Source organism: Thunnus albacares, chromosome 8, assembly GCF_914725855.1.
Source record: "Thunnus albacares chromosome 8, fThuAlb1.1, whole genome shotgun sequence".
Classification (NCBI taxonomy): domain Eukaryota; kingdom Metazoa; phylum Chordata; class Actinopteri; order Scombriformes; family Scombridae; genus Thunnus; species Thunnus albacares.
Window position 1 is genome coordinate 15,483,229 of NC_058113.1, and position 142,691 is coordinate 15,625,919.

General features: G+C 40.9%; 11 protein-coding genes across 23 annotated transcripts; 2 read left to right on the forward strand and 9 right to left on the reverse strand.

The window, feature by feature from the left end:
- Positions 1-652: 652 nt before the first annotated feature.
- Positions 653-12,096, reverse strand: si:ch211-261d7.6 (zinc finger protein 780B). 2 transcript variants are annotated; one of them, XM_044358662.1, is made up of 3 exons: positions 11,668-12,042; positions 7,004-8,584; positions 653-2,432 (listed from the first exon to the last, which is right to left on the reverse strand). In XM_044358662.1, the coding sequence occupies exons 1-3, from the start codon at positions 11,780-11,782 to the stop codon at positions 1,108-1,110; spliced, it is 3,021 nt and encodes a 1,006-aa protein (XP_044214597.1). In that variant the 5' UTR covers positions 11,783-12,042; the 3' UTR covers positions 653-1,107. The 2 variants fall into 2 exon arrangements, with proteins under 2 accessions (XP_044214597.1, XP_044214596.1); XM_044358661.1 differs by lacking the exon at positions 653-2,432 and having other exon boundaries at positions 3,193-8,584; positions 11,668-11,895; positions 12,006-12,096.
- Positions 12,097-13,176: 1,080 nt separating this feature from the next.
- On the reverse strand, positions 13,177-22,756 carry zgc:66448 (uncharacterized protein LOC327401 homolog). Of its 2 annotated transcripts, XM_044358664.1 has the most exons (3): positions 22,167-22,756; positions 15,168-18,361; positions 13,177-15,005 (listed from the first exon to the last, which is right to left on the reverse strand). In XM_044358664.1, exons 1-3 carry the CDS (start codon positions 22,561-22,563, stop codon positions 14,805-14,807), a joined length of 3,792 nt encoding a protein of 1,263 aa, XP_044214599.1. In that variant the 5' UTR covers positions 22,564-22,756; the 3' UTR covers positions 13,177-14,804. The 2 variants fall into 2 exon arrangements, with proteins under 2 accessions (XP_044214599.1, XP_044214598.1); XM_044358663.1 differs by having other exon boundaries at positions 13,177-18,361.
- Positions 22,757-22,852: 96 nt separating this feature from the next.
- On the reverse strand, positions 22,853-27,340 carry si:ch211-261d7.3 (myb-related transcription factor, partner of profilin). Its single transcript, XM_044358707.1, has 4 exons — positions 26,614-27,340; positions 25,594-26,318; positions 24,759-25,184; positions 22,853-24,661 (listed from the first exon to the last, which is right to left on the reverse strand). Exons 2-4 carry the CDS (start codon positions 25,847-25,849, stop codon positions 23,796-23,798), a joined length of 1,548 nt encoding a protein of 515 aa, XP_044214642.1. The 5' UTR covers positions 25,850-26,318; positions 26,614-27,340; the 3' UTR covers positions 22,853-23,795.
- An 87-nt stretch (positions 27,341-27,427) lies between these two features.
- On the forward strand, positions 27,428-29,522 carry LOC122987093 (trypsin-3-like). The gene is made up of 6 exons (XM_044358748.1): positions 27,428-27,497; positions 27,619-27,682; positions 27,818-27,980; positions 28,218-28,471; positions 28,562-28,698; positions 28,795-29,522. The coding sequence occupies exons 2-6, from the start codon at positions 27,643-27,645 to the stop codon at positions 28,942-28,944; spliced, it is 744 nt and encodes a 247-aa protein (XP_044214683.1). The 5' UTR covers positions 27,428-27,497; positions 27,619-27,642; the 3' UTR covers positions 28,945-29,522.
- Positions 29,523-33,073: 3,551 nt separating this feature from the next.
- On the forward strand, positions 33,074-34,514 carry prss1 (serine protease 1). Its single transcript, XM_044358747.1, has 5 exons — positions 33,074-33,172; positions 33,311-33,473; positions 33,709-33,962; positions 34,053-34,189; positions 34,287-34,514. The coding sequence occupies exons 1-5, from the start codon at positions 33,133-33,135 to the stop codon at positions 34,434-34,436; spliced, it is 744 nt and encodes a 247-aa protein (XP_044214682.1). The 5' UTR covers positions 33,074-33,132; the 3' UTR covers positions 34,437-34,514.
- A 323-nt stretch (positions 34,515-34,837) lies between these two features.
- si:dkeyp-84f3.9 (zinc finger protein 184) lies at positions 34,838-42,968 on the reverse strand. Of its 7 annotated transcripts, XM_044358667.1 has the most exons (4): positions 42,880-42,902; positions 42,526-42,625; positions 40,316-40,441; positions 34,838-39,679 (listed from the first exon to the last, which is right to left on the reverse strand). In XM_044358667.1, exons 3-4 carry the CDS (start codon positions 40,430-40,432, stop codon positions 36,122-36,124), a joined length of 3,675 nt encoding a protein of 1,224 aa, XP_044214602.1. In that variant the 5' UTR covers positions 40,433-40,441; positions 42,526-42,625; positions 42,880-42,902; the 3' UTR covers positions 34,838-36,121. The 7 variants fall into 7 exon arrangements, with proteins under 7 accessions (XP_044214602.1, XP_044214600.1, XP_044214601.1 ...); XM_044358665.1 differs by lacking the exon at positions 42,526-42,625 and having other exon boundaries at positions 42,880-42,967; XM_044358666.1 differs by lacking the exons at positions 42,526-42,625; positions 42,880-42,902 and adding an exon at positions 41,980-42,263.
- Positions 42,969-44,236: 1,268 nt separating this feature from the next.
- LOC122987062 lies at positions 44,237-47,147 on the reverse strand. 2 transcript variants are annotated; one of them, XM_044358697.1, is made up of 2 exons: positions 46,931-47,147; positions 44,237-46,414 (listed from the first exon to the last, which is right to left on the reverse strand). In XM_044358697.1, the coding sequence occupies exons 1-2, from the start codon at positions 46,942-46,944 to the stop codon at positions 44,782-44,784; spliced, it is 1,647 nt and encodes a 548-aa protein (XP_044214632.1). In that variant the 5' UTR covers positions 46,945-47,147; the 3' UTR covers positions 44,237-44,781. The 2 variants fall into 2 exon arrangements, with proteins under 2 accessions (XP_044214632.1, XP_044214633.1); XM_044358698.1 differs by having other exon boundaries at positions 44,237-46,411; positions 46,931-47,144.
- A 2,488-nt stretch (positions 47,148-49,635) lies between these two features.
- On the reverse strand, positions 49,636-58,309 carry im:7147486 (zinc finger protein 836). Of its 2 annotated transcripts, none has more exons than XM_044358677.1 (2): positions 58,006-58,309; positions 49,636-53,042 (listed from the first exon to the last, which is right to left on the reverse strand). In XM_044358677.1, the coding sequence occupies exon 2, from the start codon at positions 52,987-52,989 to the stop codon at positions 49,993-49,995; it is 2,997 nt and encodes a 998-aa protein (XP_044214612.1). In that variant the 5' UTR covers positions 52,990-53,042; positions 58,006-58,309; the 3' UTR covers positions 49,636-49,992. The 2 variants fall into 2 exon arrangements, with proteins under 2 accessions (XP_044214612.1, XP_044214613.1); XM_044358678.1 differs by lacking the exon at positions 58,006-58,309 and adding an exon at positions 57,822-57,981.
- Positions 58,310-83,768: 25,459 nt separating this feature from the next.
- znf1035 (zinc finger protein 1035) lies at positions 83,769-105,980 on the reverse strand. 2 transcript variants are annotated; one of them, XM_044358657.1, is made up of 5 exons: positions 105,280-105,980; positions 102,941-103,041; positions 95,027-95,082; positions 93,405-93,466; positions 83,769-93,317 (listed from the first exon to the last, which is right to left on the reverse strand). In XM_044358657.1, the coding sequence occupies exon 5, from the start codon at positions 93,274-93,276 to the stop codon at positions 84,499-84,501; it is 8,778 nt and encodes a 2,925-aa protein (XP_044214592.1). In that variant the 5' UTR covers positions 93,277-93,317; positions 93,405-93,466; positions 95,027-95,082; positions 102,941-103,041; positions 105,280-105,980; the 3' UTR covers positions 83,769-84,498. The 2 variants fall into 2 exon arrangements, with proteins under 2 accessions (XP_044214592.1, XP_044214591.1); XM_044358656.1 differs by lacking the exon at positions 102,941-103,041.
- Positions 105,981-112,586: 6,606 nt separating this feature from the next.
- si:dkeyp-84f3.5 (uncharacterized protein LOC334144 homolog) lies at positions 112,587-120,627 on the reverse strand. Its single transcript, XM_044359036.1, has 2 exons — positions 120,579-120,627; positions 112,587-115,118 (listed from the first exon to the last, which is right to left on the reverse strand). Exons 1-2 carry the CDS (start codon positions 120,625-120,627, stop codon positions 113,197-113,199), a joined length of 1,971 nt encoding a protein of 656 aa, XP_044214971.1. The 3' UTR covers positions 112,587-113,196.
- A 7,990-nt stretch (positions 120,628-128,617) lies between these two features.
- LOC122987078 (chemokine-like receptor 1) lies at positions 128,618-131,810 on the reverse strand. Of its 2 annotated transcripts, none has more exons than XM_044358724.1 (2): positions 131,772-131,810; positions 128,618-131,036 (listed from the first exon to the last, which is right to left on the reverse strand). In XM_044358724.1, the coding sequence occupies exon 2, from the start codon at positions 131,029-131,031 to the stop codon at positions 129,919-129,921; it is 1,113 nt and encodes a 370-aa protein (XP_044214659.1). In that variant the 5' UTR covers positions 131,032-131,036; positions 131,772-131,810; the 3' UTR covers positions 128,618-129,918. The 2 variants fall into 2 exon arrangements, with proteins under 2 accessions (XP_044214659.1, XP_044214660.1); XM_044358725.1 differs by lacking the exon at positions 131,772-131,810 and adding an exon at positions 131,243-131,266.
- Between the last annotated feature and the right edge of the window lie 10,881 nt (positions 131,811-142,691).

Here is a 142,691-nt window from a genome sequence, read left to right on the forward strand (position 1 = left end):
TCAATGAGCAGACTATACTAATCCATTAATTCAAAAAATGTTCATATATCAGTATTTTTCATAAGATATGCAGGCATTTACATGCTTAAATACTGTATTGCAGGAAAACAGGATTTTAAACCTCTGTTCTGTTGTCATCTCAATAATATTCATATCTCATAAATAAAAAACAGAACACTTTAATATTAGAAACAGCTCTGTATAGCAAAATGATCAACTATGTATAAATACAAGATAATAAGACTTATAACTTATGAGATTGCATCGAGTCCTGAGCTCCATCTGCTCCAACAACTGCATGAATAACTCAGCCATTACGTAAAGTACAAACACCATTAAAATTTCAAACTGCTGAGTGCAGTGTGCTGATATAAAAAGCTTATAGTAACGGCTTATATAACTTATATTGGAGTTATGAAATGCATGGAAGTCCTAAGGAACCCCATGCACACTCACCGTTTCTGTAATTCAGCCATAAAAGTACAATATGACCATTTTTGAATTTCTCAGCCCTTTCTGTATGCTGACTAAAAAGCTCCTTATAACACCTTTCCTAACATGTGCATTATAAATTGTTCTTAAACATCTTACAATGCTACAGTTATGCAAAAATCAGTGTAATGAACATAGCAGCTTACAGCAAAAACACACATTTTTGTTAGAAAACAAAATGTTTTAATGTACTTTGTTTCAGATTTTTCATTTTACATGTATTTTATTAAGTTTATTAGGTAGAAAGGGGTAACTTTAATTTCCTTTTGGTTCATTAAAATGTTTTCTAACACCAACTTTTCATCTAATTTTACATATAAAAAATATTGAGTAGACATATGTAGTGTAATCTCTTTTACAACATCGGAAATCACTCCCATCCTTAATGTGATACAACAAAAATGTCAGTTTGACTTTCAAAATCCTAAAGCTAGACATGAAGAAATATCACTAACTCTTCAACAATACTGTTTTTGTGCCAACCTTATACCTTTGGATGTTAGAAATGTGAAAAATAAGAGGATAAAGGCTAATAACTACCCCAATTATTGAGGCAGAAAGGTGGTGAGAAAGGCACAGGTACAAGAAAATAAATGCTTTTGTGAGCCTTCATCCCTAAATGTCACCCTGTGGTATAGGCAGCTCCCCGGTAGCATGTTTTATATAATGCAGATGCAGCTTTGCCACATCATCAAAACCCATATCACACTCAATACACTCCCATTCCCAATACTTGTGCTCTCTGTGCATGTTTGTTTCTTGGGTCTTACTCCCATCAAGCTCCGGTCCCGTTTGTGATCGTACAGTTTCTGCTTTAGCTTCGTCAGGTGGATCCGATCCAGGCAAGACAGATGGTTTTGAGAACTTAAAGTGGTGCACAGGTTCTCCACAATCTGACTCTTCAGAGTTAGCTTGATCCCCAAACTCAGCATCCTCACGTTGAGTTTCACTTTTAGTCACAGCGTCTTCCATTACTGGCAATATTTCTGAGCATTTTTCCATTTCTGGCTCCTCTTTAACACTAGTGAGAAAAAATCTTTTCCTTTTTATCATTTGCTTCTTTCTATTTACCGAATTTTTGATTCCCAGAGGCATACCGCTGGACCCGCCATAAACTCTAAGATGCTTTTTTCGATGTGTAATGAGATTTCCGGGATGGGAGAAACTCATCCCGCATAATGAACACTGGAAAGGTTTTGATCCATCATGGATGCTGTAGTGATTTCTAAGCTGAGAAGACATGAGGAAACGTTTGTGGCAAATGTTGCATTCGAATTTCTTCAGATTGTGATTTTGCAGGTGTCTATCAAGTGACTCTTCATCTCTGAAGCCTTTGGCACAACTTAAACACCAAAACGGTTTCTGCTTATGATGATCAACATGAGCCATCCATGATTCTATGGAACGAAAGTCTCTGTTACACTGATCACATCTGGGAGTGTCCGATTCAGGTAGTTCACGTGGCCTGTGAATTCTCATGTGACCAAGTAGCCGAGCATGCCTGATGAACGACATCCCACACTCGGGACACTCATACTTCTGCAAACTTGGAACAGTTTTTGGTTCAGAATTTTGGTTTTCATGCAGCCGCTGATGCTTCCTGAATGAAACAAGGTACGTATAAACCTTACCACAGACCAAACAAGCATAAGCCTTTCGAAGTTTGTTCTTCATAGAGGTTTTAGCAATTGCAACACCTTGTATTAAGCCAGAGGGTTTTGTTTGCGATGAACTGTTCATGTCACACCAATCTGCATCCCCATCCTGGTCTAAATCTTTCCCAGAGACCATTTCTGCTGCTTGATTCATCTCGTCTCCTGTCTGAGCTTCTTCTTCCTCTTCATCCTCTCTCAAGGCATGCTGATGTAGGTGAGAATTGAAGAACTCCAAGGATGTAAACTTCATTCCACAATCCTTACACACAATTCTGCGCTGCTTCACTGTAAAAAAAAAAAAAAAAAAGCAGAAAAAGAACAGATATTAATTTATATATTTGATAAGCAGGAAGTTCATATACATTTCTTAAGATTTGTCAAGTTATTATGGGTATCTAAAATAACTAGCAGATATCATGTGATTTTATTAAAAACAGATGTCCCAGCTGACATGTTGCAGTCTGCTAACAGGTAGGAAAAACCTGGCAATTACTGGTTAAGTTACCAATGTTTAATTGCAGCAGGTAAAACAAACTTACAAGACTGAGTCGCAGCTCTTCTCTTCGTTCACAGATGGGGGGTCAATATCAGTCAAGAATAAGACATCTCAACACTCTTCATAAAATACTTTTAATGTGCATTGTTCCGAGATTCAAACTTTTTTCCTTTCAATCATGTCTGTGAATCACATACAGGAGGAATCTGTCATTCATCCTGTACTGTGTAAGAAAGCTGAAGTGTACAAATATGTGGACTGATGTTCTGTAGTGTTACATGAACAGAACTTCTCCATATGTAAAGATATTTTATGTACTTTGTCTAAGAATTACTCCATGGCTTTCTGATCAATAGTTGTATCTTATGACAAACTTCACTTGTTTGTAATCTTGTAGTCACTTAATAACCACACAGCCCACAATATTAACAATAAACATCAAAGACTAACTTATTCAGAAGATGAGCACCAACCACAAAAATAAATAATAACAAACCAGAATGATTCCATCAACCAAAATAAGTTTGAAATAAACACACAAGCCAATAATTCACACAAAAATGAATCAATTTATTTTTAACTTTTTAAACAACTTTTTCCTCTTAGTTTCAGAAACAGCAAGTTTAACAAGTAGTCGAAGGGTATGTTTATCATCTAGGGAAAAAAAAGATTTTCATAAATTAATATAGTAGAGTAACATCTCTCTTACAGTACAAATAATTATATTTCCACTACATTAGTGGTACAAAGTAACTAGCAACTATCCTAAATGAACATAAGCGCTATTTTTTTCAATTTTAGTAATGAATAGCTTTTGCACAACATAGAAATATAACACTGAAAAGGATATGACGTGGGAGCTTATAAATCAATTGTACATAACGTACAATTACTAGTTGATTGTGAAACTTATTTTATGGTATTAAGTGGCTGTAATATTCCACATCAGGCCATTTTTTTCACCAATTCACATGACAGAGTGCACATTGTTGAATTTTAAATATTTTCATCTTTTCTCTGAAATATGCAAATGTGACTTCATTCAGCCAAACCTCAGATATGACAGCAGCAGAATTAGTAAATATTTGTTTTACAGAATTATTTCATTGTCTTCATAAACTTTGCAGTATGTTGTTTGTCAACAGCACTTTTCCAGGAATTTCTAAATGCATGAGGACAGACATGCATAAATGTTTTTAAATGTTTTCAAATCAACTGCTAGCACAAAACGTTGCATATCAACGTACTTGTAAAGATATAAAAGGGGCTTTATAAAGCGGTTATTCTTTAACATTTGTACATATTACTAATCCAGTGTAAAGGAAAGCCCAAGAATAGGAAAGAAAACAAAAGGACTGCTTTTTTAAATATAGAGAATCTCAAATAATATAGAAACAAATAAGGAAATCAAGTTTCTACTTAGCCTGAACAACAAGATCTAACTAAGAATTTTTGTAGCTTAACACATCTAAGTAAAAAAAAAAAAAAAAAAAAAAATCCACTATCTACAGTGTCTTCATTTCAGTTCTCAGTTTTGTCTAAAACACTCCTTGGGCATGTTCAATATAGTGCTGGTGCAAATCAGTTTCTTGACAAAAAGTAGTTCCACATTCAAGGCAAGTAAGGCCATTTGTATCTCGTGAGGAGACAGCAGCAGGGGCATCACTCTGCCTTTTGTAATCACCAATACATTCCTGGTGATGATTGATAAGGTCCTGTATTTCACTGAAGGTCCTGGGGCAAATGGAGCAATGATACGAATCATTGTTACAGTGCTGAGTTTCATGTTTGTGTAATGCAGCTGGTGAGAGAAAGGCTTTGCCACAATGTTGGCACTTATGGCTACTTTGTGACTGGCTGTCTGGGCTAAGTGTAGGTCGGTTCAGAGTGGAAGATGGAAAGGACTTCCCTTTGTCGTCAGCAAAGGGGATGTTGGGTTTTAGAGGCTTTGTGGTCATAGCAGCACTGAGCCTGAAGCGAACCTCATTTGGGAGACGACAGCGAACTTCATCATGCCAGGCGAGGTGTTGCTGCAGCTGGTTCTCAGTCCAAAACCCCTGGCAGCACAAGGCGCAGCAGTAAGGCCGGCTCTTTGCCTTGGTCTTATGTGTTCCTAATTGTTCCTCTGTTTGAAAAGCTTTCCCGCATTTATCACACTTGAAGAGGCATTTGGCTGTATGTTCTGACAGCCGGCTAAGTGGTGGGAAAACCTCCGCTGTGACTTCAGAAGTTTGGATCTCCTGCTTTACTTCCAGACATACTTTCTTATGGTCGATGAGAGCGAATGTAGAACTGCACTGCTTCCCACAGTCAAGACATGAGATAGATTTCACAGGGAGGGGGTCTGATCTGATTTTCTTCCGTCTTCTGCCAACAGGGCTATTTTTCTTTGCATCAATAACATCACTCATCACTGTAGCGTTGTCTACAGTCGATGCATCTTCTGAGTTTTTGACTTCACTGCTTGAGGCTAGAGACTCCTTTTGAGCACCCAAAGGAACCTTATTTTTGCCTTTTGTGCACTTTGAGTGGGCCTGCCATTTGTGAGCGCGCAGACCTCTGGCTTTAGCAAAGGTCCAAGAGCAGATGGGACACTGGTGAGTTTTTGGCTTCAATGTTGATGAGACCGACTCAGTCCCATTGAGGTTGACATCAGTCTGTTCTGGGACCTGGTCCACTGATGTGAGCTGGGATCCGTCTCCCTGAAAATCTGTAGCTTCCAAGCTTTTACTGTGCTCATTTTCATAGTGGGCAGCTAAAAGTGAACCTTGTTCAAATGTTTTGTTACATTCTGGACATGAAAGCTGTGGATAATCCAGCGTGCTGTTACTGTCCATACTTTTGTTTGAATCAGACTCTGGCTCAGTTGTGGTTTGACACTGAGCATTTAACATCTGCTGGCGCTGAAGAGCACAATGGTTCAAAAACTGCTCTTTTAGTAAAGACTGTGAAAATGTCTTTTCTGAGTGCCATCTTTTGTGGGAACCAAGGGCTGAGCTAGTCATGAATCGCCTCCCACATTCTGAACAGTGAAACAATCCTTTACTTGGTGCTTCCTGTTTAGGTTGCTTAAGCATTGGGGAAATGGCTGTTTTGGCTTTTGCTACAGATTTGTGAGCCTCAGTGTGAATTCTTTTATGAAAATTTAAGGCTCCGATCACTGAAAAGCTTCTATCACACTTTTTGCATTTGTATTTCAAATCTGTTGCATTTGGGTTTTCTAAATTGCACACAGCACTCTGACTTTCTATCTTTAGCTCCTCTGTGTCAATTTCCTTCTTTACTTCAGTATTAACTGTGAATTGCTCAGAGCTTTCTTGTGCACCAACATCCATTCTATCCTTGGGCAATTTTAAAGTGTCATTATTTTCTGAGGTTTCTGTCTTATAATCCATTACTTGACTGTCTCTTTTAATGCAAAGCTTTTGATGGGCCCTCAAGGAGGCCTTGTTGTTGAAATGTGCGAGGCACGTTGCGCACTGGAGATCCTCCAGCGTGACTGTGGATCTTGGGGATGATGGCGAGTGCCCAGTCTCATAACCATGGCTTTTCATATGAAACTGAAGTGCTTTGGCCCGTGAAAACAGCTTCCCACAGTCAGGGCAGCTGTACGTGTTCTTCTTCAGCTGCTCTACCTGATGCTGAAAAGACTTAATTGGTGGTGGGAGTAACTGGTCATTATGCACAACCTGGTGCCTGAGGAGGCTTGAAAAGAGACGGAATGACCTGTTGCAGAGTTCACATTTGTGATTTCCATTCTCATGTTTCCGCATGTGCAATGTCATAATGCCCTTGTGACGGAATTTTCTACCACACACTGGACATGCAACCTTAAGACTGGAGCGTGGCCCTCCATTAACAGAGTGCAAAGATCCTGCAACACCTTTTCTTAGCCTCAAATCTGCACACTCAGTCTGACTTTGCTTGTGATGAGAGTACGCTCCTAAAGACCAAAAACCCTTCCCACACTGTTCACAATGATAAATCTTTGGGCCTAGAAGGGTTTTCTTGGGATTGTACTCTTTCTTACTGACTGAGATGTTCTCTTTCTTTTGTGCAGAGCAGTTGTTCATATGGTTAAACAAGCTAGCTGCATAAGAATAAGACATCATGCAATCTGGACACTGGAATTGTTTTCTTTTGGGATGATGCAATTGATGAGAGACTAAAGCAGACAAACGTGAGAAGCATTTACCACACTTGTCACATGTCAAATTTTTCTTCTCTAATTCCTCTGCCTGATACAATACATCGTTGCTTGTGTTTGGATCCTTGTGTTCTTGTATGTGACTGCAGTGTGCTGCATAGCTACTGGCTTCATGGCCACATGTGTCACAAGTGTAAACCGCCACTGACTGACCTTGAGTCTGTTGTCTTCTCTTATGAATGCCGTGCCACATTCTGTGAACACGCAGTGATGAAGCACTAGTAAACCAACGGTAACAATCTGGACAATCAAATCTTTCCGCTGTCGCTTTATCCTCGGCTTCCCTGGTTTCAAGTGTGCACTGCTCCTCAGCTGGCTCAAAGTCAATTTGCACAATTTTCAAATCCATCTCTGGTTTTGAAACAAGACTAATGGGTGAAATTTCCATTTCACCCTCATCTCTTCCTTCCTGATCTGATTCACACAGCAGCTCGAGATCAGGATTTAGGTCTTGGACTTGCTCATCTTCAGACTCACTTGCACTGATCACCTGTACGTTAAAGTCCCCAGGTTCATAACTCTCCATTTCTTCATCTGTCTCATTTACTTGGGAGTCTTCTTCAGCCACATTTGTAAGAGGCACATTCTCTGATTCTACTAGTTCCTCCAACTTTTCAGTCTCTTCCCCTTCACCCTCCAAGATTTTCTGTTGAGGTAGCAGAGAGATACGCGTCTGGGCTGCCTCCTCTGTTTCTTTGAAGACATCTGTGTGATGAAGCTGATGAGAGTGAAGTGCAGAAGCCCTTGAAAACTTTAGCCCACAATCCTTACATTCAAATGCCTTCTTCTGTAGCTGACACACTTGATGGTGAAACGATTTTGCTGGGGTCTCATCACTGTGTGCTGTACGCTGATGCCTGTAGTAGAACGTTAGAGTCATAAATACTTTTCCACATTCCTCACATGGGAACCTTTTTGCAGAATCATCTGAGTGGTTAGCATGCCATCTCTGATGGTTGAACAGGGCAATATGGCCATTGAATGCCTTTTTGCACTCACTACAGTAAAACTCATTGTAGCTTTTCTTTGGTTTTTCTTTCATTTCTTCTGGAGTGCATTGGCTGTTGCGGCTAAATCGTTGGTGGGTTTTCAGGCGCAACAGAGCAGTAAAAGCTTTACCACAAGAACACTTAAAAAGTTTTTCAGTATCATCGCACTGGTTTTCACTAGGCTTGGTTTCAACTATTGACTCCTCAATGTGGAATGAATCCCCTGAACTCCTGTTTCGTGACTTTACCAACTTTCCCTCATGACAACGACGATGTGCATCAAGAGCAGATGCACGAGAATAATTCCGTCCACACGACTCACACTGAAACGACTTCTTTTTCAAGTGTTCAAGGTCGTGAAAAACTGATTTCGAGGCTTGTCTGTGTGAGCGCTGATGGTTGAGAAAGTGTCCGATCACACCATAAGATTTCCCACAGTCTGCACATTCATAGGTGTGCTGCTTTGTTGTCCCAGAATTCATCTGAATACCAGACTCCTTCTGGGAGGTTTGACCGTGGTTCTTCTCCATGTGCGAGCGGAATTCACTCGGTTCAACAAATGAGAGTGAACATAAAGTACAGACATTTGTTGCATCACTGTCCTTTTCTGAATCATGTAAACCATCCAACTGGTCGTCTATATACACTCCGCAGTTTTCTTGGGGATGCTGTTGGCGATGCTCCAAGTAGGCTGCCTCCTCTCTGAAGGCTTCTCCGCAATCCCGACAGCAGAAAACCCCAACCCCTAAAAATAGAAAGGGGAAAATAGGAGGTCAAGGCCGCTCCCGTTTCCATAGAAAGAAAGAAAGAAAAATAAACTCCAACAAAACACAAATACACAGGTGCATATCATGTCTTTATTTTAAAGGTGATTAGAGTTTACAGTGTTATCCCACAAAAGAAGGCTGTCTTAATGAAATTATCAAAATGTGATTCCATAAAAAAAAAAAAAAATCAATTCCATAAACATTCAGTGCTATTACAGTTGGGTAAATACATACAGTGTTTAAGCTAAATGACCTTTGTGAAGGTCAATCATTTGGTTGTTTGATAGGATAATTTCAGAATGTATTAGACTTCATCAAATGGCAAATGTTACCAAAGTACCACGCTGCAACAGATGTGGTACTGTTCAATAAAGTTGTGTTAGAGATTTTCTTATGTTCTTCCTTTCAATTGAATGCTGCTTTCACAATCATATCTAATGGCACACACCAGCTGCCATAAAAAAGGGTATTACTCTGAAAACGACAAGAATATGCTGCATTATTTTGCCAAAATGACCAACTCTGAATCACTGAATCAAGGAATTATTAGAAGTATTTGTGTTTCCTAAACAGCTGTTCAACCAGCTGTTCGTCTTATTGACAGAAGGGTACAGTGAGAACCAGCACATCTAGAAAGGCTGAAACTTCAGGCTTAGATCACACCAAAAAGTAGAAGAGGAAGCAGCACCATATAGTCATTTCCAGTGCTTGCTTTGGTTCAGGAGCTGTAGAGCAGCACACTGGTTCAGTAACGCTTCAAGTTGAACTTGAGGCAGAAAAGCTACATTCACTATGTGTATTGTGCACAATATGCTTGGTAGCTGAACTAGTGAGAACACTGCTGTCAGTAACCTGACAACAAAATTAGATGCCATAAAACTCCTCATTGTTCTCTTTTCAAAAACGGTGAATGCTTTTTTTGTTTTTCCATTGCTATGCCGAGGAACAGAAAAGTAACTCCCACCCATGGGCTTTCCAAGAATATCAGTGATCTTGACAACATTTACTTCTATGAGGTTGTGGATAGAACATCAGAGAACCATCTATGTGCACTATTCTCACAGAGAGTCCATAAGGAAGGCTGGCATATTTATGGTGCATTGTCTATAAATTTAACACAATAAATAGCTGGATACAGTTATGTTAAAAGAACGCTGCATTTAGCTTCTGATTTGTAGCTCCTGATTCTGGGTTAAGGGGAACGTAAAGGGAAACATAAATAATGATATTTAGTGGCTGATTCTCTCTCTGTTTTTTCACCACTTACACTTGTGAAGAAAGAGTTAGACATTGTAGCAAAAGCATCACCGCTATTTAAACCCACTTTCAGATTTGTGAAACCTTTATTTTGCTTATGAAAACAGAAAAAAGGCGATTTTACTGATATTTCTCCATCCAGATCACATTAGACAATGTCCTGATCAAAAACCACTGTACTTAGACTCACCAAATTTGGACTAGCATAAAAAGAAGACTCCAGAGACTGTTTAAACGTTGACGTATAGTGGTTTTTGATTGGTTCCTGGTCTAATGTGGTCTGGATGGGGAAAAGTCATTGCCCCTGTTTCTGTTTTCATAAGCAAAATAAAGGCTTCACAAATCTGACAGTGGGTTTAGTGTTAAGGTTTTTGCTACAATGTCTAACACTTTTTCACAAGTGTAATTGATGAAAAAAAATGGAGAATCAGGTGCTAAATATCATCATTTATGTTTCCCTTAACTTTCCCCCTAACGATGAGTCGGAAGCTAACTTTAGTGTTGTTATCCTACATTATCAAGAAACTGTGATTTCTCTGTGTCACTGGCTGGGTCAGAAAAACTATTATTACTGTCAGCTAATACACCAAATCAAAGCACAAGAATTCCATAAACATTCAGAGCACACTGAGATCTGATATGCAAACTAAAGCCAGGTAAAGCTGGTGTTGTTGCTGATGGATGGTTGATACTGACAGCGCAAACAATGCAGAAGTATTGTGTAAAATCTTGTGTAACTCTTTTCTAGCATTCCTCAAGTCTAATTTTGTAAAGGACAGGAGAGCAAGGTGGGTTTACTTTGTGACTATGTTCAAATGCTTCAGATTGCACTGTTAAACTGCATAAAATAATAATAATCCCTCAACTGATCAATTACAGTAACATTGCAGGAGTCAGCAAACTTTTTTGGCTGGTTAGTAACTTAATATTAACTTCTGAGGCAGACAGTTGGCTGAATTTCATCTCTAGGGTTTCTCAGCTTGGCCTAGCTGCCCTTCTTTCATCAAGCCTGTCTTGCCCGAGGGAGGCAAAATGTTTGGTTGGGTGGGGGTTGAATAAAAGCATGGTGCACTGGAGAGGAGAAGAGTTTAAATGTGTAAGCCTGCAACTAACAATTACTTTTTAGCGATTTATCTATCGATTATTTTTTAAATTAATCTACCGATTATTTTGTGATTAGTCAATTAATCCTTTGGTGAATTTACCAATAAATGATAAACAACTTCTACCATTAATATTTCAACTTTTATTCAAGCCTTTTTTCATTCAAATATTTATCTAATTATCTTAAATTTCCCACCATAGAAAAATAAAGTGCTAAGAATAAAAAGCATCGATCAGTAATACAAATGTCCATCAGTCCAACTTAAATTGAGCCCAACATAAGAAGTGTAAAAAAGTTTTTTCCTTAAAAGAATATCCATGAGTCAAACATAAATACAACCCAACACAAAGAGTGGGGAAAAAAAGAAAAAAAAAGATTTTAGGGCATCGTTCACTTTTAAATAATCTCCAAATGTGTTTTAATTTTGATGGGATTATTCAATAAACCACATTGATCCACGTGAGACAGCCAAAAGCACAAAGGCAAAAAAAAACGTGAATATAGTGATTCACCCTTCTGATATAACAGTACAAGTTAATGTACGGTACTTGCGTAATGCATTTGCCATCAATTGAGTTATTCCTGTACAAGATAATATAACTGCATGTTCTTGTGCTACGGTTGTTGCAGGTCATCACGCCTGTAAATATCGGTGGTGTATTTAGTGTATTTCACATTACCGGAGTACTAAATACTTACTGTCCACGATGTCCTCAGCCGGTGAACCGTTGCTGTTTTCAGATGCTCTGTCTCCATTAAAGGGCTCGTTTTCGGCTCCGTCCTCTTTGATCGCAGCGCCAGTAGCTTCGTCCATCTTGGTGTGGCTCTGTTGAGTCGTGCTAGCTTCCTCTAGCTAGTGTTTGCTAGCTGAACAGCGCCACGGTTGTTTATAAATCGTTTTCCTCGCCAGCAGCCGCTCTGCGGAGACTGCATGGAAAAGCGATGAAGATAATGTGTTTGTTAGTCTAATCAGTTACCACAAAAACAGTGCAGCATGTTGCGAATGAGGAGCACGACTAGCTCGCGCACACACACACCTGCACCGTGTGTGTGGCTGCATCCTGCGACGGAAGTGGACTCTTCTTCTTCTGTTTTCTTTCCTCCAGACGAGGACCGTTGACCTGCAGTATTACTATGGATGTATAATATAATAAAATACATCCATGAGTATTATTAGTAATTGTGTTTCAACCTAACCGTGACTATGGTACTCACATGGCTCTAGTCAGATAATTAAACAGGCTGAACAGTTTTAATTATTCCACTCATTTTCAGTTTGATTATACTTAATGTTCAACACATTAAACAGTTACTTCCATATTAAAAAAATCATACTAAAAAAAAACATAGTAATTGAGGGCACCTTTTTAGTTTTTATGGAAAAAAATAAAGGCAGGAATTTCCTACTTTGTTTAAAGGACCAGTGTCTAGGATTTAGTGGCATCTAGTGGTGAGGTTGCAGATTGCAACCAACTGAATACCCCTCCCCTTCCAAGCATGTAGGAGAACCTGTGGTGACCGCGAAACTCGCAAAAAAGGTAAGAGGCCCTCTCCAGAGCCAGTGTTTGGTTTGTCCATTCTGGACTAATCAAGAAACATGGCGCTGCAACATGGTGGGCTCCATGGAAGGGGACCTGCTCCCTCTGTAGATATAAAGGTTTCATTCTAAGTTAACGAAAACATGACTCTTATTTTCAGATGATTATACACTAATTAAAACATACTTATGATTATATTCCATTTCTGTTGTCTGTTCCGCTAGATGCCACTAAATTCTACACACTGCACCTTTAAATCTGTAAAAGTCTTAACACTGAGGACAATTTAGTTTTCCATCACAGTGATATATACTGAAATCACAGTACATCATTTTTAGTTAGAAGAACGCTCAATATAATTAATGTGTAAATAATTAATGTAATGAATAAGTAGGAGTTCGTATGGACGATTTGTCAGATTATCACATTAAAGACAGTGACTCAGTGCGGAGTATCTGTGGTCTTGTCAACATTTCATGGAAAAAGTTTTAATTGCAATTTGCATGTTCACTTTCTTACTATACAGTAGGCTTTATTTTTCAGAAAAAAATTCAAAAGCTACCAACAGGTTTTTCATATAAGCAGGGTTACCCTCCATGTCACCTTTTGTTTCATTTCATTCATTCTCTTCACAAAGAAAACAACAAAAAAAATTAGACCTTCAAATCTGGAAACTTATCAAAACAGGATTTAATCCTTTTTATTGTTGTATTTGCATTTTGGGTATAATACTGACGTTCATATATTAAAGGTTTACCTAACAAGTATTGCGCAACACAACATTATAATCAAAGGCAAGTTTTATTTAATCCAATATGTAGACATCACGGGAAATTTCTATTTTGTTCCATGCTAAAACAGTGGATAGAGGTAGAAGGGACATGTTTTTGAATCTTAAGACGCTGAATGTTAAGATGCACAGGGACGGTTCATTTTGTACAAATGGACTGTGTGTTTTATTTTACAGTAGTAATAAAGAGTTTCAGTCATTTACTGGGCAACCAAACCTACTCAAATGCCTATCGTCATAAAAGAGAAGTTGGGATTCTGTACTTTGCTAAATCTACACAGTTATGGAATAAATTCATTCATTATTCACAAAAAATACATTGAACTGTATTCAAAAATGGAGCTTATAAATATTGGTACATTCCAATCAGAGGTGGTCATTCTTGTAAGAGACACAGCACGTGGCACTCAGCAGTTTACGGTAGAAGCTAAGTATTGCCAGCTAGAATAATTTTAAAACCTACTAATTATGAAATGTATTGGTCATGACACATTGCCAGAAATTTGCTACTCTGGCTGGACCTGATGGAGCAAAATATATTTCAATATCATTAGTTTCATAATTGTCTTGCCATTGTGAAAAATATTGACAAAACGTCACATAGATCCAAGTTTAATTTATTACAAAATTGACAACAGTGTCAGTCATAATTGTGTAATGACGCTACTTGCTCCCTGTTCCCATTTATCACCCAAGAGTTAAATTTACAGAAAACCTACTGTGAAATGACCTTTACATGGTAACCGTGCCGTACTTTGTTTACAGATACCTTCGCTTTTGACAAATTTATATCAGGACGAGAACTTTACTTATAAGATTTGGACCCAGCCAATGGCCATGGGACTACAAGTGCTTCTTAACAAGATTGTATTGTATGTAGTCAGCCTTTCATTCTATGTTGACATTTCTTTACAGTATCTTGGAAACAGTTGCTCTGTGTATTGGGAGTGAGGTCACATTGTTGAGTCTACCTTAAGCACAAACTAGGCCTAGAATACCAAGACAGCAGACATGCAGACTGTACTCATAAAAGGCACACAGTATACTGTACATGAAGAAACACAGTTCAAATGGGTCATGGCATATGAGCAGAACTCTAAAAGTACTAATATTATCTAAATCTAAATGTCATTGGCAATAAATGAAATGTAGACCATAGAATCTCACTAATCTGCAACCCTCAGACGTTGTTTACACCAGTTAAATATTTGGATAACTTAAATGCATTTCAAAAGATGGTGAAACTAACTCGTGGCATGTGTGTACAACCTCTATTCCAACCAACAGTGTGTGTAGTCTAATTTGGAGCTGAAATATTTAAAAATGAGTAAAACCTTGACCAAATTCAATCAAGTACGCACGCTAACTCAAGTTTCACTATTATCTTTTTGTTTCTAATGCCCGTCCAGTCAACTGGTCAAACTGCACAACTGAGGGTCAAATAAATGAGGTTCAACAGAATAAAAAATATAAAAACATATCTAAGTCTTGCTGCTAGTGTAGAAATGTCAAATCTCTCCTTGTGCATGTTGCAAGTAATGCATTTGTAGATCCAGCTCCCGAGGAAGAGAGCACCCACATATCATGCACTGGAGAAGCCGTTCTGGAGCAAAAGGCAAACGGGGTCCAAGTTTGTGAGGTTCTGTCTGCGGGGCAAGCTGAGGTAGGGGCAGAGTCTGTGGCATGTGTGCCCTCTCGCTCATGACTGCCTGTGGTGTGAAAAAGATATTTGGGTGCGGGGGTCTTGGAAGTGCACCAACTGCGACAGAGTGAAGAGGGTGAGGCCCAGGCAAAGCAAGAGGAGGAAGCGGAGCAAGTGGAGGTGAGAAAAAAGGAGAAGGCTGATTTATGATGATTTGAGTGCCCGTTACCATTGGTTGCTGCTGCAGCTCCTGTCCATTCCCTGGTTTGAGTTGCCCGGTGAGCAGCGTTTGAGGACCCACAGGATTATTTTGGAAGCCCCATACCGGTGTCCCTATCCCCTGGCCAAAACGATGCGGCTCGTATTGTATGGAGATGGGAACCTTCTGTGTTGCTGTCTGTACGCTGGTCCAGCCAGATGACACCTGCTTTTGCTGTAGCTGAAAATCTTGATTATTTACTAATTTATCAGGGGAATTAATAGTCTTTGGAATTCCTGGTGGTGTTTGTAGGTCCCACAAGGTGCTACCTACACCATGAGAAACAGGAGTTGATATTGGCATAGCACTGCTTTGGTCTATTTGAGCTGAGGTGGATGCACCTGCTAAGCCTGAGGCCCACTGCTTTTGTGGCTCACAGCCATTCCACGGCTTCTCTGGCTGGCTAACAGTCGATGGTATTACCTGAGGATTACTCAGGTCCCAAACTCTACTGTCCTCTTTTTTAGGAGGTGTGGATGGCTCTTTTTGTGTTGACACTGGGGCACCTGGCCATCTTGGCAGTTGAAGCTCTTGACCGAGCTTATTTGGAGAGCTCTGTGAATTTGCCAGTAGAGCAGGTCTGACACTCCACAGCGCTGCCCCGTCTATGTAGGGGGACGGGAGAGAAAATTCATGTTGCAAAGAGCTTGTGGAAGCTACAGCTGTGGATGTGGGCGTGCTACTCCAGGTAACAGGCTTAGGCTGCCTGTGCTGCTCCATCTCACTCCCTGCTGATGGGCTGGGTTTTTTTGGCACAGCTGCTGGGTGGGAGCTGACAATAGAGGCTGTACTCTCTTTCATGTGAGATGAGTCTAAAGTCGGAACAGATGTGGGGCCTGACTGAGATATTAAAGGGCTATCTGCCCAGCCGGGCCTCTGGTGGTGCTGCTGTAGGCCTGGCTGTGGGGGGCTGTCAAATTGAGTCTGCTGTGGAGCCATGTGTGCCTGCTGTGATGATGGGACAGGCATCACCTCTCCACCATCCACCTTCCACTGGACAGGTGGAGGGTGCATCTCCGACAGCCACGGCTCCTTCTGCTGCCTGCCTTGTAATTCCATGCGAGATGAGAGCATGGAAGATTGTGACTGGACTGCTCTCCTGTGCAGCTCAGCCTCTCTCTGTGCAGAAACTGGATATGGAGCTGGGTGAGAACTAACCATCCCTGAGCCTCCTAATGGTCTAGACCAGCCCCACATGAGCCTCCCCCCTCTCCTTCCCCTGCTACTCCTGCCCCTCATCCTAGCACCCATTGGGAAAGAATTATACTGACTGAAACCCTGGCGTTTGCGAGCATGGATCTTCTGGTGTACTAGCAGGCTGCTGAACCAGGAAAAGGTTTTGTGACACTCATCACAGCGATGAGGTCTCTCTCCCGTATGTGTGTTCATGTGATCGCGGAGCAGGTAGGCTAATCCAAAGCTCTTGTCGCAAAGGTCACACTTATGAGGTTTCTCACCGTTATGTGATAACATATGGTGCTGCAGTTGGGTCTCATCGCTGTAACCTTTGCGGCAGCTAGTGCAGCGGAACGGTTTCTCTTGATGCAGTTTTTGATGGGTTTTCATGTTCTGCATGAAGGCAAAATCCTTCCCACAGTCGGGACATTTGTATGGCTTCTTGCCCGTGTGGATGATGAGATGTTGCTGTAAGTAGCTACTGAATCTAAAGCCCTTGCCACACACTTTGCACTGGTAAGGCTTGTCCTTGGAATGTATGCGCATATGCAGCTCTAACACGGAGCGATGGCGGAACGTTTTTCCGCACTCACACTTATATGACCTCATATTTATGCTATCACTTTTCCACTTTCCCTGCACATTCTCGCTGCTTAATGGAGTAAATTGTTTTTGAGGCACTGGTGCCACCTTTTCTAAATATTGTGCTACATCCTTGTGGACACTTAACAGATGTAATTTCAAACTAGTCTCATTACGATAAACACATGGGCAGTGGGGACAGTTGTGTCCTTTCTCCCAGAACTTGTTGATCTGCCGTGGGGGTCTGGGTGTTCTCTCCAGCTTCTCATACTCTGCCTCATGAATAAGCATGTGGGCTCTCAGGTTAGCCGGTGTACAGAAGGTCTGGGGACAAAGGGGGCAGTTGAATGTCCGTTTTGGCTCCTCGCTCTGGTGTGTGTTCTCTTTTCCTCGAACTGTCTCCTGTGCAGACACGGGGGCCTGCTTGCTGGGCTGCTCGGTAGAGGAGAGCGGGTTGGTTTCACGCAGTCTGTGCTGGCGGCAGTGTGCCTTCATGTTCTGAGCGAAGGCAAATTTTTTCCCGCATTCAGGGCAGCGGAAGGGCTTCTGGCCTGTGTGCAGATACTGATGCTGATGGAGAAGGCTGCTGTACTTGAAGGTCTTACCGCAGATGTTGCACAAGTGAGAGCGCGTGTTGTCTGTGTGCTTGCGGCGGTGGTCTTCCATGACGGAGTAGTGTTTGAAAACCATGCCGCACTCTGGGCATTCATAGGGTTTAAGTGCGCCGTGACACCGCTGGTGGTAGCGCAGGGCTATACTGTTCGGGAAAGTTTGATTGCACTCTTGGCATGTAAAGATGCTCTCCTGGGAGTGGGTCATCATGTGCTTAGTGACTGATACCTTAAATTGGAACTCTTGGCGGCACAGCGGGCAGTGGTAAGGCTTTTCTGTTGTATTGCTGCAGTTGTGGTCCCTCAGCTTATCCACTGTGGAGAAGATCCTCTCACATTCTGCACACTCAAAGCTACCCTCCTCCTTTGTTTGCACCTCCTTCTTTGGAGTTACAAGTTGCTCCTCCTTCTCTTTATGTTCATTTCTGTGTTTAATGAGGCTGCTGCGGTGCTGAAAGGTAAGGCCGCATTCTTTACAGGTGAGGGGCGTGAGCTCGTCCTCATGTGCATGAAAGTGGCGGTGAAGGTTGAACGTCTCGCGCCGATTGAAGCACTTCCCACACTCCTTGCACATCAAGCGGCACTTTTTTGGCTTAACTGTCAAATCAGTGTCCCCCCCTTTGTCTGCCTCTTCATTGTCCTCAACCACGTCCTCTATCCCTTCGACTTCTTCCACCGGTTCCCTCTCTGCGCTCCTCTCGTCGGAATAGGATTTTCCCTTCTCACAAATCTCCTCCACACCAGCAACAACATTAGCATCAACATGCGTTTCCTGCTGCACCTCCTCAGCACCCTCTGGAAGAGAAAGCATATCATAATAAATAACTTAGCAAGTAGAAAAAAAAAAAACAGTAAACAACTTTGTTAATGTGGTAATGCAACTAGTGTAGTACAGAATTTACAGTGGTTTATGGTTACTAGACCGGTGTTGTGTCGAAGTCTTCCCCCCCCTCAAATCATGTTCAGGTCAGGTTAAGCACCTCAGTAGATAACTGGTTGGGATTAAGTTGGGTGCAGGCATGTAATTGCCACTGGGGGGGGGGGACATGGAAATATGAAATATGAAACATGGAAAACCCCCACCCCAAAATTTGTAACTGAAAGCTCATTTGTTCCCCTCAATATTCAGTGTTAAACCGACTCCAAAACACACAGGGTGTGTACCATTCACAGAAAACCTCCTGCATCTCATTTGTGTTCATATCAACAGCAACAGTGAACACAACAGCTGTGAGCACGGTGCCAAAGTTTTAGGTCCGTCCTGTAGGTCCTGAGGGCTGTCGCTGTTTCAGCCCCGAATGTTTTGAACCAAGGCTCACATTTTTCTGGTCGTCAAAACTGGTATTTATTGTAACAGAGAGGAATTTAATGTGGAGTGTTGGAGGGAGAGGGAGATTATGGTGCTGCACATAATAAGACGCATACAGGCCATGGATGTATTACAGGCAGTAAAGTTACTTTTTACAGTGAGCTGAGTGGTTTCTGCGGTTGTCCCCAGTGTTTTAGTCTTTTCTCCACATTTCAGCACAAAGATTGGTCCATAATGAAAATTGCAGAGAGAGTAAAAGACACAGTTTCTGTGTCGTAGTCAGCAGAGGTGCACACATACAGAGCTGCTCTCCAACATCACAAATCAACTTTGACATATTTTGCTTCTTTTACATCTCCCTAGTATTTCACAACACAGCTATTTATGTGATTCAGGCAGGTCAGAAATGTGTTAGATTTATGTCTGAATCTTACAATACTGTCAGTCAGGTGTCATCAAACGTATCTGGGTTTGTTGCAGGGTTCAACGTTATGTTTTTTTTCCCCCACTTGCCCGGTTGGCCAAGTAGGTCAGAAATCTACTTGCCCTAGGTCAATTTTTACTTGCCCCTATACAAATTTAACAAATTTATTTGTTTTTATCAAATAACAACAAAGTCTTAAGTTAATTGTCATGTTTATTCTAAGTAAAAAAACACAGTGTCAAAGATGCGAAGCAACAAACATTCTTGCACATGGAAAATGGTATGACCCATCCCCTTTATTTCACTGAACACTAAATTCTTTTGATCAGCCCAGTTTCTTTTCAAATAATGGAATAGACTAACCTGATGGCAAATACATTTTTTAGACTTATTTCTTCCACTCCAAGCTCCCTGATTTCCCTCTTTAATGTTTCTCATTCTAGAAAGTATTTATGGCACTGAAAAATTACATGCTGCACTGATCCCTCTATTTGACAGTGCTCACATAATCCTGAGGATGCTGGTTTCATGCCTCACGCTACTAGCCTACTCAATTCTTGACTGGCCAACCACGCATGCCAATATATGCATACGGCACAGCAGCAGTAACTTCATTAACACTGGATCGATCAGGATCTGAAAATTAATATTTAATATTTATTTGTATTCTGTTATACATCTGATAGGTCAGCTGTTACACACCGATTCCAGGTTTACACAGTGCAATTGTTTGTAATAAAGCAGTCCTTCTGGATGAATCCTGAGCTCCATCAGAGCTGTCAGGACATTTTTATTTTAAGCTAAAAGTCTATGATGAACCTATCATTATGAACAAAATGCAATTTCAGGTTTTAATTGTCTTTTAAGACTGGAGTTGCAGAGGTGAACTTTTTAGCCACTCAGATTAACCTGTGCCGACTTTCCATTCCGACTTTCGGGTCCATATAAAGGGTCAGTTCATCCCCTTTTTTTCCCATACCTCTAGCAGTATCTCCCCATTCAGAAGGTTTTAGGTTTATGTGTCCAGGTTTGGAGATTTTTATCTCAGAGATTGTTGCCTTTCAATACCGTGGCTCCTCAACAAACTTAATTGTTAATTAGGTTGACTTTCTACCCAAAATGTGATGATTATGAATAACCTACTGTGCTCTGAGCACCACCCCACCCCACACCCACTTGGTTCCCCCCACAATGTCTGACTGAAGATTTCGCCCTTGGCCAAGGAAGAACGATTAAAAGTCAGCGCTCAGCTTTAATCACCAATGTTAAAAACCACAAACCAAGCCAGAAATCTTGGTGTAGTCATGGACTCAGACCTGAATTTCAACAGCCACATTAAGACAATTACAAAGTCAGCTTACTATCACCTTAGCAATATATCAAGGATTAAAGGACTTATGTCTCAGCAGGATTGGAAAAACTTGTCCATGCATTTATCTTCAGTACACTCAACTACTATAACAGTGTCTTTACAGGTCTCCCTAAAAAAAATAAAAACATCCTCATCACTCCACTTCTAAGATCTTTACACTGGCTTCCTGTCTGTCAAAAAACTGATTTTAAAATACTGCTGTTGGTTTATAAAGCACTGAATGGTTTAAGGCCAAAATGCAATTCTGATGTTCTGCTACATTATGAACCATCCAGAGCTCTCAGGTTATTTGGGACAGGTCTGCTTTCTGTCCCCAGAGTCAATGGTTCAAACAATGAGGGTTGCCCGATTGCCCAGGACAGGTAAAACGCCACATCAGGCTAGTAAATCTAGCAACTCACTTGCCTAGTCGGGCAAGTGGTAAAAAAGAAAAGTAAAATAAAAAATGTTTCAATCATTTTTTATGTTCTCGTTCTCTGGCACACAGCATAGCCCCCTCCCCTCGCAGGCATTGGGGAATATTGCGGGCGCCTTCGGCCAATCAAGAATTGAGTAGGCTACTAGTGTGATGCGTGAAACAAACATCCCTCAGGATTATATGAGCACTGTGAAATAGAGGAATCAGTGGATCATGTAATTTTTCATTGTCATAAACACTCTCAAGGATGAAAAACATTAAAATCAAAATCAGGAAGCTTGGAGTGGAAGAAATTAGTCTAAAAAATGTATTTGCCATTATGATAGGGAGTCTATTTGATTATCTGTTCAGTGAAATAAAGGGGATGGGTCAAACCATTTTCGATGTGCAAGAATGTTTGTTTCTTCGCATCTTTGACACTATATATTCTCGATCTGTTTCATTTACTTAGATTAAACATGACAATTAACTTTAGAATTTATTGTTATTTAATTATATAATAAATAAAACAATTTCTGTAGGGGCAATTAAAAATTGACGTTGGGCAAGTGGGTCAATAACAACATTCACGTTGAATCCTGAACCTGGAGAAGCAGCGTTCAGTTTTTATGCTCCTCATATCTGCAACAAACTCCCAGAAAACTGCAGGTCTGCTACAACTCTCAGGTCTTTTAAATCAAAGCTGTAGACTCTTCTGCTTGCCGCTGTCTTTGCTTAAATCAAAATCGAGGCTTTTGATTCATTTCTTGTACTGCACTGTAACTTTTATCCTCCTGTTTTATCTGTCTTAATCTATTTCAGCTTATTTTTATTTTCTATTCTAAGCTATTAATCAACTATTTTTAATTGCATTTCAATGTCTTTTTATGTGTTTCTTTTGCACTTTGTATTTGAATTGCCTTGTTGAAATGTGCTGCACATATCCACTTGCCTTGCCTTAGTTGGGTGCAGTTTAAGGTATGGGGAAACACGTATGGACGGGGGAGACTTCGACACAACACCGGGAGTGAGAGGTGTAGCTCAGGTTAGCCTTTAGGCTAAAGCTAACAGTAAAATACATTAACAACGTTAGCATACCGCGCTTATCATTTTCCTCCTGGTGTGTTTTCGTCTCTTCTTCTTCGTCGTCGTCTTCAGTCTCGGACCAGTCGAAAGCCCGCTGGTCGCCTCCAGGAGCCTCGGCCATTTTTTCAGCCGACGTTAGGTCCTCCGGTAAATGACATGTCGTTTTGTCGGCTCCAGCACCGGACTCGACACTAACCTCAGAATGGCTGGCAACACAACCACCGTCGCTCCCAACATCGGCTCTCTGCTCGCCGCCGCAGCTCTCCTGTGTTTTATTAACCGTCTTTTCATCTGTCTTGCTTGAGCTGCATTCCGACTCCGCCGCCTCTGTCCTCTCCCCAGATGTTTCCACCTCCTCCGCAGGGGATTTCTGTCGTTTCGGAGACTCCGATGGGTCTACGGCGGCCATGTTTCACCCATGCACCCCCTTGTCCACTCCAGAGAGCACACAACATGCTAACCAGCCTGAACGAGGAATACGGTTTCCGGCCGAAACCTTCAAAATAAAGCACTCACATCCAGCTGGATTTTCTCTTTTCAGAAAATTTGAAGCTTTAAATTATACATTTCTCTCTTTACAACTGCTGTGATTTTGCTGTTCTACACCAAACACTCTTCACAACTTGATTTAAACTTTTAAACATAACCAGTAATTTTTCTTTCATGCTATATGACAAATCCACAAGTGATCAGCTGGATTAATTTGTAGTCCATGTCTGACTTTTATTAAAGTTGAGTTACATTTCATCAGAACAGTAGCTATCTACAAAATATAGCTTGTGCAAAACTACGTAGATGATGGCCATATGCTGTTTCTTTGCAACTACCTACAAACACATCCATCATACTGCATGCAAGAATATAATAAATAGCCCTACATACTGATGTATGCTTTTAAATTCCACCAGAAATATATGAATTAAAATCTGAAGCCTACTGTTGCTTATGCTCAAAGGTTTCTTGTTTTCATATCACCAAAAACTGGCAATTCTGCAAAACATTTTTGTCTCAAAATACACTGAACAGAACACAGTCTAACTTTATTGTCCAACCAAAGCTGGAAAAGTATGTACCATGAAACTGTTAAAAAACACAAGCATACATTAGCAGGTAATTACAATAGCTGTATAACTACAATATATGGTAACAACTGCAGATTACAAGTACTTGATGACGATGTAGTTAGTGTATCAGGAGCATTTTAGACAGTACTGAACTATTAAGAGCATCATGAGCTTCACAGCTCTGCTGCAAAGCATGTACTGTGACATGCATGTTAAACATCAGCACCTACAGTATGTTGTCGACTGGGTAATGTGAGTCTCATGGGTGAAGCTTCAAAGAGCGACTGTTTGTCAAGAAGTCTTCTAGCACAAGAATATGTATGTCTGAAGAACCAGGTTAATGTTAAGGCCACCCTATTATCTCATGTGTCTAATTTTCTTATCCACTTTAGTCCATTCTGAAGACAAACTTAAGTGCAAGATGGATTACTGACTTGGAGTCGGAGGTAAGACTCCAAATAACTTTTACAGAAATACTGTCAATAGAAAAAGAGCATGATTTCTTGTCACATTTTAAAACACCAAATATGCGTGATGTGCACTTTGAGTTTTTGTTTTTTTTAATTTCACTTTCTCCTCAGCGTCGTCTTCTGCGCCTGTGATCGACAGCTCTTCCTCGCCGTGGCCTCTGCACATTCCCATTCGTGCCAGTGGGTGGATCAGAGGAAAAAGTGCCATGTACGTCGGGTGACGATGGTGCAGGTACCGCCACTACAGCTGACTGATTATTTGAATGCTGCGGCTGATGTATTTGTGTTTGGTGCTGTTGCTGTACTCCATGTGGCTGCTGTAGTTGTGGTTGCTGAGGTGCTTCAATCCGCTGTTGCTGCTGCTGTGGTTCTATGTGTTGTAGCTGCTGCTGTGTCTGAGCCGGCTGTGGCTGTAAGTGCTGTTGAGATGTTTGTGATTGGTGTGCTTGTTGTACACGATGTTGTTGCTGTGGCTGTGGTTGTTGCTGGGCTTCAAGCACTCCTAATAGCCTTTGCAAGAGGACATTGTTTTGCTGTAGACTGACTGCTAATGCCTCTTGTGAAGCGACAAGTGTCCTCATGTCCTGTCTGAAACCGTCCCCAAACTCCCGCAGACTCTTCTCTACCCGATTTCCCAGTTGGATTGCTGCTTCCCCTAACCCTCGTAGCTCATCTTCAAGCCAGGAGCTGCGTGGAGGGGCTTCAAGAGGACCCTGCTGTGCTCCAAGTGATGGCTGAGGGCTGCTAGGTTGAGGGCTGCCATTGAGGAAAGGAGCACTGTAGAGCGGAGAAGGAGGCAGCCATCGTTCTGATGGAGGTGGTGGTCCAATGCCCAGACCAAGTCCTAATCCCAGTTTGTCCTCCATGCTGTTCTCCACTGGTTCACATTCAGGGTCGCCTACATCTCTGTCACGCTCAGGATTGTCCTCATCCTTCTCCAAACCATCTCTCTCTGACCCTTCCACTCCAATACCTGCAAAAAGGGACACAACATAACCACAGTACATATCAGTAGCTTCTACAGAAGTGACAAAAAAAGCAGCTGAGTAACAACTTTTTTTTTTTTTTACCTGTATCAGAGTCAGGGAAGCATGGGAAACTGGGTTTTGGTCTGGTGCTTTGCTTTTGCCTGGCATGTTGAAGCCTGGGACTTGACTGGGAAGGACGGCCGAGCATCGATGCTGCTCTGCTGGTTGGCAAGTAACAGCTTCGGTGACGGGCATCCGCTAGCCTGCCTCCATTGCGTCTCTTTAAGTCATCCCAACGCTTCTTCACCTCTCGAAGCGTGCGTGGGACTCTGGACACAGCATTGACTCTCTCAAGTATTCCTGCCCAGATGCGTTCTCTCTCTCGTCGTCGGAGCCTCCCAGCAGGACCAAATAGCTCTCCTTCACACCGAGTGACTTCTGACACCAACACCTCCAGCTCTGCTCCACTGAAACGACTTTTTCTTTTCCCTGCACCACCAGCAGCCAGTGCAGCTGACATAGCTCTGTCTGTAGAGAGAGAGGTGAGAGGACAGCACAAAAAGGAAAGAAAAAATATCAAGTTGAAGCTAAATATACTTTGTAAGGAGAAGGTCTTATTTCCAGTGTGTGAAGCCAAAACTTATTCAACTATAACTACTTTTATCAAGCTATGAAGCTTTAAAAGAACTTCAGAGTTCCTTGAGGGAATCACGCCGGAGCTAAATGATCTCTTTGTAGAAATCCTACAGGTGATTAGTATGGATAAAAATGATTTGTGCGTATTCTGAATGTGTTTCAGTACAGAGCTGCTAAAATCAATTCCATAAAAGGCCAGAAAATTTAAACACTGCCTCCATTAAGACCAAAAGTCTAGAAAATAAAAAAGGAAACATGGGATCCAGTTTCCCATAATGGTCTTAATCTTATTCGGTCTTACTTTGTTCAATGGACAAGAGGTCGTCTGAGGACATGCCAGGCGCCATGATGTTCGGGTGCACCACTACCACATTGAAGGGGAGTCCCCCAGGTAATCCACTGCTCTGGTCACAGCTGCCCTCCGAGTCCTCATCCTCCCTGGGGAAGCCGTTTTCTGAGACTCCCCCTCCAAAGGGTCCCTCCGGAGACTCCACTTTGATGTGCATGGGAGGTGATTGCTCGTACAGCAGCCCCCCCTCCTCGTAGTACTCAGTCATGGGTCGGACCTGATTTACAGCAGAACTGACTGGCGGGCCAATTCTGATACTGACAGCTGAGGCCCCATTAACACATGTTCAAGGTATCACCGGACCTACTGCCAAATACATTGCAGCTATTCGATATACTGTATCAGATCATGAGGAACCTGGTTGGGGAACTGCTGCCACACAGACTAAGGGGTGATTTGTTGTGATATACAGACTTATAGTTTCCTTAAATACTGTTTTTAAAACTATCATTAAATGAATCAAGTCATCACTGCAGCTTAGTGACAATCAGAGCGTCTGATTAGAGCGCGAAGACCTCTAAGGTTAGCTGCAGCCGCTTAGATCCATTTCTGTCATTTTATTTATATTGGTATGTTACTGAAAACATAAACACACTACGATATAAGAGACTGGAACAGGCTGAGTGCTACATCTAAGCGTCCAGCTGCATCATCCTGGCAGAGCATCGCCTTCACAGCTGAAATACAACAACAAACACAACACACGTTACAACTGTGTCGCATAGTAACATAAACGTGTTCGTATTTGGCCGTCACGCTGACTTCTGTATTCTGTCGCATCGATGCGCATTTTTTTCTGCACCACATCCGCAATGGTTGCGCATCCCGCATACATTAGATGCTGATCTTGCAATGGAGCTAGCTGTTAGCTGAAAGGCTACAGCAGCTTAAGGTAAAGCCGCAGCTTTATCTGAAGCGCCGGCCACAACTGAGCAGATATGATTTGAAAGGTTAGGCTGTTGTGTTTCCTACCTCATGATAACGGCACATGGGAGGCTAAACAAAACCAAAACACAATCGGTGCAGCTGTTAGCTCAGCAGCCGATACACAAACCGAAGACTGTCGCTTTCTGTTGACGTCACTGAGGGGGGTACGTTCAGGACCAATCAAAGTTTAGAGATGTTGATAAAATGCACCTCGGATTATTTTACAGGTGCCATAGTTTCCTAAATTGGTCAAGATAAGAATTGATATATAACTATTAATTCATAGGTAGCGGCTTGGGAAGGATTTGACTAATTTTGTCTTAATTATAAGGAGATGAGACACCTCATATTAAAACCTGGAGAGTCTTCAGTTACAGTATAACATGCAAACGTGGATTTTATCAACGGACAATTCAACGTGTGGAGAATTAAGTCTGCAGTTATTCATTCATATTTTATTGGCTTTTAATGGAGCAGTTCTTTCAAGAAAATTCCCCAGGCAATCAATAATTAACTCAATAAAGCTTAGCAAGATTAAATAACAGTCTAAGTATTTTTTGTACAAATTTACATAGTTTCTTGCAGGAAATTCTCCAGGAAATTACTAAAAATTTACTCACATATAAGATAAAATATTTGAGTGAGTATATATAATAATTATTGACACCTTAAAGGCAAATGGTTGTAGTTCAGCATAGTGGCATATCCCCTATCACCTGCTTATGTCTAATTTCACTGCAATTATTTCATTACAACTAATAGTATTATAATGAATATGATTTGCTATGATTTAGAAAATAAATAAATAAAAAAATAACTTTAAATATATCTTATTCTGACGAGTCTGTGTCCTGTGTATCTGTAGATGTCAGATTAAAAATGATGACGCCAAGTGTTCCTCTCTTTGACCATGCTGCTGTTCTTCCCAGGTGGGATAATGTTTAATCGTTGTAAATAGTACATGGAAAAATCCTTGTGAGAGTCTTCGATAAAGAGCTGTTAGGGTTCACTGGTATATAAACCAACTGCATCAGTCCCTGTTATTTGTAGATTCAGTAGGTGCAGAACACAACCATGAAGTACTTCATTCTCCTGGCCCTGTTTGCCACAGCTTGTGAGTTCTTGTATCTTTTGTTTGCGGAGATAGAAAATTGAGACAGAGCAAAATTTCTTCATACATTTCATATTCATAGTTTTAACAAGGTGACATTTAAGTTCTTCAAGTAACTAAAGCTTGCTTGTATTATAGTTGCTGCTCCCATTGATGATGAGGATGACAAGATTGTGGGAGGATATGAGTGCAGAAAGAACTCTAAACCCTACCAGGTGTCCCTGAATGCTGGCTACCACTTCTGTGGAGGTTCCCTGATCTCCAGCACCTGGGTGGTGTCTGCTGCTCACTGCTACAAGTCGTAAGTGAAGAGATTACATTTTGGATTCAAATTTCACCACAAGCCCTCTGTGATCTATGAATATATTGGAGAAAAGACAGATTAGATCAACATTCATTGTAAAACCACTGTCTCGGTCTGGCAGAATTATTCCACCAAACACACTTGAACTTTGAAAAAAACACACTGATCACCTCATTACAATTGCAATGTAACATTATTACAATGTTTATTTAACCTTCATGTATTTTTCTGCAGCCACGTCCAGGTGCGTCTTGGTGAGCACAACATTGCTGTCAGTGAGGGCACCGAGCAGTTCATCAACTCTGCTAAGGTCATCAGGCACCCCAGATACAGCAGCCGCAACCTGGACAATGACATCATGCTGATCAAGCTGAGCAAGCCCGCCACCCTGAACAACTATGTCCGCACCGTGTCCCTGCCCTCCAGATGTGCCAGCTCAGGCACCCGCTGTCTGATCTCTGGATGGGGCAACACCAGCGGCTCTGGAAGTCAGTGAAACACTACAAACATGCCTGAGAAACAATTTGGTAAATGTTTTTGTATGAACATTTACATATATTGTCTCTTTTCCTGTCTAGACTACTACCCTGATCGTCTGAGGTGCCTGGATGCCCCCATCCTGAGCGACAGCAGCTGCAGGAGCTCCTACCCTGGACAGATCACCTCCAACATGTTCTGTGCTGGATTCCTTGAGGGAGGCAAGGACTCCTGCCAGGTACGAGAAAAAGTCATCATCACTGTTTCTTAAAGTGGAGGAACAAAGCTTTAGAGCATCTCTGCTAACATTTGTCTTGTCCTTGCGTTCTGTCAGGGTGACTCTGGTGGCCCTCTGGTGTGCAGCAATCAGCTGCAGGGTGTGGTGTCCTGGGGTTACGGATGCGCCCAGAGGAACAAGCCTGGAGTTTACACCAAGGTCTGCAACTACAAATCCTGGATTCACAGCACCATGTCCTCCAACTAAAGTCACTGTCCTTGAATGAACATTTGTTCAAACAAACATTTGACAATAACAAACTGTTCCAAGAAAATAAATGATTAACATAAACCTCAAGCTTTATTTTTTTCTTGCGTTGTGCTGTTGAATAAAAGATAGATATATCCATGAAGAGAATCAGCAGGAAGGGAAAGAAGAGAGGTAGTAATCTTCCTTTAGAAATGAAAACAAGGTCTATGTCCACGAACTCAGAAACCCTGCATAAATATGGGTAAAAAAAAAATCTACAAATAACAAATAAAACTGCCACAAAATGAATACTTTCCACCAGATATAAAATACCTCATGAGATAAAAATGAAAAAATGAAAAAATAAATGTGTCTCTGTACTAACAACTAAGGTGTAGAGTTCAGTACTTGCCAAATATACAAGTAAGGACTGAATAAAGCAGTTTGGCGTTAGAGGGATTTTGACGGAATGACTATTCAAGATTTCTCACTTTATAAATGAACGTAAATATTGACTGTGTGTTACAAAAAATATGTAATCTGTATAACAATTGTGAGTAACTCAGTCATCTTGGATTATAAATACTGAGTTTCTTTCATCATGTGTTGGTCATTAATAATAAAAGAATAACTGGCCTGAGATGTGTTTTCTTCAGTTCACTTGTGTGACACAAGAGGATAGTAATATATACTGTATGGGAAACTACAGTGTTACATTAAGATTACAGTTTATTTGTTATCATAGCATCAACAACTATTAAAATGAGAAACATGTGAGGCCAGGTATTGTCCCTCCTTAAAAATAGAGAAATAGAGAAACACAAACACAGTATTGATATATACAGTAATCATGTGTGATAGTAACTGCACAGGTGACATTTTTGTACATTTACAATTAGACTGAATTAAAATAAACAGTTTGACAATTTCATACTAGTCTCTATCTTATTCTATTCCTCAGTATGTTATGAATCAGGGTTTTAACCAGGAGAACAAACAGGACATAAATGCCATTAACTGGAAGTGTAGGTGAAAATATAAACACAATAAATTAAATACATATATGACTGAAGCACATTGTTCATATGAAAACAATTACGTTTTCCTCTGAATTGTAGCATATCTTGCACATTACAATGAATTAAAACAATGCAGTACATTCCATTGTAAGACAAAAAGTCACATTGAAGACACTATAAAATGCAACATGATTCCTTTAAACTATTAGAATAATTTAAAACAAAGCCATAAATAGATCGCTTGCACAAACTGTGTATGTGACTGGTTGTGAGAATAAAGCTCACATTATCAATATATTGCACCTGGTTTCCCAGATGTATTTTCAGACACGTTATTCAGTGAGAGGAAGGTAAAAATGGAAACCTGTGTCCTTGGCCAGTCAGATAGCAGAGGGACAGAGTGGATTTAAGGGGGCCTGCAGAGCACTGAGGCTCAGACAGAAACCACCATGATGGCTTTCATTGTTCTGGCTTTGTTTGCAGTAGCATGTGAGCATGATACTTACTTTTTAAAGTGATGTTGTCCATTTTATGACAGAGTGGAGCTAAAACGTTAAATACTTTAACACTGCTGAAGATTTATATGAAAATGACGATCCTGCAAAACTTAAAATGCTCTCATAAATGTTACTTCTTCCATCAGACGCTGCTCCCATTGATGATGAGGATGACAAGATTGTGGGAGGATATGAGTGCAGAAAGAACTCTGCTGGCTATCACTTATGTGGAGGTTCCCTGATCTCCAGTACCTGAGTAGTCTCTCTAAGCTACTACCCTGATCGTCTGAGGTGCCTGGATGCCCCCATCCTGAGCGACAGCAGCTGCAGGAGCTCCTACCCTGGACAGATCACCTTCAACATGTTCTGTGCTGGATTCCTCGAGGGAGGCAAAGACTCCTGCCAGGTATGAGCAAAAATAATCATCACTGTTTCATAAAGTGGAGGAACCAAGCTTCAGAACATCTCTGCTAACATTTTGTCTTGTCCTTGCGCTCTGTCAGGGTGACTCTGGTGGCCCTCTGGTGTGTAACAATCAGCTGCAGGGTGTGGTGTCCTGGGATTAAGGCTGCGCCCAGAGGGACAAGCCCGGAGTTTACACCAAGGTCTGCAACTACAAATCCTGGATTCACAGCACCATGTCCTCCAACTTAAAGGAAGATTCTCCAGACGGACAGTATGTTGTCCTATGTGTTACATGGATAGGACATGGGCTTTAAAAAGCCAACAATACTGCCCAAAGTCACTGTGTGCAAATCACAAAGTCGGATTGTGTGTAATAAAAATATTTTCCACAACATTTGTTTGATTTTTCTATCATCTTCCACAGTCATCTGGTGTTGAGACCCAAAGCATGTTTGGAAAGTATGGTAATGGAGGTAACTAGGCATACTTCTGAGGGGCAGTGTAGGGCTGTGGAGTTACGGAGAATGTGGTGAAAGAATATCTGCTATCACTCCAAATCCTTCCATCTAACATTCACACAAAGTGACAGTAAAGTTTCTCATTCTAAATAGCAAAAGAAATAGTTGCACCAACGTCTGTGCATTGGTAAATTAAGATTAGGCCTACTGTAGATAGGTGTATTAGCTTTAGTTAATAAGTACACAAGATTATTTTCAACACAATAATTGATTAAGATCATTATAGAATGTTTTTACATGTTCCAAATTAAGTGTCTTGTACAATAATGAAATCATGAAACTGTTACGATAACGTTTTAACACAAATGCATTTACACATTGACATTGTGTTGGCAGGGACAACAATATCCAATTATATTTCAACTATATTCTGAATGAAAAAGTATTGTTTAGGATGTTATTCATTGCAAATGTTGACACATCTCATTACAAGTGTTATCTGCACTGTATGACAATAAACTTGAATTGAATTGAAATGACATTAAACACACAGCCCACATAAAGAGCAGGCTTTTAATATCAAGGTGGCTCTCAGAGAAAAACAGTTTTCTAAGATTTATCATTTCACTGCTCTGTTATCTACTTTTAATTTTGATTGTTATGAACTACTGTACAGTGAAGTGCTTGGTCAGCAAATCTGAAAAGAGGATATAACACTGTAACAGTATACTTATTGCAACAGAGATATTCAAAATAAAGATCTTACAAGACAAAAAATCAAAATCTTGATGCAATGTGCTTCTGTCATAATGATGTAGTTGGCATTAAGTATATCTTCTTGTCTTGCAAAGTATGACAGATGTGTTGAATCTCAGAGGGAAAAACCTCAATAAAATCATAACACATTTTTAATGATAATTCTTTTCTGGCCTAAACTTTCTTTTATGATTTAAAAAAAACTGGCCAAAGTCAAAAAAATCTATTCTGAAATGTATCAAAATATACTTGACATTTAGTTTGGTCATTTGAAAATATATCAACAGAATATGTTGCATAACATATGAAAGAAGCGTGTCTTCAGCATACAGTAAACAAACATTTTCTTTTGAGTATTTCAAAAAAGCTGCTACAATCACAGTACCAGTCAAAAGTTTGGATACACACTTCCATTCACTTGAATGAGAAAGTGTGTCCAAACTTTTGATTGGTAACTCAGTTTTACTGAAAAGAACATTTATCAAGAGATCAACAATTGTCAATTCAATTATTCTCTAAAATGCTGTTACTGTACAGCCATATTAATTTCTTCTCTGATTGTTTACATGATACAGACTACATCTTTTTATTTGATATGAAGTAATCTTTCCAAGGTTCTGGAGGATTTCCTACATGGCTATTAAAGTCGAGAAAGTGTATGTCAACAAAATAAATACTGCAATAAAGCACAGACAATTGGTGAATAACATTACTTTGAAAACTGTTTTTCTATGAATAAGGGTTACAGTATCTCTTGCACACAGGAAATCACACAAACAGAAATGAATAGTGTTGCTGAAATACATTTCCAGATTAACACATGAAATTAAGTTTCCTGTGTTTATGGGTTTATGTCTATACATGTGTTTAGGTGAAAGTGTGCCTAAAGCTTACATTATCAATATGGTATGTATATTCGACATCCAGATGTGTTTTCACACACATTACTCAACAAGATAAGGCAAAAAATGTAAATATGTCCTTGGCCAGTCAGATAACAGTGGGACAGAGTGGGTTTAAAAGGGCCTGCAGAGCATCTCAGCCGACACTGAGATTCAGACAAAAACCACCATGAAGGCTTTCATTCTTCTGGCTCTGTTCGCAGTGGCATGTGAGTATGAGTCTGACTTTTTACTTAGGTTTTAAAGTAATTTTGACCATTTCATGGAAGGGTAGGGTTGAAGGGTTATTTACTTAAAATGATTCTCCAGCAAAACATGACTTCTGGTTCATTCTGTATTTCCATCAGACGCCGCTCCCATTGATGATGAGGATGACAAGATTGTGGGAGGATATGAGTGCAGAAAGACCTCTGTGCCCTACCAGGTGTCCCTGAATGCTGGCTACCACTTCTGTGGAGGTTCTCTGATCTCCAGCACTTGGGTGGTGTCTGCTGCTCACTGCTACAAGTCGTAAGTGAAGACATTTTTGGTTCAAATGTCACCACAAGCCCTCTGTGATCTATGAATTTGTTGGAGAAAAGACAGATTAGATCAACATTCATTGTAAAACCACTGTCTCAGTCTGGCAGAATTATTCCACCAAACACACTTGAACATTGGAAAAATAAAAAAAACACTGATCACCTCATTACAATTGCAATGTAACATTACTACATTTATTTAACCTTCATGCCTTTCTCTGTAGCCGCGTCCAGGTGCGTCTTGGTGAGCACAACATTGCTGTCAGTGAGGGCACCGAGCAGTTCATCAACTCTGCTAAGGTCATCAGGCACCCCAGATACAGCAGCCGCAACCTGGACAATGACATCATGCTGATCAAACTGAGCAAGCCTGCCACCCTGAACAACTATGTCCGCACCGTGTCCCTGCCCTCCAGATGTGCCAGCTCAGGCACCCGCTGTCTGATCTCTGGATGGGGCAACACCAGCGGCTCTGGAAGTCAGTGAAACACTACAAACATGTCTGAGAAACAATTTGGTAAATGTTTTTGTATGAATATTTACATATATTGTCTCTTTTCCTGTCTAGACTACTACCCTGATCGTCTGAGGTGCCTGGATGCCCCCATCCTGAGCGACAGCAGCTGCAGGAGCTCCTACCCTGGACAGATCACCTCCAACATGTTCTGTGCTGGATTCCTTGAGGGAGGCAAGGACTCCTGCCAGGTACGAGAAAAAGTCATCATCACAGTTTCTTAAAGTGGAGGAACCACGCTTTAGAGCATCTCTGCTCACATTCTGTCTTTTCCTTTCTCTCTGTCAGGGTGACTCTGGTGGTCCTGTGGTGTGCAACAATCAGCTGCAGGGTGTGGTGTCCTGGGGTTACGGTTGTGCCCAGAGGAACAAGCCCGGAGTTTACGCCAAGGTCTGCAACTACAACTCATGGATTCACAGCACCATGTCCTCCAACTAAAGTCTCTTAACAGCAGCTTGTTGTAGGATAAAAAGTTGTACATCACTTTAATTAAAAAAAAAACCCTGATATATTTGACTTCTTTTGAGTTTTGTATATTGTACTTGAACTTATCACTTTGGATTACTGATAAGATGCTGCAACAGCTCAATTGATTTTGTAGGAAACAAAATGCAAAGACTACAGGTATGAAATGTCACATGCTGTATTTGCGAGGATTCAAGATGTTAATTTATTCCTAAATTGTTTTTCTTGTCAAGATTCAGAATCATATAATCAGAACAGAAAAGAAACATTCCTTGGTAGAAGCAGCAGCATCTTATGGCTTTATGTAAAGAAAGGGTGTTTATCTATATGTTCATATGTATGAACCCCCACCCCCCAAAAAAAGACATTACATATGAATACAAAAGTGACCTTTATTGTTTTTAAGACAAACTATAGCATAAAATTATATACACAACAGGGTGTCCATCTGGGAAACATCTTTTGAAATGTCATTTGATTCCAACAAAAGGCCTGACATCAAAGCACAGAAAGTGTAGTTTTTCAAAAGCAGTGAACAATGACATTCAACAACCTTTCACACTAAATACTGCAGGTGTGGAATGTGTGTTTGTTAGTGTATTTTCTGGAAAATTTAGCATTGCGTGTAAATATTACACGTGTTCCACAACAGAGCGAACATGTGCATGACAAAAGCTGATATTCATGTTCAAATTACAAATACAAAATGCTGACCCAAGCACCTGTTGTAGGTCATAACAAAGCGATTTCTGAATCAGTAACATTTTGGACAGTATGACATTTCACTTCCTCTGAAACATTTTGAGTAACAGTTTGCCTTGAATGAACATGTAGATCCACATGATTTGAAATGCATGCGTTTGATATTAAATTCACAGAGGTCATATAATAAATAGACGCATCATGATGAGGTATACATATACTACTCACCAAATGGCTATAACAGTATGGACAAACATGATAAAATAAACATGAAATACAAAGAAACTCTTTAATTTGTTGCTGCAGTGATTCAAAGTTCATTGCCAGGTTTGCTTTTACAGCAACAAAAAGTTTATAAATTATTTCAGTGTGACCTCCATCCCTCTGATTAGTCACCAACTTTGTCCTGTAATCAAATTGAGCTGGATGTGCACTGCATTTTTCCTGTTTTAAATTAAAGATACCATTGGGATGCTGGGCATGAATGAGGGCTCAAAATGTTTCAGTGGTCATTTCGCATGTATAAATATTTGCTAATCAAACTCTGACTTTCATTTTCATACAGTACACGTTCTGTGTTGAGACACCAGGGCTGCTTCTGGTTAGGCATTAATACACTGAATGTACAAAGCATCTACATCTCTGCTCTGATTGAGACATTTAAGTTTAGAAACTAAAGAAAGGTTAGTGGTTTCTACATGAAGTTCCCTAATCTATGAACATCATGAAAACAGAAAGTGTACCTATTATTTTGTACATTCAGTGTATTTGTTTAAAATTTGAAAACCGACAATCATGACTGGTTGAATATTTTTTTGAGATATTTCACTTTCCTAAACTTTTCCAGGCAAGTAACAGACAAGATTTCTATATTTTCTAATTGAGGACCCCTGTGTTAAACAATGTAAGGAGGTTGATGTACATATGAAAGGGGTATAGTATCTCCATTTAGGTTATTACACCTGGCCTCTGGCATGCTGCAAATAATGGTGATAAAGGTCTGAAATGGCAGGATAAGCGTTACCACACACAGCGCACTTAACACCTTCTGAAGACCCTTCATTTGATATGCTGGCATTTTGGGATACGTGTCTTTTCACAGTTCTCAAAGGTGTAATCGGTTTTTCAAATGCATTTTCATCTGTTCTGTCATGACTGGTTTCTTTATCTTGGATCACAGAATGCTGCGCAGTTTTACCCAAATCAAGATCCTGATGTTGGACAAAGGAAATCATGGGTGCCAGAGGGGACTCTTGGGGAAGTGGGTCTGGATATTTGGATAAGGGGCTCAGAGGAGAGTTGTCAGTTTGGACAGATGACACGGGGATGTAGTTTTCTTCTTCAGCCTCAGGACGTAATGTTGCTATATGGTTATTCGTGGAAGGGCTAAACACTCTCTTGTTAGGTTGTGTACATTGATCATCTATCGATAAATCGAAATCAGTGTCCTTGTGCATGTCTTGCGTTGAGGAATGACAAAGCTGGTGACTGAACAGCAAGTCTAAAGTCTTAAAGCTGCTTCTGCACTGCTCACACTGATAAGGCAGAAACACTTTCTTGGGCCTCGACTGAATCCACTGGAACTCCGGGTGCTCGCTCATGTGTTTTTTGTAAGGCTCCACAAATCGAAACCCTTCACCACACTGAGGACACATGAAGCGGCCGCGCCGCTGTCGATGGATTCTCTGATGATGCCACAGTTTTTTCCAGTTCTCAAGGGTCTTACCACAACAGGCACAAGTGTAACTCTGACCACGAGCGTGAGTGAGCATGTGGGCTCGGAGTCTGCCCATGTGTCTAAACAGCCGCCCACAGCTTGGGCATAAATATTTCCTGGGGTCCGATCGGTTATCTAGTTTGTTTAACTTTGACACAAAATGTGAGAGATGATGAGCTGGTATGACTGTTGACTGGAACGGTTTCTTTAAGTTAGCAAAGCGTTTCTTGCGGCGAATCTGTGAGGACTGTTTTTTTTGTGTTTCACTATTTTCAGCTGTGATGGAGGCTGAATTGTGTCCTGTTGAACATCTAAGCGCGGGCACTGTGTACTGTATTAATGACATTGTCTCTTCCCCCTTGATTGTAGAACTCGAGGCGTTTCTCTCTCCTCTGCATTGGCTGTGATGGGCATTAAATTCAGACAGCACACCAAAAAGCTTGTCACAATACAAACAGCGATAAAGCTTTGCACCAGTGTGGGCTCTCATGTGACTGTTGAACTCCTGTAAATTGTCGATAACATTCTTGCAGATGTGGCATGTGTATGTTAGTGAAGGCTTTGCTGCCTGTCTGCTGGGCTGTAAGTCGTCACCGCTTCGTGAAGGTCTACATGTATGATTTTTTGCATTGCTATAATGAGTGAATGATTTCTCACAACCTGTGCAGTTGTAACGCTTCACAGACCAGTGCGTCAACTCGTGCACACGAAGGAAATACGCCTGACCAAAGGCTTTGCCGCATATATCACATTTATAAGGCTTCTCCCCCGTGTGGACACGCACGTGTCTTATGAGGGCAGACTGAAATGGGAACGTTTTACCACAGTACTGACACACTTTACTTTCTCTCTTTTCTGGGGAAACTGATCTGCGATGTACCTGACTCTTGGCACGGTCGTTGCTTCTGCTCCGTGTCTCTGATTTATTGATCTCAGCGTCTTGGTCCAGCTGATGAGCGTGCATCTTCATGTGATCTGAATACTCAGAGCAAGAGAATTTGATCTTGCAATATGGACATTTTTGATATATATTGCTCTTTCTATGTGTCTTGAGATGAAGATTTAAGTTGGAATTTTTGCTAAAACCTTTGCCACACTCAGGGCATTTAAAAGGCCTCTCTCCTGTATGAATGCGCTGATGGATAATGAACTGAGACAGAAATTTAAATGTGCGACCACAGTAACCACATTTCAACAGAGTTTTCCCCCCTTTTTTGGTGTACAAGACATTTGAGGTGGCCTCCTTGTTTGTGTCACCACAGTCTGTTTCTTGTTGGGTGTCACCGCTGCCTTTATCCTCTCTTTGTAACAAAACATTGCTTATTCTCCTCCTTCTCTTGCCGCCTCTCTTGCGCCTGAAAGTATTTTGCCGATTGTTTGGACCCTCAGATTTAACTGGAGTGCTGGCACTGTGTTGTAAAGGTGTGGGATTATCTGACTTTGACAAAGGATTTAAATGATCCACCTCTACCTCTATATTCTCCACTTTTACAGCAGAGGGGATCTCAACAGGTTTGGGTGGTTGTTCAGAGGACATTACAACATCAGTGGTACCAGGCTCTGTATTCTGTGGAAGGTTTGGGCTCTTTGGAGAGTCAAGGCTGCTCTGTGACTGTGACTCCCCACTGCCATTCATGTCCACTGACTGCTTTATTTCTGGGTCATCACTTTGAATGGGGCTTACCAAATCTGCACTGTTTGTACACTCTGAAGGAATAACTTCAGGCTCAGCTGCTGGCTGAGAACGCAGTTTTCTTTGTGGTAATGCACTTTCCTTTAGTTTTGGCTGCTGTTGTTGTCTTTCTTCAGACTGCGGGGAGCGCTGACTTCCCTTTCCATCTGTGTCAGCCTCCTGTTTGTCAGTATTCATTTCCACCTGCTTATCTGTCTCCACTTTCTCCCCACAGCCCGTGTCATTGCTCAACACTGGCGAAGCCTCCTGGGAAACGTCAAGTTTGGAAACTTTAGCTGGAATTTGCTGCTCAATCTGCAACTTAGGTCTTCTTCTTTTAGTACCTTGAAATTTTGAACTACTTGCTGCTGCAGGAGAAATTTCAGTTTGCTTTGGGTGTACCTTAACCTCGGATTCAGTATTTCCATCTTGTGTCAAAGGGTGTTGTTCTCCTCTACTCCTCAGTCTCCGCGCAGGACCACTAACATTATTAGCATGAGAAGGAGCAACAGGGGCACTGGCAGCAGCAGCCTTAGCAACCATGTTTTTAAAAGCTGCTATTTCTGTTTTTTTTGGTCTTCCTCTTCTTCTTTTTGGCAACACAGGGACATCCTCTTCTGGTTTGCCATCAGAAACAGTATGAAGACCAGACATCTCATTATGAGGTAAATTATTGATTAAGGGACCATCTACGGTGTTAGGCACATCATCTCTGTTGTGGTTTTCTAAGCATGTTGGCAACGGTATTGTAGTGCTGACTTCCTTATGTTGAACTTCATCAAGACCAGCAGAATCTGTTTCTTTTTCATCTTCAGTCAACACATTTTTGATTTTTCGAGGGCGCCCACGTTTTTTTCTGCGGACCTCCACAGGCTGTCCATGACTATCTGTCGTGGAGCTGCACACACTCGCAGATGTCATTTGAGACTTTGCTTCCATCCCTACATCTGGCGGTATGTGCTTGCTCTGTTGCCAGTTTGTTTCGCTGCCTGTTTCAGTGTTAGCAGGTCCATCAGATTTGCGGGAGTGAGATTCAGGTGGAGGTTCAGTGAGGTCTGTTGCTTTCATTTCCTCTCCCCACCTGGAGTCCAGGTCTTCCTCACTGCATCTCTTGCCTTCAGGTATCTGTGGAAGAAAAAAAAACTGTAATGTCACAAATGTAATGATGGTATTATTGCACAGGCCTCCAGAAATAGTATGACAACAAAGCCATGCAAAAGAAGGAAATGAAGCAAATGCCTTTATTATTCATTCTATGGTAGTAATGTCTAAATCTAAAAAATATGCAGTTAAGTGCTACAAATTTAACTTAAGCATACCTACATAATGTGAAAAGGGTACATAAGAGCGGTATTAGCCAATACATTTAAACAATCTGACAGCTGATTATAAAAACACGTTGACAAATAAATATATCCATTAAAAAACAATCAAATTATATTCTTAAATAAAAGACTGCCCTCCCTTCATGTAGATGTCATAAGACCTACATAAACACAGCACCAATATTCACCGCACACTTAAATAGTAATGATTTTATATAAAATGGTATACTGCATAATCCAAAGCTTCACTAAAAACAAAAGCAGTGCAGGCATATTCACTAAGCCCTTTGGGTTTTAAAATTTCTTTAACGCAAAAAAAAAAAAAAAAAAAAAAATCGATATTCTATTTATAAAAGTCACTCCAGAAATTACACTGTATACTGTGGTAGACAGCATAACTTTTGGGGTGATGATTTCTTTTTGTCTTTCGAGCTACCTGTTTGCAGTCCGTAGAAACATGAAAGGAATTACGAGGATGCGATGTCACAGATGTTAATTCAGAAACTCTATTTTGGTCACTGCTCCCTCTGCTGAAGGACATTTTACTCCCCATGTCAAGAGTCTGTGGATTAAACGATGACAAGGAGGTTGTAACTCACAAAACACTGATGGTAAATCCTGAAGCAAAATATGCTTTCATGTCACAGTGCCTGTTACAGGCAGGCTGGCCTACAATGTAACTATTCCTGGTGTAAATTAAATCACACGTGTAGTGTACAAAGGAGAGCATGCTATGCCCATTTGTCCCGAAAACTTAGAAGTAGCTGGGCTGCATTACGATTGTTCAAAGATAATAAAGCCAACAACTGTTAGAGAGAAGTTAAGTCGGCTGATTTGACACTAAGATGTCTCAAATCAGGGATTCAAGTACAGTTGTCTGTTGCTATCATGATGAAATGGAAATCTGTTGAGATTGGAAAAGTCCTTTCTTATTTTCATAACCAGCGGTGCAAAATAACTCAATACATTTACTCAAGCACAAGTGCTTATATTCAATTCTGAGGCAGCTTTTACTTTATTTGAATAATTCCACTTAATGTTACATGAAACCTCTACTCCACTACATGTCAGGGGGAAATATTGTAGTTTTTACTACACTACCGTTATCTGACAGTTGTGGTTTAGGTTATATTGCATATTTTTTTAAAATCAAAAACATCTTAAAAATGATCATGCATGACTGCAGAATAATATGCCCAAGACTTTATAAAGTATATGAAATGAGAGCACCATCAGCTTCAGCATTATTGCTTACATGTTAAAACATCAGTAATAATAATAATAATAATAAGTTACTCCAATAATATAATATAAAACAATATTAGAACAATCTGGAAAGGGCTATCCTGCATAATGAGTGATTTTACTTTTGATACATTTTGCAGATAGTATTTCTGAACCTCTACTTAAATAAAAATCTTCATGCAGAACTTTTACTTGTAATGGAGTAGTTATCTATTGCAGTACTGCTATTTTTTTTTTTTTTTTTTTTTTTTTACTCAAGTAAAGGATGCGAACACTTCTTCCGCCACTGTTCACAACACACAAGATGTCCCATAGTCTTTAAAGCGACTTTATACACCACTCCTGAACCTGGAGAACACTAACTAAAGGCTCAATATATGATGTTGCAGCTCGTAAAAACAATATATGTAACAGATTTAAACCGCTTGTCTATACAGTGGTTCTCATCAGGCCACATTTCATCTGCTATTATTCTTTTTGATGCACACAGAGGTAAATGGTTTTTAAAATTAACACAAATGATCAAACATTAGCCTATGGAGACAGAAACAGTGTCCCAACCGGCTGCTTAATATCCATTTAAAACACCCGTGAACGACCAGACAGCCTCAACATATCATTTCTGATTAAAAGCTAACGTTACAAACAGCATGACTAACAATGAAGGCGTTATCTTTCGGTAGGCCAGATTGCTAGCTTCGGTTATTTAACGTTGCAGGCCACACTAACATAACCGTTAACTACAATGTCAGCTCATAAGACTTTCTTTACAGCTAGTTATGCTTCCATAGGCAATTTCTCAACCCGGGTTACAAAATGTGACGAGTGGTTAGTTAGTAAACACAAACTGCTTGCCTGCGTGGGAGAGAGTCAAGACTGGTCTCTGCGTAGCCATGCACTGACCGCTGCTCAACTAGCTAGCCCTGGCTAGCTCAAAGCTAACATAAACTCTGTCGTTACGTGGCTGCTTGGCACTTATAAACGCGTGCATTGGTCTGGGAGCTGAACTGTTTTAATGTGGACCTGGCTTTCTCTTCTTTTCAGGGCAGTTTGCAGCAGTGAGCCACTCGATATCCACGCACAAAGCAACCCGAGAGTGTGTCAATCACGCCGAGCGCACTGGGTGGATACTTCATGTACTGTGGGAAGTTTCGGGAATTTTGAGTTACCCTGTAAAAATAACCTCAAAAAGTGGCAAACAAGAACGACACAATTTTGGTAAGATTTGGTGATTAAGGAGAAAAAAGCGTGCAAGATGGAAAAGTGTCGTGCAATGTCTTCAAACATCAACCATCTAATAACATTACTGGCTCGGTTCCGTTTCTTGTATAGGTTTGCGATTACAATTGATGATCAAGCATACGAGCATCACGTGAACGCTGCATCCATGCATTTATTTACCTCATGATGAAATCAGCGCCTTGTTTTATTTGCTTTGAAACGACACCCTCTGCTGGATATTACGGACGCCAGATAGACAACAGACCCTTTAGAAAAAGAGCTTTTAGCAGATATAGAGAATAAAGATGTAAGGGAAAAATAACACAGTGGGATCTAAAAGCCTGAGACCACATTGACAATCTCTAATATTTTCACGTACACCTGGAAATAACCAGAAAGTTTGACGATTCAGAAACATTTAAAAACACAAGTTATGACATGTAAAATGATGAAATATTCTGCACTATTTCTAGGTCAGCGATCAAATCAGCTCATTTGTGGAACTTAACTCCTTTGTACAAATGGTCAGATTACCTTGAGTTGTATCCTCTCCATTGAAGCATGTTTCCAGATGACACTCAGGTGGGATGTGAACTGCTCATCAGAGGCTCGTTCAAGGAACTCACCTTGCAGCCAGCGTTCACCTGCTATTAATTTGGCAGTGCCTCAAGTTTTCAGCAGATCAAGTAGCTTAGTGATAGTGGGGAACATGGCATAAGAACTAAATGAAAGTGTGAGAAGTCAAATTGTTATTCTAAGCAAAGAGGGGCTTTCTCAGTGTCAAATCATGGTTAGACTAAAGGTTTCTAAGGAGGCCGTGCATGGTAGTCTAAAGCACTTTGCAGAAACAGGATCAGTTGTATCCAAAGCACCATCAGGCAGACCAACAGTGACTGCACCATCAGAAGATCAATACATCAAGCTTAGTTCCCAAAGAGATAGAAAAGCAAACTCATCACAGATACAGAATTTGCTAAATAAAGAATGCCTCAGAGGATAAGTAACAGTTTCTAAACCACTTCTCAGGAGGGGAAACAAGATCAAATGCTTGGGGTGGGCTAAGAAATACCAGCATTCATATATATGTGTGTGTGTATATAAAACCAGCTTCAATAACTTAACAGTGATTGTCAAGCTATTCAAGACAAAAACATATTCAAAATCAAAATACTGCCTTGTGTCAAATGATAGTTGAAAATGTAATTTATAGATAAAAGCATGCCATATTTTGTAGTAATTGTTTTTTGGTGGGGGATTGGTTGAATATAATGTATATGTATTTCAACATCATTGGCTATGATTTGCTGTCCATATGAACACATGTTAGTGTTTGAACATAAACTGAACAGTGACTATTTATAAGCATTTGCAGAATGGGCTGTAGATCCAGAGTTGCTGGTTGTTTGTTTTAGTGAGAAAAGTATTCAAAAAATTTGAAGGCTGTTTGTATGAAAGCAATCCAAATGTCATCACAGTTTGGTCCTTACTTGCTGTGTGACATTTGAAGATACGTACTCAGCATTGAACCATAAATGTAATCAATTGTAAAAAAAACAAAAACAAAAAAACAAGTGTATTGGGCCCATAACAACAAAAAGCGAATTAGTCCTGTTTCATTTATTTTTTAACTACCAAATCACTCTACAATATATGTAGTAGAAATGGAAAGACAGCCTTTTTTAATTTAACTAAATCTAAAGTTTGTGTGCATTAGTCATCTCACTGATTTTCTTAACACACTTTTACCGTCATGCTAGTAGAATTTATTAAGGCACTTAAATATATAAAAGTTATAATGTATCCTACGTTGCCATTGACCCCTCACTTCATTTATCATGATCATGATCATAATAAATTAAAATCATGCTGCATTTTCAATGAACACACACAGTGAATTTGAAAATATAGTTTAATACGACATATAGTGTATTTGAAAAATCCGACAAAGGTAAGAACACAGGGCATCGTGGTCAATTCTCACAGCCTGACAACACATTCTGATCATACTAAAAACTTAAACAAAAAAAAGAACAACAAAAAAACTACAGTACCTGGTCACCCCAATGCAACGTGGGCAAACCACGCACATACATTTTGATAATGACCTATATTGATTTACATTTTCTGTAATGCAGGACCAATGCATGAATACACTGGTACAATGTACAGAATTTAGACTTTGGGACGTTCATTTTGGACTGTTTACTGTACTGACAAAAGAAATCCAGCTTAATTAAAATGCACTATCCATCCTACACTGATATATATATTTTAAAGTAGTTTTAAAGTAGTTTAGAGGGAGACAGGAAACACTGTTTTCCTGTGGAATGAACCTAAACAAGTAGATGGTGTTCAGTCAGACTGTTGCCTTTATGCACTTGGTCCATAATTAACATAATATGTGACATGCAAACTGGATGTGCCTTTCCAGTTTGGTCAAGTCTTAATAGGGACAGATGAGGTTACTTGGTAAATCATCTCAGCAGGTTTGTCTGCTCCACTTTCAACAATGTAACAATCATCTTCCAAATCCACTCCTGTTTTCACGTTTACAGGAACCGCACCTTGCCCTTTGTCCAAACCAACAGCCATGACTTGGTTTTTCTTTATGTCACCAGAAGCTGGGACCCCAAGTCTTCTCTCACCATTCACCTGAGCCACTGGTGTCACCCTGTTCTGTCTGTAAAACTGTTTACCAGCTCGCACATGTTGTGCCATAAACTCCTTTGCTTTGACGCACTTGTGCCTCTGAAGCAGCTGAGCAGTTTCAAAAGAAATATGACAGACTCGACATGTGAACCCATTTGGTGCCGAGGATGTCTGCGTCGCTTTGCTCAGTGGCAAAGAGTTTATGGGCATCTTCAACTGCACAGAGGGAGTGTCAGGACGCCCCAAACTGCTTTTATAGAGTGCCATGGGATTTGGACTCTGACTCTTCAAAGGAAGGGAGACAGCGACGTAAGGCTTGGATGTACTGGAATTCTGACTCTTCAACTGCAGGGATGGAGTGACATGAAACCCCTGACTATTGAATGTTCTGAGATTCTGATTTTTCAACGGCAGGGCGGAAGGGACATGAAGCGCCAGACTGCCTTTACTGGCTGCACTGGGATTCTTGCTTTTCAAGTATAGGGAGGAAGTAACATGAGACCTTTGAGCACTCGGATTCTGACTCCTGTCTGTACTAGCATCATTTTGCTCATTGTGAGCCAGTGGTCTCGCAGTGATGAGTCTGAATTTGGTAGCAGTGCTGGGTGAGTTACAAACATGGAAGCGAGGCACTAACTTCTTGCTAGAGAGCAGCAGCCCACATCCTATACAGCCAGAAACTTTATCCATAACATGACAGCTGCTGTGGGAGATGAGAGAGTTCTTTGTCATAAAACACTCCCCACATTTACCGCAGGTGTATGGCTTTTTCTTGTTAAACTTGCGCACCGTTTTCAACAACACCACTGGCTGGTAAAGTGTCCAAAGATCCACTGTTGGTGCTCCAACACTTGCAAAAATATTCTGCATGTCTGTTTCAGATGGGATAGGATTTGGGAGCAAAGATGGGTACAACGCAGGCACTTTTGAAATCTGCGCAGACTGCACGGGGTTAAGAGCTGATGTAATAGGTACCTTCAGCTTTGGCTTCATTGGCAAATAAACTGATGGCACATTGTCCAATTTTGGCGCCTTCCAGACAACCTCACCTGACTGTAGTCTTTTCAGCTTCTCCTCTTCTTCTTTGCGCTTCTCAATTCTGCGCTTCCTTATTGTTTCATGATCAAGCACTTGGTGTCCAGGTTCGTGTGTAGTACTGTGCTCCAGCATGTCTTCGTATACAGTAAACTCGGTTCCACAGGAGCAGATGTGACTTGCAGCAGGACAAATGTGTTCCTCCAGGAATTTCCGATTTGCAAATATCTGCTCACAGCTGAAGCAAAACCGTCCAGCGTTCATCAAGTCTTTGCTTAAGTCATCCTCCAGGACATTTGGCAGCTGTTGGCTTCCTGTGTCCATCATCAGGCTAGGCATGGATGTGTTCATTATTGATGTGGAGCCCTGTGGCACACCTGTCCTGCTGATGGAGACAAGTTTTAGAATTAATACAATCAAAAACACAATAAAACCGAATTGGCCAAAAATTCAATTCAGTCACATCTCATTATTTAATGGTGACTGACTCCATCAAGCTCAGAGAGGCAAGTTATGCAGTGAACGAATTACACGTTTAAGCTAATGAGAGACTACTGTACTTACTGAAAAACATAAGTGGCTTCCTTTCAACGTTTAACGTTATTATTAACTTGTCACTATACCTAAGGCCTACTTTCTGAAATGACCCAATGAACTCTTTATCAGATTCTCAAACAATACACTTCAAGTACACACCCAAACTAAATACTACTCTGACACAAATGATCCACTACATTTCTGTACCACTGAATATTTGGATAGTTAAGTTAGCTTGTAGCATTTTATTGTTTATAACATCGTTATTTTTGTTGAAAGCGCGCCTGCTTTGCTATAAAACAACCTAGCTAACGTTAGCCTACAAACTAGCTAACGTTAGCTCATGACAGTTGCGTTATCTTACCTTAACATGAACATCAACGAACCGTCGTAATGATATGCTGATATATCCTTGCCATAAACCGCGCACAGTTTACCCTATGTCGTTTTGTGAGACATCCACAATCAGGTTAAATTGCCGGTGTTTAGCATGAACAGGTAGCAGTTAGCCACAGAGAAGAGGAAAGACCCTTCTCTTCTTCTCCGGATGGCGCCAACAAACAGAAAGACGTCCGGCCTCTGCTCGATTATACTGACACCTACCGACTGGAGTTCATAACTCACCTTTGATGTTTTTTCTGCTGTGGTTATACCATCGGTGTATAATCAGAGCTCTTATAATACATCTATGGGCTATACTGTATAGTGGGTCACTTAGCCTTAGCCTCCATGACACGAAATAGCACTGGTATTGAGCCTGGCGATACATTCTTGATACTGGAAACATTAACTCAGGGTCCACCTATTCGACACAGCGCCTCTCAGCAGATTGAGAGGTTGTTCAGATACCATAAAAATACACGGTAGATGTTCATATTTTCTATGACTGAGTACCTCTATGTTGAGCTCCACATTCTATTCTTGACCTTGCAAGCAGCAGTTGACAGACATTACGGGTGGGGTAATTATGGGTTGTATTTTTTCAGTCTTCAGGCCTTTAATAAATAGTGAAGAACGAAAGCTCTTATAAATCTTGAAGTTTCACTCTATCCTTATACTCCTGTCACTTATTTTCTTACCAGTGCAGTATTTAAACTTCTGGCATACTTATACTTCCTCCCCACTGTACATAAAGTAGGCAGTGACTATCACTATCTTTCACAGCTTTTTACAGCCATTACACCCCAGTTAAAGATCACAGCAATTTCAATTTTAGTACAACACATTTATAACATATTCAGGGGCATGGAGAAACTTCCAGACGGATTATATAAAAGTGTTAGCATTAAGATATTATATTAAAAATGTATTTAATTTAGCTTTATTAAAAAATATTTTACACATCAATACTGTTACTTAAAAAACTACCAAGTCTTGTATGCAAATTGGGATCATGCCCCCAAGTTTGACAAACATTTTCTAAGTTACAGGTTTCTTCAAATCTGACAAAAGATAAAAAGCAATCATTATCAGGCCTCTGTTAAAGCTTAACTGCTGATGCACCTGTGGCAAACACCATTATGTGAGTAAAGGACAGTCACAGAAATAATGATGCTATATTCAAAACACAAGACAGCTGCATTATCAAAGGAAAACACTAATGACAAGTGGACACTTACTGACTTTGAAGTACTTCATAAAATATGTTTAACAAAACTACAAACTGCAAAGCATAGCCCAAAATGACCAGTCAGTTAAATCTACATGCAAGAAAAAGGAAAACCTGATTATGAACTTCACAAAGCTGGTTATTACTGCTGTAGTCTATTGTATTGTGTATTCAGACCATTCCTTTTACATATTATGAGTGTATCAACCTGCTAGGAGCCATGATTTAGCCTGATTTTCTTCACTCTCTGAGCAATGTGTAGTTTTTCTATGATGGAATAGTTACTGGCCCCAGACTTGCTCTGCTGTAATTTGATACATCAATTTCATACGATACAACATTCAAGCATAAAACTGAAATAATGGTCTTAATACTAACATTTTGACACAGGACCCTCAAGACAGGACCTCAAGATCACTAAATAAAGTAGGAGCCATCTCAAGACCCTCGCTAGCTAATCTGTGCTTTAATTGTACACAGTCCTGAATATTCAATTAAGTGCCTCAAACCAGTTGACACACCGTAAACCTGTAGCTTTTTGGGCTTCTGGAGTTATAGGGCCCAAAGGAAGTTATCTGCTTTGCCCATACAGAATTTAGGGACAAACCCAATTATTTCTAAAAATGCACACCATAAACCTGTGAAGTAGTACTTCTAAATGAAATCCTTCTGGATGTAACTGCACACTAGTGTTGTCAACATGGCAAATTACTTAATGAGCACTGATTTTTACATTAATACTGTGTTGTGAAAGGTCAGATAATCAAAGATGTAATTTTTAAGTTTTCAGATCGGTATACAGCTGCAGCAATCAGCAAAAGATGTTAATACTAAAATCACAGGCCCTTTCAGCTTAAAGTTGTATCCAACAGCAGATTTCACAAACCACTTGTCGCCTTAGAGGGAGGGGTCACTGCAGATCAATACAAAGTTGTTCTGAGTGATTACCTTTATCCTATAATAAAACATTTAAGGGGACAAGTGGGCCCATGCCAGCAAAATGCCCCTCACAGCATAACAGAGCAACCGGATCACCTCACTGTAGTGGTCAAGCATTCAGACCTGTACCAGTTTTTCCTTTAATTTGTCACCCATTTGTACATTATGTCAACCCTCCTTTTTCTTATCTGTTTCATTCAAAGAATATTATTTCTTTGTCTCTCGAAATGTGGCTGAGGCATTTCTATTAAATAAATTATCTGTCTTACAAAGTTTTATGAGTAAAACCCAGGACATGAAATATGGATTGAGGTACAATGAGCTTTTCCAATGCAGTTATCTATTTACAAGTTTATGGGACAAGGTCAATTGTCGTTTGATATTATAATTGTCATCTTAAAGCATACTCTTTACACAATCATTCAAGTTACTTTTTCTATGTTAATCCTCCACTATTGGCCTTAAAGCCATTAAGTAAGATATGAGATCCCACATCACATAAAATGATACCAATATACAGGTTTCGCAAACTGGTATATTTATTTACACCAGAACAACAACAACCTACATCACAACTTCTTTGATAAACGTTTGATTAGCAAATACTCAGAAACATTTACAGGCTATGAGACTATTTAATAGAGGGATTAACTTGATAAAACTAAAATGTACAGTATATCAAAGCTTTTCTTTTTTCAGTGACAAGCTACTATAGCACAAAGATTTGCTTTAGCTCCCCCCCAAAGAAAAGAGCTGTATGTAGCTGTACAATGTCAAAATAACCCCTGGACAGTAAAAAAAAAACAAAACCAGTAAAATACAACCTTGAACGCATTAGTCCCATGTTACAGACATTTTTCAGAAAAACAGAAGTGTCATTAAGATGTCAGTTGTTTTTGTGTTTTTGGCTTTGTATCTCCAGCCATGATGCGATGAATTCTCCTGCGATGGTTTTTGAGCGATTTAAGATTTGGGTATGTACCCTGACAGACATCACAGCGGTATGATTCAGACTGTTTGTGAGTGAGCAGGTGTTTCTGCAGACCGTCCACTGTGCCAAACCAGCGAAGACAGACAGGGCAACGCACAGGCTTGATGGCAGGCTTGCAAGCCCCGCTCCTCTGGTGAAACATAAGACTGATTGTGTTCGGGAAATCAGAGTTGCAGTGGGAACAGTGATAAGTTTTGGGTGGATTTGTGGATAGATTTGTAACCCGTCCACCTTTGCATCGATTCAAGGATATGTGCCTTCTAAGGGAACAGCGAGTGGCAAATGTATTGCCACATCGCGTGCATACAATCCGCTGCTGCTTTTTTCCTGGATTTGAAAGTGGCTCTGGACATGGTTGCTTCTGCGGAGGCTGAAGCACAGACTGAGATGGCTGCTGCTGAGGTGGTTGTTGCTGAAATCGAAGTAACAGCGGTTGTGATCGCTGTGGTTGTAATCCCTTGAGCAGCTGGTGATGAGGATGCATATGGATCTGCAGATGAACTTCGTAGTCTGCCCAGGAATTCACTGTCTCTCCGCAAGTTGGACATGTGTATGATTCCTGTGCATGCTTTTGTAGATGCTCCAGGAGAAGTCTTGGAGATGTAAATCCAACACCGCACTCACATGTCACCCTCCTGGGAAGTACAGAGGGCAGTGACATGATGCCCCAGTTGCCTCCATCATCCTCCTGTGTTTGACTGTCTGTTACATTGCCCGACATACTCTGCTGCACAGTCCCCCTATCCACATCTATCATTGTTTGATGCAACTGACATTTTTTTCTGTGAACCATCATGTTATCTTTGCGGTTAAAAGACTTCCCACAGACAAAGCAAGCAAACATTGGTCTCATATTGTTGGCATTTTGTGGAATGGCCCCCTGACTACCACTCTGTGTTGCAGTGCCAGGACCACGTGGCCTAAAGCCACACAGCCGTAAATGGCGCCTCAAAGTAGACACCCTACTGTACGTTTTCTGACACCTGTTACAAGGGTAACGTTTTACACCCTCTCTGACAAAATAGCGCAGGCTAGTGGGTGCTGTCTCGGCTGACATAGGTTTCTTCACCCCTGTATCATTACCAGCTTTCTCTGCAGAACTAAGCACCTCCATTTCATCATCTAAGGGCATTGTCCACTGCCCTTCATTACTGTCTTCATTATCAATTGCTGCTGCATTCCAGCTATTGTTTTCTTCTCCTTGCTGAAGCGAAGTCCCACACAGAGAGGCATCCTTATGCTGTTCCATCATGGAAGATTTGGGGTAGAATGGTGGGAAGCTTTTAGCTGAATGAGTCCAGGCTAATTGTGACACTGCAGACTGCTCTGAATTTGGAGAGGTCACCTCTACCTTAATACGACCAGTAACTTCAGTGCCTACTGCAACACTCTTAGCATTTTGAAATTCATCTTTAATCTCTGCGTCTATTTTGGCTTTACTGTTTGATCTCAATGCTAGCATTTTCTCAATGGAGGGATTGGCCTGCCGAGTAAGGGCTGACCCTGGACCCTGGCATTTGTGCATTTTGAGGTTATACCTCCGTGCGTAGCTGTGCTTACACAATGGACAAAAGAAAACCTTTTTTGTATTGTTTAGACTATGGAATGGCACTATTTTTTGGGCAAAGGGTAACTTGTTTTTTAAAGATCTTGATGGCTGTATGGCCTTGTTTCCTAACTGGGGGCACACGTGATTGTCAGGGAAAGGCAACCTCCCAATGATCAGTTGTTTGCAGCGTCTACAACATTTAATCCTCTCTTTTTTGTGCAAGAAATGATGCTCTGTCAGTCTGTCCATGTTTTGAAAGACCCGACGACAACGGCCACATTGGTATCTTCCATACGTGCCATTACTGCTAGCATCCATGAGCTTTTGACGGGTTTCAAGAACCACAACAGGCGAGAAAGTTTTAGTCAGAGAAACAATTCTCTTCTTACTTGACTCAAGAATTCTGCTGATGGATGGAGCTTTTGTCTTTATACCAGGTTTTGCAAGCAGTCGCCTCAACTGTGCAATTGAAAGATCGTTGATCGGTGACACCTCAGTTTTTTTTCCTGGTGTTATATCAACTGGGACGACTTCTTGTTTGGGGGTAACTGTGTTATTGTTTTGATTCTGAGACTGAGGAAGTGGGAAGCGTTTCATGTACGCTGATGCTAGCAACTTCATTAGACTGTTATTTTGGGGCAAATTCTCACCCTTTTTACTGCTGAGAATAGAATTTGTTTTGTCCTGGAAATGCATGTCCTTTACAATCTCTGGTATTTGTTCTGCTGCTGCTATTTTCTCAAGTTGTTTCTCACGACCATCTTGAGGGGGTGTACACTGGCCTTGAGGAGTGGTTACAATGGCAATGCCATCCTCCAGACTTACATCTGCTTTATGGTCTGCTGATGTGGGTAATTCGACAGCTGGGGACCTTGAGGTAGAGGGGCAACTGAGGACCAAACCTGGCTTGGTTATAGTTGTACTGAATTGTACATGCTGAGTGGGAAACATTTCTTCACACCCTGTTCCACTAGAGAGATTATCCAGGGGTTGCAGTAGCTGTATTTGAGAGACGTGTGAATGCTTATGCTCAAGCATAAGACTGAAGTCCTGAAATTCCTCTCCACAATCACAAATATAAAAAGAAGGTGAAGGGCTCTCCGGCAATAGCGTTGGTGGACTTGGGTTCTCACTCGATAAGTCCTTGCTTGCATACAATGTGTCATGCGGGCTGATGCTCCGCTGTGTTTGAGGGGGGCCAGGAACCTTGGAGAGTGCACTAGCATGGGTCGCCTGATGTACCAGCAAGGAAGCCAGACCAGTGAAGGTAGCTGAACATGCCACACAACGATACACTTTGGAGGATGAAGTATTCCCCTGGAACCCAAGCATCATGGCACCAAAACATAAAAGGCAATCCGGGTGTTGGGGTCATGCAAGGCAGTTTCCTGTAAATCACACACAAAATGATGTCACCATGAGATATTGGACAGTCACAAATAACACTTTTAAAGAGACATTTTTCAACCTTAAATCTGCTTGTTCTAATACTCAAAATACTTTTTCACACTCATTTCACTGTTACTATTAGTATTGATGCAAAATAGTACGAGAAAACTAGTGTACTTACTAGAGCAATATTGTTTGTGCAATGAGACATTACAATCTGCAATTCACACAAACATTGTTGGGTGGGGTTTTAGCTAATATGGTCCTGCAGGAACAATGCCTAACCAAGCCACTTTCAAAAGGCCCTAAACTTAGACCAGATAGTATCATGAAAGAAAAAGGCCATGCTTAATTAGTCTGTGCAGCCTTGGCCTGCATTCTCTCCTGGCACTCAACTCCACAGAGCACCTGAGGGATGACCTGGAACATATCAGGAGATATAGCCCCCTGCCTGCCCGTGGTCAGCAAATCCATCAGGCCTTTCTGCAAAAATGGGAGCACGTCCCACAGCTGCTGATTTACGCCCCATTTCCACTGGCTCGGTATAACATGTTTTAGCCTCATCTTGAGCATGTGTATTTCCAGTTTATCCTCACAGCAGGGAAAAATCATGCAGACCCCTGATACAGATCCTGTCTGAGCCGCTCTGTCCATCTTTATGGAGCTGTGTTGTTGAGCTAAACTGATTGGCTAGACCTGTGTGGTCATGCAGACAAAGTGAGACAAAGTGTCATTTTTAAATCTTCTCACATCCAAGCAACCGCACATCAATGTAAAATGCGGGTATATCCGGGTTTGATTAAAGAAAAAGATATAAACCCCATATAAAAACATTATTAAATCTACCAACTGATGGGACTCCTTTATTTTTGATTTGCATTTTATTTAAGGTATATGATTTTATGATTGTATTTATTACTTTCATATCATTTTGATAGTTGTTTTCTTTGTATTTGTTGGTCATTTCATTGTGTGATGTGTTGACTTCAGGTGTATAGTGTCACATACAATCACCGAACACTTAAATAGGAACACCTGTATAATCTAATGCAATCCAATGAAAACGTATACATTTTCAGTTTTTGTTGACATTGTCAGATGTTATATTATTATTCAGGTCGTAGTGGGTGGTGGTGTTATACTGGAGTGCATTATACTGGTAAGTATTCCTAATATTTTGCACCCCTGATGGAGAAAATCCTAATAAAATCCTAATATTTTAGAGACACTTTTCAATATAATACACTCCAGTACACCACCATCACCCACTACGACCGCAATAACAAACAAAGTAGAATTATCACCTGTGGTGGAAATCTAAAAATAAAAAACTGACAAATAACCAAATTGTCTTTTTGTTTTTTAATGAGAACCTTGCAAGGGATCAGTATACAGTCACAACGGACTGTAACTGCAGACTGATGTCAGTTACTAAGTGTATGCATTTTATAGAAAAGGAGTGAGAGAGGCAGTGTCAGGATGTGTATGTGTGGTATAGTGCAGGGTGTGTCATCTAAGCTGTCAACCTGTTGAGAGGAACTATTACATGTTCAAGGCGAGGCTAATCTCTACTTTGTACCAGACAATGCCAAAAAAAAACCCAATAATGAGCATACGTGCGAGGTGGTTACATGTTCTAGGTTATACAATGCACAAAGTGCACAGTATGAAGTGTGGTGCACTACAGTACAATGTGTGATTTTTCTATTACACACCTTTTTGACAATGTCAACAAAAACTGAAAATGTATAAGCTTCCTAAAAATAGAATTTGTCGCAGATCTGTTGTATTGGATTGCATTAGATTGCACAGATGTTCCTAATAAAGTGCTTGCTGAGTATAGAGTAACAGGTGTACTCAAGGTATTTTTATTCAATCCTGATGAAGACCCTGTAAGGTTGAATCTGACTAGCGTAAAAGCTTTAAATATGACTTTTCTACTTGCTCTGAAAAAGAGTACCCAAAGAACATTTTCTGACACGGCACATTTGTAGCTCCTGTGTTATGTTGCCCCTGTGGTTTTGTTGATTTGTTTCACTCCTACATTTCTGTTCTCACTTTTCATCAGGGATAGCACCCTGACTGTTTCTTACGCGCTCGCCTTTGCCATATCAGAAATATAATTGCAGTTTTAAGACAGTGAATGTAACGTAGTGAATGTAAAGTGAACATTTCCAGCTGTTGCCACGTCACATTAAAAGCTGCCCACCGACAAAGCACTGTAACACTTTTATTGTGAAGCAGCTACAGGAAGCGAAACCTATCTGTCTGCAGCTTTATGTTGGCACATCAGTTTTAAAGACTGTAAGCATAAAAATGAAAAACACCCACAGCGAACAGGTTAGATAGAGAGCTGAGGTCGACCTCAAACCACCAACATGTTATGAAGGTAGAACAGAAGGAGACATCTCCTACATTAAAAGTCCTACATTATTAGGAGGTTCAGTCTTCAAATAATATACCAGTACATTAATACTGAATTAAAACTTCTGTATTTTTCTACCTGGACCCCAGTTTCTCATCTTTTTGTGCCTAAGTGACTAATGGGGACAACAATTTTTGAAATTAGTCTAGTATTGAGCGAGTGCTGCAGCCGGCAGCCACAAAATGGGCTGCATTAGTCACTCAGACACAAACAGATCAGAAAAAAGGGTCCAGATTGAAAAATACCAAAGTTTCCCTTAAAGTACATAAGTTAGTATTGAGTTAAGTATTAATCATACAATTAATAAAATAAAAAGGAAACACTAATTGATTCAATTAAGCTTGTTTGGTGTGGCACAGGAAGCTAAATATCCTGCAAGAGTCAAAGGTCTAAAACACTGGGGGAAGATAGTTTGAATAATGTTTCAGCTGGCTTTAGGTGTTAAGTTCACTCCTCCTGTGTCTAATATTTGCATCACTTCAAGATGCTCTATAATTAGCACCAGTTTGAGGAAGAATGACAGTGGCCTGTTACACATTCATCCTTTACACAATGGGTAAATTGTGGATGTTTCAAGAGTATTAATTTACCTTGCGAAGCAGCTGGATTCGCGAGGTCACGCAAGAACAAACCATCTGGCATGTCAGGTTAAGTATTAATTATGATGACCTGTGACTTCCAGCTATGGCAGATTATAGGCTCAGTTCTTATGCATATTATAAACATAGCATAAACAGTAAGGAAATTTGTGTTTGGTAGATTATTCTTTGTTGTAACAATGCTTCTTGGCAATAAATCTTATACCGTTGGAAAGCCTGTTTACACAGGCTGTTTACACAAACCATACACAGCCACAACAGCCTGGCACCTCCTCCTCATGCTGGTCACCAGCCTGGTCACACACTTCTGTGGAGGAACGATATGTTCAGTGATGAGTCCAGATTCTGCCTACGGCAGTTGGATTATGGGGTCAAAGTGTGGAGGAGACGCGGAGAACGCTATGCTGATTGCTGCACCGATGTCTGTCTCCACCACATCTCTTGGTGGAGACAGTGTGATGGTGTGGGGCGGCAACTCCCCCACTGGAAAAACGAGGCTTGTCAGTCATCATTGGAGGCAATCTCAATGCAGGGAGATATCGAGATGAGATTCTGCAACCAGTGGCAATCCAATATCTCCACAGTCAGGGACCGAACTCTATCCTCCAAGATGACAACGCTCACCCCACAGAGCAGGGTTTATCAGAGACTACCTCCAGAATTTGGGAGTGGAGAGGATGGAATGGCCTGCCAGCAGTCCTGACCTCAACCCCTCAGCTTGGGTGTGCTGTTCATGCCAGAGTGACCAACACAACCATGTTGGCTGACTTGCGACAAATGCTGGTTGAAGAATGGGATGCCATCCCACAGCAGAGTGTGACCAGGCTGGTGACCAGCATGAGGGGGAGGTGCCAGGCTGTTGTGGCTGTGTATGGTTCTTCCACACGCTATGGAGGCTCCTGTTTGTTAAATGAATAAATTGTTAAATTGCCAATATGTCTTGTTTCTTCAAACTTCAATCATCCAATCCACCAAACACCAAACAAGAGTCAATGGCAGAATAAGCTGTTTGGCACTAGCAGAGAAGATTTGGCATATTTTTCATGGGCGCAACCCACATACTCAGCTCTGCTGCTCATCCCACAAATGCATGTTCCTTACAAATGTGGCACCATTTAAAAAGGGAAATAAACAGGTTTTCCAATGGTAAAAGATTTATTGCCAAGAAGCATTTTTACAACAAAGAAATAATCTACCAAACACAAATGTCCTTACTTTTTGTGCTAAGTTTATTAACATTTGAGTGGCATTTACACACCAACAGTAATAGTTTTGTGTTCTTTGACTACTCCACACATACCATAAATAAATTCCCTTAGGATACAAATTTTAAAGTTCAGCATTTCTCTAAAATGTCAGCCATTTTGGAGCATGTTTGGACCCCTTTCTTTACTATTCAGGACAAATAAAAAAAACAAAACTTGTTTAACTGATTTAAAAAGAGCAAGATGGAAGTATGAACTTAAACGTGTAAACACCGAACATCTGTGGTTCAAATGCACATCGCACATTAACGGAACCGGTGCTAATAAACAGCCTACAAGCATAAGGGTTATCAAGCTGCGTTACTATGTCAATGCTGGGCACACTGCTAATAAACATAGCGAGGCTATTTTACCAATAATAAACTCCACATACATACACACAATATCATTTTCACACGCTGCAATCTTTGGATAGCGTGCTCCACACTTGAGCAGTATTGATCTAACGTTACGTGTGCAGGCTTGGTGGCTGACCACACCATACATTACCCTTTAGGTGCTGTTCAAGTATCTCAGAGGGGCTGCTAGTGAAGGCTAACCAGGGGGAGATGGCCGACCACGTTCCTGAAGAAGGCCGGGGAGAGGACTGACTAGCAAGCTAGCTGCCATGACCTATGGAGCTCCTCTTCTTCTTCTTCTGCACAGTAACCAACCGCGTTTTTATATCACTCACCAGGCAGAGAAGCGCTGACGTTATCCTTCAAAGTGGAGCCACAATGGCTGGGCGGGAGAAGAAATGGCTCGGCAGACATCTGTCGATGATGCAGAGGCATAAACTCTCAAGGGAAACGAGGCTCTCCACGGCTCTGTGGTGAACAAATGTGATGCTGTGCCAGGAGGAGGAAGAGCACCGAGGTGAGAGCTGCAGCTCAGGCGCGGAGCGGAAAGAGAGAGTTCACATAACGCATGCGCAGTTTAACCCCAGTCCTCTAGAAAAACACTCGAAAAACGCAAGTGCTGGGCTGTGCGCCATGCCTGTGCGGCGATTCATCTTCTTTTTTCTTCTTCTTGTTTTACGGCGGTTGGCATCCAGTTTATTAGAGCATTATCGCCACCTTCTGTTCCGGAGACCTACAATCTAAATCCCTTCACACGACACACACACACGCACACACACACACACACACACACACACAAACACAAACACACACACACCCTAAACAACATTTTATCCTCCATGCTTTACAACTTAGTCCTACTATGAAATCCCTATCCATGTCAGCCACTTTAGCACCCTATCCCTGCTTAGCCATTATATCCTATAAAAAAAACCCTGTATCCCTTAAGAAAGGTAACAGTACCCTGACCTGTGCTCTCTCACCCATGCTCAGTAATCCTTTTAATGTGAATTCCTGCACCCCTAATTGCCTCAGATTATTCCTCATCATCTCTCTCTGTGTCCCATACCCCCTACAACTCAGAACTATGTGCTCCACTGACTGTTCTTCCTGACAAAAACCTGTCTGGTGTTTCCCTCCCATTTTCAGTGTTTTGAATAGTGCATAGTGTCCCAACCTGAACCTTTTCAACAGTTTCCACTACCTACCCTAGTAACGTAGACACTTTTGAATTTCATATAGATGCCTCCCTTTCTCCTCTCTGTCCCACCTTTCTTGCAACATTTGGTTGTTTTTCCCCCGGATTACAGATTTAACCTCTTCTTTACTGATACGTATTTGCATTTTTATATTCCCTTTCTTTAAAGCCCTCTTTGCCAACTCACCCACTCTCTCATTCCCCGTCACCCCTACATGTGCTGGAGGCCACAGAAATTTTACCTGACCTCCCTGATTTGCTATTCTTGTGACTGACTGAAGGACTTCATATAGTACATCTTGACAGCTGCTAGAATGGAGAGACCTTAAACTTGCTAGGGCTAAGGATGAATCTGAGCATATCAAATCTGACCAGTGATGACGTGTAGCTGTATGTCATCATTCATCCACTGGATGTCGAGGTGTTGTTAGCAAATGATGGATATGTAGGAATATTTAGAGATTACACCTGGGTTGTCATGCTTTTGGTCTTTTTGGTCCTAGACCAAAAGCATGACAACCCAGAGTTGAGACTAGGAGGCAGAGTTGCAGTCTTACATGCTTCTCTGCGCTTCCAGTAGAGTTGGTACCAACCCAAAACCCCATAGAGACTGTGTCTGCCCCCTTGTCACTAAAATCAATTAAATCTTAAGTAAACAGAAGAGGAGTTACACATAAAAACCTAAAAAATAACACCACCACTGCAATAGTATAACAAAATAGGAGAATGAAATGTGGACTCTTAAACATTAGATCTGTCATGTAGAGTTCTGTTGGTAAACGATCTAATCTTAGCTTATCATATTGATTTATTTTGTCTTACTGAAACCTGGCTGTGTCATGAGGAATATGCTAGCCTATGTGAATCCACTCCCCCTAGTCATATTATTACTTTCCTTCGAGACACCAGCCAAGTAGGTGGAGTGGCAACCATTTTCAATTCAAGCATAATAATCAACTCTAGATCTAAACTTAATTATAACTCATTTGTAAGCCTTGTTCTTAGTCTTTCACACCCAACCTGGAAAATTTTACAGCTAATTCTATTTGTTATAGTGCACTGCCCTCCTAGCATGTACTCTGAATTTTTATCTGGTTATTATCAAGTTTTTATCAAACTTAGTCCTTAGTACAGATGAAGTAATTATAGTAGGTGACTTTAATATTCATGTGGATTTCAATAATGATAGCATCAGCACTGCGTTTATCTCATTATTAGACTCAATTGGCTTCTCTCAGAGTGTAAATAAACCCACTCACTGTTTTAACCACACCCTCAACCTTGTTCTGTCATATGGCATCAAAATTGAATTTAATAGACCTTCCAAACTAACAAACCTGCAATTAAAAGAAAAAATCAAGAAAACTGAAAAGAATATGGCGTTTCACCAAAATGGAAGAATCTCGCTTAGTCTGGCAAGATAGTCTTAAAACATACAGGAAGGCTCTCTGTGATGTCAGAGCCACCTATTACTCATCATTAATAGAGGAGAATAAAAACAGCCCTAGGTTCCTTTTCAGCACTTTGGACAGGCTGACAAAGAGTCATAACTCTATTGATCCATGTATTCCTATAGCTCTCAGTAGTAATGACTTCATGAGCTTCTTTAAAATAAGATAAAATTCCAACTATTAGAGACAAAATTCATCACCACCTGCCCTCAACAGGCACCGATTTACCCTCAAACACAGGAACCTTAGAAACAGCTGTAAAATCTGATATATACTTAGACATATATACTTAGACTGTTTTTCTCCAATTGATCTTCCTGAACTAACTTCAACGATTTCTTCATCTAAACCATCAACCTGTCTCTTAGACCCTATCCCTACTAGGCTGCTTAAGGAAGTTTTACCCTTAGTAAGCACCTCTTTACTAGATATGATCAAACTGTCTGAAGTAACAGGTTATGTACCACAGCCCTTTAAAGTAGCCGAAATTACAGCCTACTCTTGATTTGGGCATTTTTAGCAAACTCCAAAGCAAAGATCCTTGAGAAAGCAGTAACCAATCAGTTGTTTGACTTTCTACATAACAATAGTTTATTTGAGGATTTTCAGTCAGGATTTAGAGTACATCATAGCTCAGAGACTGCACTGGTGAAAGTTACAAATGATCTCCTAATTACATCAGACAAATTACTTTTCTCTGTACTTGTCTTGTTAGATCTTAGTGCTGCATTTGGCAACATTGACCAACACATCCTATTACAGAGACTGGAACATTTAACTGGCATCAAAGGAACTGTATTAAGTTGGCTTAAGTCCTATTTATCAGTATCATGTATCCAGTTTCCTTCATGTACACAAAAGTTAGACACATTCCACAAGGTTCCACAAGGTTGTGTGCTTGGACCAATACTATTCACCTCATATATGCCTCCTTTAGGTAATATTATTCAGAAACACTCCATAAATTTTCCTTGTTATGCAGATAATACCCAATTATATTTATCAATGAAGCCAGATGAAACCAATTAGTTGCAGTTACCTGCAGTTTTCTGATACTAAACTCTGACAAAGCTGAAGTTATCATCCTTGGCCCTAAACACGTTAGAAAAACATCTAAAAAACATCTAATGACATGGCACTACCCTGGCCTCCAGCAACACTGTACGGAATCTGAGACTTATCTTTGATCAGGGTATGTCCTTTAACTGCCACATGAAACAATTTCAAGGACAGCCTTTTTTCACCTACGTAACATTGCAAAAATCAGGTCCACCTTGTCTCAATAAGATGCAGAAAAACTATTTCACATATTTATTACTTCTAGGCTGGATTGTTGCAATTCCTTATTATTAGGCTGCCCTAACAAGTCTCTCCAGCTGGTCCAGAATGCAGCTGCAGGAATACTGACAAAAATTAGAAAACGAGACAATATTTCTGCAATTTTAGCTTCCATGAACTGGCTCCCTGTAAAATCCAGAATAGAATTTAAAACTCTTCTCCTCACCTACGAAGCCCTTAATGGTCAGGCACCATCATATCTTAAAGACCTCATAGTACCCTATTATCCCACTAGAATACTGCGCTCCCAGAATGCAGGCTTACTTGTGGTTCCTAGAATCTTCAAAAGTAGAATGGGAGGCAGAGCCTTCAACTATCAGGCTCCTCTCCTGTGGAACCATCTTTCAGTTTCACCCTCTCTATGTTAAAGAGTAGGCTTAAAACTTTCCTTTTTGATAAAGCTTATAGTTAGGGCTGGCCTAGGCTTACCTTAGACCAGCCCCTAGTTATGCTGCTATAAGCCTAGACTGCTGGGGGACTTCTCATAATAAACTGAGCTCCTCTCTCCTCTTCTCCATCTGTACGCATTCATGCCCCATTAATGCATGTCATTAACTTGGCATCTTCCCCAGAGTTTTGTGCTTTCTCGTCTCACAGGAGACCTTCAGTAGTGGACCGTCTGCAGCCTGTGGTTGCGGACCACCTGCTATCCCCTTGGTCCAGCTTGATGCCCAATGCTACTACTATTTTTATTAGTCATATATTGCCCACTGCTACTGCTATCATTATTAGTCATATTTCTATTATTATTATCATTGTTATTGTTATTATTGTTGCCATTATGCTTCACTGTATCTCTCTCTGCCCTCTCCCCCTCCCTCTTTCTCTTTCAACCCAATTGGTCGAGGCAGATGGATGCCCACCTAGAGCCCGGTTCCACTTAAGGTTTCCTTCCGTTAAAGCTTTTCCTTGGGGGGAGTATTGGGTCTCTGTAAATTAAAGAGTACAGTCTAGACCTGCTCTATGTGGAAAAGTGCCCTGAGATAACCTCTGTTGTGATTTGGCACTATATAAATAAATTGCCTTGACTTGACTCAACGCCTTATCTTGTCTAGTTTTATCTACCCATCATAGTGTAACCAACATTGCCAACATCTCCACTGTTAAAGTCCCTAACTTATTGAATGTTCTTCTGTTGATTCTAATTCATTTCACTGCTATTGCTAACCCATATCCCGTCACTCCTTTGTTTTTTTTTAGCACCATCTGTATAAATCTGTGTAAAATCACTATACTCTTTCCATACATGATAGTTGAGTGCATTAACCAAATCAATTTGATCTTTTTCTTTCCTTTTTACCTCTAATAAATACCAGTCCATATCAGGCCACACAAGTGTCCATCCACCAGATACACTACTGAAGGGCTCAGATCAAACACACTTTTGCAATGTCATCCCCTACCCGACCAAAGTTATCCCTCTGTTAAATCCCATTCTCCCAGTACTCCTGCAACACTCCTTGTGTGGACTGAGAATCATTTTGTCCCTGCAAATAGCCCCGTTATTTGCCATTAGTTACATCTTTCTTAATTGCATTTCTCCAATTTCTACCTGTAGGGCAAGTACTGGTGATGTTTTAAAAGTCCCACTGCACACTCTCAATACCTGTGCCTGAATCATATCCAGTTTCCATATATGAGACCTGGCTGCTGATCCATACACTACACTGCCATAATCCAACACAAATCGTGTCAAGGCCACATGCATTCTTTTCAACGGTGAGCAACTTGCTCCCCATTTCCTACCAGTCAAAGATCTCATCACATGTATTACATTTATGCATTTTTCTTCTATTTTCTTAGTATAGTCTGCCCATGTTAACTGTGAATCAAAAAGAACTCCCCAAAATTTAAATGTTTCAACCCTTTCTAATTCTTTCCCATACATCCTTGGCTTCATCCTTTCCTAATATCTTTTCCTAGTGAAAAAGACTGTTTGAGTTTTCTACTGAGAACCTACACCCCCAATCCTAACCCCACTCCACCACCTCATCTGTTGATCCTTTTACTTTCTAGATTGTTCATTGTTCTGTATTTGTGCACATAATGAAATAAAACAAAAGAGAAGAAATATACAAGAACAAAAAATGCACAGGTGGGATGAAAAAAAATCCTTGAGATCTGAAACCCCTGTAAAAAGAACTGACCTAACATTGAAATTAAACACAGTTGTATATGATTGCCACAAATTTACAAACAATATTTTAAAAATATTTAACAATTTCTAAACATTAAAAACAACAAAAAGAAGAAGACCAAGGAAGAAAAAAGAAATAAATACAATTCTCAATAATACATACAATAATATATATTTGCAGTGCCTTCATACACTTTTATCTTACCTCATTTATATAGTACTGTATTCCTTCAAGGGAAGCTGTTTAAGATCTTTTTTAAAAATCTGAAATGAGGAGTAACTGCAAAGGGAAGCAGAAAAATTGTTCCATATGACTGGACCTCTGCACCTGATTGAAAACTGGCCACGGCTAGTTCTGTCGAACTGACTATACAGAAGATCAACAGATCTGGTGTGATAACAATGGATATGAGACCTAGTTACAAAGAAACTGTAAATAAGAAATAGGAAGTGATTTATTGAGAAATTGAAATTAAAAAGTACTGAGGTTTTGCGTATTGATGTCAAATATGCTTAACAATTCCAGGGTTTGAAATAATCAGGCAGCATGACCATTCCAGTAAGAGTTAGTGACAATTCTGACAATTTTTCAATTTTTTTCAAATTTTTTTTTTGGCAATAAAAATATGGAATAGATAATGGTTTTATATGTGCTTGTCCATACTATATTACCATAAGAAATGAAGGGATAAATCATAGAATAATATAGATCCAGAAAGTTTTTTTTTCTTACAAAATATGTATTATTCACTGTAAAACACCAATATTTTTTTGCAACTTTACTGGACACATAAGGGATGTGTTTTTTCCAATTAAGTTGATCAATGATGATTACACCTAAGAACTTAACATGGGAAACATATTCAAGCATTAGCTATGTGAATGGAGTGAAGATGATCTGATAGGGTACTATTCTTAGGCTTGAAGATCATGTAAGCACTTTTTTTAACATTAAGGGATAGTTTATTGCATTGATCCAGATATTAATCCTATCTAGAATATTGTTCATACAGGTTATTGCATGCTCCATGTTCCTTCCTCTTTTCCACAAGGCCCAATCATTGCAAACAGTGACCTACCTATATCTACTGGTACCTTTGAGAAGATGTCATTAATCATAATGATGAAAAGTAACAGGCTTATCACACTGCCTTGAGGTGTGCCATTTCCAACTGTGCACTGATTTGACAAATTTGACCCAACCCATACCTGGATTTTTCTCCCAAACAGAAAATCCTTTATCCTGTTAAAAACTCTCCCAACAACACTCATCTTGTGCAGCTTAATTAACAATCCTTCCTTCCACATCTTGCCATAGGCTTTTTCTATGTCAAAAAACACCGCAATTACTGACTCTTTATTTGCCTGGGCCTTTCTGATTTCAATCTCTTGTCTTATCACTGAGTCCATGGTATTCCTTCCTTTCCTAAAACCACTCTGATAACTTGCCAGCATTCCTCACTTCTCGTGCTCATATGATAGCCTTTCTGTTGTCATCCTTTCCATTATCTTGCATGTATTTGATGTTAATGTTATTGGCCTGTAACTAGTGGGTTTAGACGGATCCTTGCCAGGTTTTCTTATCTGAATCATTACTGCTTCTTTCCATGCACTTGGTAATCTTCCCTCCTCCCACACTGTTATAAAAGTGCAGCAATTTTAAGAATGCTCCTTTCCCCAGATGCTTTAGCATAACATAGCATATCTTTTCTTCCCCTGGAGAGGTTGGTCTTGATCTATTTATTGCTCTCACCATCTCTGCCAAAAATAATGGTTCATCAGTTATATCATCTGTTTATTCCCTCCTGTCTAACACACCTGGATGCTGACTCATTGTTCTTCTCTTTCTGCCTTCTTCTGACAGATTTTCTGAACTATGTATGTTTGTTGAATGACTTGGTCATGATCTCTGTCTTATCCCTATTGGTGACTGCTGTTTCCTCCTCAGATGTCATGAGTGGATATTCCCATTCCCTTCTGCCCCATACTTCTCCCACAGTGTTGTTCTTCCTATTTTGTTGCAAAAATTTCGCCAACTTGCCCTCTTAGCTTGACGTATCATTCTTCTCACCACTGCCTGTGCCTTCTTATAGTGGATCAAATGCTGCATGTTATGGGTTCTTCTAACTTGTCTGAATGCTCTATTCCTGTTTACAGCCTGACAACATTCCTCTGTCCACCATGGTACCAGTTTTCTATTCATCCCATTTTTACTCTTGGATATATCCATCTGCTGCCATAATAATTGTTGAGATTATCCGATTGTTTTTTTCATCTGTATCTCCAGAAATACCAATCCTTATCACTGACTACATTACATGCACACTAATATTCCACAATTATTCTGACTATGACAATATTTGAAATGATACAGGTCATGTAAACTGAATATTCCGTTCGGATATTCCAAATTAAGCCTTATTCTTAAAGTAGCATTTTCCGATTAAGACGTGGGATATGCCGATATTATTTGGGTTTTAGGAGCATTCTTTGGACATGTATACAGCACATTCGGAATATGCATCTCAATTGGGTTTTTACTCCAGTTTGCGACACTTGGTCGTCTTGCCTGTTTACCTCTGCGCAGGCAAAATGACATATACTGGAGCAGGAAGGCAGACAGAGGAGAGGAATAAGAAGAGAGTGCAGAGCTGTTCTAGGGTGGGCTGGAAAAACAGAGTGCACCTTCTGTACGACAGGGATGGAGAGGTTTGGTTATTATCCTGACTGACGGTGACAACTCAGTGTAATGCATCAAAAACACTCAGCAGTGTAGTAAACCTAGGTCATGGATGTGCTTGTAACCATAACATTATAATATCAGTCATATCAATATAAATCATAAATATCACGCAGCAGCTCAATATTAGTGGAATATTCATTTTCATTAGCCATATAAACAGCTTAATAGGAATATTGTCTTTTTCAAAATAGGGACAAAAAGTGGAATATTTTGTGCATGTAAACATAGCCATTGTTTCCTCACTCAACTTCTGGAACTTGTCCCAATCTGCTTTTCCAAAGACCCACTTTGGGATTCCACCACCTGGTCTCACTTCCATTCTTTCTCCCAACGAGCATGAGACTGGGTAGTAATCACTGCCTACTGTTGTAGCTATCCAAACTTCCCAGTCACTAACCCCAGCCAAGGGATTAGACACTAATGTAATATCCAATGCTTATTCAGTACCTGTTGTTATGTTTATCCTCATTCCTCTACCATCATTCATACACACCAAATTTCTATCATCCATTAAATCTTCAATTACCTTTCCATTTGAGTCTGTATGCAAACCCCCCACATTGTACTGTGAACATTGAAATCTGAACACCATACTACTTTCAGTATGTATTCCTGATCATCTACTTTTTCCAGTACCCTATATGGAATATCTTGGTCAATGAACGTCGCACACCTGCCTCCTCCCCCATGATTTCTGTCTTTCCATATCACTGTATATCCATGCACCAAAAAGTCTAAAGTTGGTTTTAACCAGGTTTCCTGAACACATACTACATCTGGATTTAAAGCCATTTCTTTAATGAAATGCTTGAACTCCTGGCCATTGGCCAAGACTACCATAATTAGCATAAATCAACCCATGGTGCTTACTAGCTTGACTGATTGGTAAGGTTTTCCTTCAGTCCCACTAATCCTAAATGATTCACTGCAGCTTTGAAAACCAGCTGAATTTGATCATTTTTTGACTTTACTTCAGCCGTACTGCTAATCACTCCTGAAGTGAATGTTACTACAACCCTTTTGTCCATATAAATCTTGTCATTTGTTCTTTGTTTTAGTTCTCGAACCCCCATTGCTCCTTATTCATTAGTAGCATTGTTCTGTTCTCTTGGCACTCTCACAGCTTCTGTATAAGTGATCCTTCTTTCCACGCTCACTTTTTGGATTTTATTCTCCCGTCACTACCCACGGTACCTCACAGCCACCATATGCCACATTATAGGCTCCTCCACAGTTACAGTATTTTGGTTGCACCCCTGTTCCACACTTTCCATACTTGTGATCGCCCCCACATCTAGCACATCTCCTCTGCTCTTTACAGTTTTTGGCTGTGTCCAAACTTGTCTTTTACAATTAAAGCACCTCAAGGGTTGTGATACATACATTCTCACTCATAACTCATAAAACCCAGGAATACTTTTTTCCCACATTCTCTTCTTCAAATTCAATCAGTACTGTTTCACTATCCTTTTTCACTCCTTCTTTTGCTGTTTTCATTCTTTGTGCATTCATTATTTTTCCTCCTTTGAAATTCCTCTTTAGTTCATTCATACCTACACTCATTGGCACACCCGTAATCACTCCTTTACATCCACCACCATTTCATGCTCCCACCCTCCCTGTGCTTGCCACCTTAAGTTTTCCTATCTCTTTTAGTTTGGGTGCTTTCTCAAGTTCTTCATTTGCACATCTCACCAAAAGGTTGCCATCATTAAGGGCCTTCGCATACATTTTCTTCATGTTTTCTTGAGCCTTTTTATTAAACCTTATTATGACAATCAGTTCTCAGGTCTTTCCGTCTGAACTTGCTCACGCCTTTCCTCCTCACTTTCAGATCTCTCATCATTGTCATTTATTATTATTTTATTCCCTTTTACTTGTTTGCTTTGATTTGCATTCATCCATCTCCTCATTTTCCCCTTGTTCTCTTCATTTCTCCCTTCATAATAATGCATTTCTGCCTAACTGCCTACCTCTGATCCATTCACGGAGCAGTTGTGCTCAACCGCCACCAAGAAAGTATCTTCAACTCGATTTTGCCAATTATTATTTCCTTGCTCATGTCGCCACCATCCCCTGCCCTGTGTGGCGATTTGGCACAGTGGACACAGTAGAAATTGCAGGTCATGTGAGAGGCTGTGTCTCAGAAAAAAACTGTCATGAACTAGCCCAGAGTCAGTGACAAAAAAGGGAATGACATATGAATAAAGTATCTAAAAATTAATTTATTGTCAACCTAAGATAAAATAATATGATAATAATTTTAGTCAGCTAGGTCAGTAATGAATGCAGTGTATGAGCGATGTTTATGTGGGGTTTTTTTGATCTTGGTATTGTCGAGGATGAATTTCATTTTGTTTTCCATTGCCCTCTGTACAGTGACTTGAAGAATTATTTGTTTGACAAGAATGGATTGAAGAATCCGGATTTGTTCTGATTGTCTGAAGCTGATATGTTGAGTTGGATTTTTAATGTGGGAATTTTTGTTTTGGTGAGATTTATAAGAGATGCTTGGCAGCTAAGACAGAACACTGTATCAATCATAAGGTTATTATTGTTTAGTGTCTTGTAAGCCCATATAGGGCTGGGCACCAAAAAGGTTGTCGTGGTAATTTACTTCTTGCGCTTGACCTCAGTAAGGAAAGAGACAACTCTTGATATAGTACTGTCACACTCAGAGCATGGCACACTCACACTCAATACAGATACATGCAAGCTGCTGTAGAGTAGTGAGCCTCAAACAGTGGGGTGAATAGTTCTTAACCTGTTTCACAACAATCTCTTCTAGTTGTTGTGACTACTCTATGCATGACTATACCCAAACAGACATGGTGGGATCTGTTTCAGATGTTATTGGTACCTTTTTCACACAGGAACATACTGTTCAGACACAAAAACATGATTTCTATGACCATTACTAACTTTCACAAGTTCACACAAGCATTTATACATATTCATACAATAATTTCCCTCACATTTCCCCCCTTTTGATGATTCTTAATCAATAAAGTCAGAAATAATTGTAGGCTTTGTTCACAAGGAATTAGATTTTGGTTTACACAGCATCCTCATCATAATATAGCAGTTCTTGCAGAGCCATTTGTTTAATGGAGATTTGTGCATATTGAGTGATCATTCCAGTGAGTATGGATCTGAAAATAGGCACTATACAGGTGGCACAACAAGAATTGCTGTCAGTTTGAATTGATGTCAGTCTACGGGCTCCCAATTCATCAGTAATTGCTGCATCTGTGTCTATAGTGACATTGACAAAGGAAATGAACCTGTAGTTGATGTTTTCCAGTCGTAATATATTCTTTGCTACTGCCACTCAGGGTGTGTTGTGAGCTCGGCTAGGCAATTGGTTTTGCTAGCTGTTAATTTTCTTACTCTGCTCAAGGGAGTTCCTACAGCATGTGGCATGTGCGTACAGACATAGCATGTCAGGTGTTTGGATGGTACAATTTGGCAGTGAAGTTAGCATAACGCCACTAAGTGTTGTGTTGTGTAGGTCTGTGGGGGTTTGGGGTGTGCCAGCTATGCTTCATCACCTTTCACTACAGGCTAGAAGTGGTACTAAGAGGCATGTAAAAGCAAGCAAAACGCACATCAGTTGACCTGTGCTGCAGTCAAATTGACGGATTGCACAAGCAAGTGGCATGATCAATTCAAATCAATGATCAAAGTTAAATCAAAATATCACAACAATATAAAATGACTGTCGCCTGATTTGATGGCAAGCAATCTGATGATGTGTCAGATGTCTTAGAGCTAACCTCTTCACTCAAGGGTGTCTGGTGTTGTTGCAAAGCACTGAGGTGCTCATTGATCCTTCCTCTGAAGTCAGAAGTCACCAGAACTTAACATTCCGTTGGAACTTCTCTTCCTGGTCTGGGCTGGGCGATGCTGGTCTCTCACCCTGTCCTTCCTCCAGTGGTGGCACCTTCATGCAGTGGCTGGCATGGATCCAGCTGCTTCATTCCTCTACCTTGACAGATGCAGGTGTGTGTTGTGTAGAAATTCGGAGCATTGGTCAACATCTCAGGTAGAAGAAAATGTCGAGGAGCCTTGATGTCTTATGCTGAGAAGATTTATTGAAACACTTGCAGCAAACATCAAGGTGGTCTGCACTTAGATGCTGTCTCTTCCCGTTCTGCCTTCTGAAGGTCTGACTTTTAGTCTTTAACCCCAACAGATCAGCCTACAATATGCACAATTAGTCTAATTGGTTCACTAGTTTCTAAACAAGAAACTGCACGTTACCCATGTTAGTTCAGGTCATGTTGCATGGTACTTTCAGGTCTCTGTCAGCACAGTCTGGTTATGCCAATGTAAATCTGCACATTCACCTATCTGTGTTGTCTAGGGAGTCTTGGGCCATCTCCCTGACCTTGGTAACCGGGACAACGCCAATTCACTCTTTATTAAAGTGGCTCCAGTTTCCCCCAAACAACACAGACAGTTACTCTGAGTCTCAAGGAAAGGAAAAAATATCTCCTTCTGCTTAAGAATATTAGTGTGACCTAAAGGCCCATACTTGACCCAGTATAACCCCTAAAGATGGAAAATTCCATAACAGTGTGGTCAACAGAATCTGATGTGGTCCTGTCCACCTGGGTTTCCTTCAATGCTTCCTCTTCAGATCCTTCACCACTCACTAATTCACTAATTACATTATATCTGGGCTCAAAGCTTTGTGCTGTGGGGGAAGGGAGATTCCAGTGTTCATTGGTCTGCCCATCATTATTTCAAAACTTGACAAACCTGTTCTTGCTCTTCACCTTCCCTTATAGCCAGTAACACTAGGGACAAAGCTTTTTCCAATGTTGAACCTGTTTCTTCACAACACTTAAGCAATTTTGCTTTCAGGTCCTATTTTGTGCCTATCACCCCCAATGCCCAAATATTTTGACAGTTGACTGATAGCATTATTTACAAGATGTTAGCCATTGTCACTGCTGATTCTCCTTGGAATTCCCCATCTGGGAATTATTTCTCTCATCAGTACTTTGCACTCTGCTGATGCATCTACTTTACCTGTGGGGAAAACTGTGGGGAAAACTGAAATGAAATCCATCTGCAAGTGATTGAACGGTTGGTCAGGGGCTGGATGACTGGAGGCTCATGTTTCATGTCCACTTGTTGTACTGTTTTTGAAAGGGACCATTCCACATGTTAAAACACAGTTCCCTTGGTTCTTCATAAAATGTATCTGACATGCTTTGGTCAAAATACCACAAAGATCAAGCACCACAGCAGCACAGCAGCCTTCTCATCCTGTCTTAACAGCCCTGTTCAGGATGGCTAGTTTAAGTGCCTGTCCCGCCCACCTCACCCCCCTCTTCTGCAGGGTGTGCCAGTTACCATGGCAACTGTTGTGCAGTGGCAAGCATGAACCCTTGTGAAACATGGCTGTTAGAGAAAACATAGCGGTGCCCGTGAGCGGTGCTGCAAACACAACAAACAGCTCGCGTTACTTTTGTGACTTTGACCACGGGATCGGCAAGGCAGGCACAGACTAGTCCCCAACCAGCATGGTGATGTTCCTGAAGCTCAGCCTGAATGAATCCAAAATAGACTTTGCTGTGATTTAATTGCAATAAAAGGATCAAATGGATGCCAAAATAACTACATCATGATACCGATTTGTAAAAAGTCTGAATTCATGCTTTGTCAGGTATGTCTACAAGACGATAAGCAAACAACATTTACAATGCCTGTCTTCTGAATGGAGTTCGGATCAATCAGGGCTATGCTAACGTTGTGGCTGTTCCATATACTCAAAATAACATCATCTAAAGGCATAAATACGGCAGCGACGTTATTGTTTATACACATATGTTGGGCCTCATACTCCCTGTGCATGAGACAACGGCAGGCCTGCATGCAGTCACAAAGCCTGATAACAAGGAAGGGTGTCCAGTCAAACAAAGCAAGTCCAAAACGGACTCCATCTCCCAACATGCTTTGCTCAGTTCACACCTAGGTGTTATATCTAGAAACTCTTGTCTCTCATTGGCAGAGACACTCCAACACCAGATGAACACGGTGACACAGCCGTGATGTCACTACCTCTTTAAGCACTGGGTGCACACAGAAATCTCTGCCTGTCCATTGTAACTACAGTGAGGGGAAGCTCTGCCCCTCCGTGAGCCAGTTTACTAAAGGAGGTAACCCCATGCACGTGTACTTTTTCCCCACCAACAGGAAGATTCTCTCCTTGCTGGACGAGGCGAGACTTCGCCCGTTTGCCCAAACACAATCACCAGATCCGAGAGAGACTGCTGCTGCTGCGACCTAGCGCTCTCACTGCCTGCAGAAGGAAGAAAGGGATTTTCTTCACAAAGATGCAGATAACTTCTCTGCCCTGCTCTTCTTCAACTAAGTCAACTCTGCTGTTTTCTCTGCAATGCACGCCGAGGATCAGCTGCTGTGAAACCCACCGACAGAGTGCAAAGACAGCCCAATCAGCAACCAAGCTGAGAAACTGAGCCGGACCAAAGACAGACTGAAACACACACCCTGGCGACCAAGTAAGAGGCTTAAGTCTGGGCAGAGACAGGTTATGAAAGTGTGTTATTTTCAGCTTCAGTGCTGTTTTGTTGTGTGAATTGACGGACCGCCAAGTCCCTTTTGTGCTGCCTTACTCTGAGGAGTATTTGAAGCTTGCTGCCTGTTTAGTTGTGTTCACCACGCTAGACTGTTTTGTGTTTGTCCCACTGGGGACTGCTGTATTTGTGCCACCGTGAGTGAGAAAGTAAGTTGCTTTGTCGATCGGAAATCAGACAACGCGCATTACAGACTGCCGTCCGTACGCACGCTCTCTGTGGACAAAGCAACCACTCCCCCCCCCCCCCCACCATGGTCGCTATCCCTCCTCTTTCTTCCCTCTCCTGTTACTAACCCACACACAGGCACACACACACATACACACGCACACACATCTTCTTACACATCTGACGGTCAGATAACCTGAGACACAGTGCCACTCTGCCCCTCGTTATCTACCATCAGACACGTGTGTTTTACACGGAATTGGGTGAGCACAGAGACACCAGGTGGTGCCATCTTGCTTTTGTTCCAACCAAGACACCACGGTCACTTCCGCTATTTGTTTCTCTCGTCTCGACTTCATGTCTGCTATCCTTAAGATCGCGTGACGTTGTCTCACGAGATCACGCCAGCCATCTTAAATCTTGCGCGACATCATCTCACGAGATCACGGTCGCCATCTTGCCCACACACACAGAGACACACACACACCCATCTACACTACCATGCTCTCACACACACACACACACACACACACACACATATGCATTCACCTGCATGTGTTCAACCTAGTACAGCTTTGTTTGATGTATGTTTGCTTAGGTTGAATTAGATTTTAGGACAGTGGTTTATTGTCAAAGCATTTGTTAACTTTGTTAATTCTGCTAAGGTTAATAAACACTGTTATATCTTTAAAGAAAAGTCTTTTGTCATTATTGTGTTTTATATATTATGAAAAGTGGTTGGTTGAGAGAATCAGAGCTAGAATTCAAACCTTCTTTGTTCACCTGTGAATCTTGATATCCCTCAGACATTAGCATTCTAGGTGAACTCTTATGAGACTACCTCATTGTTTGGTTATTCGTCCTGGTTTCTGGGTGGTGCCCCCCGTAATTATTAACTCATATTAATAATTTTATTATTTTTATAATTAATAATTATCTCTGATCATTATTAATTATTCCCGATAACAGCCATGTTCCTCACAAATCCAAAAGTAAGGCTCTCTGACAGTTGGTGCCCCGTATTATTAATTAATATGAATAATTTCTTGATTTTTACAATTAATAACTATCTCTGATTATTATGAATTATTACTAATAACCAAATGCACTACTACCAAACCCAACACATAGATATCTACATACTGTGTGACTTTAAAATTATATAAACTCACCAGCATTTAAGATGGTTATTATTGATGACAGCAGCTGAGGTGGTGTGTGACTCCGGTGTTAACCGAGTCACACCACAGCTTGAGAAAGGAATTGGAAGTTAAATCCACTCAATCTCAAAAGTTATAAACTCATAACACTTATAAGTTATAAACTCCTCCTGCTGGTAAACTGCTCTGGATCAGAGCAGGATCAGGTGTTTATTCCTCCAGAAGATGAGATAGTAGCAGCAGCAGCAGCAATGCAGGACTCTCCGGCTCTGCTCCCTGGCTCTCTCCTCCAGAGTTGGCCGGCGCTCAGCAGCCCCATGATATACACAAAGTTTTCGCCCTTTGTTTAGTTTAGCCAGTTCCTGGCCGGTGCAGGAAATTTAGTGAGTGGAGACTCAGATAGAGGCATGGATGAGGGGCAATACAATTTCAATAAAGCCCCCAGCGACATAAGATGGGGCATCAAATCTGAATGGCTTTTTGAATCTCAAGAGTACAGAGCAAGCCAGCCCACATGAAGCTGACTGGATTGACTGGATTTCACAGTTTTTGCATTAGTTGGCACATCAGAGACCCAAATATATACACACAAGCAGAAAAGAGTGTTTGTGTGTATTGCTGTCCAATTTAGGAGTTAGTCCAATTTAGAAAGTCACTTTGTTTAATTACTGATTGTGTTGACCCAGAATCCACCAGAAACATGATATCTCTGTCCTGTATTTTCAAAGTTATTTGTGGCATTACCTCAGAACTAGGCAATTTTGAAATGTTTGTCTGGAAGATCTACCGTGTCCTTGACCTCTGCCCTGTCCTCACTGTGTTGGGTGGATGGTCTCTAACTGGGCCATTTGGAGTCTCTCAGTTAATATTTGTTGATGTCTGGATTTTTTCAGCATGGATGGCATGGTATTGTGTTTAAATGACCTCTCTCCCACTCAGTTCAGTGTTTCCATACTTGATGGCTGATATCCTTGTTCGTGCCATCTGGGAAACAAGTCTTCAGTTGTTGTTCCTAGGGTTTATCCTTCTGGTCCTCTTATGGTCCTGTCACAGTCCTGTCTGGTTTTATTGTTTTCTGTTTTTTTTGTCTGTTTGCAGGGTTTCCCTCATGTGTACCTGAGCTCCTCCCTATCAGCCTCATTAGGCCTGCCCTGTTCCCAGTTTTTTCCCCAGCCAATCAGCTCCTTTCCAGTTCTCCTGTTTCATCACCTCATTCCCCTCACTTGATCGTCTCCACCTGCCCATCTCTCCACCTGCACCTCATTTCCTCGTCAGTTTACTTTGTATTCAGTCTTTGTCGAGTCATCTGCTCAGGTTTCCTGTTCCTGTGTCACAGTTTCTGTTCATCTTCTATAAAAGCTTTTATAAAAGCTGATAAAAAACTTTTGATCCTGTCTGCCTGCCATCTCCTGCATTTGGGACCACCTGCTTCGCTCTCTTTGTGACAGAACGACTCGACCTGTCATGGACCCAGCAGACAGACTTCATGAGGTGACTTTTAACCTTTTGTGCTTTTGCAATGTCTCCAAATGTATGCCTCCAGTAGTGAGGATAGAGAGGCAGCCTTGTCATTGGCACACCGGGAAGTGACTCAAGGCCTTGGTTAAGGAACTTGTTACCTGGGTGGGTAGAGGACTTTCTTAACATTGGTGAATCCCAGCCTGCACCTCAGTCTGCGAGCTTTTGCCCTGCTAGCCTTCACCCTGCAACCTGGACTGTTCCCAACCAGCCTGTTCTCCAGTCTCTTAGGCTCAGGTTCATGAGTCTGCGGCCTGCCTGTCCTGAGCCAGCTAGCTCGCTATCTGTTTGTCCTGAGCTGACTAGCCTGCTACCTGCCTGTCCTGATCCTGCATTCCCTGTACCCCAGGAGCCTAAGATGGAACATCTGAGGAGCCACCCTGACATCGAGCAGTCACCCTTTGAAGGGAATTGACATTTTCACTGGGTACCGCCAAGTTTCCAAAAGGAGGTTAAGTCCCGATAGTTTCCATGCCAATGGCTCTCTCAATAGCCCATCACCACAGAGTCTCCGCTGCCCAGAGCCATTGAGTTTCCAGGGTCCAGTGCCACTACTGATACCCAGCCCGAGCCTGAGCTGCAGCGGTCATCAGTTCCTGAGCTTTATCTTACTCCAGTTCCAAAGCTGCGGAAGTCTCCAGTTCCTGAGCTACGGCAGTCTCCAGTTCCTGAACTGCAGTTGTCTCCAGTTCCTAAGTGCAGCAGTCTCCAGTTCCTGAACTACAGCAGTCTCCAGTTCCTGAACTACAGCAGTCTCCAGTTCCTGAACTACAGCAGTCTCCAGTTCCTGAACTGCAGTTGTCTCCAGTTCCTAAGTGCAGCTGTCTCCTGTGCCTGCTGAGCTGCAGCAATCCCCTGTTCCTGGTGAGCTGCAGCAACCCCCTGCTCCTGCTGAGCTACATCAATCCCCTGTTCCTGCTGAGCTGCAGCAATCCCCTGTTCCTGCTGAGCTGCAGCTGTCTCCTGTTCCTGATGAACTGCAGCAGTCCCCTGTGGCTGTGCCTAAGCAGCCTCCTGTTTCCCTGGCTCCACCGGCTTACCTGTCTGTTTCCAGGCTGACACAGCCTGCTCAGCAGCCAGTTCCCCAGCTGTCAACTGTACCCATTGATGCCCTGCTAGAGCCCCAGCCTTCGGCTGTCTCTGTCAACACCCTGGCAGACCTTTAATAGATGGCTGTCCAAGCTGACTTCCAGCCAGACCTTCAGCAGTTGGCCATCTCTGCTGACCTTCTGCCAGAGCTTCAGCAGTCAGCCACCTCTGCCGACACCCAGCCAGACCTCTGGTTGGTCACTTCCTCTGACCCACAGCCAGACCTTCAAGACCTTCAGTTGAATGTCTTGGCTGATGCCCAACCAGACACCTGCCTTCTGGTCAAGTCCACCCATCTGTCCTGGCATCTGGTTAACCACCGGAGCAGTTCTGCCCATCCATCCTACTGTCTGGTTGACCTCCCAAGTGGTTCTGCCCATCTGTCCTGGAGTCTGGTCAACCTCCTGAGCAGTTCTGCCCATCTGTCTTGGAGTCTGGTCATCCTCCAGAGTGGCTCCGCATATCTGGTCATCCTCCTGCCTGTCCTCCAGAGTGACTCCACTGGTCTGGTCATCCTTCTCCTCAACCTCTAGGGTGGCTCCACACATCTGTCCTGCCTCTTGGTCACCTTCCGGAGTGACACCGGTTGTCTATCCTGACTCCTGATTGCCCTCTGGAGTGATCCTGGCCATCTGTCCTGCCTTCTGGTCACTCTCCAGACCTGCTCCACCCCTCAGTCCTCCATCCTGGTCGCCCTCTGGATCTGTTGCGCCCATCGGTCCAGCCCCCAGGCTGTCCACCTGAGGTCTCCTGCTCTGCCCCTGCTGCCCTGTTCCTGTTCAGCCTCCAGGCCACTTGGCCCTATAAGTAGTTCTACTTTTGATCCTGTCTGCCTGCCGTCTCCTGCATTTGGGTCCATCTGCTCTGCTTTCTTTGTGATAGTTGCCTGTGAAAAACTTATTCAGTCTTAGTAGGTAATCAGTGAAGGACTATGTTTGTTGTTTGCATGCCTTTATAGCATACCAGCGCATGGTCATTTGGAAAGTGTTTCTTAGTCTCTCACACAATCCATCAACAGCCATTCTGTATTCAGCACCAACCCTCATGTCATAATCATCATGTCATGATCCTCATCAGGGAAGTCTCCCTGAACTCTCCCCCATTTCAGTTTCAATTTCTACTGTGACATAGTTCTCAGTTCATGCAGGGTGGGCTTGTATTGTTCAATGATTTGCCACAGAACAATTACATTCCATACCCTTGACTGCATATGTCAGGGAGTAGACATACATTATTTCTCCATTGTCTTCTCTGGGGTTGGGGACTTAATCTTTTGCATGATCACAATTTGAACAGTTATGTCAAAATAGAAGCCATAAAAAGCTGTGTGTGCTATGGACCCAGAGATTTGCGTCACTGTGGTGTCAGGCACTATGAAACAGGAATCCCTTAAAAAAACTGTAATTGCCTTTTAATTTACCACTGAAAACACACCATTTATTTTTTTTACCTGTTAAAAACCCTTAAACCATGCAAATAACCCATTACTTTAATACTTCAATTTTTTATTATTTATGATATCCCACCATGCTTGTGAACTAAGACTGCTGTACTATGTGACTGTGTTAGGAGAGGGGAGTGTTCAGAGGGACTGGGGTGGGGGTATATAAATGTAAAATCTGTGTATGTGTGAATAAGATAATGAATGCATAATCAATAATAAAGATATGTTCAAAAATACCTTAATTTATTTCAATCCATTAATGGATACATTACTATTTTTTATTCCCTTAAAAAATAATAGTAACCCTCAAGCCTGGATTTACCCACTAGGGTTTTATTTGCCCTCCTGAAGGTCTAGGGCCCTTGGGCACTAGCCCACTTAGCTCAGTTGATAATGTAGCCTTGATAAACTTATACCAATATGAAGCCATAGTTCTTTACGGTTTGCTATACATTAAGATAATAGATCAGCTGCCCCAAGTGTAGAAGTTCAAGTGTCTTGATGTCTTACTCATGACCGAGGGAAAGTTTTGCCATTCAGCAACAGGTAATGTAGCCATTGTATCATTAACTGTGGGGGTGAGGAGAGACCATAGCCATAAAACAAGGCTCTTGATTTACCGGTTGATGCACCAACCTTCACCTGTGGTCAGAAGATATAGGTACTACCAGAAAGAATGACATTGTAAATAGCTAAGATAAGATTTCTTTCGTTTGGGCTGGCCGACAGTATGCACGATCGGGGGAGGAGCAGCAACCAGAGAGGACTGAAGTGCTGTTTATCGACATGTAAAAGAAGCAAGAGAAGTTGTTGGGGCACTTAATAAGGATGCCCCCCAGGCATCTTCTTGGAGATGCTGCAGTATCAAGCACCTGGGAGGTGACCCTGGAGCAGATTCAGCACACAGTGAATCTCCATGATCTTGGGAAAAGCCTGGAAGAGCTGGAAGTGACTAAAAAGACACATTTATGTGCATTTCTTTTGTATGAGCCATAGTATAGTTAAAACTAAGAACATCAGTAACTGATGATGTATTTATTAAGCTTACTGTAAACATCACTTTGATCATTAGATTTTCATCCAAATTTTCACTTTGTCAGGTTGGTTTTGTAAGTTCAGATTTTCTAACAGCTCTTGAATGTTGCAGAGGGCGAGCTCCTCGCCTTCTAGCAGTCACAAGGCAACAATGGTAATGACAAACTTAATAAATAGTCTGACGGTGATTTAAGTTTTCTAATTCTCTTGTCGCTTAGTTGCTCAATCTGTTCAAATGTGAACATAACATTTATACAACATAGCTTCGACTTATATACAATTGTGCATAATAACATAATGCCAGCAGGTTAGACATAGGCTGATAAATAGATAGATCCTTGAGCTCAAATGAAATATGAAACACATAAAACAATTTAACAACACAGGTTGAGATTGCATCTCCACTCTCCAGGCTGGGAAAAGATAAAGTACTGAATGACCTGCAACTTTTCTTGGAGAGCTATGTTTAAAAATCCTCTTCTGGTTGATTAGAGTGCTATGTAGTGGTTTGGATGTACTGAATGGTTCATGGTTGCTATTGCCCTGGATAGTATGACCTTTAAATAACAGCTTAAGAGATAATGCAGGCAAATACATAAAGACAAGAACATTCTGCACATACCAAAGGATCTGAGCCTCTGAAGAAATAAAACTGACTCTACCTTGTCCTGTTGTGGACCTCAGTGTTTGATACCCACTTGAGCCTGGTGATTATTAGTCCTTTTGTTTCATTCTTAAAATGAGATAAACTGCAAACTGACATATGGATATAAATAGAAAAAAAATAAAAATAAAAAAAATTAACAGATGAAAAATTTGGCTGAACTTGAACTGAGAAATCAAATTACGAGCAAGACAATGTCAATGAAATGCTCATTGCACATGCAAAATCAGTGGTAAGAAGTGTAAACGCTCTAATATAAAATAATATGCATACCTCTCATTGCCCTTAGATAGCCACTGTTCAGTTGCCCCCATAGTAGTTTGACAAGAACCACTCCTCCTCACAGCGCTATTTCGTCCCAGGTACTGGATTGTTGCTTACTCACAATCCATGAAGTTGGCACATTGGTCTTTAGTCAGTTTCTCCAGCTAAGAGAAAAATATCTTGGCCATGACATGTAACGTAGTACATCCTGTGGCACAGTGAAAGATAATGAGAATTAACTTAAGCTCTGCTGGACAGACTACATATATTTAAATGTGCTCAAAGGAGCACTAATGACAGGAAGAGGCAGAAGAGACAGTTTTCCCTGCAGCTTGTTGTCACTATGGGCAAATCTTTGACCTGCTTGTACAGTAAAACCTCATCAACCAAATCCTCATTTTGTCAAGCTGTTTGTTTTAAATCATCACTTGTTAGCTGAGTAGAGTTTTTCTATTAGAGTAAAAATTTCTCTTGTCTGCCAGAGAAGATCACAGGGTTGCTCTTGAGTCTCCTGATCTGGTCCAGTGCATCAGGATTTTACTTGTCAGTGGCAGGCACTAGTTGATTGGCTGAGAGAGAGACTAGGGGTCCATTCCAGAAAGCAAGTTTAACAAACTCTGAGCCCAACTCTGAAGTCTGAGTTGATGAGGGCTGAGATGGGAAACTCTGAGTTTTTGGTTCCAGAACAGCTGATCAGAGTCAGTTCAATCAACTCTAAGTATGTTCAGTCTGAGTTAAGTGTGTGCCTGGTGAATGAAAAAAAAAAAAATTGATGGAGCTCCTACACTACCATTCACCATGGCAACAAGTAAATAAAAGGTAGAGCCTCCATTTTAATCCAGTGGGCGTAGAAATATTAATGCATGTGTATGCAGGTGGTGCACATTTATCTTTAAAAAAAAGAGCCTGAGTGACTCAGAGCAGGGAAAAGAGTCAATAAGTTTACACAAATACGTTTTATTCAGTGTTGTCCAGTAATTCATAATTTATTAGACTTACATTTCCTTAATGGATATTAAAGTGGAACCTGACTGTGTATTAGACTGTAGCTTACATTACATTTTAAATATATTTGTTCAGCTTTAATCTGACAGGGACAAAATACAGGAGGAAGCAAATGAAGATGAAAAATATAGTTAAAGATTAAAAAATACATAGACCAAAGACATAGAGACATGACTGTAAGCTCACAATCTGATCCAGTTATAATGTGTTTGGTGATTTTCACTTGAAAAGGCATCAAGGTTAAAATACAATAGGCAAGATTTGCAAGATTGTATCTTGGCTCAACAGCATTCAGTGATGCTGCTTGATCCGTTCACTCAGAAATATTAACATATAATCTCCAATATTATAAGAATGATGTTCCATCAGTGCGACTAATCACATCCTAAGTGACAGAGATAATTATTCACTGATCCTATGTGTCTAAAGCTTCATATTGATTCTTTAAATTTAAACTTAGATTACACATTATGTGCAATAAACATTTCAGTGCAGGAACTGCTTTAATATATTTTAACATGGAGAAGCAGCATTCAGTTTTTATGCTCCACATATATGGAATAAACTCCCAGAGAACTGCAGGTCTGCTGCAACCCTCAGTTCTTAATCAAGGCTGAGGACTTTTCTGTTTGCCGCTGCCTTTTCTTAAATCAAATTTGAGGCTTACACTGCGCTGTAACTTACTCTCCTGTTACTCTCCTCTCCTCTTATTCTGTTTTAACTTTTTTTTCCAATTTAAATCTTTTTAATTGTATTTAAATGTCTTTTCATATTGCTTTGTGTTGTTTTTACATTCTGTCTTGTTGCCTTTTATGTTCTATGTGAAGAACTTTGAATTGCCTCGTTGAAATGCGCTATATAAATAAACTGATAGCTGTCATGTGTGCACAGTCAGTGTTATAAAACAAAAAGAAGGACTTGCAGAAATTTATTCTGAGCTGAGGGTGAATTCACACTGTGTAATATTTGAGTGTGAGGGCAAACACTGCTGTTCAAAGAAATGCATAAAAGTGGTAACTTTAGTCCTTGAGTAACATCCAACCAGGATTTTGATTCTGATACACAGTAAACATCCACTAATGCATGTGCTTTGATAGTGGATGAATGAATGAGGAAATGAAACTCTGTAAGGGGGAGGAGACAGAGAGCAACTCAGGGTTTGTTGAAGAAAACCTGCCAGCGAGCAGGTTAAGGTCACAGTCAGTTACCATGGTAACAGATCCAGAGTTTTAGTTACCTCTCTGGAACTGAAAACCCTGGAACTGGATCAAAATATTGTTTTGGCTCAAGATTACAATAGTTACAAGTACATGATACGATGATCAAAGCAAACAGTTTCACATTATTATGGTTATGCGGCACATATATGAAGCTCAGCCAGTTAAAGGCTGAAAGTCGAGCCAATTAAAAGTTTTGAATTCAGGGATATTTTACATTTTCTTTTCCAAGACCTGGGCTCATAGAAAAGCCCCTTTTACAGAAACCAGGATTACTGTATTTGTTACCATGACAACTAATGCCCTGAAACTAACCTGCTATGGATGTGCTCAAACTGTCAAGTGTTCAACTGAGATAATGTTACCGTCTGCACAAGTTTTCTGCACAAGCACTCCTTCATCTCATTTAACTGTGGCCATAAGTCCAAATATATGAATACCTTTTTTATTATAAAATGATCAGAATTTGATTTTAGATTAGATTCATTTTAGACCATTACTATTGGCACTCTCACCAATAAATCTAATTTCATATGCTGCATATGCTGCCATAGTACTTCTACCCCCTGGCAATTACTGCTTCACCTACTCGGTGTTTTAATCCGATTTACTTCACATTTTCTGTAGTTTCATATAAAGTCCAAACTACCATATCATGCTCAACAACTATATAAATGCATTTACTCAAAAGTTGTTCATTACACACTTCTGATACACACAAAACTGGTCTCAAACCCAAGACACATTATAAGTCTTTGCTCTTAAATCCTCACAGCTAATGCACAATATTACACAAAATAATTATTTTTTGGCAGCATTTTAATTCTTCATACTATGTGGTTTATATGTAGCATCTTGTGGGTGTCAGTGTTGCAACTGCCTCTTATTTCCACTTCTTCTGGCCTACGGTTCAAAGTGATGTATAATCCAATTATCTTGACTCTTCATTTAGCCTAATGATGTTAGCTGAGAACTTCTAAGTATTTGGTCAAATGAAGTGACGCTTTTCATGAGAAACCCTCCTCAAAAGTCTGAAGAAATACAAACAACACCCACATATAGATTTTCTTGTTGACTTTACTCCTTAATTGAATGCATCAACACAAATTTCTTAAGAAAACTAACATCTTCGGATTGTGAAAAGAATATTCAGTTAGGACATTTTTCAAATGTCTGGACAAGATATTTATCAATATCAAAAAATGCAACCCATGGTAAACACACGGAAATGATGAACTGAGAATTACAAAATTATCTACAGTAAATGAATAATCATATAGAAATAAAAAAAGATTTTAAGATTACCAGTTTGATGTCTATTTTACATATTGTCAACAAAGCTGACTAAAAACTATTCCAAAATATGTCAAACATCAAAAATGATCATGTTTGATCAAAGATTTGAACCTTTATCCAAGACGTTTTATAAAGATCTTATCCCATCATGCTTCGTCTGTATTCATCACATAGAATATTAAACAGCTTTACACGATTTTGTATGAGGTCATAAATTTAAACACCGTCAAGAAACTATGTGGCTAATTATTTGTATACAAATTCCATTACTAGAACTAACAATATATACAATCTCAATAGAAACTCAAGAGAAGATGCTCATCGTGACATGAGCAAAGAGCTTTGTAATTCTGTAACAAGGGCCAAAAATACAAATTGGATCTAAATTGTGATTACAAGTGGAGGTACACAGTCAGATGTAAGGCATGAAAGGGACTTCAAGTTACTTTAGTTACAGAAAAGGAGACATAAGGTAGATGGTAGTTAACAACCATTACTGAGAGGACCCAGCATGAGTCAGTTGATGTTCCTCCAGTAGGTGAGGAAAAGCAAAGGCTTTGTCACATTCTGTGCATTCATATACAACTTGGCCGACATGACTTTCTTGATGCTGCTTCAGAAGAGACCAATGGCTGAATGACTTGTAGCACATATCACAGCGGTACTGTCCAACTTCTTTCTCAGCGTGCATTCTCATATGCAAAGACAGTTCTTGAGCAGTGTTGAACGCGGAGTGGCACTGGGTACATTTGAACTTGTTTTCGGCCAACTCGGCTGCGTTTTGGGCAGCCAATTTTTGGCGATGCCTTCGTTCATGCTCTCTAAGATAGCGCTTCACAGCAAAGGTTTTTCCACAAAGCTCACATTTGAATGGCTTCCCATGTGGGTGATATTTATTTTGATGCTCCAAGAGACCACTTTTTGAGGAGAATTGCATTGAGCAAACAGGGCAATTGTATAAGTCCTCTCCAGTAACATCAATTTCTTCCTCCTCTCCTGCAGCTTGATAACAAGTTGGAGGGGATGTCTTCACAGATGGCTTTGAATATCCAGTCTCCATTATGGCATGTTGTTGACGGGAGCAGTGGTGCTGGCGGAAAGCATCACTTCCCAAAAAGCTCTGGCCACACTCTGTGCATTCAAATTCAGTACCTGATGTCAGATGGCAGCGCTCATGTTCTTCAAGCTTGCTTCCAGAGGGAAATGTCATTTTACAGATTTTGCATTTCAATATATTGTCAGGGTGTGTGGGGAAATGATGTATCAGTTCAGCAGCACTGGGAAAACACTGGTGGCAAACGGGACATATGAAACCATGTGATGGTCCTCCATCTTTAACTTCTGCCGCAGGATCAACACCATCATGACTCTTAAGATGACTGAGGAAGTGCTGAGAGGAGGAAAAACTATTGTTGCATTTATTACATGGATATTCACTAGTAGACCATGGTAGCTGATGGGTGGTCCTGTGCTTTTTCAGGTGAGATGAATGCAGAAAATGTTTATGGCAGTCTGAACAGGAGTATGGTCGCTCTTTGGCTGCCATGCAACCATGTTCTGAGAGCTCCTCTGGGTCTTTGAAACGCTCACTGCAAACACCACAGCGATATTTAAGTTCTTTGGTGAATACTGATGAACTTTCAAAGAGTGAAGCAGTCTTTTCATGTTCTTCTGATGAAATTAGAGGTGGGAGACGGTCACGTGAAACAGAGTGGATTTTCCGATGCTCAGCTCTACTACTCTTGGAGGGAAACACACGATTGCATATGTCACATGGAAAGTTCTCTTCACGGTGGGTAGACATGTGTTCTGCTAACTGTGAGGGTCCTGTGAAGCTGAGGTGACACTTGGAGCAACGATAAGGACGGCTCTTGCCATGAGTATGTTTATGCTTGCGCAATGCAAAGAGAGAGACGAAACCCCTTCCACAAGTCTGACACTGAAATTCAGACTTGTGCATTCGTTGATGCTGCTGCAGCTGGGATGCCTGGAAAAAACATTTACCACATTCAGCACATTCATGTGGTTTTTCACCCAGGTGACATCGCTGATGATCCTCCAGACTTTCTGATGTTGGGAATGTCTTGCCACACACGTGGCATGGGAAGTATGGTGCAGAGTCTGAGTCACTGTCGTCACTTCTATAATTTTCATCCTCATCACTTTCTCCAGTTGTACTGACTTGACTGCTGGATTGTTGTTCAGTGCTGCTCTTTTCCTGTACAGTACTCTCAAGATCCTTCTGCTCTTTTTGATGCCATTTTCTGTAGTGTCTTGCTAGTGATTTTTTGACTGAATAAGTCTTGTTACAGAAACGACAAGTAAATACATCATTTGGATGTTCTTCACTGTAATGATTACATAAAGATGATCTTGTCCAAAACCTATGATTACACAGTTTGCAAGCATACGGTCTATTTGGGTCATGACAGGTTCTGTGGATTTCGAGATCAGTTTCGGTGTATACCATCTTGGAGCAGTCAGGGCAAGAGTATTTCTTATTAATACCATGCAACTTCATGTGCTTTTCAAGATTTCCTTGACTGGAGCACACTCGCCCACACTTTGTACACGTATTGCGCTTTTTCTCTTGTTCTCTTCTTCCATGGTCTTCGAGGTGACTAATGAGCATCAAGCCATCTGTGAAGCTCATATCACATTCTGAGCATTGGTACTTCTCCCTACTTGAGTTGCTTTGCACCTGATTTCCATCTGAATTTTGTGAGGATTCATCCATGTAGTCATCTTTGCAGGAGAAGTTGGTCTGCAAAACCCCAGTGCCAGTTGTTTTTGAACCTTCGCTGAACACTAGAACAGAATCAGTCAGTGCAAAATCAATCTCTGCTTTCAAGGGGACTTCCAACTGCTGGGGTATATTCTCTTCTGAGACATGTCCAAATCTACATTTCCTGTTGTGATTACGGAGAAGACTTTTATTCCAGAAGCCTTTCTTGCATGTTTTACAGCTGAAAGGATGATCCATCGCATGTACACGCAGATGACCAATTAGTCCAGCTTTACTTGCAAAGGACATATTGCACTCTGGGCAGACAAATGGTTTGGAAACCTCACTATCAAGAGCTGTATCTAGTTTGCAGATTAAATTAGCGCCATCACTAAGCCGCTCATCACAACTCTCATCCAAAGGCTCTTCTTTGATGCTTGGTATATTTGAAAGATGGTGTTGCAGAGGAGCTGTAGACACTGGTGGAACCATTGTTTCCAGCTTGTGTGCATTTAAAAAATGCTCTTGGAGCTGGGAAAATAGCAAAAAGCGGGAACTACAGTATGCACAAGAAAAGCCCTTTGGTGGGTTTTGAGAGGTTGCCTGTTGGCAAACTGCTGACTTTGCCAAGTTTGCTTTTAAAGTGCAACTTTTTTTGTGATCTTCAAGCTTGACTTTAGAGAAAAATCCACCACATCTGTCACAAAGCACTTTATTTTGCTCTTTTTTCCTGGTGCATTTTGCGAAATGACGCTGCACATAATCCTTCCTTATAAATCTCTCACCACAATAATCACAGGCATATGGCTTCTCTCCTGTGTGCAGGCGGGTGTGCACCCCTAATTGCGAGTGGCTTCCAAAAGCACGGGGGCAATAACTACAGACATATTTGTACTTTTTGTTAAAGCGAGGCTGGGTCCTCTGTAGAACTCGATTTCTCATCCCATGAAGCAGTTCTGTCACATTTTCTGGTGGTGGATTCGTTTCCGGTGGTAGAGAATTTGTTTCCATGGAGACCTTTCTGCACCTATTCATCTTCCTATGCTTTTTCAGAGATTTTTCATGAGAAAATGATGAGCCACAGCGAGAGCACTTGAATAATTTTGCAACATGGAACATAGTGACATGTCGGGACAGTTTCGACTGAGTTGAAAAACTCCTTGAACAGACATTGCACTCAAAAGTTTCCTGCTGGTCAACAGGCTCACTGCCAAACTTACTTTGCCAACCCTTGCCAACATCCTCTAAACTAATTTTGGGTATACAGACTTCCAGTCGTGATCTTTTCCCTTTACAACGGGTCTGATGCACTTTAAGATAATCATACCTTGTAAAGCAGCTGTCACAGGATTTACAACGATATGGTTTCGCCTCGTTATGTGTCAAAATGTGTCGTCTCAGGTATCGTGATTTCATGAACGTCTTGGTGCAGAATTTGCACTTATATTCAGCTTCACCCTCTGCTTGGGGCTTCTGTGCTGCCTCTCTGAGATTAGGCACGTTTGACAATTCTGTTGCAGCATCACTTTTGACTTTTGACTGTCCCTCTTTGTAAACACCATTACAGAAAGCTTCATGCTGCAAACACATCGACTGACTGCTATATCTGTGGCCACAGTGCATACATGCATACGGTTGAACACCAGTATGTGAAACAAGGTGTCTCAAGAGTAAGGATCTGAACCTGAACCTCTGTGTACAGTGAGAACATTTAAACTGAAGCATCTTGGTTGCATTGGACTGTAAAGGCATTTTATGGACATTCTGGCTTTTCTGTGGAGTGCTTTTACTGAAATCGCTAATAGGAGATGATGAGACAATGTTGGGCTCTGATGTTTCTCCACAGTTCCGCTGATGTTGATTTAATTTTCTAAATCCATAGTACTGCCCACATCTTGAGCAAAGGAGCAGAGTGTTTGACTTGTGGCCACGGTGATGACTTTTCAGGCGGTCTTTCTTTGAAAAGGCCCGTGGACAATAGGTACAATGATATGGTCTCTTTGTCTTAGTGTCCGATTCCATTGTGACAAGATGTCTGACTTGCCTAGGCAAACACTTCTCATGGTGAAGTTTAAGGTACAAGTCACGGTAAAACTGTTTTCCGCAGTAAGTGCAGGAAAAAGGTTTGTCTCCAGTATGTTTGATCATGTGGCGCAGCAAATAGCGGCGGGTAGTGAAGTTATGTTTGCAAAATGGACACTGACATGAGGAAGATATGTGTGTAAGACAGTGTTTTCTTAGCACTTGGGCATCATTAAATACCTCTTTGCATAAGGAACACTGCAGCTGGTTTGGTCCACTTTGCTCTTTCACAGACTCCAATGACTGCTGTGGTTTTAATGGTGGTCCCTCTTCAAGATTAGATGCCTCGTTCTTTTTGTTTTTGTGTGCATCTAGATGTCTTAGGAGATGTGCAGGATACTGGAACTGCAATGGGCAGTCTGGGCATTGAAGCTTTCCTCTTTTATGATGTGAGTTTCTGTGCTGGATGAGTTCTCCAATATTTGGGAGAATCTTTCTGCAAACTGTGCACTGTATCCTCCTCTGATGAACAATTTTATGACCAATCAGATAGGCACGTTTCTTAAATCCTTTCCCACATTCCAGACAGCGGTATGGTCTTTCACCTCTGTGATTGCGCTCATGTTTCTTCAATGACTGTGAAGTACCGAAACATTTTCCACAAAAATGACAGCTCAGGGAAAGATTGCTCTTTGCTTCAGTTGAATTCAAGTTATCCTTACTCTCTTCAGTCTTTGTACTACTTAAAGTTGTTAGCTTAGACATGGTAGAGAAAACTGAATTCCTGTACCTGAACATTTTGCCAGTGAGTTTAAACAACTCATGTTTTTTCATATGTCTATACTTTCCAGAAGCATGACAAAAAACTGCTGGACAGAGATTGCATTTGTAACGTGGTATAGTCTTAGGGGCTGTTAAAGTTGGGAGTTCTTGTATTTTCTGTTCGTTTTCCTTTGACTGCTTTTTCTGTTCATTTTCCTTTGACTGTTTTTTCGGTTCAGTTTCTTTTGCCTGTTTTTTCTGCTCAATTTCCTGTGTTTTTTTCTGTCCAACATTTTGCCTTGATTTTGCCTTTTCTTTTGCAAGCCGATTAAGACATTCTTTGAGGCAAGAGGTTTTAATATGTCTAAATCTGTTGGATGGTAATGTGAACGTGGCATAGCACAAGGGACACCGATATTTACTGCCGATCTTATCCTTGCCTCCACATATTGCATCTCTGACACAGTCACGCAAATGTCGAGCCCTGTTGTAGGAGTACTTGAAAAGCCGTGGACAAAGAGGACATTTATATTTACTTGTTGTCTCATTCTCTACTTTTTCAGTTTTCTCACCACTGAATTTTGTGGTACTCTGACTTGATGAAACTGTCAAACTCCTTCCCTTGTGTATGTTGTAGATGTGCTTTTCAGCCTTCTCTGCAGTTGAGAAGCTTTTACCACAAAAACTACATAGATGAGTTTTGGAGATATCAACAAGCTTTATGTAACATTCAGGCAGATTAGCATGTTGTCTCTTCTGCAACAAGTCATTTTTTGGTGGTGTTTCGGTTTCACTAATAGCAGCATCAGAATTTGTATCTGGACTTTTAAGTTTTGGGCGCTTGCATCTACCAGGAACACGCTTGTGTCTATGCAGGGAACCATTCTGTGCAAAATATAATCCACATGCATTACACTTATAGGGTGTTTTGCCAGTGTGAGTCCGCATATGCTTGATATACTGAACTAGCTTTGAAAATATGAGTCCACACCTCATGCATCTGTGACGGCCATGGTGTTTTCTTTTCTTCTGTAAGCTAGGATCTGAAGAAGGCTGAGGCCTTTCTTTGGTTGCACCACACACATGATTTTCTGCTTGTTCATTACTCATCAGGTAGAGATTGCAAGTCTTGCAAAATTGGAAATTGTGCATTGAATGGCAACCATAATGGTGTTCAATTAGATGATCTACATTGAGGGTTGTGTGCTGGCAACTTGCACATTGATATGAGTTACTCACTGCATTTGCTGACTCTGCGGTCTTCATTATTACAACAGGCTGCAGACATTTCCTCATTTGTATAGAGGATTTTAGTGTAGGTGCTTGTCCTTTTGAGTGGTTCATGCTATTACTTTCAGGTCTGGCCACAGACATTTCTTCACATTGACTTGTGTCAAGATTTGCTTCATCACTGTTACATGAAGAGTCTTCTCTTGAAAGAGGTTCACCATACAGTACACCAGGCTCTGACTGTTCTTCTTTAGATGTGTCCAACTCTTCAAATGACTCTCTTGCATTTTCAGCAACATATCCACTAAAGGCCATTGGACTTTCATGTAGTGACTGTTGCTGATTTGGAGAAGAGGTTGTATCTGTATTTTTCTTTTCTAGACAGGAATGTATGTCTGTGCTTAAGGTGTTTGGCTGTAAGCAGGATTCTACAGCATTAGCCAAACTACATTCTGGGTCTGTAGAAGAGTTTGTAATGGTCTTCTCTGTTGGACTTGTCCAATCCTTTTCCAGACCAGGAAGTGTCTCTTTTCTTGAGCTGCTGGACTGTGAGCAGGATTCTAAATGAGTAGCAACACTTTTCTTGTTCTTGTCATGAGTATCCAAAGAAAGACCATCACTAGTCACAGCAGGATAACTATGATCTGGATCTGGAGAGGAAGTAGTGTTCGTATTTTCAGCTGGACTTATCCATTCCTTTTCCTTTTCTTGACATGGATTTGTGTCTGCGCTTGAGCAGCAGTTAGCCCGAGCACTTTGCTCGTTATTGTCACTGGTAACAATAGAAAGACTGCCACTAGTCACAGCAGAACCACTGCAATCTGGATCTATAGAAGAGGTGTCTGTCTTCCCTGCTGGACATGTCCTTTCATTTTCTTGACTGTCCGGCTGTAAGCAGGATTTTACATTATTAGGAACACTTTGCTGGTTCTTGTCATTAGCATCAATAAAAAGATTGTCACTAGTGACACCAGGACCACTACAATCTGTATTTGTCCTCTCTGCTGCACTTATCCATTCTTTTTCTAGATGGGGAGTAACATTTGTACTTGGACTATTTGGCTTTAAACAGGATTCTGAATGACTAGCAACACTTTTCTCATTCTTGTCATTAGCGTTGCTGAAATGACCATCGTTCATCACAGTAGGGCTACTATAACTATTATTCTGAGCTAACGTTTCCAAAGACTGATGTTCAGATGACTGCAAACAAGATCCAACATCTTGACTATTGCTCTCCAACGTACTTGTGTTTTCACTCAGTTCACAAGTAGCATCTTTAGAATCTGACACCTTGATATCCAGTGGATCTGAAGATGGATGGGTGTTTGACTGAATTTCTTTCTCCTGATAATCCGTTTCCATATTTTCGTCTCGACTCCCTGTGGAATTGGGCTTTGGAGTTTTCTGCTCATCAAAAGTCTCATTTCCCCCTTTTAGGACCTCACTTTTGTCCTGATCATCCCGTCTCAGATCTGCAGAGTTGGGATGATCAAAACCCTCATTTTCTTGTTTGAATAATTCCTTCATTTCCTTTCTTAGGACTTTTCCATCTAAGTGCTCTTGCTCAGTGTCAAATGTTGTAGAAGCAGTAACAGTAGTCTGCCCCTCATTATCATCTGGATGCTCCTCTATACCATCACAAGTCAAGTTTTCATGGCAACTTATTGAAATGTCTGAGTATTTTCCTTGAGTGAGATCTCTCTCCACATCCTCTTTATGTTCCTGATCTTGAGAATCATTACTCGCCACTACAGTCTCACTCTCTATGGTTGGCACCATGTTAGAAGTGGTGGAAGACTGATCATGTCCTATGCAAGATTTGACAGCTTTCACTGGACTTTTCATCTCATCCTTTGCACATTCAACTATGTTTTCTCTTGCCTTCACATTTGATGAATCTGGCAAAATTACATTTGGCTCAGTCGGAAATGTCACATTTCCAGTATTATTAAAAAGCCATTCTGATGAGCTGTGTTTTGTAGTAATATCAGTTTTAGGCTTTGAAACTGGATTACTTTTCATGTATTTACAAGAGGGCCTTGTTTCACTGGCATCTGCATCTGAGCAACTGCTGACATCTGAGTAGCTCTCAAGAAATGATGTAGTTAGTATTCCACAGTCTTGCTTTAGTCCTTGTAAATCTGTTGCAAAAGATGATGGAAAAGTTCCCGATGATGATAATCCATCTGTTGCAAAATCTGAGATATCACTGTTTCCACATCTCGGCAAGTAATCTTTTACCATTTGTTCTCCATCAGCTTGCCATGGTGTTTCCTTGTAGTATCTTTGATAAACACAGTCTGAACTGGAATTTCCAGTACTGGGATTTGAGTAATAGTTCGTGTTGAAGTTTGAGTTTGTTGTAGGGGCTTCTTGTGAAGCTGTTGTGTTAGAAAAGTCATGATGTCCAATGAAGTTCTCTATATGCTGGGAAAGACTTCCTTCTGACTCTGGTGTCCTTCTCAAAGTCCTTGGATCCGATGATAGAGGTGGAAGGTTATGGAAGTATGAATCCCATCCATGAGCCATTCTCTGCAACGACTCAAGGCTAGGGCTTACTTCACCAAATCCTGAAAACACAAGAGAAGGATAGAATTATAAAAGAGAAATTACGAGTATCATAAAAAAATGAATGATATTGAAAGTAAAAATCTGACCTGTTCTTGAACATACAAGGACAAGGACGATCCAGGATGATGTGTGTTACATCCAAACGGACCTGAAAAATATACATGGATTAATTTTATTATTGTGGACATTTTACATTTGCAATCAAAATTCAATTAACTTTAAATCTGCAACTAGGTAGGTTTACAATTTACTGTTCAGTCTGTGCAGTGTGGTATAATCTATTGGGTCCCTTCAGCCCTTCATCTACAGTCACTGGTGGATCCACAAGGGAACTTACAGAGGCTGCTGGCAAGGTCTCCAAAGAAAAAAATGGGTCCTTGGCAAGGGGTCAAACCAACTGCAATTTAAGCATGCTGGAAACCAGGGCCCCAAAGAGCATGCAGGTGGGAACCTTGTGGCCAGGTCTGCACCCATTGCTTGGCCAGGAAAAACATGGGTTTGCTGCCAGGTGGGCTCATCATCCAAAAGGAGGGGAGAAAGGAACTGGTGCATTGCTACCCAGATGGTGGGGAACGGCAGCATACTTAGTGCACTGACCTCCAGCTACAGGAACTGACTTTTGATAGGATATGTGGAATGTAAAGGAAGATGCTAGAGCTGGTACGGAAGGTGGAGCAATACCCTGGTAAAGTTGGGCATTTTAAAACTGGGGTCTATAGGGATTGACTAACTTTTGGAGCTAGCCTCAAGTGGCTATTCGAGGAACTGCTGTTTTTGGCACTTCCGCATTGGCTTCATTTTTCAGCTCCGGAGGTTGCCGCATGGTTAGACAAAGCTAAAAACTTTATCAGGGGTGTAGACTGTCAGTGGAAGGTCAGCACTGGATGAGACACTTGACATTAACTGGGGGTATAGTTGGGTGGCAGAAGCACAACTTTGAGGAACAACTAATCCTTTCAGATACACCCTTGTTGAAGGACAGAGGGTAAGAGAACTCAGGGGAAGCCTTACCCATCTTTTTTTCATGGATGGGTTGGACTCTGCCAAGGCTGCCTCACCCCAACTGAGAAGAGACATCAGGGAAGACCCAGAACATGATGGAATGCTTATTTAAGCCATATGGCCTGGGAAAGCATTGGGATCCCCAGGAAGAGCTGGAGGACTGCTAGTGATGGGGGCGTCTATGTGACTGTGACCCAGATAAGCCTCAGATCTCTGTGGAGGGTACAGGTTTGGAGGACTGTGGGAGGCTGTGTCCAACTCTTTGAAGAAGGTGAGTTGAACTCCGACAAGTTCATCTGACACCAATATAAAAAAAGCACAGTCTGGGGGAAAAACATGCTAACTTTTGAAAATACCCACTTGATTGGCAAACCCACATGGCTGAAGTCTCATATCAGTTTTGGCTCAATAAAGGTAGTGATTACAATGACCTGAAAAAAATCTGAGCCTATTCATTAGGGTTTTAAGGATATATTTAATGCTTTTTGGTCAAAAACTGGCAACTGTAGGTTTACACACTGCATTAAAGTATTCTTTGTTTGCCTGGCTTTTTTCCTCTTGGGTGTAGATGCTGTGCCTTCATTAAACATTTTGTTGAGTTGTTACAATCAATTTTATATTTTTATTAATAACAGGAATCCATAACATATTCAAATATATACAATTCCCTTTCAGCAAAGCATTCCTAAAGGACAAAAAAATCTACCTGGTGTGGAAATGTCCGTTGGCCTCTAAATCTTGACAGACATCAATCCTGGCTGCCTAGAAAAGGGAGAGAAATGCATTTTATTTTGCTGACTTATGAAAAACTCAAGACACTCATCAGCCGTCAGTCATTTCTCTGTTAAAGAGAAGCTGAGATTGACACTACAATGACCACTACAATGGTCCAGGCTCACCTTAAATGAGCCTGACGCATTGTTGCTAACTTCAGGGCTAACCCCCTTGGATAGATGAGTATTTTCTTGGTCTTGAGGAGCTGCAACATTTAAGTGACACACTGTAGCTTGTACTGTACACTAATTGACAGATTGACAACTTACTGCTAACCTTTTCCTCTACTCTCTATAATGAATATAGGGGAAACAGTGGAATGACATACTGAACAGCTCACTGTACAGCTCATTGTGATACCACTAGAACATACTGAGCATTCAGAGCGGCTGTGGAGAAGTAGAGTGTTGCGAGAGTGATTTGTTTCAGTTTGAGTCCGTTTTTCATGTATGAAATACCACTCATGCAGTCCCTGCAGTGTGGGATCTGATTAAGGTTACTCACAGTTTAGTGTATGTCTGGGGCCTACGTTGGCTTCTCAGGAAGATGCTACCAGCAACACTAGTAATATCAAGACAGTTACCAGGAACTTTCTGCCATAGGAGAACAACATGGTCTATGCAAGCTCTGAGGTAGCAAGCATGTACAGATAACAACAGGGCCCCACCATAAATTCAAGTACTGGTAGACTATCAGCACAAAGGCAATGCTTGCTAACATGGCAACAGACCTTGTCAGTCCCTTTCACTTGTACTTACACCACATTTTTAAACATCAAGTCTATTAAATATTCCTATCCCTTTGACATTTCACATTATCAAATGAAAACAGATCAAAAGAATCTTTAAGCAGAACAGCAGGGTGTCTGCCTCAGAATGACCATTAATGTTGCTTCACCTGGGGCCTTTTTTTTGCGCTAGAACTCAGCAGTCCAAGGAAGCATGTTAACCGTGCTGCAAAGAATCTTTTCTTTTTGTTTATGTACTAGTGCAGTGCCCGTTCAAAACGTGCCTGTTCAGAACAGAACGACTGCTTAGTATTCCTTGAGAACTGCATATATATGTATTAACTGACAAATGTCTCAATTCAAACGATAAGGATTTCATAAATTAAATGGTTTTAATCCAGGCAGAAACTTCACCAGTGAGACTTAACAGAGGTTAAACCGTAGAAGCAGTTTACTGCCTTCCATTGGTTGATTCTGCTGCCAATCAAACTGACTGCACTCCTATTGAATAATTTTACTACCTCCACCTCTGTTTTTTTCTCCTGTGTATGCTCATTATTTCCTCTCGGGCAGTTTAACTGAGTGGGGTGTGTGCCTTTGTCCTGCTTGGCCACTCAAAGCCCCGAAGCCCCACCCCGCTGTGATGTCATGGTGTTCAGCTCTGATCACTGCCCCGCTGCTGCAGAGAAGAGCGGCTCTCTGACCGCTTGTTTATTCCAAGTTTAATAATATTAAACGTGTTGCGTATTCAAATTGCACCAAATTCACCACTGCACTCCCTTGTGTCCCTAGCAATGCACCCGCCAAGTGTAAAGTAGATCGGATGAACGGTTCTCGAGATATGTGACGGACAAACATACATACAGAGATTCCTTGCTTTATATAGAGAGATGGCATTGAAAAAACCCTAATGTTATCTAGAATGTATTAATTAGTGGTGCAGTTAAAAACAGAAGCTCTCATTGACTTGATTTTTTTTCGTTTACTGTGAAGTGGTATTTGTAAATCTTTGCTTGCTGCATCGCCTCATTAAAAATTGTCCTCTCAACATGCAATCAAGCCAACACCTAAGTGGAAACCTATATAGAAAACAAATGAAGTGGGCAAAGACAATGGATGGGTTTACCTACAGAGCTACAGGTGAACCACTGTGAAAGTCATCAAAAAAATCTTAGGAGGACTAGGCATTTTGACTTGTTGAAATGGAGTAACCGGCATTACTAATGGCTGCATTTTTTGTGTATGCTATGTTTTGAAATAGCTTACTGGCACGCCAAAATGGAACAGAGCTTTCTTTGTATTCATCTTCCACATCTGCCACCACCTCCTCTCCGATTTCTGACCCCCGTTTCCACCAGAACACCTGTTAACTACACACGCAGTATCAACACAACCACAACTCCAACAGATCCCAGTATCAGTATTTTGAATGATATGGGAGAATTTGAGTGTCACATGTGAGAAATTCAGACAACACATTCAAATGGAAATACACAGTGTAAGTAAAAATACACTTCAAATAACAATATGTAGTACAACTAAAAGCAATACATTAAGTTGTGGTACAATCATCAATCAACTGCTTAACACTGACGAAAGGCATTCTGGGATTTCCAAAAAGAAATGATTTTCTTATAGCGGGATGCAATATACAAGACTTGACCATTTCAGGAAGCATCATGCAAATAGACTTGTGTATTTGCGGTATGTCCTTCATGGTTAGACATCAATGCAATGTTCAAGACATCCTAGAGCTGTTTTTGTTATTGAGCCTAATAATGGCCCCAAACCTCCAAAAGTCCATACAGCTCCTGCTGATATTTTGAAAGCCCTCAAAACTCACTGCTGAGTTTCAAATCCAAGCTGGGTGGAAATCTGGGTTTTAGGAGCACCCATGTTTCTCATATAGAATATATTTGGAAAACCCAGCTAATAGACATATTTCAGCAGACATTTTGACTTGTCAAAGCAGGAAAAGCATAGGTGGAATTAACAGCACTAATGATAGCTGTGTTACATTTAGGTGAGCCAGTTCCAGTGCTCTGATATTGTGCATGCTCACTCACATGTCTTACTGGGACAATTCGTTAATGGAATGGAGCCATTGTCAGTATTTACATCTGTGCTTTTCCTGTTTTGACAAGTCAAAGGCCCTGTTTACACCTGGCATTAACATTCGTCTCAGATGATCAGGTCACAAGTGATAGCTTTAAATACGTCTGTTTACACCTGGCATTAACATGCGTCTCCACATGCGTCTTGAGTGAGCACTTGTGATCGGATCTCACTTCCCCGCTCTATATGCAAATAAACACGGACATCATTTCCATTTGCAAAGACCAAATTTGTTGTTGTTTTTAACTGGTGGGAGGACCACTGGTGTGTATCCTCCGTCCAAAGCTGTGTTCAACTTGTTTGATAACAGGATAAAAAAAATATCCTATACAATGCATTGTGTCCCCTCACAAAATTCAAATGCCCGTCCTATTGATTTACTTTAGCATCGTGTCTGAACATATGTGGCCACATGCGGCCCAGACCACCTCCGAATGTGGTCTGAATGATCGCATCTCAATATGTCCTCAATGCGTCTTGGGTGCATTCACACCTGTACTTAAAGCTGTCCACTTGTGATCGGATCACCCGAGACAGATGTTAATGCCAGGTGTAAACAGGGCCAAAGTGTCTGCAGTGCAAACAGTCCATTTGATTTGACTCAACCCTCAAAATTTTTAGGGCTGTAGTCTCCTGGTCGACTGGTCAATTAGTTGGTCGATATGTTCTCATCCGACCAAATTCTCATTGGTCGAATAATCTCCATGTTCCTTTCATAAGAAGAAAAGTGCTACATCAATAGCTTTCCAGGATTAATCCATTATTTCCTGCAGCGGGAGGAACAGACTAACAAATTACCTGTGAAAACGGGGGGTGTATTCAAAACACTACCGTTGTTTTCACAACTTTGAACTCGCCCAACCTAATGGAGACTGCTGGGTCTAACTGTACTCAATGTTGAGTACAGTTATAGGAGTCAGTGTTTCTCCTATAATTATAACAACGAGAACCCCTGCTAGGTCAAAAAAATATTTTTTAATGCCAAAAAACAAATATCCATTCATTCAGAAATCAATAACGTTTGGGAGTCTATGTGCAGCGCTGTTGCGGTACGTGAGTCAACCTCTGTGTAGTCGCCTGGGAAACTATTGGTAGCGTAACTACGTTAAGGAATACGTCATTGCGTATGTTTGCATAGCAAGTGGGGAAAGAGTGAGCGGCGAGAAAGTGATGGTGGATGCGGGCGGAGCAGAGGAAAAGGTTAGCAGTAAGTTGTCTGTTTGGCAGTAAATGTACAGTACAGACTCCAGTGTAACATTTAATAATTGCTAAAAAAGTCACGTCTGTCGTTTCCCCAAGTGCTGGAAAAGTAAAGGGGGTTAGCTCCAAAGTTAGCAACAATGGGTTAGCTTAATCTGAAGACGCAAAACAGAGAAATAGAGAACGGAGAAATGTGTGGCTGAGTTCACTGTGCACTCTGTCCCGTTACATCCAATCTCCCCGCGACTAATCGATTAGTTGAAGATTATGTACGATTTCAGTCGACCAAGATCTTCTTTGGTTGACTACAGCCCTAAAAATTTTTATTCATGCTTTTGTTATTTTTTTCCATTCAAAAGGTATATCTGAAAATACCTTTGAATGGAAAACAGGAATAATAAGACAACAGGAAATGAGGGCAGTGAGGTGGGGAAGGGTTAGAGGTTGGAATCAAACATGACTTTTAATGGATGGCACCTTAAACCCCTTGGCCACCAGGGTTCACTGTGCTGGCATATTTACACACAGTGTTTTTATAAAATACCCCATTGCACAGTAACTTACTGGTGTCTTCTAGCAGTAGAAATGGAGGGCAAACTAGCTAACTCCACAACATAGCCAAGCCAAGTATTATTAAACAATAAGATAATCCAAGTTTAGATATCATTTACAAAGAAAGCACCCATCCAACCTACTCCACTCCAAAAAATTAGAGGAACCAGGTAAGTTTTTTCACGAAGGCAGCATTTTCATGATATAAGAAAATGCAGGTACGCCATGCGGCTTTTCAAGCCGTTTGGAATCTCTTGCAGGAGGAGGTCTATTGCAATAGACGTTATTTTGCGCACAGTCCTTAACCTGACCTTAGATGAGTCTGCTGCTGATAAATCCAAAATTATAAGTCTTAAGCTGAAATACACCACTACCGTGGCGTGCTGTATGACATGTGTCAAGTGCCTCCCCTAGCGCCAATAAGAAGCGTCGCACTACAGAACGTCAACAGTAGTTACCTGGGTGTAACTCCAGTTCTATGAGTACAGGAGCGCCAAGGCTGGAAATTGGGGTTGGTTGTACAAAACATGCGTGAAAACAGCTGTCCCTATTAATTTCTGTTTGGTGGCAGTGTATTTTGTCCTTAATGGTATCATACAGTAAAGGGTCCTTAATGGTATCATACAGTAAAGGGTTCACAAAATGTCTGATCACAATTGCCAACAGTTGAATCAAGGAAAATGACTATTAAGCACTCCAGAAGCAGAAATCCATGGATCGAGCTATTTTATTGGTTTACATTAAGCATGTGTGGCAAGGTGACTTTTTAGGAGCAGCTTCTCTCTAGTGGGGCACATCCCACCTCTTCAACTGCATACAACATTTTTATTACTGAGGATTCATGCTTGAATTTAGTAGGCCTGATGTTGGAATAAGTGTGCTAGAATAACAAGCAATGGTGCAATCTGCATAAGAGTTGGTGGAGGCGGTGAAGAAAATTCTGGAAATAAATGCAAAATAGAACCTTTTTTTTGGCACAGAGAGGCCTTAGCAGACAAGGTAATGGTGCCAGTGTAATGTGGAACACTGAAAGATGCTGTCAACGTGGTGATTTACATTCAAACCGAGCCCAAAAGAAGAGCAGGTGTTTCCAGAATCTGTGTGAAGATAATGACATTCTTTGGAACCTCAGGCTAAACAAAAGGCTTCAGCAGTCTGAGTTAGACAATTCAAGAGGGTATCTTCCAAAGTTACAGCCTTTTTAGTATAAAATACCCCTGACACTGTTACCTTGCTGAGCTGCTGTGGAGGAATAGAAACACAAAGAGGACTTCAGAAAACACCCACTTGATTTGGCTAAATCACCTGACACCTCATATTAGAGTTGGGCTGGTAAGCGATGCTATCGCTGATGGCTGACAGTCATCGACCACTGAGCCCTCTACCATTGTAACATCGTGATTCAAAAGCCCCCTCCCACATCGACACTGGGACATACCCTGCCCCACACAGACACAGACACACACACAAAAAGACACAGACACACCAATTCGGTAGGGCCAGCCTGGATCAAATCTGCATGCCATCCAGTATGCCTTTCTGCATGCTTTTTCACCGTAGCTTTAAGGTGTTGAAACAAAGCACGGGTTTACCAACAATACAGCTAATCCCACAGGGGAACTAGTGTGAAGGTCATCTAAAAATCTGAGGAGGCCTTTCCTGCAGCAGGCATTTTAACTTTTAAAACGGTGCAGTAGCTAGTATCAATAACGGTTGCATTTCTTTTAGGTGTGCCAGTGTCAGAGTGTTGTAGATACTGGGTCATTGAAATACCGAAATGGAACAGAGCTTTCTTTGTATTCTTCTTCCACATCTTTCAAAAAAAAAAATTTAATGTAAGTTGTGGCCAATACACAAATCTATTCAAGCACAACACTATAAAACATGCTGTTTTAACTTGTCTAGGCAGGTGTTGTGTATTTGTAGAGACTGTTGAAAAGAGGAGTTGATGAGGCTCCAGGACATGACACAACAGCTGACTGAGCAAGGTGAGTACTGGTTGCCATGTTTTGTTTTGTTTTTCTCTACTAGTTGGACTTGACATGAGTAGCATAGGTGGTGTTAAAGCCAATTCATGCTCTCCGTGTCTGCGAGTGTCCGTGTGACATAAATACCAACACGAAAATCTGTCCACTAGGGCTGAGTGATATAAACAATATCTCATATCCCAATATACGCAATTTAATATCCCAATATAGCACATTTTCTGTAAATTCAATGAATAAATAGTTTTGTTCATTCTGTAAAGCTGTGTTGGTGTGGGCGTCTTGTTTTAAGTGCCTGTGAGACAATGAAATATGATCCAGCAAGTCCAGTTGGAGTAACAGATTATCTTGTTAAAAGGCTTATTATAAAAACACTGCACAGCAGTTTGTAATACTTACAGACTGGATTTTACAACTCTGGAAAGTTATCATGCTGCAGCCTTGTTTACTAGTGTACACATGCAGGACATGTCTGTGTTTGCGCACCCACGACTGTAGCATGAATGGAACAGCGTGCCCATCCATGTGCAAGTCCATGGTTGTCTGTGGACACAGCATTGGCCATTAGGTGCTTCAAGAGTGCCTTTGATACCTGACAGCGGTGTGTAACATACTCAAAATAAGAATACAGACAAATCATGTAATCCAATTAAAAGCTAATACTGCCTTGCAGAAAATTTGAACCCTTGCCAAAGGTGATCTCCTGGGTAGACACAAAAAAGTAGTGGGCAGTGTCTCCCCTATATTCATTCAGCAGCGGTGCACCGCCACTGCAAAATTGTGAGAGCCGCTGCTAAAATTCCACACAACCATTAATATCAATGAGCTACTACTGATTTTCACTTGTACGTTGTGTGCGCACACTAACATCCTACGTTATTGTGGAATTGTTTTGAATCATCCTGCCTCTATTCATTCTTCAATGGACATCAACGTGAAAGATACAAGAGTAGTGTAGCTCTGTTAAAGAATAGGGCAGTGCATAATGTGTGTGTGTGTGTAGTGAGTGTGTAAATGAGCGTGTGTGGTTGAGCGAGTGCAAGGAGCGAGTGGCAGAAAAGTGATGGTGAGTGCGAGTGGAGCAGATGAAAAGATTAGTATGTGGTCAATCGGGCAGTAAATGTATAGTACAGGCTACATTGTGTCAGTTAATTAATGCTGCAGCTTTTCAAGACCAAGAAATACTTGTCTGTCGAAGGGGGTTAGCCCTGAAGTTAGCAACAACGCTTTAGTCTAACCTGACCAGGCTCACTTTAGGTGGACTGACCTTCAAGGTGGACCAGCAATTCTCATTGTAGTGTCAATCTCAGCCCTCTCAGGGCTTTTAGGGACGGGTGAAAGCACACCGCTGTTAAGGAAAGGGGTGCACTGGATGAAGACAAAATGAGAGCATCACTGTCAAACAGAATGCGGCACAATAATCGTTTTATCTTGATTAACTTGTTTTCATAATCTTTGGAAGCAAAAATTGTAATTGAAAATTAAATTTTATTAACTGCCCGGCCCTAGCGACCGGCACATAAGTGACGTGAATGTGAGTGAAACAGAGGAAAATGTTAGCAGGAAATTGACTACAGTGTGTCAGTTAAAAAATGCTCCAGCTTCTCAAGACCAAGAAAAGTATTGTCTACTCTTTCCCCAACTGCTGGAAAAGTGAAGGGGGTTAGCCCCGAAGTTAGCGACGGTGGGTTAGCCTAGCCTGACCAGCATCACTGAAACTGGACTGACCTTTAAGGTGGACCAGCTATTCTCATTTCAGTGTCAATCTCAACCACTCTTGAACACACAAATGTCTGGCTGCTAAGTCTCTTTCGCTGCAATCTGACAGACTTGACTAGTAGTCTAAATCTGAGTGACAACTCTACTCTGATTGGCCGTCATCCCCACTTGAACCAGCAGTGATAGGAATAATCAAAAAGCCATTAAAATGATGTGATAGTGGTGCAGGTGTCCTGTACTTCCTAGGTGCAGGCAACAAAAAATAAATCGAGAACAATACAGGTAATGTAACCTCGGCAACCTAGCCCAACATTGCCTCAAGCCAGGCAAATCAGACCACACAGAGATAACATTGTAAGTGGTGATTATGATAGCGAATACCAAATGAGCAGGTGCACAGTGCACAGATTATGACATATAATGTGTGTCCATCACTTTCCATTATATTTTACTCACTTGTTATGGTGCAAAAAATGTACTCTTAATGAACAGTTTTATGTTTCTAATAAGTTTTTAACAACAAAGAGGACAGAAGTCCAAACTCTGTTACATGTTTGCTTCTCTTTTACTACCTTTCATTAGTCAATGTAGTTTTAGAGGGTGTTTTCATTATTTATGGGAAGCTGAAGCATGATACAGATCTTTAAATCAATTTCCAAACAGGCATTAAATCTACTACTGCAACTGCCAGTAAAACAAGACCACCATTTCAAGAAAACTAGACAAAATAAAATAAAATAATTTCATAATCATAAAATAAGTTTGGCACTTTCACAGATGCTGTGGACTCACATGTGGATGTGATAAATATTAAAATAAATAATCATCATTATCTGTTAAAATGATTTCAAGTTCTCTCCTCAAATCTTATTAATCTGTGCAGTTGATACTCAAATAGTATGCTGATTGAAAAAAAAAACCCTTTACCATATTTCAACTTTGACAACTTTTGAAAGAAACACTATGAGAAAACTCAGTGTTCGTCCGAGACTAATACAACAGAGACTATCCGAAGGGGCTGCAGGACTTTTGCATTCTCTTCCAACATGATGTCCCTCTCTACCTGCAAAGCAACCTGCTCTGCAGACCTCTTTGTCACAGATGGATATACTAATTTCAATCAGTTCTGGTGTTCCCATACAACAGCACGCTCAGAGACATCACTCTGCCAGAGGACTAGTGACCACAGTGATGTGATAAACTCACAACAGAGATGTGTCATCCAAGATAATGCAACTGTTTATGGTTTATTTGGGGCAAGATTTTAGGGCAAATCATGGGATTTAATGTTATAGATGATGACAAATTTGTTCACTTGTTTTAGATCTTACTCGACATATTATATGAACCCTTTAAAGCAATTAACATACACACTGAGAGAGCTGCCACAAGCCAGGGACTTATCATTGATTATATAGCAGCCATCTAGTGTATACAACAACATTACCAAATCTTTCCCTTATAAATTGATGCTTTGTTCTCATGGATAAATTGGACAGAGACGAGCATGTTAAATCATTCCGTCTTGTACTTTACAATAGGAAACGACAATGTATGACCACCTGGAAGCTGAGTGTTTATCTTGTCTGGATTGTGTTATTACAACATAGTGTTGTTTTAGCCAGCCTGGACAGAGGACATCAGACAAAAAGAAAATGGTAGGGTGCAATCTGCTCAACAAGAGCACAAACATCCACAGCAGCGGTGCGGTTTGTGACTCTATCGCCACGTGTTGGTTAATTTTAACTTAACAGAGCAAATATTACACTGGCGTAGGGTGATGGTGAAGCTAGCTTGGCTACCTTAGTGTCGAGCACAATGCTAGCTAGCATTGATAACTAGCAGCTAATGGCTTCTCTGCAGTTGGTCTGAGGCAGAAGCTCTTACCAGATCAGTGCTCCGTGTTACTGCTGTGTGCTTCTCCGCCAGATTTCCTTCATGGCTTATCGGCTATATGATCTGTGTTATAATAATCGCTGATCAGAGTTGGTTTAAAGACATTACATCGCGACTTTCTTTGCCAGTCCACGGAGAAAGCGGTTGTCCTCCTTGCCGATGGCTTCTGTCTTTACCGGGGAAATACCGTGAGGAGACCTTTTTTTCCTTCTGGACTGTGAGTAGATGAGGGTCGTTCAGTCAAAAAGAAAACTTGTTGTTTCCCGCACGTGGGCTACACAGGTCGCCGTGCTTCTGATAACGATGCTAGATTCTGATCCGCCTCCATTATTTGCGCATTTTCAGACAATGTGCCCGAAATTTTGCGTAACGTTACAAGAGCCTGACGGAGCGGAAGCACGACTCCTTCCGGGCAACCGCGCCACGGTTGCCTCCTTGCTGCTGCAGCTGCTCCTGCACTCCCTACGTGCTATGGCAGACAAGCAGAACTACTTGTACTGACAGTCACTGCGCCGACCAGTGAAGTCCTCAGTGGGGCTTCAGTGCCCTCATGTGCTGTTTCAATACCACTCTGCTGATGTTGCAAGGGTAGGATCTTCTGGGGCAGTCTGACCTGCCTTCTTGTCTGCCAGACTGTGTGTACTCCGTCTGGCCTTAAAAGGGTTAATACGTTGCATACAACCATTTTGTGTGCAAGACCTGGTACAAAATGGCGCCTCCCCCCCTTATGCTGTGGATCCACTACAAAACCTCTGGCTGAGGGGGGCATAGAAGAACCAGCAGTTCCCATGGAAAAAACTCAAAACTGAGGGGAGGGGAAAAAAAGCCAGTGTAATACAATGGGTGAACAGGATCTTCTGAATATGTCTTTAGGACTGAGACAAAACGATTTTGTACTTCTAACTGGTGCATTTATGGATGTATCAGATTTGCTTGACTTTTACGTGATGTGCAGACCACTAAGTAATTGATCCCAGGTCACTGAATCCTTTTAAGTGTGTACTACAAAATTATGCAATGGATATGGAACAGCTTCCTGACCAAGTCAGTAATTAAACCTCATAAATTTTAAACCTAGCTGTCCAAAAAAGCAGAAAAGGTCCACTGAAGAACTGGCCCTCCTGTGGGAGTCAATCAATTTATTGCACTAAAGTCAAATATGTTCAGATCATCTGACACTCTCGGTCTGTATCCTTAAAGGACCAGTGTGTAAGATTTAGTGGCATCTAGTGGTACAAACGTGGCATAAACGGAATATAATATTCATAATTAATTTTTAATTAGTGTATAATCCCATGGAAATAAGAATTGTTGTATTTTCGTTACCTTAGAATGAGCCCTTTATATCTACATAGGGAGTGGGTCCCCTTCGACAGAGGCTGCCATGTTTCTACAGTAGCCCAGAATGGACAAACCAAACACTGGCTCTAGAGAGGGCCTTTCACGGTTTTCGTGTGTTTCACAGCCACTGAATATTCTCCAACACTCTTGGAAGGGGAGGGTGAGGGGAGGTGTATTCATTGGGTTGCAATCGGCAACCTCACCACTAGATGCTACTAAATCCTACACACTGGTTCTTTAATATCAGTGTCAGCCACATACATTTTTCTGTTAATCTGTAGGACTCTGTTAGATTTTTTTTGTTATAGGTAGTAACCCACTACTGCCAAAATCAAGCACTGAGGTTAAGAGCGACTCTACAAGCTGCACACTGAACTTGCCTGTAAAACTAAGAAATGGTAGAAATGCTACACTTTCCTCACAATACAGCTCTAGCTGGTGCCAGTATGCTTATGGCTCTAAGGTTACAGATTTAAACCCCAGACTCATTGTAAAATGCTGGGTTGATATAGAAGGAAATACACTTCTCCCATTTACATTTTTTAATGGCCCCTCCCCTTAGAATGCAGTGCTGTCTCTGCATAGTAGGGGGAGGGGCCTAAAAACCAACAAAACATCCCTCAGCTGTGGCCACGTTGTGCTCTTCCCAGATGCCATTATCAGTACTTGCAATAAAAGGTCTCTGTAAGGTCAAATGCTAAAGGCAGGGGCTTGAAACAAACTAGCTTGTTGGACATGTCTGACCAAGGCAAAAATGCTATTGCAAGCGGTAGCATTCATGTTGTCGTAGAGAGGGATGAGACATTGAAATTGTTCAAATCGAGATAATGGCATAGGTGTTTGTACTCTCCTCAAAAGCATTCATGATGTTGCATTAGTTTGTACACATAAGTAGTTGTGTGGAAAATGTCCTAAAAGTCCTAAAAGAGAACTTGAGAGAGACGTTAAATCCTTCCTACTGTCTCACCTCTGTACACTAGGTCAGTTAGTGCATAAAGTAGGCATGTTTGTCAGATTATCGACTTTGAAAGTTACAAAAATTTGGAGACATACCCCCCATACATTCAAACAGCAGAGGCATGTACTTGACCTTGTCAAATACATGCCTCTGACTGGCCCTCAGATGATCCCTGAGTCACCAAATGTTTCATCCTAGGACATCTCACATCGGTGCAATTTACTTTCCATTTCCTTGGCTTTGGCTTCTGCATTATTACCCTTCATAATGCTAAGTTACATGGCAGGTAATCAAACTCTAGTGATAATCAAAAATAGGATGGACCTTTGGGTTCTACACACAGTACTTGCCCATTGCCATAGAACTGCAGATTCAATTCCCAGCAGAGATCCTTGCAAGTATGGTGACTAAGAAGAGCCCCCCAATGGTTGCTCATCTAGAAAATGACTCTGTGTGCACACCACATATTTTCTTACTCTTGCAACTGATGCTGAGCTACCTATAGTACCAGTCAAAAGTTTGGACACACTTTCTCATTCAAGTGAATGGGATGGTGTGTCCAAACTTTTGACTGGTACTGTTGTTTGTTAGGCTAGATGATTTGCATGTGTGTTCATGTTGCAATTGACTTTTTTTAAAACCTTGCACTCTAGCTGACTACCCAGGTTACAATAAAAATGGACAATCCACAAGAGTCATGTCAGCCATATTGTGGACATGTGTACATCAGGTAGCATGATGACCAAGAAGGCCCCCCCTAGTTACGGCACTAACATAAACTATAACATGCATCCATTGAAATGCCCAGGCACAGAAGGGGACCTCTGGGCCATCACATTAGCCACTCAAATTGGCCATACGTGTTCATTGGTGGGAAGCTGGTGCGGAATCATGTACTGGTTGCAGCACTGAAGACATTACTGATTGGTCTGAGTGATCATTAAAGGTTTACATTTTCAGAGGGGTATACAGGGTTCTTGAAGAGTTTTTACCATCTGGGAGAACTGACTGTATTGAAGGAGGCATGGAGGAGACATGGTCTACACCCATTGTGGTGATCAACCAAAGTAACTGATCAGAACACTTGAATTGGTTTATGTAACCTAGTAAGAAAGTATGTGCCATTTTGCAGATTGTCCCTTGACAAGGAAGGAAGTTTTTCTGGTCCTGTGAACACACCATGTTTGTTAAAAGTGATTGACCATACATGCCCAAGAACAAGATTGTCCTTGACATGTAGGGATGTTAGGCTACATTGGTCACAGGTACGGTCAGGCTGGGGCCTATTGTGGAGGGCAAGATTGGACATGATTGCCAAACACAAATAGTAGATTCCTTGACACAGATGTCAGTGATAGACAGGAACTTATGGGGAGAGGCTACTAGGTGTCCAATGAACTTGCTCAGGTCCTACTATACTTAACATTACCTTGAAGGAACTGCTAGCTGTAACTGTGTCCAAATAGTTAACTCCTAACCTCTTGGGGAGGTTTTCACAATCTACAGAACATAACTCTAAATGGAATTGCACAGCACCCAGGAGGGTCTGTGCAGTTTTCGCCATCTGCCTGTGTCCACAATTGGACATCTTATGCCCACACTGACTACTCAATCTGCAATCATGTCTATAGTATACAGAATTGCATTCAAATCCATTGTCTGCATCAGTTTTGGATTATATCAGAGCCTTTATATAATTTGACAGAACTTGGTCTGAGGTGTCCTTACATACAATTTTAGTTTGTAAAACTATTTTTAATTAGTCATGCTTATGAATCTAACAACAAAAGGAGGCCATTTAAAGGTTGGTAAGTCTGTTATCTTTGGTATTTAATTTCAAAATTTAACCATAAGGCCTTTCAGGCCAGTCCAGTTGGCTATCTATATTTTTAAAAAAATGGAACTCATATGCATGCCTTCCTGTATATCAGAAGTAGAGTCTACTTCAGAAAATCCTTTAAGGGTGTTTTGACATATATCAGATGTACAGAACAAGCACTCCTTGCTTACAACATTCAATTATACTAATGTCGAAGTGGGTGTGGTCAGGTATTAAAAGAGCAGGAAAGCTCATGTGACGATCCCTCTGTTCCACTAGGTGTCCCTGTGTCCTTAATTTTGCTGGTTCTTTTTTGTTTTGCAGGATCTGGGTGAGGGCAGAGGGTCGTCATTAACATTATGAGCCACACCTGGGCCCAGTATGGTTTCTGATATAAAAGCTCACCACCTTCCCACAAATTCCTGTCTCTTCCTGTCTCCCTTGACTGTTGTTTAGTTTGCTGCAGACATTTTCACACATCCATACATGCTAACATGACTGATTATTGATTTCTACGTTTTTCCGTTCTTTATTGTTCTGTAAATAAATATGCTTATTCACACTTATAAATTTGTCTGGTCTCCAATTTTTGTCACAGCCTAGGAGCCGGGCTGTGACACAACAAAACCATACTATTCTGCCCTCTGGGGGAAAAAGGTTACCTGGGAAATAACAGATGGTAAAAGATGTTAAACAGCAAACAGAAAGGCACAGGAGACAGCTGCATGTTAATAGAAAGGGGGGACCCATGTGGCCACTTGTGTGTAGCCATAGGGATCAGATGGTTATGCCAAAGACATAGGATTTATAATGTGATGTAGATACTGTTAATGCTCAATACCTTCAAATAAAACTATATTCTCCATTTATCCATCCAATTACATGTACCAGGGTAGGTGTTGTAATGTGAGCTTCTCAACCAGGAAGAGAAGGCAGTGGTTATCAGACATAGATTATGTATTTGTTGCTGACATGGAACCATATAGGTAATCGAGTTGTTCCACTGTATTTGACTTTACTTCGTAGTTTCAAGACTGCTTTTGCTAGACAGTATCCTAAGGATTACAGGTTTGAGACAGGATTCTTTGAGACATACAGAAAGATAGTACATCTAGGTTTGCAGAAGACCTGGCAAATTACAATTGCAGGCCTGTAGTGGTAAAATATGGTTTCATGGGTAAGGGCCTTAATAACTAATTTATTGCTCACTACCCAAATAGTATGCCAAAAACATGTCTACTTATGAAGCCACATGCTTCTACTTTCATAGGGCAAAAAAGTCTGACTTAAGCAATGGGATTTGAATTTCAGGTTTACATGCCTATATTTTTAATACAACACCTGCACACTATAAGCATACAATGATACAGAACCATTATCTGAAACCCAGCTCAAAAGCTCTGCCTTATAGCAACCAAACAGGACTATCTACACCCACTCGGTCACAAGATCACCCTGCTTTGCACATTTGCTCAAAAAGTTATAGAACCAGTATATCAACATTAAGTTAGCTTCAAGTCTAAGTAATGGTAAAGTAAGTATTTTTTCTGGTCTTAACTATACCACAGTCAGGGAGAGAATCAAATGAAAACCACATTTTGCATTTGTGGATTGCCTTTTTTAGATGAGAACTGTTAGTCCAGTTAAGAAGATACTAGGTGCCAAGGGTTCACTATTTATCCTTGTCCTCAAGACCAGAAGTTGGTTAGCCTGTTGAATAGTCTGCCCAACAACTTGGTCTTGGCATTATATCTGGAATACCCCTGCCCAAATTGACATAAAAATTATTCTGGAAACCACCTCTCTGCACCACCAACAGGTCCAAATTTACCCATGATGACCAACACTTTGGTCAATGATAGAGGTGTCTAAAACTGGTCTCTGGTTCTATAGAGGGTGAAATGCCCGGGGGATCAGCAATGTTCCAGTGCAATTAAGTGCAAAAATTTCCCTTGAAGAGTCCCACAGTACACTGTTAAAAGCTTAGTGACTTGGAACAATAACACCTTATTTATTGACTCAGATGAAAGTTGATCTCCCATTATATATATGTATATATATATGTTTTTTGCTTTTCCTGGTTGGCCACATTGCGCAACCTTCAATGTGTGCATATGCATGTAAATCTTCACGGTTTAAAACTTCAAAATACAGTGGAAAATAATCTACTTTATATGGACATTTTAAAGGCATGTATTTAATAATTGCAGCCTTTGAGAAAAATGTTATCTTGGCATCGGGAGATTACACAACTGTGGTTTGCCACAAGGGCAGACTCGCAGCAAGGCCAACTCTGTCATACCATTATAAGCCCTCCTATGACATCTACAAAAGACACAGCTGCAGATAAATTAATCGATAAGATTAATTCAAGAGTGCTTGAACATGTTGTATTTAATAGGAACACACAAATCTCTATATGAGCGATCACAGCTCAAACTCTAGAGTGATAAGATGGTGTACTATGGTTATGCAGTAGGTACTATTACTAGCTTGCATGTCATCAGGTACACTATATGACAAGAACTCTGCAAGCTGATTATTTTTTATAGGACATTGGGGGACAGACTGGGGATAGCGTGCACTGTGGCCTATCTTTTGATACTACCACTAGGGGTTGCCAAATATGGACTGAAAGTACCAACACTGAATCAATCATAGGAGTAGTTTCTGCACCCAAGCACCACCAAATCACAATACCCTTTTCAAGAATCCTTGAAATATAAAATACATTTGTCTACTGATAAGCAGTTAGTAACACTCCAGTGAATCCACTGGACACAAGTGAATCCACTTGTGTCCCGCCGATTTCCTTTTGCTGGAAATTAATTTGGCGACTGTGGCATTTTTTGCCTCCGCATTTCCCTCATCAGGTACAGTATAATGATAATACTCTGCAGTTTTTTAATGACTAAATTTGGTACGAAACTAAAATACATAATGGACAATGTTGAATACCTGAAGACAATCAACAAGGTCATGGATTATCTGTAGTTTAAGTCTTGAAGATATTTTGCCTTAAGAGTGGCAAGGTATTTTCCAGACTCCACTGGCTGTGCAGTTGCCTTTAACTTACTATGCTACAATTTTATACAAATGTGAAACACACTTAAATACAAGTAGAGGGAACAAAAATGTATAGTTAATGGGATTTTCCTACTGCCAAAACACAGCCAAAAAGGGAGTAACAACAAAATTTATTGCACATAAAGCTTTTTCCTCTACAATTTTAATGGCACAGTTAAAATTCTACTCTGTGACAAAGCTATTGTTTCAAACAGATGTTACAATGTTATACACATGACAAAAAGAAAACATCAATCACATATATTTGCAAGTAAAACTTGATGAAAAATGCAACAATATGATGACGGTACTCTAAAAACACAAAGAGAAGCAATTTATAATCTTGCTATAGCCAATTAATGCGACTTTCAAGTTAACTACACCCATTGCCTGTGGGAGAATACTAGGTTTAGACATAAGTTGTATTCATGTCAGATGTAGTAGTTGTGTAATTTTTTAAAATTTTGAGATTAATTCCAAGTCATTTAATATTCTTACGAGCCTACTTCCTTTTCCCCCACAGACTTCTGAAATTCTCCAATAAACATTTCTCTCCTCATGCCAAAGAAAAAGTGTATAAGAGCAGTTACATAAAATAATCTTGGCAAATTTTACATCCATTCATAATCTACACAGTCAAATATTTGCATTCAAAGGAGTCAAAACACTCAACTCCTGAGACCTTGATTCTTGGCAATAACAATGACCAATGGGTCTGACATAGTTACCCGTTGTTTTCTGAGCCATGAGAAGTCTGGTGCTGAAGAAACGTCTCCAAGCATGAGAATGTCTCTGTGCACTCGGTGCATTCATAAAGAACCTCTGAAGAATTTCCTTTATCATTTTGAGTATGGTCCATATAGTCATCCTCTATGTCCTCTGCATTACCCTTTCCTAAGATAGGGTCCCCACTGGTGCCAGTGCCATGAGATGTTTGTTCCACATCATCTGCTTCTCCAGTGCTTGGGTGATTTTGAAGGTGAAGCTCAAGGGATGAGGAATTCCTGAATTGAGCTGGACACCGGGGGCACTTACTTGGTTCCTTTTTGTGATAGCGCAAGTGCCGTTGGTAGACACACAATAGCCCAAATCTCTTTCCACATTCCTGACACTTATAATTAACACGGCCTGCTTTCCCTGACTGTTTCCCCTTTTGATCCTGTTCTGGTGATGTTTGTTCATTGTCAGATGAGCTCTTGTTTTTCTCGTCACCAGAACTCTTGTTTTTCTCACCATTAAGAGAATTGGGGGCAGGCCCATTTTGGGGAGCTGTATATAAGTGTTTCAAACCTGGTTTCTTTTCCAATTCAGCTTTGTGGTACATGGCTAGATGCCTCCTCACATCACAGCGCTGAGGAAAATGTCTACCACAAAATACACATGTGTGCATGGTACCCTTATGGTATCTCATGTGCCGTGACAGACTACTAGAATGATTAAAGACACGATGACAGTGCTTGCAAGGATGCAGTTTGCCATTTGGATTACCCCCTCTTCTACGTCTGCCTTTAGGTGGTATTCTTCGCTTAATTGTTCTTTGTGCTTCTTGATTAAGCTGATCTATTTCCTCCTGAGTTTGATGAGTGAGATGATGCTCCTTCAGAGCTGTTAACTTTTGGAAACGATCCCCACATAAACCACATCTGTATGGTGTGAAAGAGTATTCATTATCAATCTCACTGCTAGTATCCATAAAGATATCCCCATTCTTAACATCGATAGGTGTACCATTGCTGTGACAGTTTTCTGGCGATGTGTCATCTATATTCTTAGAGGTAAGTTCAATTTCGATTTCAGATGCAAAAGTAGCATCAGCCTCTTTACCTTTGCAATGGTGCGCTGAATGTGTCTGAAAATCTGACATCCAAAAAAAATGTAACTTGCACTTCCTACAAGGATATGTTTTCTCAAACTTCCTTTCCTGATTCTCAGATTTACCCAATGCTGTAGCCTTGGGAGAGAGGTGATTTTCTTTTTGATGAGCATTCAATGCATCTACTTTAAGGAATCGCTTACCACAATGACCACAGCAGTGAAACCGTTCATGTGCATGGTCTTGCAGGTGTTTCTTAAGTTCCTGCCTACCTTCAAAGATCTTACAGCACAAAGTACACTTGTAACCTCGCTCTGTGTTTCGATACTGCTGGTGACGATGTAAACTCTGGAGGCTGTTAAATGATCTGCTACATATTTCACAACGGTAATGACCCTGACGAGACTTGTCCAAGTTGTAGTCTGATGGCCTTGGCCTGAAGACATCTCTATAAGGAGAAGAGTGTGGCCTTAGAGATGGAGACACTGGCTTGATAGGGGATGGGAAATGCGATGGCAGGACACCAGGAGATACTGGTTTCACAGAAGAATGTGACTGCGCAAAACCATTTACAACTGTCAGTGTGCCATTTTCTTGTAGCACGTATTCTCGAGGGACTTCAAATCCATTGGATGAGCCATCAAAGGAAAATGACTCCAAAGGTCCATGAATGGCCATGTGGGCCAACACATTAGAGTACTGACTGAACCCATCACCACACTCAGTGCAGATAAAGGTACTTGATTCTCCACCCAACTGTGTTGAAGCAACACTATTCATTGACTTCTGCTTTTCCATGATGAAATTATTTTGTCCATGTGCTGATGGCATCACTTTTTAATTTGCAAGTAAAAGTTAAACTTAATCCTGACACCCACATAAGTGGTTTCCATGTGGGAATCGGTATGAATGTCCACTGTTCCTTCCTCAACAGACTGGTTTTAAAAAGATGTCCTTATGAGCTGCATGTTCACCCTTCTGCTAAGGTTTTCCACGTTGTATCAGCACCTGTGGGGATAAAAAAAAAAAAAAAAAAATCAAACCACTGAAGCCTAAGTTTGTTTCACAAAATTAAAAAACTACATGCAAGATAACTATGCAGTGTTACTTTGCATTAATTTCAAATAACCCAAACCAGGTCTCATGCATGTGTTGATTAGGGGTAACGGTACAAAAAATTCATGGTTCGTTATGTGCCTTGGCTTTGGGTTCACAGTTTGGTACAATTTTGGTACAGCAGAGAGAAAAAAAAGGGCAGAAAATAACATTTTGGTCTTTTATTTTGAAAAATGTAAACATCCAACAATGGCTCATTGGCTGTAAATATTGCTGAAACAGTTTAGTTGTGCTGCAGTGGAAAGGGAAAACCTTTGTTTCTTGCAAGGTGTCAAGACACCTGCTGTTAGCTGTTTTATGTTGATTTATGGTATAACACTACATACAGTAGTTGAAACTAGCTTCACCTCCAGCGGCTACAACAGTAACATGCTTCAGTATTAATAATCTAATGATATCACATATTATAATATATATATGGAAAATTTAAAGCCATGTTAAAATTCCATGTGAATGAGAATTACAACTGCCTTATTTAAGCTGGATGTAGTCTCTTCCTTTTGTGTTTGATGCATGTATTCCCTATCTGTAGTGTTTTATTTCTACTTCAACTGTAACTGGTGTGCTGTCTTGGCCAGGTCTCCCTCGGAAAATAAATTTCAATCTCAAGGGACTTCCTGGCTAAATAAAGGTTAAATAAAAAAATATCAGTCAGAGGGACCAAAGCACAACTTTTACTTTCATACTTTTTAACTACATTTTACTCTCTCAGAACTGGTTCTTACAATGTGCTGTCTGACCACGTCAGAAATCAAATGTTTATAGTTGTTCTGAACTGCTTCACTCAAAAGGTGACCACCACAGACAGGGAAGGGGGACAGGGATATGTGATATCATTTCACTGTGGAGATAATGGAACATATTTTAATAAAAGTGCTGCACTCTGTCAGTGTTATGGGTCTCTTGTTTGTCAATCTGATGGCAGCAAGATTACAGGGTAACCAGGGTAAGCAGGATAACCAGGCTACCTTGGCTAAGCTGGCTAGCATACACCCGTGAGCATGCTATAGCTAAGTGGTGTGCTGCCAAAGCGTTCCGGGTGGAAATTGCACTCTAGAATTTTTGTTCCACATGTCAGACTAAGTGGATTATTAAACTATTTTGACAGTAATTGTTTGCATCATGGAGTGTATTCTTCGTATTCTTTGAATGCATGCACCCAACTGCAACGTTCATACCGTGACCATTCGGGATGAATGTGCTTACCGTTAAACCCCTCGAATTAACCCATTCTGACTGACAGCCAATACAGATTTAACCTGCCTCACTGGAAAGGGACATTAGTTTGACTGTTCACCGTGTCCACCAGATGTAGTTGTTTGACCATGCAAGATGTGCTATGAGCAGGTACTGCATATATATATATATTGAGCAAGACAATACCAGCATAATGTTGTAAAGCATAATATTCTGTTTTGTATGCAGTTAATTTGTTGTATGAGGTTGTTGTATGTTGAAATGATGCATTTAGGCACAGTTAAGATAAAATGGAAAAATGTCTAGGTTACTTTTTGGATGTTGCAAGTTAGCTAGCTTATGTATACACAGGCCAGTGGGTTTTTGGCAGCATACAAATCTCAAACGTTGAAACTTCCAACTTATAGATGCAACAAGCACAATTCTTGGTGCCATTGTGTGTGTGTTTTTTTTTTTTCTTAAACAGCCAGAAGGAAGAGATGTTAATTTCTTTGATCTGTGGTAATTTGCCCATTCATCAGCCACCTAAAATACTGATCGATGCTTTACCATTGTGGCAGACATTTGGGGAAAACCCATTAGTCTTATGTTAGTGCAAGTATGCATGCTTTTCCTCTTTTAATGTCAGTACACCAGTGACTGCCCCTTCAACTGAAACAGCAACAGAAAAATGTTGTCCCTTACAAATTCCAAAGACTAGAGAGGTTGCCTATATCAGGGTTTCACCACTCACTCCTCTTCTTATTCACTGGTCTTTGAAAATTCTATTGGCCCAATTCTGATCTGCCTCTTACAGGATGATAGTACCTTGCTTTACCACAAGGGATACACTGATCCAATACTCCAAATCGGTATACATGCCTGTAATGACCTTATTAAGTGGCTTGGGTATAGGCCACTTACACAAGTGATCCAAATTTACTGCAGGTAACACACTATGGATAAGTACCTCATACAACCCCACTTCAAAAAATTCAAACTATCCCTTTAAGGTATCGTATTCAAGAGGGAAAAAGTTAAATCGGCACATTCCTTGACTGAGAGTCAGCAAGGCTTTTGGAAAAAAAGAGTAATGCCTTTTGGACTTATGAGACTACTGACTTTACAGAAAGTCTACAGCTTTTGCTTCAAATGCATGTTTTAGTGATATGCTGTACAGCATTTACTCTATTGTAATTATTCATATAGGTAATAATGATACCAGATTACAGCAATGTGAGAGGACTCAGACTAATGTCCGGGAGCTACTGCCACAGTTTGATAGTTAAAAAACAGGTCATGGTGTCAAGACTTATTTTATTGGGGAGGGCTGTGAATATTGCCTTGTCTTTGTGTAGTAAACTGTAGTGGAGTCAAGAGTCTTAGAGCTCAGCTTGGCTACATTGCCAACTTCAATTTTGCAAGCATAGCATTAATTCCATGTTAAAAGTGTGTTGATGATTACAGTTCTGGGGTTGTTCAGTACCAACAAGACAGCCCAAGGGGAAGAGGGCTTATGAACATGTTTCCATCTGTCACGGCTGCTGCATAATCCAGGTTTTGAACCTGCTCCTCCCCATCTTTTCTCTGACAGCAAACCACCACTAATTGGTGCCGACACAGAGGCAATCTGGGTGTTTCTCCAATGGACATGGACAATGGCAGGAGAAGAAATGTGGAAAAAAGAATTTGCTTAGTACTTGGAGCTCTTCCCGTTTTCTTATCACTGCGCATCTAAACAATTACTGCAGAAAGTGGGCACTGTCACACTGCCTTTTCACAGAGATGCAACAATTGGCCAATTTCCTCAGGAGGTTGAAAAAAAAAAAACATACAGAGTGAGCTGGTTGGCTGAATAGCTTCTGCAGGCAAAATACTCTTGATGAAACACCACCTCCAAGTCACCAAGGTAAGCAACTCCTTTAACCTTGCCATGCTGTTCCATGAAAAAAAATCATTCATGCCATGCCAGCATATCTTTAGCCATTCCTCATGGCTCAGTACAACTACCAACCCCCCCATTGCAAAACGCATAATTCTATCCTCCAGACTTAAAAAAGGTAAAGCTAAAACAAGGTGTTAAGTTGCTCAGCCCAGTTTATTACTGTGACTGTTCTACCATCCTGAAAAGGATACTTATAGCGAGAGGTGCCTGAGAAGAGCCCTATGTAGTACCAGCAGTGTTTCACCTAGGTTGAGTGCTTTGGTCGGGGGGGGGGGGGGGGGGGGGGGGGTTAGCAGGTTAGGCTAACCCATTGTTGCTAACTTCGGAGCTAACCCCCTTCAGTTTTCCAGCAGTTGGGGAAACAACTGCTGGAAGCTGTCTGCTTCCTGACTCATTTTAAAAAAGACGAGAAAGAGAGCGAGAGAGAGCACCAGCAAGAGAGAGAGAGAGCGCAGCAGTGGTCGAGCAAGCTAGAGAGTGAATGAAGAGAGGGAGTGCTGATCGCGAGAAAGCAAGCAAATCAGATCAATGAAATGTTATTTTCTGATTGTTTCACAGTGGTTACGTTCCGGAGGACAAATAAACAAGCCCACACCCCCACACACATCTGCTCAAACTTGCGGCTCAGTGCTGCACCGCCTAATTTGGTCTGAATACGGCTTTACCGCTAACCTGAAAGCAAAACTGGAACTGGCCTGACTTTGGTTAACAGGCATTTTATTAAGAGGTATTCTGTTAGTTACTAACATTTTAAACGTTTAACTCTGTAACAAACTAATATACTGGCCTAAAAATTCCAAGGGCACTGATTGAATATTCCCCAGAGAACAGTAAGATCAATCATAAACACAATGCCAACAATATAGAGCAACCATCCTTGCAAGAAGAGCACTAGTGAGGGAGGCCCTTGGTAACTCTGAAGGAGATACAGATTTCATAGCTGACCTGAAAACACTGAGCATGATACAACTGTTACTCAGGTGCGTCACCAGTTACAGCCCCTTACAGTGACATTTTTTTGTTTCATTGCACACAGATCATACACTTGACTAGATTTTGCTGTGGTACCAGTGAATTTGTCAGGCAGCACTGATTGATTTCACAGTGGGCTATGATGGATTCAAATGACCGAATGTGTATTTCAGAGTTGCCTTTGTAACACTTAGCCCAGTAGCCCAGTCCATACTTCCTATGTCCAGTCAATATTTCATTTCAAGTTTTACATCCCATATCAAAACAATTATTATTCCATTCTGTAAATAGATTTTAAATCTTTCATTTAATTTTAGTACTACTTTGTTTATTTCATTATTATTACCTTACTCTTGTTATAATTTTATTCTTTTATGTTGCATTTGTGGGAGCAAACACCAAGACACCTTCTTTGTATGCTTGCATACTTGACTAATAAACAGACTGATTCTGATTCCAAGATGCGTGGAGAACTGGAATAATATTGTGGGGTCAACACTCCAACAATACTTGTAGTATACAGATTGTAGGACTAACATGTTTTGGCTTGAGGCATTCATCTGGGACCCCTGGTGGCAAAACATACCACAAGCCTAATTGTGTTGGTCTCACAGTGAACTTGTTCTTTATACAACAAATGTTGCTGGAATTTTGACCCCTCACCTGAGTTTACTATACAATACTGGTACAGGTACTAGAAGCAGGACTGAGCTAGGATACCTCCATTTTATTTTTACCCGTAGTAAATGTGGAAGATGAATCTGGGCTAATCCAGGCAAATTTTAAAAGATCTGTACTGGTTAAAATAAAGCTGATCCTTTCATCACTGAACTCGACTGTGTTTTGTTCTACATCAGACTTCTAGCATTGCTGCTTTACTTTACAACAGCCTACAGTGCAAGCATTTCACTGGTATGTGTGAGTGAAAATTAGTGCGCATTTGTGAAATTGGTTTTGGGTACACCGGGGCGAGTGACTAACGTCTGACATCCTGGTTGGCAAAATACCCGGACTCGCAAAACTGAAAACTTAAGAGGTTTTTCCACCAGCCCTGGTTGGTGTGCTTTAGCTGTGCCAAGCCAACCTGTGATGAAACACGTCTCCACTACAGCCTCACAGCAGGGGATAACCATGGTGAGCTGAGCTGCTGCAGTCCTGCTCGCTGGCAGGGCCAACCATGGCCAACCTGTGACAACCCCCCTTAAACAAGCAGTGTTTTGTGAGACCCTACTTGTGTGTCTGTGCCCAGAAAGCTGTTTGTAAAAGTCTCTCTGTTCAGCTCCCAGTACTTTTGGAGCTTCGAAATGAATTTTTATGGTTTGAAGTTTAATATCTCTCCTGCATTGCTTTTTGTACCTTTAGATATCTGCCTTATTTTGGGGTTTCCTTATCGCTTTCAGCCATATTGAATTTGTTAAGTTACTGCTGATGAAAAAAAAATCTGCCTCAGCTGTTTCATAATAAAAGCTTTCCACTGACAAAATAACTAGAAGCATTTATCAAGAAATGTGTTTCTAACTAAATTAGCAGAGCTTTGTTAGCAGTGCAATTCTTGGTCAGTGAGTCAGTTATAAATAATGCTAGGAGGCACACTTCAAGCAGAAAGATGTTAGATGAAGAGCTGCAGACAAGAGACTCTCGCTGCATGTTCTGCAAACAGCACACCTCCAACAGGTAAGGAACTTCTTTTATCTTGCTGTGCTGTGTAATGGAAAAACACTCAAGTGCTCCTGGCATGGCTCAGAGTGATTACACCAAAAAACAATGGAAAACGCATTCGGGCTGCATTCAGACCAAACCAGCCCTGTGTTAAAACAACTACATGGAGGGGGTGTGTTGTAAGGCTGGGTGATATAAAACAAACTCGATACAGGATTGCAATAAAATGTACGTCAATAACGATGATATACTTTGCACATTTTTTACTCGATATGGATAGATCTAACAACCTATCACACAGCAGATATAAACGTGACAACAGCCAGTCAGTCTGCAGTTTTTATCTAGCACATCAAAGTACACGCCCATTTCCCACTGCAGTCAACAAGGCTATGCTAGTGCTATCATTAGCAAGGCCACGACTATCTGGAGTGCCTGTCACGTCTAAAGTAACATCAGCTGAAAAAAAACAGCTCTGACTCATGGACATATTTCTCTTGAGACATCCTGTCTGCAACTGTGGACCAGTCATCACATGCCATTGTTTTAACAAGGCTGCTTTGACTGCGAATGCACAAGCTAATTGCTAAGCTAGGCTAAGCTCGAAGCTAGTAAACAGAGTGGCAACGAAAGGCTATGGGCCACTAACGCTAGTGTTGTTTCATAAACTAGCGAATCTAATGATTCGTGAACTGAGCACAGAAAAATTTGCAAAGTGAAATGTTTACATTTAGATGATATTGAATATATACTTTTATCATAAAATATATTCTAAACCAAATCATGTTTGCACAGTTAAATGTTTACATTCTGTTATTCTATTTTTTATGTTGATAAACTATATACTTAAGTTCAACTAATGAATCCTCAGGTTTCTTCGGGCTTCAGTCATTATCAGGATACAAATGGCAGCATGATCAAATTATATATGTATCGTGATAAATAGTGATATTAATAAATATGGGAAAAATTACCATAATGCCATATCGTCCAGCCTTGGTGTGTTGTTTAAGGTACCAATGAAACAATGAAATACAATCCAGGAAGTTGAGCTGGAGCTACAGATTATGCATTTAAAAAGGCTTATCAGACACCAAAACACTGCACAGCCGTTTGTAATCCTCAGATATAATTTTACAACTCTGGAAAGTTTTCACAGCGACAAGAGTTTTATCTTCAGTTGCGACAACTGTGAGGTAAATAGTTGAATACTGTGTTCACGTCACAAAGTAATCCACCAGGAACATACGCTTTTACACATGACTGGCCAATGCGGCACAGTGCCAGATGATGTCGCGTTGCAGCAAAAGTTGACCCCGGTTCAACTTTTTTGCCTGATGACCCTGCGTTGTTTTGTCAAGCCCTCTGCGTTGGCACTCTTGCTGCACCAACGTACTGCCCCGAATGAAAGGACGTTTTTTGATGCAGAACTAATGTTGGTCTGAACGCTGCCTAACTGTCTTTCTCACTAGCAAAGAATAGCAGTATACGTCATATGTGGGGGGCATATGAAAAACTCAAGACAGAGACTCATCAGCCAGACATTTCTCCTTTCTCTGTGAAAGAGTGGCTGAGATTGACACTAAAATGAGAATTGCTGGTCCACCTTAAAAGTCAGTCCACCTTAAGTGAGCCTGGTCAAGTTAAGCTAACGCATTGTTGCTAACTTCAGGGCTAATCCCCTTTGATAGGTGAGTATTTTCTTTGTCTTGAGGAGCTGCTGCATTTGGTAACTGACACACAATCTGTACTGTACATTTACTGCCAGATTGACAACTTACTGCTCAACTGTTCCTCCTGCTCCGCTCGTGTTCACATCATGTTTCTGCCGCTCACCCTCTGCGCTCCCGCAACTACACACGCACGTTTACACACACACACACACACACACACACACACACACACACACACACACACACACACGAACGCACTGCCTTATTCCTTAACGGAGATACGCTACTCTTGTGCCTTTCACGTAGATGTCCTTTGAAGAACGAAGAGAGGGAGGATGACTGAAGAAAATCCACAATAACGTAGGGTGTTACTGTGCTCGCACAGTGTACGAGTGAAAATCATTAGTAGCTCGTTGATATTAATGATCGTCTGAAATTTTAGCAGCGACGCTCATAATTTAGCAGTGGCGGAGCGCTGCTGCTGAATGAATACAAGGGAAACACCGTGTTATAATTTGCCCAGAAGAACATGCATAAGATTGGAGGAGCATGCAATAAAAAGCTTTTTACATATTTCATCAACATCAGCTAATTTCATATCCATATGCCACATTTTGTCAAACAATTTTTTTAATGATTTGGTCTACAGCATTTAAATGTTGCTCTTTTGGCATAATACTTGTGGAATCATCAAGTGGACTACAATTGTGTCTCACTTGCCAAATAATATGGTTATCACATGATTATCAACACAATGCAGTATGTCAGAAAAATTAGTGGAAGAGGGAGAGAGAGAGAGAGAGACAGAGAGAGAGAGACGTGGTGGTCGAGTGAGCTAGCAAGCAGTGAATGTGAAAAATAAAACGTTTTCTAATGTTTCATGGCAGTTACGTCCTAAAGCAGCAATATATAACCATCATACACTCAGCTGATGATTTACTGTGGAGACAGATGCTCTTAGTTTCAGTTTTCCACCTCCTGACCACCTCTTTACAAAGAACAGGACAAATCTGTGTTGTTTTTACCTCATGTGTAAATGCAATACATTCCAAGTGCCACCATCATTTTTTAATTCCTCATGGGTCTAATTTGCATGACCTATCTGGTTCCTCAGATGCAGTGGAAATGCAAACGGGACGGCATAACAGGGACGTTTAGTTCCAAGTTTAGTTCCCGAGATTAGTTCCTCTGGTTCCAAAGTACCTGGAACTTTTGGTCAAAACAGGGCTAAAGATACACCACTACAGATCTGAGTAAAATGCAAAGTCAATGCAGCTGTCAAAAACTGATCTTTCAACGTACTCCTGGCAAGGGAGTGCGATATGATATTAGATCATGAAAGATTAAAATGTCTCCATGATCTGCCTTTACAGAGAGATTGTTAGTATTGTGCTACAGTACACATATCAATTCAGCTCCGTGACTGAGCACAGTCTGCTAGCAGGAGGCTAATGGGTAACAGCACCGACATAGAGGCACCTTGTACCACATCTCCAATCTGCTTGCGAAATCTACAGCAGTTTTAATGTCCTGCTAAGCAGCTCACCTGTGTATTAAACGAACAGGTAGTACTAACTTCTGTCATGTCGCAAACTAGTGTGATGTCACACAGACCCTCGCGGCCATGCAGATGAGGAAGGTATGAAATGGCCTTAAGATATGCTACATAGCCTGAAATTTGAAAAGCAACAACATGTCAAACATGCAGCAACAGTAAAAACATACAACATAGAAATGTCCCAAACTAAACTGCAGGATCAAGGCCAATCCAAGTATTTATTTGAAAGATCATATCAGCCATGTAAAATCTCATCCATTTCTGATACTCTGTTTGCAGGCACCACCAGCTACCAGGGGTGCAACGGATCACAAAACTCACGGTTCGGATCGCATCACGGATTTGAGTCACAGATCGGATCATTTTTCGGATCAGCAAAAAAAAAAAAAAGGGGGACGACGACGACGACGACAAAACTTTGTATTCCATATATTCTGTTAAACACTTACAGCATGGAACTTTTGCCTATGGTCTTAAATGAAAACAACATTCAAGATGTCCAATGTTTAAATAAAATCTTAAAATATATAAAATATTCAAAACTCAATTGTTAAATTAAATTGCAATATGAAGCATGATACCTTCTTCCTTTAAACATGGTAGTGAATGAAACAACAGCCTGTATCCACATCATCAAAACTTCATAACTTACAAGCATGAACACACGTCTTGTCCTGCAGTTTAGCTTTTTGAACAAGCCTCCAAACAAACATTAACCAGGGAAAAGTGCACCGCTAACGTCAGTAAGCGGCTACGTAGCTAATTAGCTGTGCAGCTGAAGCACATTAAACAGCGTGTAAACATAGCTGCAGATGTCACTACGGACCCGTTAAATGCTGGTTTGGTCGTTGCTCTTCATAATCCCTATGAGCGACGCAGCAGTTTGTTTACTTTATTTTAAATGAGATATTAAATTTTGCAATTAATCCGCGGTTCACATGCATGCCGAACCGTGGGGAGCGATCCGTATGGATCAAGGATCAACTATGATTCGTTGCACCCCTACCAACTATCAATAATGACCCACTGCACTCTATACATGAACGCTGGAAAGCAGCCACTCATTACTGTGAGCAAATGAACAGCAAACCGCACTAAAATAAGCAGCAGTTTTAATGATATGGCAGTCAGATATGGTGTCAGTTGTTTTGCAGTACGTTGTGTCTATTTTAGCAATATTTTGCAGTTAAAGCACACCTTTGGAGTGGAGCTGCTTCATCCAAAAGTGCATCTTTACCTCAGTAGGCTATTTAATAATGAGACTAAATGTCTAAATTCCGCCAAATCCTGCTGCAACTAGGACTGGGCAATATATTGATATTATATTGATATTGTGATCTGAGACTAGATTTCATCTTAGATTTTGGATATCATACTATCGTGATATGGCATAAGTGTTGTCTTTTTCTGGTTTTAAAGGCTGCATTACAGTAAAGTGATGTAACTGTCTTAACGTACCAGACTGTTTCTAGCTGTTTTATTATTTGCCTTTACCCACTTACTTATGACATCCACATTAGTGATGGTTATTTATTAAAAATTTGATTTGATTGTGTAAATATTTTGTGAAAGCACCAGTAGTCACACCTACAATATTGTTGCAATATCAATAGAGGTATTTAGTCAAAAATATTGTGAAATTTGATTTTGTCCATATTGCCCAGCCCTAGCTGCAGCAGATCTCTCCACAGATCATACGACACACAATGGGACACTACACAAAATTTTTATTGTTTCCCATTAAAGAAATGGCACTGAAGCAGATTACACTTTATTAATACAGTTCTTTTCAGCTGTCAGACACATCTAAATTGCTCTATTAATTTCAATGTAGAATTACTGTAGTAGCCTATACCCTAAACTGTATTGTGAAGGAAACATGTATACTACTCATTGTATACTAAAACCTTCATCCATGAAGTGTCTGAAGAAAAAGAAATAACAAGTTTATGATGTTTTCAAAAGGGCACAGCTTGATACAAACCAAAATCTAAATATTATTAACAAACCTATAGGTAGAGAAATTAAAAAAAAAAAATGCCTCCCTTGTTGCAGTGTTACATTCAATCTACAAAGCTTTGACAGGGTTTTCTGTATGATTGTCTATCTTCACGACTATCCAGTGGAGGAAAGGAATTTTTTTCTCTCCCGAGTACTGTACTTAGGTACAATTTTGAGGTATCTGTACTACCTCAATACTTTAGTATTTCCATGTTATGCTACTTAATACTTCCACTCTACCACATTTCGGAGAGAAATATTGTACTTTCTACTCCGCTACAATTTAAACTCCATTTAACACAATGAATAACATAACAAGACATTGCTACAGATGAAACCAGTGGTTTCCAACCTTTTTGGATTTTGACATCTTTCAAAAGGCAGTGTGTATTTGAGGTCACATTTCAGATATATATGAGTTGTTAACAGCTCCACCAAACAGTGATTTTACCTCTAAACGTCTCACATGATTTCATTTCAATAAATGTTCAAATGATCCAATATTTCACCAAAAATCAAAGATAAAAGAAAAAGTCCAAACACTGAAAACAGATGTGTATGAGAACTTTCTTCTTCTTTCCTCTCCCATTAGTCATTTCACGACCCCTCAGATTTGAGAAATTCAAACTAGCTCCACCTCCAGCAGCAACAACAGTAACATGTTGCTTAGACACTGATAATCTTATGTTGTCATGACAGAAGGACCAAACCAGTACTTTAATACTTTTTTACTACTCGTACTTATGTACTTTTACGTAAGTAGGATTTTTCATGCCGGATTCTTACTTGTAATGGAGTATTTTTACATTACTATAACTTCTTCCACCACTGCGATTTTAATAAAAACAGCAAGAGTGTATTTAAAATAATATCAGCACGTGTTTCCAAAAGATGTAACGTTACGCCGCCAGATGGCGACTTAAAATCGTCCCTAACAGATACAGCATCTACTGTAGCAAGCCAGCTGGTTAACGTTAGCCTACTTTCACACCTAAATATTAAACTAAGAGATAGACGCTTTGAAAGAGATTTAATCAGGCGTAAATAACAGCAGTAAACCAACTGCATCAACTTAATGGGGCGCTTTGGGCTAATATTGTGGTCGGGCGATAGCTAATGTTAGCTACTGCTAGCTAACGCCAACAGTTTTTGTAGCAAGGGGTATCTGTGTAAGTGTCATTCATTTAGCTCGAACATTGAACTTAGACATGACTTACCATGGAATTTAGCACATCACAGAAAAATACATTGTTTCCCATGCAGCGTCCGAGAATTAGTGCTGTATGCTCGGTGACTGTTAACTGCTGCAGGCCGAGACTATCTATTCTCTCCCAGAGCTTCTTAAAATGGTGACCATGATGGTGACGGCTATGACATCATGACGCACGCAACAGACGTTTACGACGTTTTCTAACAAATTAATAAATAATTAATAAATAAAAACAAACAAAAATTATCGAACAAACAAACAAAAAAACTAAATAAAAACAAAAATACATTCTGTAAACCAAATGTATAACTTTAATTTTTATGTTTATTTAATTTTGAGACCCTTGAAAGACGAACGTATGCATTAACTATTTAAACTAACCAATTAAAAAAGTAACTGTAACACATTAGGCTTAAAACGAAGCTTTCCTGAAAGGCTGACATTTTATAAAGGCTTATTAATTTACAGTACACTGCAGTGTGGCCTTGGCTGAAACGTTCCCATAAATTTAATCACAATTCTAGTTGACAAGAGAGGTTCTCCACAAATATGTGTTTAAGATTGTGTCAAGCAACATCATAACATCAAAGTTTTTAAAAGACAGAGGAAAATGCTTTGCATACATAATTAAATGATCATGTGAAATGATGAGGAAGGATGTAAATGAATTCATATGTTTTTCCTCCTTGTATAAAGAATGTAAAATGTGTTTAAGAAATAGGTTATCATATATTTACAAATATATCTATACTAACTGATGCAATCCATGCATTTATAATTGATCATAGTAATACAGAATGATGTAACAGCTACTGATAATTACTGATTTTGGCACAAAACCCTATCCAAAATATTTATATATTATCACAAATGACTGTGGAGGTGCCCACATCTTACTTAAATATGTAAAACTGTTTCCTTTGCAGGTCAGGGAATATCATGAAGAAAATCTACAATAATAATGAAGTACATCGTGCTTGGTACTTAACTTGGTACTTAACTGAACAAAAGACCAAACCAAGTCAAGTAAACCAAGCAGCTGCTGCATTATATGCTCATAGGAACTACCATTTATTAGACATGTGTTAGCCTTACAGTAAAAGTAATAATAAAAAAATAAAAATACACAATTACATGTTTGTCAAAGCATGTGCAGCAGTCAAAATTGAGATTAATAACTTTCTGTGGCATTACCACATGGATGGTGGCAATATACATAAATCAATGGCATATACGTTCTCAGTTCACCACCAAGAAATAGACATTTCAGGGTGATTTTCTTTGTGAAAATGACCGTACAGACAAATAAACTGAGATTACAATACAAGACCAAGCAAACACTAGGTTTGCTGTGTATGTGTTAAGACGAACTCAGTAACAAATGAAATGAATGATTAAAATTAATTTCAAATCAACTGTCAAAGGCATTTACACTCACAAGGGAAGTTCATGCTTCAGAGAGGCAAATTGGTAATTTAAACAAATCATGTAAATCAACAAGTTTGACTTTAGCTGAGAACCCCTTTTGACCTGGACTACACTAAACTATATAAAACAGTTCCCTCTGCTGGTCAATTAATATTACGAAAAAAGTCTAATATAAAATGAAAAAGATGTTCAACAACAAAAAGTATATCTTATGATTGACAGCTTAGTAGTTACAGTAAATTATTATGAGGTGAAAAAGGAAAGAAATCTTGAGCACAGTGCCCCAGATCTAAAAGTGAAAGATAAACCACAATCACGATTTCCTCTTTAATCTTGGCCCTGTCACTAACACAAACACTTGGGTTTTTTTTTTTTTTTTTTTAAATCATCATGAGGTGTTGCATCAGAGACTAGAGAAAGAGATTCCAGGCACAAGCTGAGTCAAAAATAATCTTTTGATAATGTAAAATAATGATGAGCGAGTATTGCAATAACAATCATTCATGGTTCATGGTACAACATAACAGGGGTTAAGGAATAATAGACACCTAACCCAAGTTAACTATGAAGCTGCTACCTTATTGTACAATATTACCACCAGTCCCTTCAATCAGATTGTTAATACTGTAAGTGTAGTTAAGATCAACTTACTCTTTGCTTGACCTATTTAGTTATCTAATCGTAAAACTCAAATTAATCAAACTTCACCAGGTTCCAATATTTCAATTTGGGAATCTAAGTCCTTTTTTAAAGACAACAAAAGACGAAACAAGGAATTTGATATTGTGGAGAAAGTGTGTCCAAACTTTTGACTAGTGATGTATATACATTTACATTTATGTCAAAGTTATTTTCTTATGTGCAGTTTCAGTATTTGTTTATTCATGTCACAACCTTATACTTGAGTATTTAGAATTGACATGTCAAGACTCGGACTGGTGTCCACTGACTTTGTGTCAGTGTGCAAACGGGAAACCTCCTCCCGGAAAGCAGTCTCAAATACATTCAGGATGGATTTGCGAACTTTATCCTTGAAATCCTGGCCCATGAAGACATACAGCAGTGGATTCAGGCAACTGTTAAGATAGGCCAGGCTGGTGGCTAAAGGGCCCCCGATAGTGATGACAAGTTTTAATACTCCACTTGACCTATTATCAATGTGATGCCATAACTCTATTAGAGTCATGATGTAATAGGGAGCCCAGCACAGGAAAAAAGCAGTGATAACAGCAGCGATGATCTTAAAGGGGCGACTTGAGTGGCTGGCCCTGGTACGGTTCTTCCTGAGACGATGGATTATCGCAGCATAACAGGAGACAATGACAGTGAAGGGAACAACAAAACCCAGGAGGAAGCGACTGATGGTCATGGCCTTAAAATTAAGAAGTGGTAACTGATTCACAGACAGTGTTTTGTAGTCATCAGAAAAGGCATAGTTGTCGTAGCAGTTGATGATTGTTTCATCATCAGATGATGGCCCAATGTCCCTGAAAATGAAGTATGGAAGGCTGAGAATCAGACCCAGCACCCAGACACCCAGACTCACATAGGACGCCTTGTGTACACTGCGGTGGTTCTGGGCCCAGACTGGCCACACCACAGACACATATCTGTCCACACTGATCACTACCAGAATGTAGACACTGGCAAACATGTTCAGAAATCTTACTGTGTTGTCCAGTTTGCACATGAACTTGCTGAAAGGCCAGTGGAAACCCAGAGCTGTGTATATCACTCTAAAAGGAAGGAAAGCTGTGAAGAGGAAGTCAGCCACAGCAAGGTTGAGGATCCAAACTGTGTTCACTGTTTTCTTCATTTTGAACCCAGTCACCCAGATAACCACTCCATTTCCGAGCACACCCAGAACGAAATCCAGGGAGTAGATAACGACAGACATGATGTTGAGAGACCTTCTCAGATCAGCATAGTTGTCATTAGAAAAGCCAATTTCTTCACCTGTTGTATTGGTGTGATAGGAAGGTGTAGCAGTCATCTCCATCATTGTCATGAGATCTGCAATGGTAAAAGGAAGAATAAATTAATAAATCTATCTCTCTCTCTCTAAACACACACACACACACACACACACACACACACATATATATATATATATATATATATATATATATATATATATATATATATATATATATACACACACACACATACATACATACATACATACATACATATAAAGCTTGATGATAACAAACACTCACCGCTAACGTCAGTTAGCAGCTAGATGCTAATTAGCTGCTCAGCTGCAGCACATTAAACAGCAGCTAAACATAATGTCACATCGGACCCGTTAGATGCTGGTTTGATCGTTGCTCTTCGAAATCCATGTTAACGTTAGTGACATGCTGTCTGTCCATGACTTGTACTTACAGCAGTTTGTTTACTTTGTCTCAAATGAGACATTAAATTTTGCAATTAATCCGCAGTTCATATGCCTGCCGAACTGTGGGGGGCGATCCGTATGGATCACGGATCAACTACAATCCGTTACACCACTAGTTAACACTATTACACTTATTCTAATTACTTTAAGCTTATTACTCAATATACGACTCAGCTTAAAAACGAACTAAAGAAACTGTTAGAGGCAAGCAGCCAGACCTCCTGCACTCATTCACTAATCACACATCAACAGGTGACTGAACAACCACTCAATTAAAAACAATGAATGAGTCCAGACAGCTCACTGTAACTGCAACAAGACACAGAGAGAAGCTGTATCTGACTCACGTTATCTGATGTCTTCTTCTTTCTTTCATGGAGATGAAGTATTCATGTCATAACGTCCATTTGTGACTGTTGGTCATCTTGTATGTTAGTTAACAGAACTTTATGGCTGCTACTTAACCAGTCTGATATCATTAGCAACAATGACAAACAAGCTAACTTTCCTGGTTGTTTCTCCGGTTGCTTCTCTCTCCAGCCTCCCGGCAGCGTCCTGCTGCTGCTGCGCTGATAATTTCTCCCATTAGCTTAACAACAGTCTTTACCAGTCCTTCCATGGATGTATAAAGAGTCCTTCAGGCTGCTACAGCAAGCTGTTGCATTGACTAATGCAAGGAGCTATCTACTGCTACTCTGCCTTACAGTGGAGAGAATTGGAGATGAAATCTGGAAACTATCATTGGACCAACTCGATGTCAATATTGCATTCTGGTTGTTGATTGGTAAGGGAGGACATCCTCCCTTGGAGCGTCATTTTACGTATCATGGCCAATCACAGATTAGCACGAAAAAAATGAAATACATTGAGTCCAATGTAAGAGATCCCGCCCTGCGGAGGTCAGCAGGCACCTGTCCTCCTCTGTCCCCCACTCCACCTCCACCAATTGCGCCCCCCCTACCACTTCACACACTGCCCTTTCTCCTCCTGCCCTTCAGGTGTCGCTGTTGAAGCATTTTAAACAGAATTTCAGTAATGGATTTTTTCCAAAGAAGAGAGAAAAAATACTTTATAAACAATACTGAGATTTGTAATGGTTTTTTTTCAATTAAATATTCTTTTTTATATTTTGATCTCCCTTTTGCCTTTCTCTCTGGACCAGCCTCCAGTGATATATATATATATACAGTGCTGTGCAAAAGTTTAAGGCACCATAGATGTCTAGATTCATTTATTTTTACTGTATTATTATTATTTCATTATTCCTATTTTCTTGATAACCAACAAAGTATTTGAAGAAAAGGTGAGGAATGATTCTCAACTTTCTGTGCAAGTCTTTACTTAGTTCAACATAATGCAGAGAAAATCCACATACAAACAGCATACCAATTTTTGTATTTTTATTGAGGCAGACACACCCAAATCTCCATTGCTGCCTATTACCAAGGGTGTGCCGTGGGCATCACTTTACAGGCCTGTTCTGCTCACTATTTATGTAAACGAGATTGTCCGTGTTGGTAAAGTGCCATTTTCTCATTCCTGCCATTTGTGGTGCTTTGGACCATATATAATCAGCTCCAGTCTGATGGTCCATGAGCCCCAAACCAGACCTGATAAAAAACTGCCTTTGCTGTTAGTGCATTGGTCTCATGTAATAATCTGCAATGTCAGCTAAAAGCTAAAACACTTTACCTCTGTGTAACTTTAAGACCATTAAATTAAAGGTTCTCTGCTTGCAGGTGATTGCTTCCACTGAACCTGAAGCTTTTCTATTCCCTGTCCATTTTATTGACTCTGTCTGTCCTTGTTTTATTATTCTACTAAACTCTTAACAGGGTGTTGCTGCAAAAGAACATGTATACTCAGCTATCATCTATCAGTGCATTTGTAGATATAGATCTTTCACAGGTCAATGATAGCAAGTGTTCCTTTTAGTCAGCATCCTGTTTTTCAGTCTTTATCAGACTTATTTAGAAATTACAAAACACTTTTTGGCATGTTAGTCATGACTTATGAAACAAATTCACTCTTGTAGAAAATATTCCCACAAACACTACTGGCAAAAACAAAATTAATCATTTTCTCCAGAACCAAAGACATATGGTAATTACCATAATATACAGTACATACTCCACTCTGGGTTTAATATTGAGAGTGTCACAGAATACAAATATCTTGGCATCTGAATTGATGATATATTTTCAATTCAATATCATGTACCTTGTTGATAAACTGTGACTGAAGCTTGACTTGTACAGAGACAGCAGCTTCCCTTTGGGTAGTAAAGGACGACTGGGTTTTTTCTCTCATTTATGGATTTTGGGGATGTCATATATCCACATGCTGCTGCCTCTGGGGACCACAGGTTCATCTCTAGTGATAATTACAACACTCATCACTGCATGCTACATGATAAAGTTGGTTGGGCTTCCCTGTCATAGAGACATAATAACCACTAGTACTTATTTCTACAAAACCCTTGTTGGTAAAGCTCCATTTTATATCTCATTTCCGCTGTTGTGGTGCTGTGGACCATACTTAACCAGCTCCAGTGATTGTTTGATGCTCCATGAGCCCCGAACCAGACTTGATCGTGTAAAATCTGCCTTTACTGTTAGTGTAGCAATCTCATGGAAAAATGTGCTATGCCATATAAAAATCTAAATATTTTTACCTCTTTGTAACTTTAAGACCATTCTTATTAATGGTTCTCTGCCTGCCTGTGATTGTTTCCACTGAATGTGAACCTTGTCAGTTTTCTGTCCATTTATTGACTCAGTCTGTCCTTGTTATTATACCTCTATAATTCTCCCAAACTCGTAACAGTGTGTTACTGCAAAAGAGCATCAGCCAACCTTGTTGAACAAAACACGTTAAATAAATAATAACATTACCATTCTTATACTTTGTCCATCCAAAGTCTGATGTTTTTACCGTCTTATTTCTACCTTGTGGATTCATATCACGCTACAAATATGAAACTCTGAGAATAACAAAGGTACAGTACCTCTCTCAAAGCTCTCCAGTCAGATGAGGATGTGTCTGCAGCAGAAATAACTCTGATCAAACCCTGACAGGTTAATATAACCTAATGTGTGGATAAATGTGTTATGTAATCACACACATTGAGGCGGGGACACAAGCAGTATGCATTTCTGTTTTTTGAAGCCCATTAACCCTTTTGCATAAAGTTTGGCTGTTGATGCATTGTGGTTAAAAATGTTGTCACATTTTCTAAAATCATACATTGACTTCATTGATAGATGAGCTACATAATGCATCTGTACTGTAGATACACTATAGTACTACATTATACTCTTATTGTATCCTTTATACCCTTTATTACATTATACCCTTTGCAGCACCTCTCATGTTTTCAGTGGTGCTCTGGTGTTGACTGTTTGAATCAACATTTGGATGTAAGTTACATATTACCGGAAAGTTTTATAAAATAGAAGACAACTCCCTTCTTGCCACTGTCCACTTGAAGCTGGATACAAACTGTGGTGTCTCTGTATCCATGCAAACAAAACTGATCTGATGCTAAGGATATACACAGTACTTAATTACAAAACTACCTTAAAGGTTGGGTTTATCCTTTACTTTTTTAAAAATACTTTTTTATTTTATTATAATGGCATTTCATACATCTAACCCATTGACAAGGTTGTCTGGTACACCAGGGCTAGACCCAAACGCACGACTCAAACAGTAGTTCCAAAAAACAAGTCTTTAATAGCAGGTTCGGTACACGGGCAGGCAGTCAGAGAGGGCAACAGGACCAAAAGGACTAGGCAGAGGCAGAGTAAAAAAAAAGGCAGATCCGGGGTCAAAAACACTAGAGACTATAACAAAGAGGATAATGCTGGAACGCAAGATGAACTGGCACAGGAAGCAGGGGTCACATTAGACTAAAAACACAAGGGGAGTGAGGGTAATGAGACACAGGTGGAGGACATTAGGGGATGAAGACGAGGACAGGAGCGGGAAACACACAAGGGCAGGAAGTGGATCTGAAACCAGAGGAGAGTTAGAAACCAAAATAAAACAGGAAATTCAGGACTAAATGAGAGAAAAAACAAAACATAACCTGAAGGCAGGATGTTTCATGACAGTACCCCCCCCTCAAGGGACGGCTCCAGACTGACCAGGAAGATCGCGGTGGCACCAGTGAAAGTCCTGAATGAGGCCCGGATCAGGAGGGAACCAGAGGACTCTTCTAGATGGGCTTGACACGGGAAATGTGAAAGGTGGGGTGAATTCTCCAGGTCCTGGGGAGCTTGATACAGACAGCAGCAGGGTTAATGACTTTGGATACAGGGAAAGGTCCAACAAAACAGGGTGCCAGCTTATGTGACTCCACCCTGAGGAGAGGATCCTGAGCAGACAGCCACCCTCTTTGCCTTATTTGGTAAGAGGGGGCCGGGGTCCGCCGTCTGTCCGCAGCCCTCTTGTTTCCGGCTGTGGCCCAGATCAATTGAAGCCTGGCCTGGCTCCAAACCCGGTGACACTGGAGGATGAGGGCTTGAGCAGATGGAACTGCTACCTCAGTCTCTAACTCAGGAAACAGGGGAGGCTGATAACTGAAGACACACTGAAACGGAGTAAAACCAGAGGCAGAGCAAGGCAAGGTGTTATGTGCATATTCGACCCAGATAAGATTCTTAATCCAGGAGGAGGGACAACTGGGGATTGAGACAGCGAAGGCCCTTCTCCAGTTCCTGGTTCAGTCTCTCTGTCTGCCCGTTGGACTGGGGGTGATAGCCAGAAGTGAGGCTAACTGTGGCTCCAATGAGTGAGCAGAAGGCCTTCCAGAACTTGGAGATGAACTGTGGCCCCCGGTCAGACACCACGTCCCTGGGGAAACCATGCAAGCGGAACACATGATGCAGAACCACCTCAGCCGTTTCCTTGGCTGAGGGTAACTTAGGTAAAGGTATAAAGTAAGCCATCTTAGAAAATCTGTCAACCACTGTGAGGACAACTGTGTTACCTTCAGAGGGTGGCAAACCTGTGACGAAGTCCAGTGAGATGTCTGACCAGGGGTGCTGTGGGATGGGCAGAGGATGGAGGAGACCCGCAGGAGTCTTGTTCCGCGAACATGTAGGGCAGGCTGCTACATTCTCTCTCACCTCCTTCTCCATGGCCGGCCACCAGAAACATTGCCTGATGATGAACAGGGTTCTTTTAACCCATGGATGACAGGCAAAGAGGGAGGCATGGGCCCAGTGGATAACCTGTGAGTGAACAGCAGGGGGAACAAACAGCCTGTTCAGGGGACAACCCACAGGAACCGGGACACCAAGTCCTGCTTACCTAACCTGGTCCTCTATCCCCCATGTGACTGCCCCAACAACACAGGAGGATGGCAAGATATTAGTGGGGTTTAGATAGGAGGGTGCAGGGTCAAACTGGCGGGACAGCGCATCCGGTTTAGTATTCCTGGATCCAGGACGAAAAGACAGAATGAAATTGAATAGGTTGAAAAAGAGAGCCCACCTTGCCTGCCGGGGGTTGAGCCTCTTAGCAGAGTGGATGTATTCCAGGTTCTTATGGTCTGTCCAGATGAGAAACTGCTGCTCAGTGCCCTCCAGCCGGTGCCGCCACTCCTCCAGAGCCACCTTAATAGCCAGCAGCTCCCTGCTGCCCACATCATAGTTCCTGTCAGAGGGGGACAATTTCCGGGAGAGGAAGGCACAGGGGTGGAGCTTCTTATCCACTGGGGACCGCTGTGACAAGACCCCTCCTACTCCTACATCAGAGGTGTACACCTCCACCACAAATTGAAGGTGAGTGTCTGGAGGAGTGAGGATGGGAGCTGTGGTGAAGCTGGTCTTAAGTCTCTGAAACGAGAGTTCAGCCATAAGGGGAGGTTAGTGCATGTAAGGGGGCTGCAATGGAACTAAAACCCCTAATGAAATGTCTATAGAAATCGGCAAACCCCAGGAAACGTTGCAAGTGTTTCCTGGATGTGGGAGTGGGCCAGTCAGACACAACACTAACCTTGGAGGGATTCATCTGGAGGTGGTCTGGTTTGATGATGAACCCCAGGAAGGAAATGGAGGTGACGTGGAACTCACACTTCTCAGCCTTTACGAAAAGCTGGTTATCCAGAAGCCTCTGCAGGACTCGGCGAACATGTTGTAAATGAGTCTCAGGGTCAGGGGAAAAAGTCAAGATGTCATCCAAATAAACAAAAACAAAGTTGTTTAACATATCCCTCAGGACATCATTAACCAGGCTCTGGAAGACAGCAGGGGCATTAGTCAATCCAAATGGCATCACCAAATACTCATAGTGCCTACTAGGAGTATTGAAAGCAGTCTTCCACTCGTCCCCCTCCCTTATCCTCACCAAATGGTAGGCATTTCTGAGATCGAGCTTGGTAAATATCTTAGCTCCCTGTAAGAGTTTAAAAGCTGAAGAGATGAGAGGGAGGGGGTACCTGTTCTTGATGGTGACCTCATTCAGACCATGATAGTCGATGCATGGCCGGAGGGACATGGCCAGGGAGGCTGAGATGTACTTGTCCATGGCCTCACATTCTGGGGGCTGACAGGGAGTATAAACAGCCCTTAGGGAGAGAGGCCCCTGGGAGCAGGTCAATAGCACAGTCATATACTCTGTGAGGAGGAAGGGAGGTAGCCCGGGACTTGTTAAACACCTCCTTGAGGTCATGATAACACTGGGGAACCTTGGCTAAATCGGGATAATCAGACTTATCTTGGTCTAGCAGGGGCTCTGGGCTGACTGGTGTGAGAAGGACTGCGGGAGGTTGAGACTCTCGGGGGCTCTGAGAGGGAAAACAGTTCTTTTGGCACCCCTCCCCCCAACCAATAATTTCCCCGGTGGCCCAGTTAACTTGGGGCCGTGCTGGGATAACCAAGGGAACCCCAAAATGAGTGGGTATAACGGGGAGCTATAGAGGTGGAAACTTAACTTTTCAGTGTGTCCCTTAGCTATGAGGACTTGAAGGGGCTCAGTGCGGTGAGTAACTCTATTTAGTAACCTCCCATCCAATGCGCTGGCTTCTAGGGGTCTGAGAAGAGGAAACACAGTTAATTTCAGTCTTTTAGCAAGTTTCCAGTCCATAAAACTATCATCAGCACGTGAGTCTATCAACACCTTGAGTCTTTCAGAGAAAACGGGAATTTATCACAACATCAGTCGATGATCGAAGCTTGTAGTTAGGAGAGATTGTTTGGCTCACCAGCGCCCTCCTCCTCACCGGCGAGCCCGGTCTTTTAACGGACAGGAGCTCAGGAAGTGGCCAAGCTGACCACAATAAATGCACCGCCCCTCCTGTAGGCGTCACTGCCACTCCCCCAGAGACAGTCTGGCGCGACCCAACTGCATGGGTTCCTCCTGCCCACCAGAGGGCGCTGTTGCCACTGGAGAAGGTGATCGACGAGGAGAGGGGCGTTGGACAGGTGGTCTCCCCCAGGAGGGAGAGGAAAAGGACTGATGGACCCTCTCCTTCTCTCGTTCTCTCAGGCGGTTGTCAATTTTAATAGCCAAAACGATAAAGGAATCCAGGTCAGAGGGGCGCTCCAGGGAAACCAGCTGGTCCTTAATAGCATCGGCTAGCCCGTGGTGGAAGGCATCGAGCAGGGAGGGGACATTCAACCCACAATCAGCCGACAGGGTGCGAAACTCGATGGCGTAGTCAGCTACCTGGCGTTTACCTTGGCGTAGGTCCATGAGAGCCCGGGCGGCATCTGGAGCCGGAGTCAAGTGATCAAAAACCTTGGACAGGGTGGAAGTGAAGAGGTCCAGAGAATGACATATGGGGGAGTCACGAGCCCACTCTGCCTTAGCCCATGCCTCTGCCCGCACAGAGAGATGAGAAGCAATGTAAGCAACTCTGGAGTGGTCAGACGGAAAAGCTGCTGGCTGCAGCTCAAAGTGGAGTCCACACTGTACCAGAAAGGCTCTGCAATTGTCCAGAAAAGTGCTCTGGTCTGGACAGAGGGAGAGCCACCCACTGTAATCTAACACCCAGTTAAACGTTCTCTCTAAAGGCGGCAGTAGTTCTTTATCCAATTCCTTATAAAAATCACCTGTGAACTTGTTTCTTTATTGCTACATTGATCTCATCTGACGTAACTGGCAAAATCAGGTTTACTTTTTGTTTATCTCTTATCTGCGGTAGTTTTATTCCGGATAGATATTCCTTCATTCTCTTTTGAGAGAGCAGATTATTGTCAGGGCTTTATAAATGTAGTATTTTGCAAATTCTTGTGCTATTTCTTGTTTAGCTTTTACACTTATATTCCTGGTTTGGTCTTTGATAGAAACAGTGTTTGATTTTATCTGTTGTTTTTTTAATTTCTAGGCCAGGTTTTTCATTGCTTTTGCTCCACTATCAAAGATTGTTTTTTAGTAACTATCAATGATTTCTTTACCTTTTCAGTTAGTAATCGGTTGAGTTCTTTCCTTAGTTCATTCAAAGAATGCAAATCAACAGTGTCTTTTTGCCTTGTGCTCCCATTCCCATATCCTTAATGATTGTTCTATTTCCTTGACTCTTTTGTTCCTCTCTCTCTTCTCATATGAAGCAAATGATAATATATATATATTTATATATATATATACACTGCTTTTACTCCCTCCCACAGTGTGACCAGTTCAACTTCCTCTGTATCATTTATTTCTAGGTATTTTTTAATAGTTGATCTTATTTTAATCTTGAGGTCTTCCATTTGTACCAGGAAATTATTTAGTCTCCAAAGAGTATGACCCACCTCCAGATCAATGTTTAATTTCATTGTTATCAAAGCATAATCAAACAATGTGATCTAATTTATATTACATTCTATAATCCTTGATACATGATTCTTAAACAAAGAGAAATAGTCTAGTCTCAAAAATCTACAGTAAGATTTTGAAAAGAAGGTAAAATCTTTCGGGTGGAGAGTTCTCCACTCATCTATCAGCCCCATTTCCTTGGCTGCTCCTCTCGTTATTTTAGCAGCTTGATCTGAGCTATGTTGTCTATCACTTTGTGTATCAATACTTGGGTCCATGATTAGGTTTAGGTCACCTGCAGTGGTTGTTATCCCTCGACTTACTGAAACTATTATTTCAACAATCTTTTTAATTAGGTCTGGGCCTTCTTCAGCGGGGTTGAAGACATTCATAAATGAAACCATTTCCTCATCAATCCTTCCAACTACCATTATATATCTACCTTCCTTGTATGATATCAGCTTTTCCAGCATAAAAACTATTTGTGGCATCATTAAAATAGCAACTCCTTTTTTGAGGACTTGTAAGATGAGTGTTTCCTGCAAGATTATACCTCCTGTTTCTTTTCTGAGTTGTTGCAGTAACTTCTCATGCTTAATCGGATTATTAATATCATTCACATTATACGAGATTATTTTTAGTGTTTTCATTTCTTGGAGTCAGTTAACATATGAGACAATTTACCCTTCAAATCATATTCCATGTTATATAAGGGATCTTTGGTCATGCTATTTTTCTGACACCTAACTTTTTGGCTGACAGCTGTGAAAATCAGTGAACAACATAAAAACAACATACCAACAAAACAATAACTTTCAGTGGTGGCAGTCACAAATAGACTGCCGAGTGGATAAAGATTCCCTAAAAATGGGTAGGAATCTGGGGCTGCTGTCCCAAACTGCCCCGTTTGAAAAAGACAAACAAACAAAAAAACCCCAACAATTTACCAGTAACAAACTGCGTTGTACATCGCCGTGTGTGTGTGTGTGTGTGTGTGTGTGTGTGTGTGTGTGTGTGTACATTTATATTTGTGTTTGCTGCTGCCATAAACTAAGTCACGGTACCATTGGGGCTAAGCTGTAGGCTTACCCCCCAGCTCTCTCAGTAAGTCCGCAGCTGGCTTGTAGTCTTCCCACTGCGTCCTCCGCTGTTCAAACGGCGCTGATGGATGCCCGACCTGGGTCCTGGATGCCGGGTCTTCCTGCTCAAGCAGGTGTTGAGCCCTACTGAGTTGTACATCTGCGTTCCGCAATCACCAAATACTCTTAACCTTTTCTGGATAGATGCGATTTCATCCCTTTCTCCCTTAGCTCTTTTCTTATTGGAGCATATTGGCTTCTCTCTTTTTGCAGTTTAGATGAGTAGTCCTGGTCGAAGTAAATCCGACTGCCCTCGTGCATTGTTACTTTCTTGGCGCGTGCAGAGCGGAAAACTTTTTGAGGAGTGTCCCATGTTTAAAATGTGACTATAATTGAGCGTGGCACTACTCCACTTTGTGTGGGTTTCCTCTGATACGATTGATGTGTTGCAACAATAATAAGTTGCTCCGCTGGTATCTCCAGCTTCTCAGATATAAGTACCGTCAGGAAATGCACCATATCGTCTCCTTCCGTCTCCTCCTTTACCTGGTGGCAGGGGCGGATCTACCGAGGTGGCATGGGGTGGCAGCTGCACTCAGATTTGGACATCTAATTCAAATAAATGAAAAGTTGGGGCTGATCGGGAATTTACAAGAGGGAAACTCCGATGTTCCAGTGCAAGTGAATGCAACAAGAGGTAACGCTCCCGTTGACTCCTACCAGGGCCATGTATCCTGCCGCTAATCGTCCCTGCAGCGGGCAGCAGCTCCGTTTTCTACCGACTGTAGGTTTCTGTGCAGCCTTTCCCGGCTGCAAACAACGACTACTGATGGCCTTTTTCCTGCTAAATGTTTGCGTAGCGTTGCCAACTTCCACTAATAGAGAGGTGGATAGCGGCGGGGTCCTTTTGTTGAAGCGTGTTCTGTTAAGTAGCCTAATAGTAACTCGTGTTTGATTGTGGGAGGAAAAGATTTGACTAAACCCAAATATTTACCAGTGCTTATGAGTGTTTGCATCTTCCAACATGTCTGAAACTGCTGGTTCTGCAGACAAACGTCCAAATTTCAGATCAGTCATACAAGTGCTACACATAAAAGCACCCAGTGTAGAAAAAGCAGTAAAATCAATCACTTTAAGCTCCAAGCAAAAAGTCACATTAGTCAGCAATGCAGTGCCAGTTCATTCAAAGCTTTCCCCTTTAGAGTTTGCACTTTCACCACACTTTCAAATTGAATCTCAGAGAAAACAACTTTTGTTTAATCAGCATTACTGGATGAACACTGGATATCTTGGATCATTGGCAACATTAAATGTGTGGCTTCACAGAGTTTAGGTGACAAAATTGTTGCATATGGTCTTTATATGTAGGTATCTACCTAGGAGCCAATTCAAACCCTTAACAGCCGGAACATCCTCTCTTGTGCTGTTTAATGCTGCTTG

What these genes read in the sequence shown, in the direction of transcription:
- si:ch211-261d7.6 (XM_044358661.1), bottom strand. Translation starts at nt 11,782, where the DNA reads ATGGACGAAGCTACTGGCGCTGCGATCAAAGAGGACGGAGCCGAAAAC. An exon ending in GGCTGAGGACATCGTGGACA is followed by an intron (nt 8,585 to 11,667) that starts GTAAGTATTTAG and finishes TTCTATTTTTAG; the next exon opens with GGGTTGGGGTTTTCTGCTGT.
- zgc:66448 (XM_044358663.1), bottom strand. Translation starts at nt 22,563, where the DNA reads ATGGCCGCCGTAGACCCATCGGAGTCTCCGAAACGACAGAAATCCCCT. An exon ending in GGAGGAAAATGATAAGCGCG is followed by an intron (nt 18,362 to 22,166) that starts GTATGCTAACGT and finishes TTTCTCTTCCAG; the next exon opens with AGGGTGCTGAGGAGGTGCAG.
- si:ch211-261d7.3 (XM_044358707.1), bottom strand. Translation starts at nt 25,849, where the DNA reads ATGACTGAGTACTACGAGGAGGGGGGGCTGCTGTACGAGCAATCACCT. An exon ending in CCTCTTGTCCATTGAACAAA is followed by an intron (nt 25,185 to 25,593) that starts GTAAGACCGAAT and finishes CTCTCTCTACAG; the next exon opens with ACAGAGCTATGTCAGCTGCA. An exon ending in CTTCCCTGACTCTGATACAG is followed by an intron (nt 24,662 to 24,758) that starts GTAAAAAAAAAA and finishes CCCTTTTTGCAG; the next exon opens with GTATTGGAGTGGAAGGGTCA.
- LOC122987093 (XM_044358748.1), top strand. Translation starts at nt 27,643, where the DNA reads ATGAAGTACTTCATTCTCCTGGCCCTGTTTGCCACAGCTT. An exon ending in GGCCCTGTTTGCCACAGCTT is followed by an intron (nt 27,683 to 27,817) that starts GTGAGTTCTTGT and finishes CTTGTATTATAG; the next exon opens with TTGCTGCTCCCATTGATGAT. An exon ending in CAACACCAGCGGCTCTGGAA is followed by an intron (nt 28,472 to 28,561) that starts GTCAGTGAAACA and finishes TTTCCTGTCTAG; the next exon opens with ACTACTACCCTGATCGTCTG.
- prss1 (XM_044358747.1), top strand. Translation starts at nt 33,133, where the DNA reads ATGAAGGCTTTCATTCTTCTGGCTCTGTTCGCAGTGGCAT. An exon ending in GGCTCTGTTCGCAGTGGCAT is followed by an intron (nt 33,173 to 33,310) that starts GTGAGTATGAGT and finishes TATTTCCATCAG; the next exon opens with ACGCCGCTCCCATTGATGAT. An exon ending in CAACACCAGCGGCTCTGGAA is followed by an intron (nt 33,963 to 34,052) that starts GTCAGTGAAACA and finishes TTTCCTGTCTAG; the next exon opens with ACTACTACCCTGATCGTCTG.
- si:dkeyp-84f3.9 (XM_044358665.1), bottom strand. Translation starts at nt 42,900, where the DNA reads ATGGAGAGGATACAACTCAAG. An exon ending in TGGAGAGGATACAACTCAAG is followed by an intron (nt 40,442 to 42,879) that starts GTAATCTGACCA and finishes TTTAATCCACAG; the next exon opens with ACTCTTGACATGGGGAGTAA. An exon ending in TTTCTACGGACTGCAAACAG is followed by an intron (nt 39,680 to 40,315) that starts GTAGCTCGAAAG and finishes TTTCTTCCACAG; the next exon opens with ATACCTGAAGGCAAGAGATG.
- im:7147486 (XM_044358677.1), bottom strand. Translation starts at nt 52,989, where the DNA reads ATGATGCTTGGGTTCCAGGGGAATACTTCATCCTCCAAAGTGTATCGT.
- znf1035 (XM_044358656.1), bottom strand. Translation starts at nt 93,276, where the DNA reads ATGGCTCATGGATGGGATTCATACTTCCATAACCTTCCACCTCTATCA.
- si:dkeyp-84f3.5 (XM_044359036.1), bottom strand. Translation starts at nt 120,627, where the DNA reads ATGGTTATCCCCTGCTGTGAGGCTGTAGTGGAGACGTGTTTCATCACA. An exon ending in GGAGACGTGTTTCATCACAG is followed by an intron (nt 115,119 to 120,578) that starts GTTGGCTTGGCA and finishes CAAATTAAAAAG; the next exon opens with TGATGCCATCAGCACATGGA.
- LOC122987078 (XM_044358724.1), bottom strand. Translation starts at nt 131,031, where the DNA reads ATGACAATGATGGAGATGACTGCTACACCTTCCTATCACACCAATACA.